At 41.3% G+C, this 123563-nt stretch overlaps 1 protein-coding gene across 1 annotated transcript; it reads right to left on the bottom strand.

The window, feature by feature from the left end:
* Positions 1 to 2434: 2434 nt before the first annotated feature.
* On the bottom strand, positions 2435 to 120059 carry NUP210 (nucleoporin 210). Its single transcript, XM_024208793.3, has 40 exons — positions 119575 to 120059; positions 106058 to 106194; positions 104307 to 104438; positions 97704 to 97800; positions 93764 to 93914; positions 88389 to 88521; positions 87297 to 87455; positions 86771 to 86839; positions 86311 to 86417; positions 84627 to 84767; positions 83025 to 83162; positions 75894 to 76049; positions 72018 to 72216; positions 67229 to 67374; positions 63206 to 63427; positions 61620 to 61793; positions 59947 to 60139; positions 59447 to 59553; positions 56720 to 56824; positions 56480 to 56581; positions 45682 to 45810; positions 44784 to 44911; positions 39106 to 39241; positions 37750 to 37812; positions 36822 to 37001; positions 34175 to 34255; positions 31916 to 32047; positions 31525 to 31683; positions 27654 to 27745; positions 24003 to 24177; positions 21392 to 21567; positions 19730 to 19947; positions 18934 to 19070; positions 17955 to 18078; positions 14712 to 14858; positions 11806 to 12056; positions 9436 to 9652; positions 8694 to 8789; positions 8503 to 8586; positions 2435 to 4600 (listed from the first exon to the last, which is right to left on the bottom strand). The coding sequence occupies exons 1-40, from the start codon at positions 119739 to 119741 to the stop codon at positions 4500 to 4502; spliced, it is 5661 nt and encodes a 1886-aa protein (XP_024064561.2). The 5' UTR covers positions 119742 to 120059; the 3' UTR covers positions 2435 to 4499.
* Between the last annotated feature and the right edge of the window lie 3504 nt (positions 120060 to 123563).

Here is a 123563-nt window from a genome sequence, read left to right as displayed (position 1 = left end):
TACTCCTGTTCTTTTTGCGGATACAGACTAACACGGCTGCTACTCTGAAACCTGTCTTAAAATCAGGTTGCCAGTACAAATATGTTCAATTATCAATTTAAACTATTTGCTTCCTGGACATTTCCTGCAGTAGTCACTGACCACTCACTGTTGCAAGCCAGCATTTCTGCCACTGAGCTCATTCAATTGGATATTCAGAGAAGTAAACACAAGGTTGCAAACAGACCAACTCATTTGTTCAGAAATTTGAATATTCACAGATTTGGGTTTTGATTTTTTCCCCTGCAGTATTCAACCAGTTCTACGTCAACCAATGAAGGATTTTATTCACTGTAAGAACCAACACTAGGAAATAATTTTGCTGATTAACCAAAAGCCATTGCAACAAAGACCGAATCATGATCCCCCTGAAGGCAATGACAAAATTCCTATAGAACTTAAATCATAGAATCATAGGACTGGAAGGGACCCCGAGAGGTCTTCTAGTCCAGTTCTCTGCACTCATGGTAGGACTAAGTATTAATGGACCAGGACTTGGCCTTATGTGCTCCGTTGACATTTGGTCATAGCATCACAGTACAAGAATCAATTAACTCATGCAGTGTTTATATGACCCCACTGGAAAGTACTCATCATAGCTGCAAATTTATCAGCTTACAATAAATGTGTGAGAAAGAAATCTCAGCATTAGGTGCAGAAAGCCTGAGCCTTATTCTACTCAAACTGTTCTTTTAAGGAAAGATTTGAGTTTACAGTGGCAGCAATTTGTTTAGACAAAGAGCACTTACATCCCCAAATAACCCTCCAGAGCACCAGTGGTTTGATGCGATCATACAGGGCTCTAACGCAAAAGCTTTGTTTCCTCTTGTGGCGCGTCACTTCATGAACCAAGCCATCTTGCTTTTAGACCCTCAGCACTAGCAGTTTAAGGTAAATCACCATTAGAGTAGCTGGATGCATGCCAAGAAACTAAATCTAGGGGCCCCAAGAGGTGTAATATACAACAAGCTGTTCCCAAAGCACTCCACCCAAGTCACTTAATATTTAGAGCAGTTCACTTAATTAAATATATGCAACACAGGACTAGTGGCCTAGACTAGGAAGGGACTAAGTACTGGAACAGAAGAGACATTTGTATGTTGAGGAGAATAAACATGTCTATAAGCATTTCTCAAGTACTTATCACCATAGCAACTCAGTATCTCTCAATCTCTTTAGCTCTAAGTGGAAAAAAACGCCATTTTTCTGAAAAACCAAAGTTAGAGCAGTGGAAACTAAGGCATCCTTTACCATCACTGAACACAAGGGAGTTGAGATGTTCAGCAGAGCTGACTGGAAAAAAAAAAGACCTACACATTTTAGATGAAAATTTGACAAAAATATTTAAATAGAAAATTATATTTTTGAGGAAAGTTTTAACCAACAACCCCTCAAAATCTGGAAAATGTTGACCAACTCTAATGTTGAGGAACCCAATGAAAAGGGCCCAGAATGTTCCCTACCATTTCAATCACAGAAGATTTATGGAACTCCTCACCTATGTCAGATGAGCACTCTCAGCCACTCCCAGTCAAGTTCATAAAAAAAGAACAGAATCAAAGGTGTCCAGAATCTGGACACCTCAGTTGGATATATCAGAAGAAATCAGCTGCAAGATATAAGTGTAGGTGACAGCCACTAACTTGCATTTAACATTGCTGTTCATGGGCTTAACTATAGAATGAAGCAAAATATGTGGTTATCTTCTTTACAGATCAGTTCAACTCTGCAAAGTGCCTTAGTAAAAATGGCATCCCCGGGTTCCAGCTTACCTGTATTTCAGTGGTTCCAGGTCCAATTTGCTCAGTTTACAAGTAAAAGGATTTTTTTTAAACCCCCTTCAATTGGTAAATTTACACACTTACTCTTGGTTTGGACAGTCAAGATAGATTATTTTTCTCATACCACCTGTAAAATCCTGTAGGGCAAATTACACTTTCAGTGGCACCTGCATAATCCTACTGTCTCCAAATTATGCCATAAATTACACCAGTTATAATAAAAGTAAAAGCAATTGTACCGGTGTAATTGTGGGGCATAGTTTGGAGACAATGGAATTACACAGGTATCACTAAGGGCATAACCTGGTGTGCAGGATCTTTCTTTGTGGTGGAGGTGATGGGTGAGAAGAAAAGAGCCTGTCTTGACTGTCAAATCCTATGGTGAGTTTTCAGGACTGACAATGAGAAAAACAACACCAATGTTTTACTTTCACTGTAAGCAAATTTGATATGCCCGTTAATCATTAGAGCCAATAAACATGACAAGTTTACAGTCACCTTGCAACATGACAATAAAGGTACAGCATGGGATATGAATAACAAGAGGCAAACAGTTTGTAATGTAATTTTAGCTATCAAGCAGCCAAGACATAAAAATGGCCAGCAACACTATGTTAAGGAATCTTATAAAGCTTTATTAAATAAAACAAGTATAAACGGTCATATTTACATTCAAACTGTCAATTTTAAGGAACACCAGCATGTAAGGCACATCTGTATTTCTCAAGCACTAGTAAATAAATTATACAAAACCCCACAAAGGAATACTATTGAACAATGTGGCATTTTCCAATAATACCATGTAAAAAAACCTATGTGCCACAGAATTTGCCTGTGTATACATTCATGTCTTTCGAATATTTGCCTGTATAATCTTGCATATTTCATGTGTTTCTCACAAGAAGAGCTGAATATTTTACTGGCTCACACTGTAATGACACAATATTATGTTCTTTATAACAGATCACTTGTGACTACCTTCACTGAACTTCTTGTTGTTTTTTTGACAATTCACAACTAAGGAAATTATTCACAGTTGCCCCTCTGACGGTATTACATATATGTAAACAAAGCTTGAGGCTGAAGGTGATAGCTGCAAAATATTGTCCACAGGATGAAAGAAAATGACCAATATTTCAATTTTAATCATTGAAGGATTTAACATACCACAAACTGAGGTAATTTTTCCCTCCTAGGAGCAATATTTTAAAGCTATGGCTTGAAAACCGCTCTCTTCTCATGTTTTAAAATAAATGTGTAAAAATCTCACTCGTATGTACTTTGTTGGCAGTCTTCTGAAAAGCTCAGCATGTCCGAGCATGTGCAGTGATCTACCTCCTGGTTTAGTAAAGTAGCTTCTGATTTTTCTGTCAATAATGCAGTCTGAGTCATATGGGCCTGTTCTAGCCAATCAAAACTTAAAAAGCAGAACAAAAAATAAAATAGTTTACTACCTATGCAATATGCTGCATACACTTATTTTATTATACGTAGCTGTTATACAGTCAGTACTCTTTTTACTATTAGGTAAGATATTAATTATACTATGCCCTGCTTGTACACATTATTAATAGCTAGTAGTAAAAGTCAACATTTTTAGGGTGCCCATATTGTACCAGAGACAAACAGGTTAAACTAACTGACATTCATACTTCATTTTTATCATATAACATGCCACTTAGTTCACAATTCAGTAACCGGGGCAGTGGTGATGCATGGAGGCTCAGTGTCTGCTGAGGTACCTATATTTCTAATCAATCAATGAAAATACACTGTTCGTCATGTGTGTATTAACAAATAGAAAGCCAAAAACAAATGAAAAATAACTGCCTTCACTCAAAAAGATTTGCATACTCCTTTGTAACAGTTCTAGAAATCTTCATTCATAAATTATGGTTACTCTAGAAAGGCACATGCTTTTTAGCATTCTCGGTCATTAGCGCAGGAAAGTACAGTAACCATAAATATACTGCAATTGTACCTATGGGGAGCCATATTTATAATTTTCTGTAAAAAATAAAGAAAACAGACTAATCTATTCACAGTTATTACAGCATTTCCTATTTTTAAACTGGCAAATAATGAAGATAAATCACATTGTAAGGTTAAAATATAAGAACACTTATCAGTGCAATACATTCCTGAGTCTCATGATGATAATACTGGAGCCCAAAGAAAACTTTAGTCCTTTGAAACACAGACTCCTTCACATTTTTGGCTCACATTTTACCTGTTTTACTATTTCCCTTCTTTGAAAACCATGTTAAAAGAAAGTTAATTTCCACAGGAAGCAAATAAAAAAACGTAATACTTGACCACTTTCTTCTAAGTGTACCTTCTAACTGCGTGAAGCTTGCAGGAAAGTTAGCTTAGCACAAAGATAGCTAATTGTCCAGTCATCTTTGTCAACTGAACCTAACATAAAAGACACAGGAATGGATTTTATAGGATTGAAAGCATCCCCTTACAAATTTAAAGAGCATTATGCATTAAAAAAAGGTGTTGCACAGTATATTACACTGCATTTTTAAGATGACTTGCATTACACTGAGCATTTGAAAGTTTTTAAGCCTAGCTGAGAATTTTCCAGAGTGAAATGATTTTGCTACTAGTAAAAGCATTGACTTTTCTTTTAACCCAAGTATATGTCCTTGTGCAGATGAGTCCTGTAGTCTTTCTTTAATGTGAAGCATAACCAGTACTCCATAGCCTAGAGGGAGGACTGTTTTTTCTATCTGAGTACGAAGGACTGAGAGAAGTTGCAGATGACACAGAAAAACCTACAGTCGTGGAGAAAGAGAGGAAACAATCATATTAATGGGAGGGGAGTAAAAAACCAACAGCTGCTCTTAGATTGGATTAACATTGGAAGGGAGTCTAAGGACTCACTGAAAATAAAGCTCTACTTTTATATTTTCAGGTACATTTTAATCAAATGAAGATGATGGAACTTCTGTGTTTCTTCTCACAAGCAACATGAATTAATGCATTGATAAAACCCCTGAGGCCCACATTTCAGTAAATAATAATGACAGTAACTAATAATCTGGGTTTGTTTTACCTCACTCCGAATACCCAAAAGTCATTCATATGAAGTGAGGCTCCAGTTCAGCAAAATACTCAAGCATGTGCCTAACTATAAGCAAGTAGTCCCAACTGAGTAAATTCGATTATTCATGTACTTATGTGCATTGCTAGCTCAGGGTCCTACACCGAGATAGGTATTCAGTGACTCCTTTGTAGGACAGTGTGAAATTGATTGATTTGTTGTTTTTTTGTGAAAGTTAATGTGATTTTTTTCAATAATTAATTTTATGTGGTTATTGATCACCTGATGTTTTGATTTTCCATGGCAGTTCAAGAAACTGAACATTTGTCATGGGCAGGTACGTGGAAACTCAAATTCACACAAAAAGTAACAGCAAGGAAGACAAAGAAATTGAAGTGTGTTGCAAAAAGTAAAAAAGAAGATGAGTACGTGGTGGGGTTTGCAGAACTAATCCTGCTTAGTGGGAGTTTGTGAATTCTCTTCTTGCCTCAACCAATGACTCACCTTAACATGTTACAAGCAAATTTAGGCCTCTATTGGAAGTAGGTAAATCTCTGTATCGCTATTTAATAGGGGAACTTAAGGTGCACAGTTGCATTCAAGTTCACACAGCAAGTCCGTGTCAGAACATGATTAGAATACAAGTCTCTTGACAGCTAGATCTATTTCTCCCCAAATAATTTCAAATTGTAGTAAAATTGAACAAAATCTTGTGAACTCTTTGCAAACCCCAAACCAGGCAAATGTCAAGAAAAGATTTTGGTACATAAATTTCACCCAGCTGTAGTTGTTTTAGCTACTTTCTGTTTTGTCCAAACAGAATAAACAGCATGTTGGCACCTAGGTTTTTGGATAAGTCTGAATGTACAGTAGTGGGAGCTCTGGCCCTAACAGCATCATCAGAATAGTTGGTCTATCAAGTCTGAATTCATTAATTCAGGGGTTTAAATAATTGCTTTTTCTGGCCAAGGGGAAAAAAGGAAGAAGGCAAAATGGGAGGTCCTGCAGGTGTGCTGGGAGTAAATTTCTTTGGAAGTTTGGTAATTTTATTCCCTGTATGTTACCTTCTGTTCTCTGACCTCTGGCGTAGTTTAGTGATGCTTGGGGCAATTCTTTTTTTCCTTAGATTTTCAGTGGTATGGGAAAGCAGGAGACTAGGAAAAGCAAGTGAAAGGCTCATCCAGTTTTCCTTGCACCTGGCTTTCTTAATCACTTCCTTCATCCCAGACCAGATAAGTTCCATTTTTTTCAGCAATTTTTTGTAGCTAGTGAGGCTTCCAGCCCTTCTGCACTCTGTTCCCAGGGATCTAACACTGGGACTTTCACTTTAATTGAAGGCAAAGAAGTTTCCTTCTCTGTTCTATGTAGACTATGCAGAGGATGGAAGTTTCCCTGTGCAGTAAGCTGGATACAGTAACTCCTCACTTAACGTTGTAGTTATGTTCCTGAAAAATGCGACTTTAAGTGAAATGATGTTAAGCGAATCCAATTTCCCCATAAGAATGAATGTAAATGGGGGGGTTAGGTTCCAGGGAATTTTTTTTTGCCATACAGTACAGTACTATAGTTGGGAGGTGCCCCCGCCTTACCCCACACAGGCACAGCCCACTGGCGCTGGAGACAATGAGGCAGGCAAGGAGGCTGAAGGTGCTGTAGGCTAGGAGAAGTACATTGCGCAGCAGCAGCAGCTTCCCCTACTCTGCAAGCACCAGGGGCAGGGGGCTCAACCCTCGGCCTGCCCACGCCACCCCTTCCCCCAAACCCCAACCCTTAATCTGCCTCTTCTTCCTCCCCCCAACCCGGTTACTCCGCACGCCGCATCCTTGCTCCTCCCCACTCCCTCCCCTGCCTCCTGCCTGTGGCAGTCAGCTGGCTTGCAGCGTTCAGGAGGCAGGAGGGAGGAGCGAGGACACAGCACGCAGGCTCCCCCTCCCTTCCCTGCCTCCTGAACACCGCAAGCCAGCTGATTGCCACGAGCAGGAGGGGGGAGGTGCGCCGCGTCCTCGCTCCTCCCCCCTCCCTCCTGCCCGCAGCAATCAGCTGGCTTGCGACGTTCAGGGGGCAGGAGGGAGGAGTGAGGACTCGGCGCACAGGCTTCCCCCTCCCCCCCCTGCTTCCTGCCTGTGGCAATCAGCTGGCTTGCGGCGTTCGGGAGGCAGGGGAGGGAGGGGGAGCCTGCGCGCCGAGTCCTCACTCCTCCCCCTCCCTCCTGAATGCCACAAGCCAGCCGATTGCTGTGGGCAGGAGGCGGGGGGAGGAGGAAGCTGCTGATCCACGGGGTCTGCTGGTGGGCGGGAGGCGCTGGGGGGGGGGCATAGGGAGCTGTTAGGGGCGCTGCTAGCTGTGGACAAAGCAGCCAAACGACGTTATAGCGAAGCACTGCACAACTTTAAATGGAGCATGTTCTGTAATTGAGCAGGGACGTAAGATCCAAACAACGTTAAGCGAGAGGACGTTAAGTGGGGAGTTACTGTACCTCACAAGATTCATTTAATACATGAAACATTGTAGAAGGTACTGTAGAGATAATCACTAAGACAACTGAAATCCAGGTAATTAATTTTGATTCCTTGCAGGACCTTACTCAGACTTTAATAAAGGATAATGTAATGCCAAGGAGGAAGAAAGAAAACGTAAGCACATTTTACTAATTATGACAACATAAGAATTTTGAGTATTTCCCAGTTATGCTGGGATTAATTTCCAAATTAAAAGTTAAATAGTCTCCCTGCTCATTGTTTTCCTTTTTAAAGACGGGAACAGGCCACTATTTCCCACAGTTTATTTTCTTTCCTGACACACTCGGCGGTGATGATGCTAACTTCTGGGAGTCTTGACCTTGCCTGAATCTTCCATGATCAGCAATGGGCTTTTCAACAATGGAGCCTGAAGCATTACTAAACTCTTTCACCCAGGGCACTCTTTTGGCTAACCTTCATTCCACCAAGGCTGCTTTACAAATAAACAAATAAACAAATGAATAAATAAAAGTGTGTCTGTTCTGCCACAGAGGGACTGAAATCTCCATTACAGCACAGGAAACTCCACTGAAATTCTCTTAGTGGAATTTCCCAAAGATCGTAACTAAGACAAGATGTTAAAAATTTCTCTCTCAATCAGGAGTGCAGCTACTGAGGATCAAAGAATTCTGAATTTTCCTTATATTTCTGATCAAACCTAAGTATGTACCCAGTGTAACACTGGGAGTTCTGATGTGCATGTTACATAAGGCAAAGTAACATCCATAGAAGGTACATACTGAGCTATGGGAGTTTTTGTCATTGGATTCCATAGGAGCAGGATCTGGACCTTAGTTTTCCCACTACTGCAGTTATTTCCCCCCCCCCAAATATTTCTTGCAAAAATACCATTTAATGATCCTGATTCTAGTCTCCATCACAAAAATGTAAAGCACAAGTATTTCCACTGAGGTCTAAGGAGTCACATCAGTGTAGGACAGGTGTGTGTGAAATCAGAATCAGGAACACTAAAAGTTGTATGGTGCTTAGATGCCAGCCTTGTAATTGATTTCAGGATACAGGGTTCTCTTAGTGCAACCTCCTTGCAAGAATTCAGATGCAATATCTAGGGTAACCAATTAATTTTATTTATAACTGGGTAACAGCTGCTTACTATTATAGCTGTGTTGAGGCGTTGTCCTTGGGGTAAATGCTGGATAAGTGTTCTGTTCTTTTGGGGAGAAAACTGCATGGTAGGCTGAAAGACATTATCAAAAACATTTCAGAGTGGAAATTATTCTTTTAAAGCACAGCTAAAATGTTTAAAAGTTAGGAAAATATTATTGCAGCTTTTTACTCCCTTACCTATGATCACAACAGCTGTCCCTGCCAGCAGTGCAAAAAACGTGAAGAACATTACTTGATAGGAATCAAGGAAGTGTTGGAATAAGCTGGCTCCGTCTGTGGAACCGATTGAAAAGGAGAGATATCATATGATGTTATAAATAGCATTTTATCTTTCTAATCCCCTCTAATGACAACTGGGCTCTTTTCCTAGCTTTTTTCTATTTCATTTTGAATATTTATTTGTGCATGTTACATTTTGTTAGTTTAAATAACATGATTGACTTAGATTACAATGGCAATTTCCACTATAATGTTCAAAATGTGCTTGTCGGTGATAACTCAAAATAGATTGAAATGTCACACACATTGTTCCCACCTCAACCCACTAATCAGTTTTGGAAATGCCAAGCCATGTTTGAAAGTATGTAAAAATTAAAGCAAGAAGTACTGTTGGATACTATAGAATTATGGAATTTATGCCAGCTGGGATGGGCAAGCAGCCATTAGAGAGCACATTCCAAAGACAGTAATTGGACTGACCCAGAAAGGGAAATGTGTCCAGCTTCAGCCAGAAGGAGCATTTGCATGCAAACCTTGCTGTCAGAATATTAGTGTTTATCTTACATATCAGACAACTTTTTAGCTGACTGTTACTCCGGCTCAAATCTAAGCCACACTAAGTTCTACACCACCACCTTGAACACTAATGAATGTTGGAGATTTATTCTGACCCATGAAATAAACAGATAGAAAAACTTACGTCTCATTGGCTCGCTTCTCTCAGCTACATAAATCACTGTCACCGGAACAGTGATCGACTGGTCAGTCACTGGGCTAGATATGGTAAGAATGGTTGATAAGGACCCCTGGCTTGGAACTCCTGGATCAGATACACTAACAGTGTAGATTACATAACTAGGCAGTCCATATGATTTCTCCTTCTCAAAGGCCTTCACCATTGGTGACCCACATTTCACCTGCAAGACAAACATACTGTCCGGACAAGCACTGTGCACACCCTCGTTTCCCGGTTCTATGCCAAAGAGATGCAAAAGAATTAAAACTCTCTTGGAAGGAAAATTTGCTTCAAAGAGGAGCATATGTTGTAACCATAGAGGTATACCACCAAACTTCCTCAGATTCATTCTCCCTCTCTGCTCGCACAACTATCTGTTGCCTATTTAGTTTCAGTATTGTTGCTGCCAGTTTTGCTACCCTCTCTTGCAAGCCTGGAGAAGAGCATGCATGTGAACTCCCCACACAGTAGCACATGAAAGCAATATCATCCTGCCAGGGCATGAAACAAACACGTGAGTGACCATCAACTAAATAGTAAAACTAACTGTACCGTTCGGAAACAAAGTGAAAACAGAGAAAAATGTTTTCACTCCGTGCTCCCTACCTGTTGCTTAACCTTCAGGGTTACTTCTAAGAATACTTTACAATACAATAAATGTAACAGTATACTTCCACATAGAAATGTGATTCTCAACATAAGAACGGCCATACTGGGTCAGACCAAAGGTCCATCTAGCCCAGTATCCTGTCTTCTGACAGTGGCCAATGCCAGGTGCCCCAGAGGGAATGAATAGAACAGGTAATCATCAAGTGATCCATTCTGTCGCTCATTCCCAGCTTCTGACAAACAGAGGCTAGGGACACCATTCCTGTCCATTCTGGCTTCTCAAGTTGGTGGAATCTCTAAGACACAAGAATGGTAACGTTTGCTACAGTACTTAAAAGATCCTCCTATCCTTCTACAAATTAATCTTTCTACTGTCGGGTAACGTCAATACAGCGAGTCAAATACTAAAATGCTTTAAAAAAAAAATCTTAGCAAGGTTGATGAACACAGGTTATTATTATTTTAACATCAGATCTCAAACTTCATGATGAGTTTCTGCATTTAGTCCCTGGGGTGAGAGAAAAAACAATCAAATACTAGATATCCCAAAATATATCAAATATGGTTTACTTAGCTGGAGAAAATACACACAACTGTATGTGCACAATTACAAAAACTAGTGTTTTAATCTTTCCCCTCTGTAGAGATTATAAACATCTGCAGTTCACACCACAGCAGGTACTGTCAGAAGACATTTTTGAATTTTAAAGGTCATGCATGTATCAGTACATAAAACCAGAGAATCATAGCAGTTAGAGATGGCAAAGCATTGAGTCAGTCCACAGAAAGTGCAGCACATGGTCTCTGGCTAGATGTTAAACTAGCAAACATGACACTTTATTTTTATCCAAAACCAAGTCTGTTTGGACCTCTCACAATATCCACACACGTGTAACAATGGGCAACAGTTACAGCTGGTTGTGACAGGGTGTAGGGGAACTAACTGTTCCCTAGTACATAGGGGGTTAAATTTCACCTACATTTTCTCCTCCCCTTGCATAGGTGCCTAGGGGAAGATTTAGGAGCAGGACTGCTGGAAAGAGAGAATGGCTCTGGGAAGCCTCCATGCTAGCACAGCTGCTGGGTGAACCTCAGGTTGGGAAATCTCCCTCCTGTGTTTTGCTCAGGTCCATTTGTTCCAATTTATGCCGAGAAAGGTTTTACCCTGCTGAAAAATCCTGCCAATTATAGCTGCTTGATTTCTCCTGAGCCACCTCATTAATTCACTCCCCACCTCCTGGGGCTATCATCGTACACATATCCTGACTGTGTGCTGTTGTTGTATTTTTGTAAAGTGCCATGTATATTTACACTATGGGCTACTCTGTGACTTGCATAGCACCTCCACACATGGGAAAGCAAGAGCCCCTCCTTACATACTTGCACAGGCTACCTGGGCCCTGGGCCTGGCCACACAGAGGGGCAAACATTCCCCAGACCAGGCAGGCACCAGGCACCATGACAAACTGGCCAGCACTGCTGAGCCAGTAGGTGTGTGTGTGTTGTAATTTGCTATAGGTATAAGCCAGCCATAAATGACTCCTCCCCTGGAGCAAGGGGAAAGCGTGGAGGCCATTATGCATCAGAGGGATGAGAGAGTCACATTGCCTCCTGGAAGTACTCCCAGGGTGATGAAGTTTACACACTGGCCCCTTGCTCACAAATGCACCCAACAGCTCAATACAGCCTTAAATATGTAATGAGAATTTGCCGTGACATACTCACCTCCAGTTTGTCAAGAATTTCAGTGGATCCAAATATTTTCACATCAGAACTCGTGTAATGGTTACTTAAGAGAATTTCAGTCTGATCAGCATAAAACCCTGGATTGAACGGCACTTCAGCGCTGATCTGCTCTCCAGAGAAATGGCTGCCCTGGACTGAAGCTGTAACTAGGAGAGCAGTTTTGCTTATGCTCAGATGCTTTAGCTGCTTGTCAGTAAGTCTGTGCATTGTGATGGAACAGGTATAGTGTCCTATAAAGATGAAAACAGTTCAACCCTTGTTAATTTACTTGTGTTTCTTTATGGTTTTTCTCTTCACACCCAAGAACGTTCCTGTGGAAGAAGGGAGACTTTAGAGGGGAACGGAACAAGGAGAAGGTGGTGCCTTGACAAATCACAATGGACAGGGTGTCCCAAGAGTGGAAAAAGGCATGAAAGTGCAGTGGACAAATGGGACCCTAGGATGGGGCCTACCAATAATTCCCAGGGATACTGAACTAGAAGACTTTCTTCATGTAAAATTGTTCATGTGCCCAGCTGGTTTGAACCAAATTTTGAGTGCATGATTTCTGAGAACACTGGATCAAATGCGTTATTCCAATCCAAATATAACAACATACACTCTGTTCTCTTCATCCATCTAGCCAACAACCATCATCATCAACTTTGTCTGGTATGATTTGTTCTTTAGAAATCCATCCTGCATATTGCCTTATTGCACACTGCTCCATTACTGCTCAGATATTCAGTGATTTCCTCCAACCTCTTAAAAGTCATCCCATTAGATTACTAAGGATTAATAAAATAAATAAATAAAGAATCCCAAAGTGAGCTGAGTGGATATTATCAGTACAAGCTGATTTTCTCATACACATCAGTTTCCTTGCCATTTTCTCCACCACTCGTTTTCTATATCACAAGACAGATGCTTTGCTCAAGAAGAATTTGAGGGGGAGGGAGTAACCACACTCTCGCACCTCAGAAGGTTTGGCTGACCATGTGTTTAAGCACAGATCTGAAGCAAGGATAAATACATGCCCCTTTTTTCTGTATAAGGAAACTGCGCACATTTTACCCCAGATGGCATACTTTCTGCAGCACTGTGCAACAAAGGTAACCTCCATTATCCAGAGCGGCAGGTCTACCGGACTATTATAAGAATGCTCTCTCCACATAATCTGTGCTTTTTAAAAATCATATTGTGACTCATGTACACTTCTCCCCTGCTCTCCCAGTGTTGCCAACTCTCATGATTTTATTGCAAGTCTCACAATGTTTTGGTCTTAAAGCCCCACCTCCTGATGTCATGGGATCAGAGGAGAATCTTAGCTTTCATTAAAATAAAAAAGTTTCTAGCCCTCACGGTTGTAAGGAAAAACCTGAAAACATGAATCCCTAAAATGTTCACAAACCAAATAAAGAAGAAGAACTTCAAATGCATTAGGTTAAAAAAACATACAATTTTTAAGTCATTCTTGTGATTTTTGAATCCTTGGGGTTGATGATATTGCAATACCTGCACAAGACAGAGACAGTGAACAGACTGAGATCGGCTTTAGCCCAACACACGTTATTGGGCTCAGTACAGGGTTATCTGGGTGAAATTTAATGGCCTGTGCTATACAGGTCAGACTAAGTGATTTAATGGTCCCATCTGAGCATAAACTCTATGGCTTGGTCTACACTAAACCCCCAAATCGAACTAAGGTACGCAACTTCAGCTACGTGAATAACGTAGCTGAAGTTCGAAGTACCTTAGTTCAAACTTACCTCGGTCCACACGCGGCAGGCAGGTTCCCCCGTCGACTCCGCGGTACTCCTCTCGTCTAGCTGGAGTACCGCAGTCGACGGCGAGCACTTCCTGGTTCGACTTATCGCGTCCAGACAAGACGTGATAAGTCGAACCCAGAACTTCGATTGCCAGCCGCCGAACTAGCGGCTGGGTGTAGACATACCCTATGAATCTGAGACTGAATCTAGATAGAAGACAAAGGCATTGGTGCCTGGCAGGGGAAGCAGCTAGAGGAATTGATGTGAATTGTAATTGTCTCACCTGTTGATGGATTAGGCCCTTCCATTGCTGAAGAGGTTCCCAATGTCAGGGTATTTCTTGACACCTGAGTGCTCACGCATTCTCAGGTAGCAGTGGTGGCTTGTACTTTTTGTTTTTGTTTTGTCATCTGCAGTTAGCTAAGAAACTGAAGCCTTTCCTAACAGAAGCAGGCCCTGACACTGTCATCTGTGCCTTTTCCACATCCGGACTGGGCCACTGCAATGCAAGCTGAGGCTACCTTTATACAATTCAGCTAGAGCAAAATATGGCACCCCAATAGCTTTGTGAAGTGGATCAGCATGAGCACATTATGTCTCCGTTCCACAGATGGCACTCGCTTCCCATCCATTTCAAGTTGCAATGGAAAGACTCGTATGTGTGAAGTTATTCATATGGGTTTGCAGAATCAGGACCTTAATTTGTACTTTCAACCTTTCCGGAAGTGATCTAGGTAGTGGTTTCTTAGCATTAAAGTCTGGAATAATGATGCAGCCCAAAATTCTACCAAGTGCATCATTAAATCACAAAGGGTTGTATCATATAAGATTTCTCAAAACAGCATTATGCAGATAGGAGGACACATGGAAATTAATGAACCCCCACTAGTTCAGGACTTGTTTGAAAACATTAAGATCTTGACTGCTGTATGGAGCAAACAGTATCAGAGATTATACAAATGTCAGACAACTACACATCAGTAACAAGTTACACTTGGGACCCACTCCCTAATGCCTTGTGCATTCAAGACTCCCACTGGCTTCAACAGGAGTTCTGGATGCACAAGGAATGTTAGAATAAATTGCAGTAACACTGTAGCTCTGCATTTGCAATCTCAGCTTCTTTCCCCATCTTACCTGAAACTGCATCAAATCCAGGTTCTGCTGTAAAAATATCATGCGCTGGGAAATCAAATGCATCCTTATTAAAACGAAGGTGGCAGCCGATATTGGACTCTGGTTGTAGTTCTTTAATGGCTTCAATCTGAACAGGTGAACAGTCCCCTAAGGGGGAAAGAAATAGGCGTGTAAGATAAAAAGTGAACTTTGCTAATACAAAAGGATGGCTCAACATCATCTCTGAGAGGAAATTTCAAGTCATTCTGCCATCCTCATTATAATCTCAGACATACTATAAAAATGTCTTACAATAAGTAATGCAGTTGTCTTGTCTCACATGTAGCCTGAAAGAGTATGTATAACTGAAAGTTTTATAATGGTAGTTTAGATAAGTAAAAAAGAAATTTTTTGTCAGTCAGTTAGTCATATTGAACCATAGATTTCAGCTCATTTATACTTTTTTTCTATAGCTTGTACCTCATAAGTTAGGCAGACTCTAAAAGCCCCACTAAAAGGTATTTTTCAGTAGTTGTCAAGAGGAAAAATTATGTAATTTATTATTGGATTTGAACAGGCCAATAGTTTTCACAAAAATATACTAAAAATATCATTTCAACAAGTGCTGAATGTTAAGACTGTTCAATATTAACAGAAAGGCACTGTGATTAAATCAAGTATGGCTTATTAATCAGAAGATAAAATATGATATTTAACTTCACCTGTAAAGTGGTTCTAAAAAACAAATATTTTGGTGCAATTGTCAATCACAGTAATGGTGAGCATAAGCATGCTTAATGCTAAATATATTATTTTAAAAAGTCAATTACATTATAACAGCGAACTAATCAAGCTGTTGGTTGACTATTAGCTCCTTTTCATCAGCAATAAATGTGTCTGCTTTTCTTAATCTCTTGGTTTCAAAAATCATGAAAGTATCCATAATTCACAAAAATATTGAATCAAAGTATTTCCAAAAGAGCTCTATACAAAAGTATTAACAGAGGTTCCATACTACTCCATGTCCATTGCATGAAAAACAAAAGCCCAATTTAAAAAACAAATTTCAAGCTTGGAACTTCTGAAAACAAATACTTGCTTTGCTTACGGATATATCACAGAAAAATGGTGGTTTGGGTCAGACTTGACCTTTATCAAGACAAAACAAACTTTACAAGCATTTCTGTTTTCTCTGTTTAAATACAGAACAACAAATTTTCAAATGACAAAATTCCCAATAAAGCTGAAAATTGGGTTTTTGCAATTGTGCCAATTGGTACTCAGTTAAAAATCTGTCCGGAGTATCCTAAAATATTCTCTCTGTCTGCATCTGAAGAGAAGCTGCAACCTTCAGTATTTAAGTAGAAGAAACCTGAGTGATTTTAAAATTTGTTTTATTTTCATAAGGGCAAAACTGCGAATTGGATGGCTCAGGGAACCGGTAATTAGATACAGAGCCTTTCTTCACTAGGTTTCCCATTCAAATCCAGTCTGTCAGCACTGACTGAAAGGCCTCTGACATGGCCGGTGTGAGATAAGTGATAGCATCATTCCATGTGCTAGTAGAAAAGTGTCTAGATCACAAAAAATGTTACAAAATGATGCTCTTGCTGGCAATCTCAGCAGAGATATCAAGAACTGAACAGGCCTGGAGACTAATCTGTTCTCTCACTCTGAAAGTGGTTCCTCCCACACAAAGTTGAGATAATGTGTACAAGGCTTGAATAGACTCTGCCTGTGCTGTATCTATCCTGCAGAAAGAGGGAGTTAGCCTGCAGGGCCCTGACACTGGTGCGGGTCATGAGCACTAAATACAAGCAGACTATATTTTAATGGCCTATGACAATTAATGTGAGAGTCAGGTTCAAGTACACTTTCCTTGTACATCTTTTTTCCTTCATTTGTTGCAAGCAAAGGGGAAAATTACACTAGTTTTATTTCTGAAACCTCACCCATTTATTTAATTTGGAAATTCAAAATTTTAAACAGCCCTCGAACAGCTGGTTGAAAAGTAGGTGGATTCTTATTTTTATTATTATTCTTTTTTGCTAAAACCATTGAAATTCTCCCCATTTTTATCCCCAAAATGTGAACATTTTCTAAATCAGCTCTACTGATCAACTTTCTCAACTTTTTTCCTTTTTGGAAACCCAAAGGTTAATTCTCTTGGGAAAGTTGATGAAAATTCACTGAGCTATTTTGAGTTCGTTAACTGAAAATATTTTAAAACCCATACTTAAACAATGGTTCAAACTCCTCCACCACCCTCAAAAAAATGAGATTCCAGAATGATTCCTGTACACGTATTACAAATCAGTCATTTGTATGAAAGTGTTTTAGAGATGCTTATATCAGTTCAAAAATATGTTCATCTCTTTTTCCAATGTAACATATCAGAACCTTGTTCTGAGTTCCTTGTGGTTGTGACAGTATTGTGGCTCAAAGCATTAAGAGTACATCTACACTGAGAAAAACCGCCACAGCAGTGAGTCTCAGAGCGGGACTTGCACTACAGAGCTAAAAATAGCCACGCAGACATTCCTGCTTGGGCTCTGAAACCCAGCCAGGGTTCTGAGACTCATTGCCACAGCTTTTGGGTTTTTTTAGTATAGTCATACCCTTAGGCCTTACGATGATTATGAAGAGCTCACAGCATAGGACAGCAGAACTCCCATATTAACAGCTGGACAGCTCCTTGGCCACAAAAGAATCACATTGTGACTTCCTGATAGTACGTGGCAAAACTGGCATCTTAATGGTATATCACTATATGATGATGCCTCACTGCAATTCAGTATCTTCACACTATGCAACCTCCTGGCTCAATTCACCACAGTGTTGTGAACATCTCACTCACATAGCGCAGTTGCTGAGAGCGACAGGGAGTCTCAGCTCTTGCCTCCCCATCTTTCATGGCTACTGGGAGGGAAAGGTTGGGCTTTTTCTCCCCTCCCTCCTGGTTCTAGCCCAGCTGCTCGAAAGCTCTCACTGGCTGTCCATTTCCCCATCATTGGGTGTGGTGACTCAGGAGCATGCCCATGGTCCTCTCACTCTGAGATTTTGGCGGGGAAAGGAAAAAGCCAGTAAGTCCCTACAAACTCACAACATGACCATGATGACTCCCACATAACTTGCGAGGCAGTGGTGAAGCACTAGTGCAGGGTCCTTTCTTGCTACACTCCTAGATGCTAGAGGAGAGACAATGCATCATGCATGTGCAGTTAAGTAATGACCAGGCAAGCAGGAGAAGATTCAGTGCAGTACCTTTCAAATTTTTGCTTCTGTCCCCAGTTGCAACTATAACTTTTGAAGCTGCAACTCCTTGTAAGTTTGTTTTCACTCCAGTTACATGCATTGCTATAGTCCTTTGAGGAATACTGATCAATACCTGAAAAAAGACACCGAAGAATCCTGCTACAGAAGACTGTTAAATGAACACAAATTAAGGCAGGAATGGATTTTAGTAAGTCAAAAACTGATACTCCTCTCTCTCACACACACACCAGACAAAAGATGCATTTTTTTTTAAAGAAATGCTGCATTTCTCTAATTTTAGAAGTTGCTTTTTTAGGCAACTTAAGTTAGAAAAACATTTTACTATTTCTATTAATCCCTCATAAATCAGTCATAAAAAAACAGGCACAAAAAACGCTGTATTTAATTTAATTAAAAATAATGTCTGGTGCTCTTATGTCTGCTGATATTGTGACTTCAGTGTAGACAGAACTATTTCACTGAAGATCAAATAAATGCAACTCCCTTTAAATTCAGTAATACTGACTGGCCGATGTACTGTACATATGTTACCATATGAAAAAAATTCTGGTTGGTATCTCATTCAAACAGTGAAACTTCATTCAGAAAAGCAGAGCCTTAATCAAAAGTTGTTCAGCATCTGAAACCAACTTAGCCAAGCAAAGACATGAAGTGTGCCATATAAAAATAGTACAGGCTCAAACTACAAACTATTAAGTTTAATTGCCTTCTTTAACACAAACTATAACCATGATGCTTTGGAAGTACGCCAAATATTTTTCCCATCAATTCATCTTCTGCTCAAGATGAACAGTACAGATATAGGAACAAATTTATACATTTCCAAGAAAAAAAATTAAATAAGTGACAGTAACAGAAGCTTAACATTTTGTTGCTAAAAAAAAAAAAATGACTGTAGGTAGAAATATGTTCCTAACAAAGAGCAAACAAACCTCATCAGCACTAGTGGAAGTTAAAAGTCTCTCACCTCCCTGTAAGTTTTAAGTAGTCCAGGAATCTCATAATAAACAGTGACAACTCCTGAATCCCTTGCCACAGCTACACCTGTCCTTGGGTCAACCTGAAGAACACTGCTCAGTGAAGAGCTCCAGACTCCTGACAAGCCTATGAGAAAAGACTATTTGTAAATTAACTGCTTAACAGGGTTGCAATATGCTAGCCATGTTTGTTTTCAAACTGGAGTATGTATCTATAGGTACCCACCATTATATACACCAATTCCCACCAGAGAGAGAGTGTGTGTGTGTGTGTGTCTGTGTGTGTGTGTGTCTGTGTGTCTCCATCCCTACTATTAGCTATGCTATCCGATGTGTGGGGGCTAGATTCTGAGGTCCTTGCCTCAGAGCCACATTCTGCTCTCAGTTACACCAGCAGAAGTTCCACTCTTGCAAAAATCCCATTAAGGCCAAAGAACTAATTAGAGGATTGAGTAAAGGCCTCAAGACTGTGTCTTTGTATTATTATCCCTGTTAATTTTTTTTAACTAAGCCTTTTCCAGAATGTTTTATATTTTAAGAACAATTGAATTGGAAACTGCAGATGTTTGATGCCCGAGAGCTCAACACAAGTGAAATTTTTGAAAGCTGCAGTTGATCAAACTTATTTGTGGTGTTCAAAAGAATAGCGAGTGTCATTTGATTCTGATCATCATCATAAATAATGTATTTGGTTTCCCTAGACTGTCACAATGCATAGCACTACAAAGTTTCCATGGTAATTCAGAGCCAGCATTGAAATGCATTTAAACAGCTAGTGTTTCTTACCTTCTTGATTTATCAGTGTAGTACTAAAACAGATGACATCACCTACTACCATGTCTCTGAGCTCAGGGAAAATGGCATGTTGCACAGGAAGAGGGACATAATCTGCAATTCCACTGTGCTCTGTATCCCAAACCATAAGCAAGGTCAAGCCTACATTTACAGTTCGAATTACAAATGTATTGTTCGTGGTTCCTTTCCCAATCTGCACAAAGTCATCTCTGTAAATAAAAGGAAAAAAATGCTTTGGTTTTCAGAAAATTCTGCTATTCCCTTTACTCTCCTCCTGTCTGGTATTTATTCAATTTAAAAAAAAAAAAAAATCTCACTTTGCCTGGCTCCTTTTTTGGGATGGTTATTAACTGAGATTAACAAAAAGGAGCAAAAATATACAAATGATGTATTTAGTTGTCATTTAAGAAAATCTGAATCCTAACCACTGCACTGTGTAACATGGGGCACGGGTCACCTGCAGGTTTAAACTAGTGTAAATGGTGAATTTTCTGTAACTTGCAGTCTTTAAACCACGACCTGAGGACTTCAGTAACTCAGGCGGAGGTTAGAGGTCTATTTCAAGAGTGGGTGAGGTTCTGTGGCCTGCAATGTGCAGGAGGTCAGACTAGATGGTCACGATGGTCCCTTCTGACCTTAAAGTCTATGAGTCTGAGAGTCCAGAAGAGGAAATCATGAGGTCCTTATGACCTAATATATCATTTTCTTGCATTTCAAGAAGCTCTTAAAGAGAGGCAAGCCTCTTCTTTCACTTTTTCAGAGGAAAGCAATAAAATGAAAACCCTATGAATGGGTCTAACACTAAATGCAGCTGGTCAGCCATAATTTCTTAACTCTACTAGGTCAGTGTCTTCAAACTGCTACTGAGATATGCACTCTTACCAACACTGCACACTCCTGACCATACTAATACAAAGATATATCTATATGAGTGGGGGAAAGACAAGATAGCTTAAAAAAACCCATATCTTTCTTTTCCTCATGACTCTCACCCAAGTATTTACACAAGGAATTCTGTGGAAGACAAACTTTGTGCAGTAATCGTTGGGGAATTTGATGAACATCCCACTGACCAAATATGATTTTTTATTGTATCCTGGTGGTGCCCAAAAGCCCCAGTCAGGATCGCATCCCCATTGTGCTAAAGACTGTACAAACACATCTGAAGACACAGTCCCCACTCCAAATTCCCTAAGTTTAAGACAAGCTGCAATGAGTGTGACAAACAGCAGGAGGGAGGAAGGAGAGGAAGGGTAAGGCCGACACTAATAAGATCAACTTGTTACATAAGCCAACAACGTGTACAACTTAATGATTCAGAATCATTGGAAGCATATAAACGCATACACCCCCTGTTCCCACTGGCCCTCTGCCTAGGCATGACTTCATTTTGTCAGGTCACTACTGGTGACTAACTGGTGCCCTTCTTTCTGCCATCTCTGAAGGCTGTACACATTTCAGGAGTCAATCAATGATCCCAAGCCTGCGATCCCAAGGCTGCCACCAGAAGTACAGCCGCACTCTTGCTGACATAGCTTTATCCCTCCTTTTTTTTTTTTTTTTTACTGGGGCAGTTACCGTGACTGGTATAATACAATGTCTTTTACATTTCTTAGGTGCCCCTATAATTAATACTCTGATGTAGACACTTACCTGTTGGTTGCAAGGTTGAGCACAGAATTGTGCGAATGGAAGGTATCTCCAGAGTTATCATGGAAATGGACTGTGAAGGTTAATGTCACACCCAATGGTAGAGCCAACAGAGCCTCTTTGTTTTGAGTGTGCAGAACAGGACTAATAGAGATTCTCAGGTAGGAAACAGGAGACACCTGTATGACATTATCAGAGGGGTAGCCGTGTTAGTCTGAATCTGTAAAAAGTAACAGAGGGTCCTGTGGTACCTATACTTCTGTTAGTCTTAAAGGTGCCACAGGACCCTCTGTTACTGTATGACTTTAATAAAAGACGATATTCTGTAAAGTGCTTTTTTCCCTTGACTGTGGGGTGCCTATTAAATAAAGCTATTTAAATAATTTTCAGACACAGATACGTGTAGAGTTCTTTATGAACCACACATATTTTTAGTCTGGACATTACAACAGCATTGAGATGGAGCTTTTAATTTCACACAGGGCATATTATGTTTCATAAAGTCTTTGCAAAGTATCTCCTGCTCGTATAGCACCGGGAGCTGAGAAGCAATAATGACATGTAACAAATGCACAAATTACAGAGATGATGTGTTTATCTTGTAAAACAAAACCAGAAAATTCAACAGATACACAACTCAACTAATAACCTGCAGGCTTCTCCCCAGCAAAGGTGGATATACAAAGATTATACATCCCCAAGTATCAGCCCCTGGGTGAGTGGTGCATGAGGTACATATGAACAAGGGATGAGATTCTAACATCTGCTCCAGTATCTCTACACCAGGCAAAAGGCCTGGAGTGGCATAAAGGGACTCTAAAAGCCCAAGATCTGGCAGGGGGAAGATTTCCCCCAGTGCAGGAACAGTGGAAGACAGCTGTAAGGCTGCCCTCCAATGGCCACCTCTCAAGACCTGCTATAGAGGGGTGTGGCTCTAGCACTGTGGAGATTATGGGCAGCCAGGGAGAGGCTGCTGCAATTCAGACCGCTCCCCTGGGCTGTCTCTATTATATTGGTGCTGCAGGAGTTGCCCAGGACTAAGCCACTTTAGCTACATAACTTCTACTGGGCTGCGAGTTCTGTATTGCATCTCTAAGGGCATGTCTTCTCTACCCGCCGATCCGGCGGGTAGCAATCGGTCTATCGGGGATCGACTTACCGCGTCTAGTGAAGACGCGGTAAAATCGATCCCTGATCGCTCTGCCGTCGACTCCGGAAATCCACCTCGGCAAGAGGAGGCAGCGGAGTCGGCGGCAGCGGTCGACTTTCCCGCGTCCTCACCGCCAGGTAAGCCGACCTAAAATACGCAACTTCAGCTACGGTATTCATGTAGCTGAAGTTGCGTATCTTAGGTCGGACCCCCGCTGTAGTGTAGACCCAGCATCAGAGGCACAGCACAGAATCTCAGCCAGGACGTTCGAAGGGAATGCCCATGTTGCAGAAGGGGCCAGGCCACTCTGAAATAAACTCTCCTATGGCTTGACTGATTGGGCCCACCTTGCATCTGTTAAGCCCAGATTGGTCAGCAAGCTGCATTCTGCCGCTTTAATGGCTCCCTGCCCAAGAAAATCAGAATGGGTTTGCAATCCCTGCTCCCATCCTTCAAGCTGTTTAAAGAAATAAGCGTTGGTGCAAAAATAAAGACAATTTTTGCAGCAACACTTACCTGCAGGGAATCGTTCTTACGATGATGAATTCACAAATGTTTTGTTGTGGAAATGTATTTCCATTATTAATTAATAAAAGGAAAACCTGCTTGACTTATCTAGGCTAGCTATCAAAAGTAAAGGGACAATGTGTGTTTTCTCTGATATAGCTTTTGGAAAATAAATAATGGAAGGATAAAGGAAGGGGAAAAAAAAAAGCTTCAACTGTATAAAGAACAGTACTTTAAATGCCCCCCTCAAGGGTACCTTTCTTCTGAGCCAAGAGGCTCAGATAACAGAGTTTTACATTTTATCTCAAAATGTACATGTCAAAACTTGAAAAGGAAAGGACAGCATTGGCCTCAAGGAAACTGCATCTTCGGTGAGTCTGAAAACTGTGGCTAAAATATCAGTATGTACAGCTGTCTGCTCCACTAGCTGATGTAATAAGCTAAAATATCAGTGCATATGGCCATCTGCCCAACTAACTGATGTAACAAGATAACAAAAATGCCATTTTCCATGACAGACTTTCAAGCCTGTTTTACTTAACAGTCTCAAAACAGGGTCTGCAAGAGACAACTGCTAAATCTAATATTGATGAAAGCAGCTATTTATTTTTTAAGAACATCTCAGCTTTCTGAATATTTCTAGCATTAATGTTCTGATGTTTGGGTTGACGAGAGCCAGACGGCATGTGAGCAAGTGCTGAGCTTACCTCCCCACAAAGCTCTGGTATAGTATATCACTCCTTACTTTCATTGCCTCCCGCTGTTCCAGTAATACAGCGTCTCCTGAGCAAAGACTGCCAAAATACTCACATTGGTATATACAGTGAGATAGAGGAAGGAAGGCCCAGTGATTAGAGACCCAGTTGGTGTCATAGGAGCGTATGTTTTTAACGGATGAAACAGCATTAGCCTTAATTGTGTTCTGACCCTAGTGAAGGATAAAGAGAAAAATACTACCTTAACGGCAACTACAATGGTCTGGTTGACTCCAAACAGCTCCTGGGAAATTATTTCAATTGTTGATGATCCTATCAAGGACCCGGAGTTCAGAAAGCCTCTCTCATCAATCTGTACAACGGGAACTTTATTGGGACCATCCAGGACACGGTAACTCAGGGAAGCTACTCTGTCCCTTGATAAAGCAAAAACAGAAAGCTTTAAAAAAAAATAAAAAAAATCTACATTTACAACCAGATTTATTTAAACCAAGCATAAACTAGTGCTATCTGATATGTGCATTTACCATGTTTTTGCTATAAAGCCACAAAGCGCTGTAATCTAATCTAAGATTCAAGTGTTCAGATCTTGATTCAAGCCTTCCTGGAAAAAGTCTTATTTATGCTTGGGCATATATTAAAATCCACTTGCTGTCCACTACCTTACAGTGTCATCATTCACTGATGTGAACTTGATTCAGAATATTAATATATAAGGGTACAGCATGTGGCTTTCACAGACATTTTCCGCCAACAGTATTCAGTAGCACATTAGTCTACCAGGGTCAACACCGGTATTAAAGATAAAGACAGGGACATAATTAAGTAGTTCTCATCAGTTTCCTGGAAACTGTTTGTACACAAGGTTAATTTTTGGAATAAAACACTCCATGGTATTAGCATATTAATAAGTAAAGTGAGCAAACGTATAAACTCTAATTAGCAGGCATTCTGACTCACTGGATATTTTAAAGAACCACTTACACATGTTCTACCGTACATATAAACAACCTTCTCTTCTCTCTCCCCGCCCCCATGCATTTTTCCATTCAGCTGAGAATACAGCATTTTCCTTCTGTGGAACCCAACATGGAAACTGTATCCGGAGGGCCCTTCCTGGCTGGTCAAATAGTGAAGGTGCCAGGCTTGATTATACCACGGGATAAACTGTTTCTGGTGGCATTGTGACAGATATGGCAACTTCCTGCACTCTCCCTGAAAGGCCTTAGTTTATGTGTTATTGTGGGCTGGGATTGTATGTAACCTCTTTGGGGGAGATGTGACAGATATTGCAACCCCACGGAGCATCTTTAGGGTCCATTGTTTTAAATGAATGGTTTATGTATGATTATTTCATTCTTCATGAAGAAGGACTATCACAGCTCCTCTAGGAACTGAGGCTGTGAGTGGTGATTAAGGGGAATCAGCCTAGTTGTTATATCTCCCTCCCCAGCCGCCCCGAGGTATCACTTCCCAGAGAGGCTTACATATACTAGTTCAAACTGGATTCTCCTGAGGCCAACAGATAAAAGGACTTTTGGATAAATAGCCTGAGTTTAAACTGACTCAAAGCCTTCTTTCTGATCCAGTCAACAGTCAGAATTTTCTGTCCAAGGGGGGGGGCCCTCGATACTTGCAGAAGAGTTGGAAAGACTTGATCTAGTACGGCCCCCTAAGACTGATGGATGACCTGTGATAAGCTTTTAGCATGTCTGTAGGTTCTTTTATTGTTTTTATATGTCTACTCTGTAGTGCTTTCGCCTCAAGAATAAATATGCTTGCTTAGAAAGAGCTGTGTGGTAATGTTTAACTGCGGTCAATTTCGCTGTTCATAGCCTTTGGCGAGAAAGCCAAGCACAGACGCTGGCCTGGTTAGGCAGTTTCGCTTGCTGGGAATATCCCTGTGTAAGGAAGGAACAGTGGAGTCTGGAAAACTCCCAGTCAGGAGGGAGAAAGTGGCGGGTCTCTACCCAAAAGAGATGAAGGCTGAGGAGTCGGGAGCCTAGAGAAGATTCCTTTGGGGGACCATGAGGGAAGAATACATGTGCAGTTACCCTGAACTGTGACAGGAATATCCCAGGATAGCGGAAATGGTCTGACCATTGTGGGAGATGTGCAATGAAAAGGAATACGCGAATTATTCTCCATTGGTTGGGCTCTCACCTTCTCAGAGTAACCACAAAAAGCCTTAAGAGGAGAGGGCAGGGAGCCATAAGGATTAATTTAATTTATTGACCATACCAAGTGTGCTAGGCCATTTACAGAACAAGACACACGGTCTTTGCCCCTGATAACTTATAGGCTAAATGGCAGATTCTGATACTCTTACTCACTTTACGTCATGAGGAGTCTCATCATCTCCAATAGTGCTGTGTGTTGAGTAAGGTACTATTCAGTATGAGCAAGGATATGAGGTTTAGAAACAATACGCTAGGTGTTAGAAATAACATCACAGCTGATAATATGAGAGTAATAGAGGGAAGTTGGGGGAGGGAAATCAAGGATTACAATTAAACTCATGGGATTGTCCATGTATGTTAGCGCTACTGGGGGTTTTTTGGGGTGGGGTGGAGGAGATCCTTTATTGCATGGTGTTTACAGCACCAGTACTGGATTTTGATTAATTAATGTATTTACTGTTAAGACACATGAATGAATTCAGTGCATCATGCCTCAGGCAGCCAAAGAATGATGCAGCCAATGGAGACATGGTCAAATTTTAAAGCTTTCCTCCCCTGGAGAAAGCAGTGGTGCAAACACCATTTGTCCTGACCCCCTGGGTAAATCCCCTGTGGAAAGTAGCTGCCCCTTTCTAGCATTGGGCTTGAAATTTTCAGCCGCTAAGAAACTATATCAAGCCTGAAATAAGTTTAAAGAACAATTCTTTGAAAAGTTACAATATAAAAATGGCACCTCCTTATTCAGCAGATCTGTTCCCTGACTTTGGTAGGAAAAATGTTTCTGCTTTTTTCAATCCCTATAGCTCTGTCTAGCCAGTGTTAGCAATTGGGAGTGAAAGCAGGTTTCTTTTCGGACTCACAAGCCATCATGAGAGCTATTAACTAAGTTCCAAATGAAGGGCAAAATCCTGTCCTGTCCTACCCAGTTACACCTCTGTAATCCTATTGAAGACAGAGTTACAGATGTGTAACCAAGACCAGAGTTACTAGTGATAATACATGAGCCAGACTTGCAGATCAAGCCTGGCTGGGACAAAAAAAAAATAGTCTTTTCTAAGTTGTAAACTGTACAAACTAGAGCTGGAAATCATTAAGAAATAATACATCTGGAATGACATGCCATTTTTTACACTGCTACTTCTCAAAATACAATCATTTTAAGTAACTGTGACATGTAAAAAATCTCAAGAGACAAAAATCAATATTTATTATTTTTAAGAACCAAAATGCAGATTTTACCATGGTGACGTGAAAGTTTAGTAAATAAAAACATTACCAACAATCAGTGGATTTAAGTTGTGATCTTTAGGTAAAACACTTTCTGGTCTCACAATCTAGTCCCAGCCTCTCAGTCAGAAGAACTTCAAGGAGCTGGTTTTCAGAAGTGCTGAATACCCACAACTCAAGTTAAAGTCAGCTACAGATTCCCAGCACCTCTTAAAACCAAGACCTAAAAGTTCTCAGACCTATATGACTGTGTAGGTATAGCTTTCTAACCAAGGAAAGACAAGTACAAGATTTGATAGAAAACAAATGTAGAGATAAAGGGCTACTAATCATCAGATAAATCCTTCAATATAAGAATGTACAGGGAGACTTTTTTTTTTTAAATGAAACAGACAAAAAAGGGTTATTTTAAACATCAAGAATTATACTTTACAGCTACAATAAATTGCTGACACATAGGCCCACTGTAAAAAATGACCACTTACCTGTTTGTTTGAAGTTTAATAAATGAGTTAGGTGACATTAAGATCTGCTCCGCATCTACTTGTGGAGTAACTAGAAGAAGTTTATCAAATACCTGGAAAATAAAAACTAGCCTTGTTTATTTCTACAAGCAGCTAGCTACTGAGGAACATTTACTTCTATTTATTCTTCCTCTTCCAAAACAAAATTAAGAAAAGGAACATAAAATAGGGACATAAGAACAACTGTTTTGAGCTTCGTAGTGATAATGCCTTAACTATATTTTAATATACAGGATTAACAAGTTGTGCACTAGTTTAGGAATGATGTGAATAAATGTGAGGCAGTCCAGATGAGAGCAACAGAAGTGATAAAAGGTTTAGAAAATGTGACTTATAAGGAAATGTTTAAAAAAAAAAAAAAAACAACCTGGGCATGTTTGGTCTTAATAAAAGAAGACCAGGGGGACCTGATAATAGTCCTCATGTGTGTTATGGTCTGTTACAAAGAGGATTGTGATCAATTGTTCTCCATGTCACCAAATGTAGGACAAGAAGTAACTGTCTTATTCTGCAGTAACGGCGATTTAGGTTAGATATTAGGAAAAACTTTTTAATTATAAGGATAGTTTATTTCTGGAATAGACTTCCAAGGAAGGTTGTGGAATTCCCATCACTGGAGGTTTTTAAGAACAGTTTGAACAGACAACTGTCAGGGATGGTCTAGCTTTACTTGGTCCTGCCTAACATGGGAGGCTGGACTAAATGATCTCTCAAGGTATCTTCCAGTCCTACATTTCTAGGACTTCTATGATTCTATGTATGGCATACTGAAAAGATGTACAGTTGAAGAAAAAAATATTATCAAGGCAAACAGAACAAATTGCAATGAAAATAAAAATCACCTTTTTAATCTGTTTAATACATAAGCTCTCTGTTTCCCTTTGAAGTGGGAGATTTTTATTTATGTAGATGATGAGAAATAGTATGGCTTCTCAATTTATTGTGGATGGATTAGATCTCTGCACAGAGCATTGTCTGCCTCTGTGTTTTCCCCAGCTTTGTGTTTTAGATTGAATATATTAGAAGGACTTCGCAATAAGGTGTTAAAAATCTTTTGAAAAATTAAAATTTAAAGCAGTTTTTAAATATTTCTATTCTATGAAGTAGTGGAAAAATCAAAGAAATACAAGATTAAATATCACATATGGAGGTTCTGACTTATGCTACATAGTATATTTTGTCCATTATTCCTGTAAAAAAATGCACTTCTATAAGCATATATGTTGTATTTCCCAATTGTTTCTCAGTACAAGGATATAATGTCATGCTAGAGAGTCTGTAGATGTGGAGCAATTCATTCATAAGTTTATTGTATACACATATGCACATGTATATTATACATAAGGCTATGTTTTAGTCATGGGTATTTTTAGTAAAAGTCATGGATAGTCATTGATAAACAAAAATTCACAGGCCTGTGACCTGTCCATGACTTTTACTAAAAATACCCGCTGTGACTAAAACTTGGGCAGGGGGGCAGGACTGCTTGGGGGGGGGGGGGAAGGGGGGGGGGGGTAGAGGTGACCTGAGACCCCTGCTGGTACTGGGGGAAGTCTCTGCTGCCTTTTTAATGATTTTTTCATGTGATTTAGTAGCTGGAACAAGGAGAAGGAGCCAGCACCAAGTCACCAGCCAGCTCTCTGGAGACCACCAGCAAATCCTATGGGGTCCACGATCACAGTGTGTGAAAACTGCTGGTATTATGCAAGGGACAGTGAGCCTCAAACCTTTATCATTAGACAAAAAGGTGAATGTATTTACAGAACAGAGTAGGATATGTATCCTAATCAGTAGTACTTGTAGCCACATGACCCTGAGCACCTCCGGAGAGCCCCCAGTTCTCATTAAAAGTGATGGAAGCTGAGAGTGCTCAGCATTTCTGAGGAAGTGGGAGGCACTTCACGGGGTTGGGTCTTCCTGCTTGATTAAGGTTAGCAGCATTTAGCCCTTACACAGGCAAGGGGAAAAAAAGAATCACTAAAGAGGGAAGTTGCCAACATGCTAGTTTTTGAATGATACTTTGTAGTGTTCATTATACCCAGTTTGTGGCGTTAAAGAATAAAAATTTAAACCACTGTACAGAATAGTCATTCATTCTAAAGAGAGGAGCAATTTTTTATTTTTCCATTCAACTGGTTTGCAATTTAAAGACCTTGAAATGCACCATTTCAATTTCAGGGTGCTGCTAACAATGAATATCAAGAATCCAGCTAAGAAAGTACAATTGACTCATGAAGCTTCCAACTCTATTATCAATACCATCACTTCAATAATAAGTCTGACACTGCACTAGAGTCAAGACCTCAAATGACCTTTAAAAAAAAAAAAAAGCTCAGTATTAAAATATTAATAGCTTTCTACAACCACCTCTGAGATTTTTAATTTGATTATGGTGACATATTAACCACTAAACCCATAGGCAAACAATGCTAGCCCACCATCCACAATATATGCCAAGATTTAAGAATGAGAAGCATAATAACTGGTAGATAAAGAAGATCGTGTTAAAGCTTGCACCACCTTGTGCTTTAATATGATGTAAAACATACTTCTGTAAATAAGGGCAGAATCCTGCAATCACTTATGCATGTGAATAACTTTAACCATGTGGCTTTAATGGGCCTACTTAAAAGGTAATGTTTCTCACATGCATGTTTGCAAAAACAGTGTTGAAATGTTTTCCTGCTATAAACTGAAAAGAAAAAAAAATATTCACAAATTGTTGCTGTTCGTAACTTATCTGTAACAATATACTGTGCACATTTGAAGTATTGTCACTTAGGAGCAATGGTGAAAATGCAAAGGCTGCAATTTTAAAGAAACGTTTAAAATATGATTTTTAATAATAGGCAACAGAGGTGTTTACATTTTAGAACTTGGGAAGATTCAGTCTCTCTCGTCAAAAGCCAGGCACAGCTGGCTTTTCAACATAACAGCTTGTGAGGAGGGGGGTAAATGCTGGCTGTCTCATTTCTTGAATAATGCTCATTTCTCTTCACAGTGAACCTAGACATCTGACTAAATGGTATACTTTTCTAACATTTCTTCACTGGATTCTCCCCACATTTATTCTCGACTCACAGCAACAGTGACCTTACTCACTGTTTCAAAAGATAACACTGAAATTTCCATCATGTTGTTTTTAATATGTATTGCTCAGATCATTCCCCCCTGTGGTAAAATCCAGGGGGTGGAGATGCTCTCCCCACATTGGGCCACTGAGAGCTGGATTTTGTCCCCCAAATGCTACCTTTGTGGACCCCAGGGTGGTGGAGGTGAAATTCTTTCTCTGAGTGGATCTAGTAGGCATGATATGGATCTAGGTTACTATCAAGAAAACCCTTCTAAATCCATGTTACTGAGATCAGACCACACTGGTAAAATGGCACTGAAGACCCGAAGAAACCATTATATGGCTTGCAGTGACTCTGCATCACCACTACACAAAATTAATCTATACTGTATCTTAATGGGGCCACTGATAATGTAGTTTGAAAGAGCCACTTCCATAGTATGTTAAAGGCTACTTTTCCTTAATAGCACAGCCAACTTCCAGTACTGCCCTATCTAAAAAGAAAATTCAACAAAATTACATTCAGACACTATCAGGGAAGGAATGCCCAACACTTAACCCCAAATTAATAGATGAGTAACTTCTCTCTTAGTAGTGGGAGATGCCACCTATGCACCAATATCTAGAGTGGGGGCTTAGACTGGAACTGCATCTTTACATCTGCATTCCTTGCTCTAAAGTATTTAATTTAGACCTGCAATATTGATTAATACTGTAGTTTCTTGTTTAAAATGAGACAAGCCGACCAGAACATTTTACCTGAATTTGGATTTCATCTGACAGCTCTCCTGCCAGGCTGTGAAACTGTTCAGCAGTAGGATCAAGGGCTTTCACAATGACCTTCAGCCCTGTTCTTCCCTTTGCTCTGCCATAAACATCCATAGCAAAATTATATTTTGCTGGAAGCTGAAGAGAAGCCTGAAATAGGAAATACTCATTATCTGTGTTCAAGGAAATACTTGGAGTTGACAAGAAAGAAATTCCATCTTTGTGCCTGATGCGGGCACCCTCCTTTTGAGCAAATGGAAGCAGCAGATCTCCTCAATTCCCATCCTGGGGAAATTTAAGCATCACAAAAAAAAGACACTGACACTGACACACACACACACACACACCCCTTATCCATTTCTGGGCCCACAGTAGATTTTACCTCATTGTGTCTTGTCTTGATGTCCAGGATATCTCTCTTGGTGACAGACCAGTGAAACGTTAACCCTGGCAATGCATTGCCAAACGAGAAAGGGGTCTGATTACTGGTGATGCCCATCACATAAACTGGCATCTGAAAGCAGACAAATGGAGCTTTGCTTGAAAAAGGTGCAACTTTAGGACAGAAATTAGTTATACAAGTAAGGAAGGAACACAGTAACTCAACACAAAATGCCCAAGCCAACTGAAGAGGTTTATTACTCAAGAAATAATACTTTTTAAAATATTGGGTTACCAAGTGCACCTTTAAAGTGATATCATGTATAGAACTCTCACAATGACATATCCTTTTGCATCAAAAAACTTTAAACCACTCCCTTTTGTAAGAGGCCCTACCACAACTAAGTGCTGATTCATTTCATCAGAAGCCTCAGCAGCTGGTCATATGGAGGAAGAAGAACAGGAGTACTTGTGGCACCTTAGAGACTAACAAATTTATTAGAGCATAAGCTTTTCGATGCATCTGAAGAAGTGGGCTGTAGCCCACGAAAGCTTATGCTCTAATAAATTTGTTAGTCTCTAAGGTGCCACAAGTACTCCTGTTCTTTTTGCGGATACAGACTAACACGGCTGCTACTCTGAAACCTGTCATATGGAGGAGTCACTCATCCTATGTGGCCCCCTTAACAACTGAAACATCGTACACATTCTTACATTCTCTACTGTTTTGACTAGGCAGTCTCTCCTCTGTGCTGGTTGGCTGTTTGTGCCAACCCGCTCCTTCCCCCCTGCCCAGTTTGTGACAACATGATATACATATAATAAATATCCAAAAGGTGGAAATACCAGGCAAGAAGAATAATTATTTAGCCTGGTACAAGTACGTAACTAGGCTTAATGGGATGAAATTAAGAAATGATTTAGACTAAATATCTGAAACAGGTTCCTAACAGTGACATAACTAAGACTGAAATAGTCTCTCAAAGCAATTGGTTGAGGTCCCATATTTTGAAATATTAGAGTCAGACTGGACATACTACATATTTTCCTGAAAGGAGGATAGACCAGACAACCCATCTCCAAATGAAAAGATTCCCTGGTGGTCATGCCAACATGGCAGATTGCTAATTTTTGGTTCTACATTGAGTTCTGGCTCTAGCAAGTCCAAAGCAAGAACAGAAATAGAATTCCTTTTCTTCTTGTTTGCACCCTATTTGCGTGATCCTCTCTTGAAAGAGGTCAGAGTCTCCTTGTGGTTGGAGAAACACTGTCTTAAAGGAGAAACAGCTATCATTAAAGATGAAGAAGCATGAGTGTAAGACGGGGTGGGCAAACTTTTTGGCCCGAGGGCCAAATCTGGGTATGGAAATTGTATGTTGGGCAATGAATGCTCATGAAATTGGGGGCTGGGGTGCAGGAGGGCTGGAGGTCCGGCTGAGTGTGCAGGCTCTGGGGTGGGGCTGAGGAGTTGGGGGTGCAGGAGGATGCTCCAGGCTGGGATCAAGGGGTTTGGAGGGCAGGAGAGGATCAGGGCTGGGGCAGGGGGTTGGGGCTGGGGCACGGGAGGGGGTCAGGGAGGCAGGATCTGGGCAGCACTTACCTCAAGCAGCTCCCAGAAACAGTGGCATGTCCCTCCTCCAGCTCCTACGCGGAGGTGCAGCCAGGAGGCTCTGCGCGCTGCCCTGTCCGCAGGCGGGGCCGGGCTTGGGGCAGGGGCAGCGCGTGGAGCCCCCAGCAAGCTCCCTACGCGTAGGAACCAGAGGCGGGACATGCCGCAGCTTCCGGGAGCCATGCAGAGTGGGGCAAGACCTCGACCCCACTCCCCGGCAGGAGCGCCAGAGTGGGGCAAGCCCTGGACCCCGCTTCCTGGCGGGAGCTCAAGGGCCGGATTAAAACATCTGGAGGGCCATATGTGGCCCCCGAGCCATAGTTTGCCCACCACTGGTGTAAGAGCATATGCTTTATTGTGGCACAAATAGTGTCTGATTAGGTTAAATAGTAAGATGCCCAGAATAACACCGAGAAGTGAATGAGGGTTTGCATCACCATTTAATTAATTTAAAAAAAAATCACGAGTTAATGTGTTCTTCCACAAGATCAAGCTTAGAACTTTGGTTGGTTGATGTGAAAATGCTTCCCAACTAAACTATTAACTTTTTCTTTGTAATGCTCATTAGCACATTTCCTTTGAAAATTAAATATCAAAATAAACAAACAAAAAGAGTGGGAGAGAAAAAACTCTAAGGGTAATTCAGCTAACCTGTGTACCGGTTTTCATTCGTGTAATGGGTGCACGGATTCTAACAGCCACAAGCCGTACGACTTCGACTTCCACTTTATCCTAAAAGGAAAAAAAGCTCTGTAAGAGGCAGACCATTTCATTTAATGACCTCGGTGAACTAGATTTTTAGTATCAGCTAGATGACAAGTTCCCAAATGACACATATCAAAGCAGGGACTTCAGACTTGCCCTTGATTAACGTAGGCTACGCTGAGGTTCACACAGCAGAGCCTCCTGTCGGCACAAAGCTCAGTGCAGGATCAGGGCCTTTGTAATGAACCGCTGCACTGGATCCACCCCAGTTACCTCAAAATTGCAAGGCAGGGGTTGGAGCAGCCTACGGTACAAACAAATGAGAGGCAGTGGGCACTGACAGGACAGCCAGGATCTTTGTCCGGGGAACTGATCTTGTTACCTGAAAGACTGGAACCACTGACTTCAAGCAGAGAAAAGCTTTAAAACACCTGGTTTTATGATGCAGTTGGTGACAAAGGGAAACAATGATTACGCTTCTCCCCATAACAAGTGGGTTTCACTGGCATGTGTCTCGTCAAAACCTCTTGCACCAAGTGTTAAAGTTTAAAAGAATACAGTGTTTTTTTAAAAAGATAGAGTGACAGAAATGTCTTTTTGCAATAAGAAATCAAAATGATTGATTTAGTAGATTTTTCTGTTTGTGTGATCCTGATTAAAATGGAAGTGTGAAAACAAACCAACTGCTCCCCCCTCCCTCCTGCCACACACTGTAATGATCTGCAATGACTTGTTTGTTTTCTTTTATTCTCCCCGTAAAAAAATCAACAAACAAATTTGCAGAAAAAAATTGAAGGGAAAAAAATCCTTGCAGTTTAACTGAAATCCTCTGACACAACAGATGAAACCACAGACTTGATATAAATCAATACACTATAAATCCAATGTCAAATCAAAGTCAACTCAGTACAGAATGCTTGTCCATAAAAGGGCACATCAAAATCCAGCTGAGTAAAGCCCTAACAACATGAGAGTATTTATGTTCTCAGACTGAAAAAAACCACTATGGCAGAAGGGGAAAAACAAAGTCACAGATACATATTAGTTGTTGCTTAATTTAAAAGGCACCCTGATGAGAATGGAGTGGTGTTTTAAATGGATGTGGTCCGGAGATTGCTGTTTAATTCCAGCTTAGATAAAATATGGAATGTGTTTACTTATCTACTGTACTGAAGTCTAATCTGTAGAGGATGTGTCTATTGCAGAAGACCAATATACACATTGGCATAATTCAGTATGATTGTCAATTTGACAGCAAGATAGATTGTAAACTACCAGGGGAAGAGCCCATGTCTTCCAACATATCTGTGACGTGCATAGCACCATAACAGCACTACTTAAAAAATAAATAGTCTTTGCTCAAGACTACAGAGTTGATGACTAGCAGATCTAAGAAGGAGAAGATGGGGTCTCCAGGAGGAAGAGAAGTGAGTGATTCCAGATGGGGAGAGTAACAGTGCAAGACAGAAAGGGAGCCAGACAATCACAAAATGGAAAAATAGGAGGAAGAAAACTAGGGGGAGAAGGGTGGAATGGAGAACAAGAGAGAGAATAGGAAAGAATAAGAATGAGAGGGAGATAGATGTGAAACTTGGTGATTTCTCTTCTCTGCATCTCCTGTCATTTCCAGAGTTTTATCTCTGAAGTGCAGTTGTGGGGACAGGACCAGACCTGATGGTCACAAGGTAGGAGATTTGGCTTCCTAGTTCAATCTGCTGCCTTGCAGAAGCCACAGGCAGACATTGCTGTCCCTGAGTTACAGACACAGCCAATACTTTAACAAAATTCTGATCTGTCTCCATTGCTTGTCTCACCTGGGAATCTCCCTGTGCCCCCCCATGAAGGCCAAAGGGCTCCACTGTGCAGTAGTTGCCCAAACCCTACCTCAGGCAAACACAAAAGACAAAGAGCTATGAGCCTCATGTGCAACACCTAGAGAACGTTGCACTTTTTTTGCTTTAGAAGCAGGCCTCTACCTGTCTGCCTGCACCTGCCTCCAGGCTTAGTGACTGCCCTCACTACTGGCACCAACAGGAGCAGTTCCTGGGTTTCATGGCCTGTACCTGGCAGCATGGCACAGACTACAGCAGAGGACTAACTCTGGCCTTGCTTCACTCCCCACAAACTTAGCAGCTGACTGAGATACTTCAGTATTTTGTTATCTAAGGAAGCCATGGACCTCAAGGGGGAAAAGAAAAAAAACCAAAACACCCTTCCAGGCAACCACGAGGTAACTTCTAGGGATCAGCAGTCTCAACCTTTGTTACTGTGGCAGGGCTGGCCTGGACGGATTCTTTCAGCAGTTTTACCAGTCAAGCCTATAGATGTCAAATGTAATGAGACTGTCCTGGGTTTTGTGCAGAACTGAACTTTCAGGTGGTGAGATGCACAATTTAAGGATCTATTGAAGATATTTCTCACGTTCCAAAGCGAATGCACTAAATCACAATCTGGAGAGTGAGAAATCTTTATCCCAGTGGAACTAGTGAAGTTATTGTGACAAGATTTTATTTTTGATTTTGGACACAGTCCATGTACTAAACCAAGATCAACATTAACTGGTTCTGTGACACATGAGATGATAAAGTGTTACCTGAGACACCACCACAATTTGCCCGGTCTCTGCATCCACAGCTTGAACCACTCCAGTTACTGTCCCATTTCCAATTGCCTCTCCTCTTACAAGGCCAGTGCTGTTCACTGATGCGATCCTCTCATCACTGATGGAGAAAATTATGTTGGACTGAGGTTGAGGGCCTCCTTCTGAAGTAATCTATAGTTACACAGAGACCAATGCTCATCAACAGATTGCATCCATCACAGCTCTGCTCTAGTTAATATTTGCACAGGGCCAGGGTGCACAATAGAGGGGGTGGCTACTCACAGCTTCCTTTCTTTGCACAGACTGCACGAGGACAAATGGGTGGGCATCTGTACTCCCCAACAGCACCTAGACCCCCATCTACCTCACACACCAGCACGTGGGGCAGGACCGGTGCATGGGGAGCTGGAAATGGGGACAAGAAGCTACATGCATAAAGGGTTGTTGCAGCACGCATGCTGCATCCCCATGCCAGGGAATTTAAGGAGCAATTCTGCCTCCCTGTATTCCTCGCAGGTGGTGTGACTCTGCTCTGTGCCTTGCTTTGCGTACTTAGCCCACAGCTGTCAGTTTTATATTGGTGACAGGTTTACTGAACACCACAACTCATCCTGGGAGGGCTGGCTTTTCATTCGAGTGAGATAAATATCAAAATATTGTTCTGGCTACATGCTAAAACAGAAAGGTGGTCAAGTGTGAAGATATTCAACTGGCCTCTGTGCTGGAGAGGAGTTCTGGTCTGAATGTAGCTATGATACCAAGCTAAATATCAACATCCACAAAATAATAATAATAATAATAATAATAAAAAAAATTAAGATAGTATCATGGAAGCAAAGCAGTTAGAACTTCTCTAAGAATGTATTACAACGACTTCTCAAACAGGAATTACAGTGGAACAAATGTAAAAATACCTCACCTGAATCACTGCTCCTATGATCAGGGTAACTTTTCTCGGCAATAGCCTAAATGGAGGAAAGACCTAGAAATGAAAGCACAAACATTTGTGTTGTCACCACTATCTGATTCCGATGAATTATGCCTCCGAACAGCATATACAGGTTTGTGTGGCAACTTCCTTAGCCTGAGCAAACTAAGCCTCTAGAAAGTGCTGTTAACCCAGGTCCTTAGCTATGTTTGCAGAGAAGTACTACTACACTTCTCGAATGCTGTAGGAGATTAGTGTTTGGACACATTTTGGAAATAAAAGTATTTTTTTCAGGTATTTTACAGGGGAAAAAATGAAGACTGTGCCTGATATAAATGGAAGGGGGCTGGGGGGGGGAGCTCCCTTTTTATGGACACCCAGCCAGCCAGCCAGTTCACTATAAATCCCTCTTGGTAGTTGTTCTCTACTTGCTTTACCTGTAAAGGGTTAAAAAGTCTCCCTACATAGGTAAAAGAAAGGGAGTGGGCGGCTGACCAAAAGAGCCAATGGGAAGGCTAGAACTTTTTAAAATTGGGAAAAAAACTTTCCCTTTTTGTCTGTGTTATTCTCCCGGAGAGCAGAGACAGGGCTGGAACTATGCTGTAAAAAGCTTTGGGCCAGGTATGAAAAATCACCAGATCATACCTAGAAACTACTCATTTGAAATCCCAGATATGTAAGTAGATCAGGAAATGTCTAGGAAGAAGCGATTAGGTTTATCTCTTTTATTTCTTTATGGCTTGTGGACTCCTCTGTGCTAACGCCAGGTGCTTTTGTTTTGCTTGTAACCGTTAAGCTGGACCTCAAGAGAGCTATCTTGAAGCTTAATCCTTGTAATTGTTTTTTTTTAAATCTAGCAAAAAGCCTAAGTACCAAATGTATTTTCTTTCTTTTTGTTTTTAATAAAATGTACCTTTTTTAAAGGCCAGGATTGAATTTTTGGCCCCTAAGAGGTTTGTGCATATGTTGTTTAATTAGCTGGTGGCAACAGCTGATTTCCTTTGTTTTCTTTCTCAGCTCTTCCCGGGGGAGGGGGGTGAAAGGGCTTGAGGGTTGAAGGAATTCCCAAGTGCGCCTTCCTGGGTTTCCAAAGGGGGTTTTTGCACTTGGGTGGTGGCAGCATCTACCTATCCAAAGTCAGAAAAAAGCTGTAACCTTGAGAGTTTAATACAAGCCTGGAGTGGCCAGTATTAATTTTTAGAATCCTTGCAGGCCCCCACCTTCTGCACTCGAAGTGCCAGAGTGGGGAATCAGCTTTGACAGTGCCAAATTACTGTTTTCATACCACTCCGGCCCCACCATAACAAGCATTTCAGATAACATACAATTAGAAATGAAGTTATTTACTTCAATCTGTTGGGGAGCAGAATTGATTTCTTGTCCATTTTTATCAGCGACTGTTGCTGTAAGGCTGGTTTGACCTATGACCGTGCCGTGAACTAGAAAAGCAGCAGTATGGTCATCAAGAGCTTCATCGAGAGGACTGGAGCAAAAGAAAATACATTAAATTAGGGAGGTCATTGAATGAATTACATTAATAAAAGGGTGACTTAGTGCACATGGGATTCATTTATCATCTCAAGGAGTTTTAGGTGACAAAGTCCTAAGCAGAATAATATGTAGGGATCTCAGTTCAGTATGGAGCAGCAGGAATATTGACTTCTTAACTGCCTGAAGCTGGCGTACCTTTACATCCAGGATGAAGCACTGATAGCACAGCACACGTAAGGATACATCCCTGATGCCTGAACCCTAACTAGTCAGAGTACAGAAGGCTTCTGTTTCCACTGATACTAGTTCTTAAACCTTCATCTATTTCCAAGTTAGAAAATATAAAGGGCTTCTAGATGATATGATGATACAGTTCTGTCATTTCTAGAAACTCAGTAACAAACACAATACAATGAGTTGGATACTCTCATACTGATCTCCAGACAGGCATTTATTCACTTCACATCATTTCCACATTCTCTGCTCTTGTGATGCTCAGAATGGAATGAAGTGCTACAGTGCATGACTAAGGGTATGTCTACACTACGAGGGTAATTCGATTTTACTTAAATCGAATATGTGGAATCGATATTGCAAAGTCGAACGTGTGTGTCCACACTAAGGACACACTAAGGACAGTAATTCGACTTTGTGAGTCCACACTAACGGGGCGAGCGTCGATATTGGAAGCGGTGCACTGTGGGCAGCTATCCCACAGTTCCCGCAGTCCCCGCTGCCCATCGGAATTCTGGGTCGAGCCGCCAATGCCTTCTGGGTAAAAAAAATTTGTCGTCATCCGTCCGTCACTAACGCCCTCCCTCCCTCCATGAAAGCGCCGGCGGGAAATCAGTTCGCGCACTTTTCTGGTCAGTGACAGCGCGGACGCCACAGCACTGCGATCATGGATCACGCTGCGACCATCGCTGCACTTGTGGCCGTTCTCAACACCTCGCAGCTTATCATACACCTTTCCCTGAGGCAGATGCAGAGAAATCGGGCGAGGAGGCTACGGCACCGCCGTGAGAGCCTGAAGTCGGAGAGTGGCACAGAGCTGTCAGAAACCACGAGCCCCAGCGCCCAGGACATCACGGTGGCAATGGGGCATGTGGATTTTGTTGAACGGCGATTCTGGGCCCGGGAAACAAGCACGGACTGGTGGGACCGTATAGTGCTTCAGGTCTGGGATGAATCCCAGTGGCTGCGAAACTTTCGCATGCGGAAGGGGACTTTCCTCGAACTTTGTGAGTTGCTGTCCCCTGCCCTGAAGCGCAAGGACACCCGCATGCGAGCAGCCCTCACTGTCCAGAAGCGAGTGGCCATAGCCCTCTGGAAGCTTGCAACGCCGGACAGCTACCGGTCAGTCGCGAACCACTTTGGTGTGGGCAAATCTACCGTGGGGGTTGTTGTCATGCAAGTAGCCAAGGCAATCGTGAAGGTACTGCTCCCAAAGGTTGTGACCCTGGGAAACGCGCAGGTCATCATAGATGGCTTTGCCGCGATGGGATTTCCAAACTGCGGAGGGGCTATCGATGGGACTCACATCCCTATCCTGGGACCGGACCACCAGGCCAGCCAGTACATCAATAGAAAGGGCTACTTTTCAATGGTGCTGCAAGCACTGGTGGACCATCGGGGACGGTTTACAAACATCTACGTCGGATGGCCGGGCAAGGTTCATGACGCTCGTGTGTTCAGGAACTCTGGTCTGTTTAGACGGCTGCAGGAAGGTATTTACTTCCCAGACCACAAAATAACTCTTGGGGATGTGGAGATGCCTACAGTCATCCTCGGGGACCCAGCCTACCCGCTAATGCCCTGGCTCATGAAGCCCTATACTGGCGCCCTGGACACAGAAAAAGAACTGTTCAACTACCGTCTCAGCAAGTGCAGAATGGTGGTGGAGTGTGCTTTTGGCCGTCTCAAAGGGAGATGGAGAAGCTTACTCACTCGCTGTGATCTCAGTGAAACCAATATCCCCATCGTTATTGCAGCTTGCTGTGTGCTCCACAATCTATGTGAGAGCAAGGGGGAGACCTTTATGGCGGGGTGGGAGCTAGAGGCAAATAGCCTGGCTGCTGATTACGTCCAGCCAGACAGCCGGGCCATTAGAAGATCCCAGCGGGACGCCCTGTGCATCCGGGAGGCTTTGAAAGCTAGGTTCCTGAGTGAGCAGGGCAACCAGTGACTTTTCAGTTTGTGGACAGAGAAGCTGAACCTGCCCCCGTTTCTTTACCCAGTTCATTTTGACTATCCTCTCCAGTTACATACCCCCTTCACCCCCTTCCCCTTCCCAAAAAATAAAATCATTTCGATTTTGTTAATGAACAGCGTTCTCTGTATTGCTGTTTTCGCGGGAATATTTTAAACCGGGGACGCAGACTGTGGCGGGGGGCGGGTTCAGTGTTCTGATGCAAATGATGCTTCTAAACTCCCGGAATGACAGGCTCCGCACTGGTGGACTGGTTATTTCAATGGAGAACATGAAAAACACCTCCCAGACTGACCAGGGTAACCAGTGACTGCACTGTGTATGTGTCCTGATGCTGGACCTGACACCGCCTCTGTACCCTGCTAAAGGTCACTGTCCTGCCCAATTACCAAGCCCCTTCCCCCCCTCCAGACAGACTCTCCCTCAAAAGAACCTGACTGAAACAGTAATGGACAGAAACAAACATTTTATTGCGAACCAGACATGAAACGTGGGGTGTGAAACTTGGACGGGGGCTTCTGTGAGGTGGGTGGGAAAGGACTTATGAAATTTTGGGGAATGTCAGCCTTCTAGTGCTAGAGCAGTCTGCAGGGGTTGACTGAAAGTTTTAACGGCCCTTGCCGCCCCTCCTTCTTTGGAGTTTGGGTGAGGGTGGTGTGGGACTTGGTGGCGGGTGAGGGCGGTTACAGATAGACTGCAGCGGGGCTCTGTCCTCCTGCCTCCGGTCTTGCAGAACATCCACAAGGCGCCGGAGCGTGTCCGTTTGCTCCCTCATTAGTCCAAGCAGCTTTTCAGTAGCCTGTTGGTCCTCCTGACGCCACCTCTCCTCCCGTTCCATGACTGCTCGGTGCATTTGTGACAAGTTCTCCCTCCACTGTGTCTGCTGGGCTGCCTGGGCTCGGGAGCAGTCCATTAGTTCTGAGAACATGTCTTCACGCGTCTTCTTCTTCCTCCGCCTAATCTGCGCTAGCCTCTGGGAGTGTGCTGAGAGGCTGGGTTGGGAGACAGTCGCAGATGTGTCTGTGTGAATTGTGAAAAGGGAGTGAATTCCTGAGACAGATAAATGAAATTGTATACAAAGAACCTAGTCTTTCTCTGTGAACAAGACCATGCACTGCACCTCTCACATGCGCACTCAGGACAAGGTCGAATTTTCGGCCGTCGCCTTCAGTGCCTGTGGACTTGCGGAGGTCTTGGACTGTTCAGAGAACTGTGGCTGGAGACCTGAACTTCTGGAGCGGGCAATAATGGTAAGCCGCAGACTTGTGGCTGCTTAAAACTCCAGCAGTAGCACTGGCCTCCTTTCACATTGAAAGCAATGCCAGTCTCTGCTGCCAGCAATCAGGACAGCATCAACTCTGCCCCTGTCCCACCCCCTCGCGGCTGTCCCAGGGAAAGATCCCTGTATGCTGCCCCTCTCCCTCCACCGCGTGGCTGTAAAGCAGTCCCAATACTAACATTCCCCTCCCTAATTCAAAGCAGGGCGTCATGAGCGACATCACCCTCCTGAGGATCCCGGACACCCAGAGAGAACGCATGCTGCGGGAAAGCATGCAGAAACCGGGGCCGTATGCCGCCATGCTATGTCGGGCCATGATCCCGGAGTACTTGATTGTGGCGTGGAGGGGGCATGTCTGCTACCACGGAGGGCCCACTAAGATCGCCCTACCCCGGAACCTGATCAACAGGCTTGAGCTCTACCTCCACGAGACCTACGAGGAGTTCTCCTACGAGGATTTCTCGTCGATCCCCGGCCACATTGACCGGATTTTCGCGTAGGTGCACTGGGACTATGGAGTGGAGCGTCTTGGGCCTGGGAATCATGGAGTAACGGACATTGTGAACATTTTTTAAAACACTTGGGACTAAATTGAGAAGAGCCTAAGACAGAGAAATCATGAAAACCCATTTGTTACCTTTGTAAATATTCCTGTTTTGTACCTGATTATTTTTTTACTAGTTTACAGAACTTTTATAAATGTACATTGTTAATAGTATAAATATTACCGTTCTGTTTTAAATAAATGTTTACATGTTTACAGCACTTACTGCTTGATCCTTCCCCTGATTCTGTGTCCGGGGTAAGGGATGGGGACGGTTGGTACGGGATCTCGGTAAGGGTGATGAAGAGCTCCTGGCTGTCGGGGAAATCAGCGGTGCCAGCGCTGTCGACTGCCTCGTCCTCCTCATCTCCTTCTTCATCTTCCCCGTTCGCTGTCATGTCCGACGAGGAACCGGCCGCGGACATGATCCCATCCTCGGAGTCCACGGTCAGGGGTGGGGTAGTGGTGGCGGCCGCTCCCAGGATGGAATGCAGTGCCTCGTAGAAACGGGATGTGTGGGGCTGGGATCCGGAGCGTCCGTTAGCCTCTTTGGTTTTTTGGTAGCCTTGTCTCAGCTCCTTGATTTTCACGCGGCACTGCGTTGCATCCCGGCTGTAGCCTCTCTCTGCCATGGCTTTGGAGATCTTCTCGTAGATCTTAGCATTCCTTCTTTTGGAGCGCAGCTCTGAAAGCACGGACTCATCGCCCCACACTGCGATGAGATCCAAGACTTCCCGATCAGTCCATGCTGGGGCCCTCTTTCTATTAGATTGCACGGCCATCTCTGCTGGAGAGCTCTGCATAGTTGCCACTGCTGCTGAGCTCCCCTCGATGTCCAAAGAGGAACTGAGATTCAAACTGCCCAGACAGGAAAATGAAAATGAATTCAAATTTTCCCGGGGGTGTGGCTGGTCAGAGCATCCGAGCTCGGACTGCTGTCCAGAGCGTCAACAGAGTGGTGCACTGTGGGATAGCTCCCGGAGCTATTACCGTCGATTTCCATCCACACCTAGCCTAATTCGATATGGCCATGTCGAATTTAGCGCTAATCCTCTCGTTGGGGAGGATTACAGAAATCGATTTAAAGAGAGCTTTATGTCGAACTAAATGGCTTCCTGGTGTGGACGGGTGCAGGGTTAATTCGATATAACGGCGCTAAAGTCGACATAAAAGCCTAGTGTAGACCAGGCCTAAGGCCCTGAATCTGAAAAGTGAATGGGAATTAAATGCTCACGCACTCAGCTGAACTTGGACCTTAAGCATAGCCAGGCCCCACAGAGACTTCTTTCGAGACAAATTAAAAAAAAAAACTACGTATACTTTTCTGCCGGCAATTGATTGGGAGTAATAACATGGAGGCTGCATGGAGGCCTTTTTAAAAACATCACCCTTCAAATTCATTCGAATAGTAAGAAAATACTTCTACAATATTACTTTTGCTTCTTCTCCCTATTAGGGAATTGCTTAGAAATTAATGAAAAAAATACCATGAATCGACTTACACCAGCGACACAATCTGTGATGCTGCCCTCAGTTTTAAATCCATGACGGTGAAATATTTAGCCAGAAAAGGTTTCCTCGAGTCATCCAATACTCTAACATAAGCTTTAACGGTTTTCCCAATCTCCACCTGCAATATATATTCACAATCATTGACTTTTTCCCTGAAAAGGTATTTTCAATCATCATTCTTATTTATTGGCATAAATGTCTTTTTATTGTAATGTGTAATAAACTTTTAATACTCTAATAAAAATTTAAGACTGGACCCTGAGGTTCTAGTGTTAAGCAGCCCTCACTGCCAGGCATCATTAGTGTCAAGCGAAATGAATGAATTCAGGTGTTTCAACTGGCATGGGCATAATTCAAACATCCAGAAATATCAACACTTAATTTTGTATAAGATGTACAGAAACTTGCAAGTAAAATGTTTTTTATCTGACATATGGAAAATGACCTTGAAAAAATATATTAGTACAAGAATCACTCTCCCAAACTCTCAGAAAAACAAGACAATGTGAATTAATATTTTTTCAGAAGTATTCATGTATTTTTATTCATAATCATTTGTATTATGGTAATGCCTAGACGCACCAATTGATCATGGATCAATTGAGCTACGGGCTAGGCAGATACATAATAAGAATTGGCTTCTGCCCTGACGTGCTTACAATCTAGATAGACAAGCTTGGGAGGGGAAACTATGGTACAGAGGAGTGAAGTGACCTGTTCAAGGTCACACAGTGGCAGAGAGGGGAACAGAACCCCAGTCACAGCCCAGTGCCGTAACTACCACACCATGCTACCTCTCATGTACCTCAGCCTTACATTAATAATCAGCACAAAAGCCGATGACATTCTGAGACCGTCAACAATCCTGGCTGTTGAAAAAATACAAACCTTGTCAACAACTCGGACATACAGTTCTTGTATATCAGATACATAGATTTCAGCTTTAGCTGGAGCAGGGAAAGTCAGACACAAGTCATGAATCATTAGCGTTAAGGTTCCTGGAAATAAAGGATACACCTAAAATGCCAAAAGAAAAAACTATTAGTTGATGCACATTTTTTATGTATTTTAATTTGGGTTTTCTTGAGGACAAAACTTATTTTCCTTACAGTACAGATCAAGTTGGACCCTGAATTCTTGGACACAAACAAGTTTCTTTATCTCAAAGGATCAGGCAAGCAGATATTTTACCCACTGAAGCAAAAGTAAAGCTGCAAAATTTATGTAAGCAATCTCATATCACTGAGGTACTGTAAATGGCTTCTGGCAACAATTTCAGTAATGAACCCTAATGTGAGGATAGCCTGGGGTCCTGTATTCTCATGCTATGAGAAGGACAAAAAAACCCCAAACAAACCACAAATCATCTGGAGCAATAAACACTTTTCTTGGGGTGGAGAGGGAAGGAAGACTAACTTTCAAACCAGTAGCACGGCACCTACAGTATTCAGAATCTTACCTTACATCATCATGGGAGCTACGTTGTAACTGAGGTTGGAAAAGCCATCATTTTGCCCATTGTAACTGCACTTGACTAAGTTTGCTTCACATTATGCAAAAGAATTCCATGTTTAAATAAAGACAATAATTACCAGGTAGCTTTTGAAGTTGAATTTAATTTACAAAAGTACTTTATTTGGCATCATTAGACTACTCCACGTGGTCCTGCCCTACTGATATTCGGTACAGCCACTCTGACATTTCAGACTGGTGAATGCCACCTTCCTAAGAAGACTGGAGTGCATTCTGCTAGTTCTGCAACCAGAAACAAAAGAAAATCCACAAGAAATATGGATTTTTCACTGAAGTAGAGCAGGCAGATTGAACTAAGTCTATATTTTTAACAGGTAAAATGTCTGATGTATTTTTAAAAAAAACAGTATTTTTAATCATACAGGTAGTTAAAACAAAAGGTTACTCATTTCATGCAGTAACTGTGGTTCAAGCAACCCTATGGGTGCTCCACTCAGCTGCGCATGCACCTCTGGAGGCCTTGAGCAGAGATTTTCTGTTAGCCGTGTTCATTTGGCCTGCGCATTTGCTCTATACAATCTCATGTTGCACTCCTAGGGTATATCGGGCTGTGTGGGTAAACTGCCCTATCTGAACATCCAACAAGAACATTTCAGAGCAGAGGGGAAGGATAGCAGGTAGTGGGGTTTTTAAATATTGGGTTTTTTAAATACATCAAACATTTTACCCTTTAAAAATATAGACTTAGTTCAACCTGTTGCTGGAAGTGAGGAATAGGTCCACCGATATAAGTCCCAATCTCTGAGATATCCCATGCAGGATCTGAGCATCCAACTCCCATTTGTAGTCTTGGGAGAAGTGCCTGCTGAGCATATCGGCTGTGACATTCTGGAATCCAGGAAGGTAAATGGCTAAGATCTGAATCTGATGGGCTACACACAAGTTCCATAACTTTTTAACTTTGGCACAGAGGGAGGGGGATCTTGCTCCTTCCTGTTTGTTGATATAGAACATGCAAGCCACATTGACCATCATCATTCTGACCGATTTGCCCTTAACGAGGTGAAGGAACTGAAGATAGGGCAGTCAAGAATGGCTGAGTTCCAACAAGTTGATATGGAGAGTGGTTTCCCAAGGTGACCATCTGCACTGAGCTGTCAGCATGTTGAGGTGCGCTCCCCACCCTAACAGTGATGCTTCCATTGTCACAGTTACTGTTGGAGCGGATGAAAGGGATGCCTGCACAGACATTGCATTGATTTTTCCACCAATCCAGGAAGTTCTTCACCTGGAGGGGAACCATAACTTGTAGGTTGAGGGCCAAAAACCAATCTCCTGCCTCTAGAGAAGGGATTATAGCTGCCAGAGTCACCATCTGGAACTTTTGAGACATTGCAAATTTGTTTAGTTGTCTTAGATGTAAGATCAGGCTCCACCCTTCTTTGGTACAAAAAAATATTTTGAGTAAAATACTTTCCCCCTGTGGAGGGGAGGGGGTCTTGTTGTGTGAAAGGGGTCACCAGTACAAAAGTTTGAGAATCACTGCTCTAAAAGTTGGGAGGTGGCCATATGGTTGCAGCTTACAAACTAGAGATAAGGGAGGAGTTGAGCCCTTGACCAATCTGTCAAAATTGCTGTTTTGATTACGATTGGGTGCTAGCTGAAGGAGGGTAGGAAGCTCTTTTACTCTGGATTTTCTGTCTTTTTCTAGCAGGTTGGGTATGTGACAGGTTTGATCACAGAGACCCCCTTGGGACTGTCACCTGATGTGCTGAAACTACCTCTGAGCTCGTTTTCCCTGTCAGCTTGGGACTCCAGAACCCTGCCTTGTTGAGCCAGACATGTTAGTCTGCTGCAACACAGACCCAGGGTCTGAACCATGTCCCCAAAGATGCAGGCTTTAACTGAAAACCACTCAGCAGGTACTCCTGTCTCCAGCACCCAGACCCCCAGCTCCCAATGGAATCCAAACCCCAAATAAATCCGTTTTACTCTGTATAAACGTATACAGGGTAAACTCATAAATTGTCCACCTTCTATAACAGTGACAGAGAGATATGCACAGCTGTTTGCTTCCCCAGGTATTAATCACTTACTCTATGTTCAATAATAAACAAAAATGTGATTTTATTAAGAATAAAAAGTAGGATTTAAGTGGTTCCAAGTAATAACAGACAGAACAAAGTAACTCACCAAATAAAATAAAGGAAAACCACGCATAATACATTAAGAAACTGAATACAGGTAAATCTCACCCTCAGAGATGTTCCAATAAGCTTCTTTCACAGACTAGACGCCTTCTTAGTCTGGGCCCAATCCTTTCCCCAGAACAGTTCTTGTTAGTTCCAGCTCAGGTGGTAACTAGGGGATTTCTCATGACTGCCGCCCCCTTTGTTCTTTTCCACCCCCTTTTATATCTTTGGCACAAGGCGGGAATCCTTTGTCTCTCTCTGGGTTCCCACCCTTCCTTCTAAATGGAAAAGCACCAGGTTTAAGATGGATTGCAGTATCATGTGACATGTTCACATGTCCTGTGAGACTTCATTACTCATTGGCTGGCACCTACGTATACAGGAAGGCTTACAAGTAAACAGAACCATTTACAATAGTTCCAGTTAATGGGAGCCATCAAGATCCTAAGCCACCATTAATGGCCCACACTTTGCATAATTGCAATAGGACCTCAGAGTAATACTCCATATTTCTAGTTTTAGATACAAGAATGATACATTCATACAAATAGGATGAGCATACTCAGTAGAGTATAAGCTTTGTAATGATACCTTACAAGAGACCTTTTGCATAAAGCATATTCCAGTTACATTACCTGGAGGCCCTTGCAGGGCCTCCAGGTAGCTCCCCCAAAGCTCCCATTGGCCGCGGTTCCCCGTTCCCGGCCAATGGGAGCTGTGGGGGCGGTGCCTGGAGGCAAGGGCCCAGGGGCTGCAGGGACGTCGGGCCGGCCACTGCGGAGAGCGGCGCGGGGCCCGTGGTGCCATGGGGGGCAATCCCGTGGGCTGCATCCAAAGCCCAGAGGGGCCGTAGTTTGCCCACCCCTGATCTAGTGGCAGCATCTGCGGCATCCAAGCATGCTTGGAGAGAGGTTCTGGCTAAAAGATGACCATCCTTAATGATGGCCTGTAAGTTCTCTATGCTCCTGTGGAAGATGTTCAATAATGGATGCAGACTTGTTTTCATTTGTATAGTCCTTGTTGGCCATGATTGACTGATTGATTGTGATCCGAAATTGGAGAGTTGTGGATGAGCAGACCTTCCATCCAAAAAGGTCTACCCTTTTCTGGTCCTTGTCATAAAAGGAGTAGACCTGGCATAGTGCTGTCTACAATGCTCGTTTACAGCATCCACCACCAGGGAATTAGGTGGGGAGTGGGAGAACAAAAATTCTGAGTCCCGGGGGGGGAACGTAATAGTTCTTATCTGCCCATTTACAAGTTGGTGGTATGATGGCAGGAGTTTGCCACACAGTCTTTGACGGATCCAGGAGCACTTCATTAAAGGGTAGCGCAACCCAGCTGGATGTCGCTGACTGCAAAATGGAGTCAGGAGCTCGTGATGTGAGTCTTTAACCTGAAGGGAGGCTGTCATTCTCTTCACAGGGTCCTGGAATTTATTAAAATTGTCAGCCCTTGATGGTGGTGGAGGCATGACTGTCTTGTGCAGAGATGAAGATGAAATAGGGGTTTGAGGTGTAGCCTCTGTTTGCCCTAGCCTCCTGTTCGTCAAAGGTCTCCTTATGTTGGGTGTTTGGTTAAGGAGACTGTGTGACTCTAGTTTCCTGGACCATTGGAGCTGGAGGTATGGCAAATTGTTACAGATATGCTGCCCAAGATCCCAGTATGGCCACTGGGGAGGACCATACAGGAGAGGGGCTAGTACCCAGGAGTGATCCCACCATGACAAATATGGGCGAGGGTCTTTGTCAAAGTATGAGTTCCTATAATAATGTGGAGGAGAACCCCACACTGATAAGGACGAGACTGAATGTCTCCTTCATCCTCCTCAACATCCTCCAATGGGGTGCCCCAGGAGAAAAGAAAGGAGAATCCTGCAGTACTGGGAAGCACTGGTAATTTGGAGTCCAGGGTCATGGTAAAGAGAGTCATTGGTACCCATAAGCAGGGGGGATTCCAGCTCATCTAACACCGACAAGTCCCCAGAGTAATGGAATTCCTGCAGTAGCAAGTGGCTCGGTACCAACTCAGCAGTTGACTTGGGCTGTACCACTGGTTTGGAGTGCACAGGCACTGGGGACAAAGGCACATGCTTTGATTTTGTCAGTACAGATGGAGCTGAATGGGAAGGCACCATTGGTAAGTCTGAAATAGACGGTCCTGATCTGGAGGCAGATGGTATCAAGGCCCTGCCAGCACCATGTTTCTCCAAAGTGCTCAAGGATCTCCCTGTTCTGCTGGTACTGGAGAAGTGTCTTTCACCTTCATGGTACCAAGTTGAGAGGTCAAGGCCTCCGATGCCATAGACCCAACAGAGATCAGGAGTTCTTGGGAGCTGGCTCCTTGTGGTGGGAGACAGAGCCGCTCTTCTTTGAAGCCTTCCCTGAGACCTCTGAGATCTTCGCCTTTTTAGGCAAGATCTTGGCCAAAGTTGAAGGGATACTGGCTCTGCCTGGAGGCCAACATATGGGGCAGGGAGGTGGTCTCATAACCTGACTCGGAAGCAGGTTGAAGGGAGTACTCCTTCATCAGCTGTTTGGTCTCCTGAATCTTCTGAACTCTAGATTTTAGAGCCAGGAAAAAGGTACACTTTTGGGAGATCTGACTCTCCCAAGCAACAGGTATACTTAGAGTAGCCGTCGCTGATCGGGATAGCCTCCCGAAAAGAGCTGCAGTGTTTGAAACCTCGTGAGCCAGGCATGCCCAGCCAGGCCAAATAAGCTCCCCAGAGGAAATGGGGAAGAAATAAAATGAGGAGAGGAAAAATGGAAACCTCTCATAACAACCTAATTCTATCCTAACAACAATGAACACTAACTAGAAACACTAAACTAACTAAACAACAGCTATAAAATAGGCTGAGATATGCATGAGGTGGACATACTAGAGCTCTGTCTCAGGCCAAGGTGGCAGAGAAGGAACTGAGAGCAGTTAGCCTGCACAACCCTATATACACCCTCAGAATGTGGCATAAGGCTGTATAGAGCACCTCTGCAGGCCGAACCAACATTGCTAATGGAAAATCTCCAATCAAGGGCTCGAGAGGCATTTGTGCACCTGAAGTGGAGCACCCACAGGGACACTACTCAAAGAACAGATCTTGTTTCATTTATTTCACAAGGCCTCCTCACTGCTCACCCCTAAAGTCTACCATTCCAAGATGAAATGAAATTCATACGAACACATCAGGCATAGTATTCCTATAGCCACATGGGAGATCTGACTGAAGAGATTTTAAGAACCGAGACCAACTGCATAAACTTCAAAAATAAATTCAGCTTCTTAGAATAACAAAATATTTTTCCCCTCTAGCTGACAGTCTCCCTGTGAAAGTATTGCAAACTCCCTCTTTCTACAGCTATAGAGATGTTTTATCAATACATACCACCAACAATGAAGAACAGTCATCTCTGACATCTTTAATATTCAATTAATTCTATTAGTTTTGTCGAATTTGTTGCCATTTACAAAGAATTCTGCGTGTTAAGTCATGGCATTAACATTCCTCCCCTCCCCCCAATAAAGAATATGATGCATATATATTATTGTTCATTGCAGATAACTCCTAATTCAAATGTATCATCGATGGATGAAATCAAGCATAGCTGCAGAGTAATACTTAATGCATCTTCTTCTGGGTGACTACCGGTATATCAAATCCCTGTAGAAAGTGGGCCTGATACTTAAACAGACCTTTTCCATCTTTAGTTACAATACTGTTATCCTTCTGAAGTTAGAAAATATTACAGCTTTCTCCCTTAGCATTATTAGAAGAATCTGAAGATTTTACAAACATCTTTGCTAACCTAAAACAAATATTATAATGTCACTGCTGTAATCAACTTATCTTTTATATATGTTATTTCTGAACAATTTTGTGTTTTCATAACACTTTAATGATAGGAGAGTTTACTATAGATATTTTTATCACCTTAGAATCCTTTGCTGTTACTGCTTCCTGAAGTCTAGTATAAAGATATAAACCTTTATCCTGTCACTAAGATTAACTGATTGTCTGTTTGACCATTCCTATAGGAGTGCTGCTTATGCAAGTAGGGATGTTAGATGTAACAACATTTTGGTTATGGTAACAACCCAGCTAGTTTCAGTTGTTTTCATTCAAACCTCTCAAGAATGGACAGTTTATCTGAGCTGCAAGGGCATTCGGAGCATTAGCATGCAAATGAGCACAAGTGGAGTTTATATTATGTGGCCTGCGTTCTTAACCAGGGTGCAGCAACTTTAGTTTTGCAAGGTCTCTGTGTATTTATGAGTACAGTTCTGCAAAATTACTCATTTGGGCTTAAAAGTATTTGAGAGCAAATTTCTATTATTGGCAAAGTTTACAAGCCTCATTCAGGCTTGAATTTGTAATCTATATACCGGCTCCCCACTCCTTCCTCAAAACAACAAACCCATACGATGTATCATAATTTGTCTATTTACTCCACCAATGGTGGTAATTTAAATTTGCACAACCCTAATATTGATTTGTAGCCTCTAGTCTCACTCATACTGAGGCGCGTGCTGACTTCCCTCATGAGTCTCTTTAACCTTATGTAATGTTTCCAAGGTCCACTGACTTTCAACAGTCCCTGCAGAAGGAAGTTTCTTACCCTACGCAGGGGTTCTCAAACTAGGGGTTGGGACCCCTCAGGGGGTCGTGAGGTTATTACATGGGGGGGTCGCGAGGTGTCAGCCTCCACCCCAAACCCCGCTTTGCCTCCAGCATTTATAATGGTGTTAAATATATAAAAAAGTGTTTTTAATTTATAGGGGGGGGGAGGGTCACACTCAGAGGCTTGCTGTGTGAAAGGGGTCACCAGTACAACAGTTTGAGAACCACTGCCCTACAGTAACTGGAGTTCTTTGAGATGTTGTAGTCACTGTTGATCCCACTCTGGGTAAGCACCTGCTTCACACGTGTAGAACTGGATTCTTTTGAAAACCACTGTCCATCAGGGCCACCCTGTGCCTCTTCATGTTCTCATTCGAGGTTATGAAGGGAGGGCAGAATGACCCTGCCCCAGTTCCCTCTTAATTCGCAGCCCACGTTGCTGAGAAGTGGGGATGGAAGGAGAGTGGTGGGAGTCATGGTCTGATAACATCTTGAAGAACCACCGTTACTGCAGAGTATGCGTCAGTGCAGCTCCCGCTGTAGGTGACTGGCAAGAAGTATCCCTTCTGGATAGTGGAATGAGGAGTACCAGCCGCATCAGTCAAATAATGATCGGAGCTCTGCCCTCCTGAGCTTGACACCAGAGCCAGCCACCACGTCAAGGTTCAGTCACACTGCCAAGGGCAGCAAGAGGAAACTGAGGGAGGGTTGCAGCTGCCCCGCTCTTTATGCCTTTATATGGGAACATGAAGAGACACAGAGTACAAGTATGGCTCCAGTGGCACCCCTATCAAAACAAAATCGAATTCCATGTGCACGCACATCTCCAGTGGGATCCACACTGACACATACTCAAAGAACCACCTTGGGGACATGCTAAGTGTTGAGGACTTGAAAACAGAGGAAGTCATTTAAAGATCTCTTTGAGAGAAAGAGAATAAAGAAAACTGACTGTAGAGCTGCTGGGAGCATTGTCGTCATCCCCGTGTAAGAGATTAAGGAAGAAAAGACAGTTAATTCTTCCTTGAAAAGTGCCAAACATGTCATCTGATGCAAAAATCCAGTCCAACTCGCCAGAGCAACAGCCAGGAATTGTGACGAGTTATCATCACCCAATTAATATATATATATTTATTTCATACAAATATTTAGGAGAATAGGAAGGGATCCGACCAATTTGCATTTCTAATTCTGAATGTGTTCTTTCCGAAGGCACATTAGCACTGATTTATGGATGTACACAATGAAAATCATAACAGGAAGCTGGACTGACCGAGCGTGGAAAAAGATGCAGATTGCTAGAGTTATAGCAATATGTGTTGAAATAAGAGTAGGATGTCTGCCATGTAGCTAGTTTTATTATTACAATAAAAGCAAGTTGTTGAAATGCATTTATGACTGCATTTCTCTACTGTTATCCAAGTCTACCTTCTGCTCCTTTTAAAATATACATTTATATCTCTAGTATGGTGCATTATACATAGTTATAATTTATTGTACTCCATCTTCAGATTAAAAAGCTGAATGGTTAATTCTTGACATAATAAAGTAAATGGAGAGTGGCACATTTTCCCTCAAGGTGTACCACCTGTATTCTGTACTGACTGCCTGCAGACCCCTGTAAGTACCCTGAAAGACGATGTTGCCATTCAGGAGATAGGCCCCAATCCTGCAAACACTTATACACATAAGAACATAAGAATGGCCCTACTGAGTCAGACCAAGGTCCATCTAGCCCAGTATCCTGTCTTCCGACAGTGACCAATGCCAGGTGACCCAGAGGGAATGAACAGGTAATCATCAAGTGATCCATCCCGTGTCGCTCATTCCCAGCTTCTGGCAAACAGAGGCTAGGGACACCATTCCTGCCCATCCTGGCTAACAGCCATTGATGGACCTATCCTCCATGAATTTATCTAGTTCTTTTTTGAACCCTGTTATGGTCTTGGCCTTCACAACATGCTCTGGCAAGGAGTTCCATAGGTTGACTGTGAGTTGTGTGAAGAAATACTTCCTTTTATTTGTTTTAAACCTGCTGCCTATTAATTTCATTTGGTGACCCCTAGTTCTTGTGTTATGAGAAGTAGTAAACAACACTTCCTTATCTACTTTCTCTACACCAGTCATGATTTTATAGACCGCAATCATATCTCCCTTTAGTCCTCTCTTTTCCAAGCTGAAAAGTTCCAGTTTTATCAATCTTTCCTCATACGGAAGTTCTGAACCTTTTCCAATCCCAATCTTTTTTGAGATGGGGTGACCACATCTGCACACAGTATTTAAGATGTGGGCATACCATGGATTTATATAGAGGCAACATGATATTTTCTGTCCTATTATCTGTCCATTTCTTAATTATTCCCAGCATTCTGTTCGCTTTCTTGACTGCCGCTGCACATGCTTAACTTTACTACCATGAGTAATTCCATTTAAATCAATGGCGTTACTCATGGTACTAAAATGAAGCACATGCATGAGTGTTCACTGAATCAGGACCTAATACTGGTTACAGTAACACTTGAATAATTTCTAGATCATGGGCAAAATGTAGCATGACACAGACTGTTTTATCATGGAAAGGAGAAGGACAAAACACTCATGAAGTTCAACTCTGGACCCCTCCATGAAGGTCTCATTTATCTGGGAAGCATTTAGGATGGGATTTACAAAACCACTCAAACTGACATTGACTTCCACGAGAGCAGAGTTAGGCCAGTACCAAGCACATCTGAAAATCTCAGCTTTAGACTTCAACGAACAGCACTACAGAAAGTCTCAGAACAGCTCTATAAAAAGGAAGAACAGATTTTAAACAGCAACTATAAATATTTAAATCTGACAAATTTACTTTGTTTGTTTGTTTGTTTGTTTGAAAGGACAAAAATGCTTGTACCGGATAAGTCATTTATATTGTAGGAGGAGACCTACTACGATAACAAAAATAAATTAGCACAAATAAAATACCTGGAAAATCTTCTACAATCAGAGACATTACAAGAAAACACTTCATCTAGAAAGAGCATTTACTGTCAAATGTTAGTGTCAAGTCTTTCCTTATGTCCTTGCCATGCAAAACTAAGTAAACTCCTCCGCTGTTTCCTAACCAAAAAGATGGACAATATAGATCTTGACCATAAAGAGTGCAAGAAACTACTCACTAGATCTTGCTGTCAAATGTGGTGTGATAATAGAAAATGGAAAGGCACCAACAGGAAAGAAAATCAAAGGATTTTTACAATCTCTTAGTAAGTGCTTCCCTTCTCTTTATAATTTGTTAACAGTACAATTTATTACGAATCATAACAAGCTGTTATCTCTCACCATACCAAAAAGTAACACTGAACAATGAGATTAGCATACTCAGATCATTAAAATAAATACACTGAAGTATTATTCTACTCACCAAAGCAATGCCTCGAGCTTCCTGATAAGCCACTTTTACAACATTTATAATACTGGTGTTGATGAAAAAATACCCAGAACCCTCTTTGATGAGGAGCTCTGCCTGCAAAAAGGAAAAGCACGTGGGATTACATCTTTTTAGTACATTGGCAAAATTGTAAAACACTTACTCTCTGAGCGTTTGTGACACTCCACCTCCCCCCAGATATAAATTAAAATAATTAGTAAGAAGATTCTTTACCTTGACATCAGGATGATTGTAGATTGTAACATCACTAGGACTCACTTTCACATCTTCTACAAGTATCAGCTCAATGGTGGCAGACACAGGGATAAGAGGTTCATACTGAAAGGAATAATGCAAATTATTGATCAATTGGGATAGCACGCAATTAAAAGCCAAAGGAGAGTCAGTTACTCCTCTACGTCGGGAAGGATGGATTACCTAGATACGTAAATGGACAACGGAAGTGGAGATTAGGTAACAGAACGTCTCCAACGATCAAGGTACAGATGGAGTTGCTTATCTGTTATGTATGCAGAGGTACACAACGCATGCTGCAGTGTTCTGCATTATGCCCCAAAATGCAAGACAAAGAGCATAGGCCTGTGCATTAAGAGCTTGGAAGGATTAATTTATGATGATTGACATACATGTGTAGGGTTTATTAGATCTCCAGAGACATTTTGGAGGCCTGATGTTACAAGTTTAGATAGAATTCAGTCTTTCTTGTCCTTCCACATTTCCTTTTCGGAATTACACATAAGTTATCCACAAAAATCAACAAATAAAATAAAATCAACCCACAATTACTTGCAAGTACATAACCGCTATACAAAATTGTACTACAGAATCTGGTTTAATCATTTGATCCCAATGACGTTAAGCAGGAAAAATGCAGAGCAGCCTTTTCAGGGGAAGTTAGTATTATATCCCCATGCAAGCCAATTAGTTAAATTATTTTGCTCAATATAGAGAGGGATGTCATCCACAATGAAACACTTGGGTGCTTTACTTAAAGAGAGGACAGTCAGTCAAGACATCTTAATTAGCATAGCTATTAACAAGATATTTGTTTTGGGGTTTTTTGTTTTTAAGAAAAAAACAAAACAAAACAAAAAGTGCCAGCTTTCTTTGCCATAATGTTCATGCTGCAACAGGAATGAGCAAACAAATCAGTATTTTCTGTCATTTAAATTACTGATGTATGTGTCTGGATACCAGAAACTGGCTGTGTAACCAATCTTTGCCATGGCAAAATACAGGTTTCTCCCAGATCTGGAATTCAAAATGAATGAAAGCCAAAAGCTGGTACCTTAGTGTGTGAAGTCATTTTGTGTGGGTGTTTTATGGAAAGGATAGCCCAAGAAATCAGTCCTGCATATTTTGGGGGGGAAATGTAGAATTTTCCAAACTCGAAGAAAAATTCTACAAAGTCACTATTTCTAGGTATCTGTCGATCTCTCAGACTGCCTACCTGATGTTTGGTGTTGAAATGATGAAATATAGGGCAACTGTTATTTGTTTGTCTTAAAATAAGGTAGAATTTGAAGGATCATATAGTAATACCAGGGTACTATTACATTCCACTTTCCTTACAGGAATTATAGAAGAGGGACTGAATAGGTCAGGGGAAAAAGAGACACAGACCCATTCACCCTCTATGTCAATTTAAATCTAGTTCTGTGTAATCATGAACAAAAAGAATCATTACCATCAGATGGTTTCCAAGAGTTGGTTTCAGTCTAATTCCTAGTTGGGCACATGCCCACATGATACAAAACAACTTCCCAACTGGAACGAATTGGGATCCTTGCTGGCAATCTCAGTGCAGAGCCAAGGACTGAATGGCAATTCTGATTATCCTCCCACTCTTACAGGATCTCACCTCCAGAGCAGAGCTGGGGCATACTGACAAAGCAGGGAGGAATTCACATGACTGCTGTCCAAATGTATGTTATAAGCTAAGATAACTTCAGTCTCCTGGGCAATAAATTCTGCACTTTGCTTGAATCCTACATGCACCTACGCCCCTAGCAGGGTTTTCAAAGAACCACTTAGAAAATATTTTTAGCAAAGCCCTAACGCTGTTTATTCTATTTTACACAAGTAATTAGACCTCCAAGACAAACAATATGTGATGCAGGGTTATTTTGGCTTGTTTGGATTTGGTTTTTGTAAATTAGTAACTTGCTCTGTACAAGTCCTAGCCGATCCCACAAGGAAATGCTCACAACCCTCCCTTCTCCAGTTTAAAAATATGTATTTTTCAAAAATTAGGTCACTAATTTGAGTCAGACTTCACCGCTTATTGAGACTGCTTTTTGCTGCCACCCTTCTGTGTGTTTATAAAATGTCTACTTAGTTAAGCATTTTAAGGCAGATACTATGGCTCTTTATATATCTATATACATCCCCTAGCTAGCACATGGCTGGTACTATACAAATAATAACCTCACTGCTCTAAAAGACACAAGTCAAGTCGAACTACAGAGATACAGTCTGACAATCATCAATGTGTCAGAGTTGTAAAGGCTGAAACTTTCTGTTCTATTTTGCAACTAAATCCTAAATACAGTCGTTTCCCCAATGACAGTTGTATCAAGCAAATGGTTGCTTTAGTGAAGGACAACCTGACAAAGCTTCACTAATCCATAAAAAACCCTGAATCAAAGAAAATGAAGCAAAATAAAGTATGAAAATTCTTTATAATCCTCTTATCCAGATCATGAAAAAAGAACCAGTTATATTTAAGGTAGGTAAATAACTAAGAATAAAGAAAAATAAAACAACTGGGGACACTATACAAATAGATTGATGTGGTTCTGTCTTGGGAAAATGTTAATAAAGGGTTATCTTATCATTTTTAAACTCATTAAGCATAATGCAGCAAGGAAATGAATATATAGGGCAATCCTCATTAGGGCACTATGGGAAAAGCAGAGAGTAAATTATACTTCAAAGTACCGGTATATTCACTTTAGCTGCACTGAGATGAGACTGCTGGTATCCTGTCGCAGTAGCGGAGACAGCAGTTGTTCCAGACTCACGATGAACTAGAACAGTTTGCAAGCCTGAAACAAAAACAAAGTGACAGTTTTACAACAGGAAGAGCTGTTTACTAAATTTCAGCTTAAAGCACTCCCAATGAAGTCATATTAATCAGGCTGCGGGGCAGAAGGAGAGGGGAGGTTATGGCCATTTAAAATTAATGCTCAACATCTTTTCCACTTTTATTTTATACATTTTTAAACAGCCACGGATTTTTTTTTTTTTTTACATGCAGATTTCTCTTGGAAAAATTTCACACCATTAGAAAACAAGCTTTAAAAAATTAAAGGTGATTGAATGTTTTGCGGGTCAGATTATGGAACTCCATTTTCTTGGCTCTAGCATAAACATCACTAATTGTAATTAACCCAGTCTTCCTCCAAACAACATAGTGCTTAATCTTAACTGATCTGTACCATGCATTTTCTTCTGACCACTTCCATCCTCTTTTAGAGACAGCTCCATCGGCATACTGGGCTCAATGTTGGCTAAGGAAACTTTTGTTGATTCCCAGTTAATACCAAGAGAACTGAAATTATCAAATTTACGCCCCTGCTGGTCAAAAGCAGCCAAGTCCAATACTGGATTGCGATAGTTTGAAACAGGAACCTGAAAAGGAAAAAAAAAAATTTTTTGGACTGGAAACTGAAGAGATGCTAGGATCCCTTTGATCCCTGAAAAACAATTACATGCAGCAGAATGGCAACTTTCGAACAAAGACATCACCTTGTTGATTTCAATGAGATTTTTAAGGTAAAGTTTTGTCATTAGAACATTTCATAAGAAAAGTAATGGTAAACCAATATTAGATTGTACTTCAACTTTTTTTGTGTGCCAATGAGTCTACTTATAAAACACTTGACAGGTCTCTGGATTCTGAAAAATGAAAGAGGTCTGGAGATATTAACTTGCTATTACACACAAGATGCATTTCAGGGTTATAAATCTTTCAAAGGGCTACTAATGATATCATAAACTTCAAGTCTGATGCCTGAGGATCAACAGTGACAACAGTTCAACCCAAAACTGTTTTATAACATGTTAAAATATCTACCTCAAGACATTAAAAAAGACAACAAAGAAAATATATATAGTTACACATAAAGGCAAAACTTCTAATTTTGTGAAACTAAAATGTTTTGTACTTATGAATGCTGATGCTAGGATGCCATGAATGTCACATGCTAGCAGGGGAGCACAAAGTTTTACTCATTTGGATGATGGAGTCATATGTCCTTAACATAGGCATAACCACCAAATAAACATTGCCTGTGTATTCTGGGACAGATTTTCAAGCATGCATGCACTTTTACATACGCCCAAATTCAATGCACAACACTCTCTCCCATGCTAATTCATGCACGCATGTAGGTATTTGTACACAAACAGTTGCGCCTATACAAGTTAGGCACATGTGCGTATTCGCAAGCATTTTAAAATCTGGCTCTATCGATACAATAAATGTGGACTATCCAGATTAGAATCAAAGGATATGAGGAACAACTGTTGTACCCAGAAAGAGTTGTCAAAGACATATTTTTGTTTAAAATCAGATAAACAGCATAGCTGACCTGCATTTTGTTTATACTAAGTTTTCAAACAAAAATACAAAACAAGGATGTTATCAAATATACACCAAGAACTGGGAGGTCAGAAGAAGGGAACAGAACAGAATCAAATATTGCAAGAAACCCATGTAAAGCAGAGAGTACATACAAGGGAGGAGTTCCTCTGTCCTTATCCCAGATGACCCATGAAATCCTAGGAGGTCACTCCAGAGGCCCTCTGACAGGGGCACTTGGAGGCCAGAGGACATGACCCACATGGTTTTGCACACACATCCTATTAACTGGTTTGGTTCCTATACACACACTCAAACAATCCCCTTAATGCCCCTACATTCTGATTATTCTTGTTCCTAGCACGGGTGGAGTTGGAGTTGGAGTGCTGGTCAGTCAGAACATAGGTGCTCATTACTGCCGCTCTTGCAGCCTGTGAGCACGGCTGTTTCGGGATACTGCCACATGGAGGCACAATTTGCCTTTTAGAGGTGAAATGAGTGGATTGCTCCTGTGTCATTATCACTTACCACTTGCTTGTTTTGTTGCAGCAAAGGGCAGGAGAGGTCAAGCTGAGGATTTGCATAAATAGGAGTCAAAGTGAGTCGGGAAGGGGCTGCGCAGATAAATTTCACAACGGCAGGTTCGATGGCTGGAAAAGGGTTGGTAACTGTGGGCTTATTTCCAACGGTTAAGGCAATCACCTGTATGACATTTGGGAAAGTCAACAAGAAAGCAAAGAACAACGGAGTGCAAGTATATTTTACAGGTATAACTATCCTGCTTGAGGCATCTCAGTTATTTTCTGGTGTCAAGATAGAATAAATAAGATATGATATGAAGGGCTCATGAGTTCATGCCCCAATCATTTTCTATACCACAGACAGACAAGTGAAAAGGATACATTTTAAATGCTGTTCCAGACCATTATCAAAGCACAAATTCTCAGTCCCTTTTCATAGTTATTACTATCTCACCAAACTGACAAGGCGGCGGCTTTCAGAGCTTATAAAGACAGTCATCTGGGGTCACTCTCTCATAGGAGGGAAAGGAAGCCAACAGGGAACTGAGCTGGACGTCCTGTAGCCACTTCAGCAGCTTTAAAAACGGCATTTTTTTTTTCATTTTTTCCCTACAGCTCTCTCACATGATAATATCAGACTGAATTAAGTGCAGGCACCTTGGGTTTTCCCCTTGTTGGCTGCCTATGAATAATCCCTATCAGCTATTGGTGAGAATTATTGCAATACCATTCAAATGTGACCATTTCTGTATCATAAAGGTTCCGAATTATATTTTCTTACAGGAGTCCCCGATGGAGAGGTAACAGCAAGAAACTGTTTCTTTTGGACTAACCCTGCTAGATTCAATTGGATTTTGTGCAGTATGCATTTTGGGATGCCAGCTACATTCGGTAGTTAATAGCCCTTGGAAGAGGATTAGGTAACTGGTCAAAATGTAGACCACAGCAAGGCAATATACAAACTGAATAGTGTCTGCAGGCAGGGGAATTCACTTCTACTACGTATTGCAGAAACAAGCGCTAATGGATCTTGGCTGTGTGTGTACCCAATCTTTGAGCATTAGAGCTGGACACCTTCCCATAAGTGACTGGATAAGTGGCATACCAAACTGGTACACCACAGAGAGAACTTGGGGCCCCCTTATTGATATTTATTCAAGTCAATGGAGCTACACCAAGGATTAGTTTGATCCAGTATTGCAAGTTAGACTAAAGAGTTCAGTCTCTTCTTAAAATAACCTTTTGCAATTATCTTATTCATGGTAAATAAATCCTTATAGCTGCCGTTGAATGTATCTGTTTTAATACCTTCCACGATATACAGTTACTATGAACTGGCTTCATACTACAATAAAGCCATTGTAATCCTCTTTATAACAATTTCAAAAATGCTTCACTCTTGACTGATACCAGACTGAACAGAGTTCATAAGCGATAGGCAGTCATGTACTTATTCAAGTTCCATACTGGCTTATTACAAAAGCTGTTAATCATTTGGAGGCTATACTTTATCATAAATCAATCTGGCTTCTCTTCTCAATTACTCTGCCCAGGATTTGACAGAGAACAACATAAATAGCTTCTTGCACTTACTTGTTCTCCCAGGGTTTTGCAAGATACTCTAACCCAGTGCTGGAAATGATTCCGAGATGTCGGAGGCCCAAATAAAGATAAACCAATACTTTCTGTATCTTCAGCAGTGATGTTCCTAAAGAATTGTGAAGGTTCCTGTACCCATGGTCTTGGTCCACCTTCAAACAACATGTCTTTGGAAGAACCCAAAGTTACCAAGGCAACAGAAGAAGGATCTATAGTCTGGAAATGAACAAAAGTTATACTCATTCATATACACCATAACATACATAAATATATACATATATACATACATATACACACACACACACACATATATATATATATTAATATGATACTGAAATCTATCAGGTGACCATACTTTATGTGAAATTTTTCTCATTCTCAGTGGAAGAGCCGTTTGATTATCATTTCTGTTTAGCTGATGAGCTGTTCTACAAAAACTTTTATAAATATGGTTAATTCAGAACACAGCAGTACTAAAATGATTAGCAACAATTAAAAGTAAACTTTGCTCATTAGGGCTATGCCCACAGTGCCTTAGGAACTCTGTTTTTCCTTCTATTGATGATAATTCTCCAATCTCCCCCTCTTATGTTAACTGAGCTACTCCGGGGGGAAAGAGATTCTGAGTAAAATCCTGGTCCCACTGAAGTAAATGGCAATCTTCTCATTTATTTAAATAGGGCCAGATTGCACCCTCTATCTTTTGAAACCCTTCAGGTTGCTTAATCTCCCAGGTACAGCTGTTCTTCAGAACCTGCATTTTACACCCTGACTTTATTTACCCCACTAAATGAAACGAAGGTCTCACTTCAAACCACTACAGGAATATTAGAACAAATTCTGCACTGATTTAAATCCTAGCCCATCTCATTGATGTTGCCTGCAATGGAAATCAACAGGGAAATTGGTTTGACATTTTTAATATACAAAAAATCATCTGTTTCAAGTGTTCCACAACCTGATGTTAGTAAGACAGACCAAGACTGATCTGGACATAGGATGGCTCAATTCTTTCTGTGAAAATTCATGCATGCTGGTTGGAGGAACATGGTTATAAATACTGGGCACAGACTAATTTTCACTCAACCTTCATAGGTTATTCTCGTTGCACAGACATCCACATGTTGCCAAAACTGTAATGTTTATTCATTCATATGCTTTTGCCCTGTCCTGGACTCCTAACTATTTGTCTTCTTTTGCCAGGGATTCTTACACTTTTTCGCTCTGTGGACCACTTCATAAGAGACGTTTTAATGGAAGACAACTCCTCCCAATGTCTCACCCCTGCATTTTTATACATAAAAATGTTTCATTCTTCAGATGGCCACAACAAGGAAGAGTACTATGGATCACTGTTTGAAAACCACAGTTCTAAGGTCTTTCTAAAGTTCCTGTCACTGTGCTATCTAAGCACTGGCCAACAATGAAAAGATAACAGAGTAATCCCTAGAGTAGTCTATCCTCCCCCCTTCCATACACCCATGTCCCTTTTATTCGTTGCCCCCAGAAGGGATGCACTGATGTCGTATCTGTAATACTTCTAATGAATAGATAATATCTTAACTCAATGGGAGAGAAGATCTTTTATTCTGTTCTGGATAGCTCAACATCCTCCTGTCTGAAAGATGTGCAAGGATCTCCTCTTTTTGAGAGTTAGGTTTTTTTATGTAGTACTCAGCCCAGCCAAGGAACCCAGCCCATAGGAAAGAATAGGAACATACAGCACCCAACCTTCAATTCCTATGACACATCATTTAATGTCAATGGAGTATCAACATTTTTCAGAAAAATAGAAATGCCATGACCTCACCACCTCCTCTGCACCAAGCAGGGGACAAGGTGCATTGAAGAGCGCAAACTAATTAATGAACCCTATGATGCATCTCAAGGGCACTGCATTAGAATCCTCACTTTCCAAATGGGAAACCAAATGATCAGAAAGCCTTGATGAATCAGCAGCAGAACCATGGTCCAGTGCTCTGAACACAAGACCATACTTCCTCATTCAATGAGAATGTTAACAGCACAGCACAGCACAGAAATATTTATATTTATCAAGCCATATAAAATGTTTTTATGTAGTACTCAGAGCTGAGTTTAGAATACTTTATACTTTATAAAAGTAAAATTGCAATAAATATAGCCAGTAATTAAGATGATGGAATGATTATTGGCAGAGGCGAAGCAGAGTTCAGGGGATGGGAGTGGGACACAGCAGCAAATGGACTCTTATTTTATTTGTTTATTTTATTTTAACTATGTTAGTCAAGTATATTAGGTTAAGACAGACTAGTGTGTATTTCCAAATTGATCCCCACTTTCAGATTGTTGGACAGAACATGCCCTTGTCAAAAAATCTCTACAATGAGCCTTGGGGATGAAATACAAAATTAGTGTTTTAGTTCCATACGAGTGAAACAGGATTTCTTTTACTCTGATCAATGCCGCAGAAACAACTCTTGGACAGAATGTAATCTTTTAAAGTGAAATCATTGTTAGACATATGCAAATTTATTTATTCCAGATTCTGAAACACTGCTATCCTAACATGCAGCAGTGGTAGACTCTGTGGATTCAGTCACTGGCATCTAATCATGAAGCTGACACACTGTCCTATGCTTCTTAATCATTCCTTGGACTTGTGAATACTGTCCTTTAAGAGGTTCTTATTTCACTTTGTAACCTGTCCAGTGGTGAAACACATTTTAATTGTTTGCAAGGAAAAAAATACTCAGTTCCACAGACTACACAGGCCACCAGACTCTGCCTTTTTTGCCAAATAATAATTTTGTGTGCTGTGACTACAGGGGTAATAGGCTACGCTTGCTTCTACCTGCTGCTGTGGCCATGCAATTGTGACTGCTCTCATTACTAGCTTATTAGGCCAATCGTTAATCATTTTAAACAGACAGTTAGATACAAGGAAGGCTTTGAACCTCCCACCACTTCAAAGTTTACTGATGAGTAACTAATTAATTCAACAGTTATAATATTTTTCTCCAAAATGTATCTGAGTTCAGAAAGATTCAATTTCTTGAACTGATTGACAAGTCCAGATCTCTTTATAAACCTTGTACTATGTGTTATCATTTAGCAGCATATTTTCTCCATTTAATTCACCTAATAGCAACTTCATCTCCCAGGATTTTATATTACTCTTATTGAGATCTGCAATATACTGCCTTTGCTTCATTACTGTGGTTTTTATATTTCCTTTTTGAAGTGAAGATGACTGTGGGCAAATTTAGTACAATATTCATGAAAGTTAGAGACTAGCAAAACTAGCTAAAAACAGGAATAGTCTGAACAGCATGTGCACCCAAGTTCTCTTACTCTCACATGAAATGTCCCTAGCTTCTGTTTGCCAGAAGCTGGGAATGGGTGACAGAGGATGGATCACTTGATGATTACCTGTTCCATTCATTCCATCTGGGGCACCTGGCATTGGCCACTGTCAGAAGACAGGATACTGGGCTAGAGGGACCTTTGGTCTGACCCAGTATGGCTGTTCTTATGTGTTCTTATATGCATCACTCTTCCAGCAAATCCACACTCATGCTGACAGTATCCCCTGTTATTTTAGTCCTAGGTCTTTTCTTCAGACCTGTCTATCTGTGATTGTTTTCGGATAGCACCAAACTCACTTTCATTTCTGAACTAAGGGAGAAACAGAAATACAGTGCACTAACCCACTACAGAATTCTGCCAAGTCCTTTGTTTGGCTTGGGGCACTGATTTGGTCAAGAAACATTTCAAAGACATCAGGTAAGTCGTGGTACAGAAATCAAACTGCTTGCAGTAAGTATTGGCCCTGATTCTGAAAAGTATTTAAGCCACTGGTACTTAAGCACATGCTTAAGAAACATGATTACCTGAATTGAGACATCCCCAGTCAATGGACTCTCATTTTCATATACTAGCACATAATATCAAATCTCAGTTAAGATTTAAATGAATTTTCAAGAGTAGACTGTTTTAAGAGCATCAATTAAAGAGAATATCTTACTACAGGCTTACTTTTAGTGGTAGGTAGGCAGCAATGGTGATGCTAGCACTAAGGTGGACATGACCATGAGTGTAACTAACAACAAGTGTTGTGTATCCTTGAGCCTCAGCTTTCACTCTGACTCCACTGCAAAAATCAGAACTTGGCATAAGTCTCCCTGTCAAAAAAAACCCAAACAAATAAAGAGTAAACATTTGGGGAGAATAAGCGAGACATTTTAATACAGATTTTAATATAGCTTTCTTGACAGTATTACGTTTGTGCTAGAAATATGCAGGGAATATGTACAGATAATTTCAGTGACTGCACGGAGGAAATGCAATACCCATAGCTCTATTGAATAATGTATTGTCATTAGCCTCAAAACTGTCACCTTATGAAACATACAAACTTATTAAACTTCTTTTCCTTCCAAATTTTTCTAAAAGGACATCAGTCTTCTCTTTGGGATACAGAGTAATATAATTTGCTCTTTCTTTTAGCAGAGTATTTTTTCCTTGCTGTTCTAAATTGAAACTGGCTTGTAATTAAGCCAAAATAAAATGCACAGTTAAAGCAATCTTTACTGCACAGAGCATGATGTATTACCTACATTCAAGTTAATGATTAAGTTCTAAGTTTTATCTAGGGGAAATTAAGTTCTTAGTTTCATGGCACGTGCCTGTTTGCTAACCCAGGTGTTTTGTGGGGTTTTCTTTTCTTCTCTCTCTTTTTTTGGGTTTGACTGGATTTTTTTTTAACAGAACAATGGCAAATAAGGTACATATCCAAACTAGGTAGAATGACATTTAAAAGAGCTGCCTCTTCAGCAAGCAGACGCCGTAAGTCTAATAATAACTGCTTTGGCTGGCTCAATAATACAACACAAGGATTCATAGATTCATAGATTCTAGGACTGGAAGGGACCTCGAGAGGTCATCGAGTCCAGTCCCCTGCCCGCATGGCAGGACCAAATACTGTCTAGACCATCCCTGATAGACATTTATCTAACCTACTCTTAAATATCTCCAGAGATGGAGATTCCACAACCTCCCTAGGCAATTTATTCCAGTGTTTAACCACCTTGACAGTTAGGAACTTTTTCCTAATGTCCAACCTAGACCTCCCTTGCTGCAGTTTAAGCCCATTGCTTCTTGTTCTATCCTTAGAGGCTAAGGTGAACAAGTTTTCTCCCTCCTCCTTATGACACCCTTTTAGATACCTGAAAACTGCTATCATGTCCCCTCTCAGTCTTCTCTTTTCCAAACTAAACAAACCCAATTCTTTCAGCCTTCCTTCATAGGTCATGTTCTCAAGACCTTTAATCATTCTTGTTGCTCTTCTCTGGACCCTTTCCAATTTCTCCACACCTTTCTTGAAATGCGGTGCCCAGAACTGGACACAATACTCCAGCTGAGGCCTAACCAGAGCAGAGTAGAGCGGAAGAATGACTTCTCGTGTCTTGCTCACAACACACCTGTTAATACATCCCAGAATCATGTTTGCTTTTTTTGCAACAGCATCACACTGTTGACTCATATTTAGCTTGTGGTCCACTATAACCCCTAGATCCCTTTCTGCCGTACTCCTTCCTAGACAGTCTCTTCCCATTCTGTATGTGTGAAACTGATTTTTTTTCCCCTAAGTGGAGGACTTTGCATTTGTCTTTGTTAAACTTCATCCTGTTTACCTCAGACCATTTCTCCAATTTGTCCAGATCATTTTGAATTATGACCCTGTCCTCCAAAGCAGTTGCAATCCCTCCCAGTTTGGTATCATCTGCAAACTTAATAAGCGTACTGTCTATGCCAATATCTAAGTCGTTAATGAAGATATTGAACAGAGCCGGTCCCAAAACAGACCCCTGCGGAACCCCACTCGTTATGCCTTTCCAGCAGGATTGGGAACCATTAATAACAACTCTCTGAGTACGGTTATCCAGCCAGTTATGCACCCACCTTATAGTAGCCCCATCTAAATTGTATTTGCCTAGTTTATCGATAAGAATATCATGCGAGACCGTATCAAATGCCTTACTAAAGTCTAGGTATACCACATCCACAGCTTCTCCCTTATCCACAAGACTCGTTATCCTATCAAAGAAAGCTATCAGATTGGTTTGACATGATTTGTTCTTTACAAATCCATGCTGGCTGTTCCCTATCACCTTACCACCTTCCAAGTGTTTGCAGATGATTTCCTTAATTACTTGCTCCATTATCTTCCCTGGCACAGAAGTTAAACTAACTGGTCTGTAGTTTCCTGGGTTGTTTTTATTTCCCTTTTTATAGATAGGCAGAGATGGCGTTCACCTTTCAAGGAGGGGAAAGACCCTATTTGGACACAGACTGGCTAACCTAGTGAGGAGGGCTTTAAACTAGGTTCGACGGGGACAGGTGAGCAAAGCCCGCAGGTAAGTGGGGAACATGGAGACCTGGGAGATGGGTCGGAAACGAGAGGGAGTGTGGGCTATATTGGCAGAGAGAAAGGAGGGTCAGGACAAAACTGGGAGGAAAGATCAAACCAGTATCTTAGATGCCTATATACAAATGCGAGAAGTATGGGTAATAAGCAGGAAGAACTGGAAGTGCTAATAAATAAATACAACTATGACATTGTTGGCATCACTGAAACTTGGTGGGATAATACACGATTGGAATGTTGGTGTGGATGGATACAGCTTGCTCAGGAAGGATAGACAGGGGAAAAAGGGAGGAGGTGTTGCCTTATATATTAAAAATGTACACACTTGGACTGAGGTAGAGATGGACATAGGAGATGGAAGTGTTGAGAGTCTCTGGGTTAGGCTAAAAGGGGTAAAAAACAAGGGTGATATCATGCTAGGAGTCTACTACAGGACACCTAACCAGGTGGAAGAGGCTTTTTTTAAACAACTAACAAAATCATCCAAAGCCCAAGATTTGGTGGTGATGGGGGACTTCAACTATTCGGATATATGTCAGGAAAATAACACAGCGGGGCACAGACTATCCAACAAATTCTTGGACTGCATTGCAGACAACTTTTTATTTCAGAAGGTTGAAAAAGCTACTGGGGGGAAGCTGTTCTAGACTTGATTTTAACAAATAGGGAGGAACTCGTTGAGAATTTGAAAGTAGAAGGCAGCTTGGGTGAAAGTGATCATGAAATCATAGAGTTTGCAATTCTAAGGAAGGGTAGAAGGGAGAACAGCAAAATAGAGACAATGGATTTCAGGAAGGCGGATTTTGGTAAGCTCAGAGATCTGATAGGTAAGGTCCCATGGGAATCAAGACTGAGGGGAAAAACAACTGAGGAGAGTTGGCAGTTTTTCAAAGGGACACTATTAAGGGCCCAAAAGCAAGCTATTCCGCTGGTTAGGAAAGATAGAAAATGTGGCAAAAGACCACCTTGGCTTAACCACGAGATCTTGCATGATCTAAAAAATAAAAAGGAGTCATATCAAAAATGGAAACTAGGACAGATTACAAAGGATGAATACAGGCAAACAACACAGGAATGCAGGGGCAAGATTAGAAAGGCAAAGGCACAAAATGAGCTCAAACTAGCTACGGGAATAAAGGGAAACAAGAAGACCTTTTATCAATACATTAGAAGCAAGAGGAAGACCAAAGACAGGGTAGGCCCACTGCTTAGTGAAGAGGGAGAAACAGTAACAGGAAACTTGGAAATGGCAGAGATGCTTAATGACTTCTTTGTTTCGGTCTTCATCGAGAAGTCTGAAGGAATGCCTAACATAGTGAATGCTAATGGGAAGGGGGTAGGTTTAGCAGATAAAATAAAAAAAGAACAAGTTAAAAATCACTTAGAAAAGTTAGATGCCTGCAAGTCACCAGGGCCTGATGAAATGCATCCTAGAATACTCAAGGAGCTAATAGAGGAGGTATCTGAGCCTCTAGCTATTATCTTTGGAAAATCATGGGAGACGGGAGAGATTCCAGAAGACTGGAAAAGGGCAAATATAGAAGAACTAACTAACAAGAAGCAGGCTAACAAAGGATTGTGGGTGCAAGGTAATCTGGTCCAGCAGACACCAGATGACAACAGAGTTGCTCAGCCTGTTAGTGCAGAAGGATTCGTTAATGGCAAATTTAGAAGAGATTGCACATTCCATATTCTGGTCAGACAAGTGCTATAATGGTGGAAACAGCTGGGGAAGCACCTGAGGAAATGCACTGCTTAATATAGTAAGTTTCAGAAGGACAATCCTTTGGCCCTGCTCCAATGACTGCAGTGAATGGAATTTAAGAAATTGCTATCCTCGGCCCCCATTTCTCCCAGAAAACAAGCAAACAATCAAATGGGTGAATGGCTTAATAGAATTGAAGAGAGAACTTTATGCAAAGTTGGGCACGGTATCATAAGTGAAAGAGTTTGGTATCTTCACGTCAGCCAGTGTGACTCCCCAAAACCTGACATAATTGGTCATCTCTGGTGAGGAAACCATCAGGTCTGTTACAGCAAGGACTTTGAAAAAACAGTGGAAAGGTCTGGGGTAGAGCAGCGTGTATGTGAGTCTGAACATTCCTCAGTGTACTCGGCTTATTTGTTGCAAGAGATTTTGGTATCCTTAAATACTAAAAGACAAAGAAATAAAAATGCTACTCCATAAAAAAAAATAGGCATCTTCAATATACAGAAATGTTGGACTACTATGGTCTCTGTATTTGCAGTTGGACATCTCTCTAGTAAACTGCCATGAATCCATTAAAATAGGCCATTAGAAGTAGGTGAATGATTTATATTTGTAACATCTCTATTTGTCTTGTAACCTGAACTGAATACATGGGGGGGGGGGGTTGTTTTGTTTTTTAAAATCACCTTGGAGTGGTTTGAAGACGCCGCGGTTTTCTACCTCCACGACTAAGTCGAAATGTGAACAATCGCTCAGTGTGACCATCTCACTGGTTTCAATATTCACTAGGCCATTAATCCTCAAGGGAAGCTCCAGTATCTGACCCACACGTGCTTCAACTTGACACGGCGTGAACTCCATGCCACTAGGTTCAGTTACATATACCTGAGAGAGACAAGAAAAAACAATAACGTAAGACATAGCTACATAAGAAACTAGAAAAAAAGTTTAAGACTCAGTAATTACGTTTTCCCCCAAAAAAACCCTCTCGAGGACACCTCACCACAGTCAGTTTCCCTCTGAGAGAAGAGGGCTAGAAACAACCACCCAGAGTCCCAACAGTGCTGTTCCCCATAACTGCCAGGGAGAGGTGCGAAAGAGTGACTAGAAGCGTTCCGTAAAATTTTAATACTCTGCCAGACAAGAGATATTTTCACAAGTGCATTGAAACCTTCACCTATTTTTATGCACTCTATAATCTGCTGCCTATTTTATTCTGGGATTATTTTAAAACGTTGGACCTTTCCCCCCCATAAGACACTACCACAGATTCCGACAGAGGAAGTTTCTGAGCTGAAGTTCCATGGGTATAAGGGCTTGAGCCAATCCCATTGAAGTCAATGGGAGTCTTTCAACCAGTTTCAATGGGCTTTGGATCAAGAAAGGAGATGGAAGCACTGTATGAGGGAAATGCTGGTGGGAGTTTATATTAATTTTTTCTATAACTATGTTAATAGACTCTGATTAAGGGAGTCTTTTTTCAATAGTGTATTTATAAGAGATTGTTAAGGGTGCTCAGTGCTTGGTATAGTTTGGGGTTTTTTGGTACAATAGAGGAAATCTCAGTAAGTAAAATGACAATCTGGAGCTTGATCCTGCAACTTTTATTTATGCAGGTAATCCTTACGTGAGAGGCGACAAAGAGTCCTGTGGCACCTTATAGACTAACAGACGTATTGGAGCATAAGCTTTCGTGGGTGAATACCCACTTCGTCAGATGCATGATGTGAGAAGCAACTCTGACATCAAAAGGGTTACATGTGTAAGTAAGAGAGGCAGCATCAGATCCTAGGAGTCTAGATGGTCTGAAATGACTAATAGAATGTTTAAAGACATTATCTGAAGTGTTGATGAGCAGGCCCTTGAATGGTATTTGTTTGTTACTCCGATTTGTTACCTTCTTGCTAATGTTAAAGAAACCATCACAGACGGATTGTAACACTTCATAACCATTGCTGTGATCAAAGCTTTTCATTTGCAGCATCTTTAACTTTTTAAACCATCTGCCAAAAGCTTCAGGGTAAATTGTTAGACCATATGGTATGGTGTTAAAACTGCAATCCTCATGGAACATAAACGACTATTCTTATAACTTGCTTATCAAGGTCAGCAGATAAAGCTCCTACCCCAAACACTTCAATTTATTCCAAACAGAACACATAACGTTTAACACGTTAGCAGAGATATTTAGTACCTTCACACGATGCTCAATTTGCTCAATGTATTGCTCTAAAAGCTTGCATGGTAAGAAGCATTTTTCTGAGTTATTACCGTCTATAAACTTTGAATTGTATTTGGAAATAGAGCTTTAATTAAAAACATCATTTCTGAACCTCCTGCAGGCAACTGTCATATTGCTAAAAAGTGACATCTTTGGGACACAGATAATATGGGCGCAGTGTCACAGAAAGATTGTAAAGTAGTTTCCATCTTGCTTTAACACTGGTTTAACAGCCAGATCATCACAGTTTACACATTTAAACACTATGTTTAATGTCCATTTAAACTACATTTTGTAGAATTGATGTAGTTAACTTAAAATACATTAAAAGCAAGCTGGTGCACCCTGCAAAGATGTTGCAGATGCAGTTTGACCCAGCAAGTTTTGTTTCGAAAGATTTTTCCCAACACAGTCATATTAAACAAAAAAGTCTGGCTGCTTAAATAGCTCTCTTTTTATTACGGGACAGTACTGGAGAGTTTGACAAGCACATACTCTCTCACACTCTTGCCAGAAGGAGCTCTGAAGCAAACAAGGGTACAATGTGGAACCTGAAGGATTTTAGCTATGCTGGATAAGGGAGGTCATAAAAGCGATTAGGCATTTTGGGTCACCAGTGTCTGCAATTTTAATCCAATCAGTTTGCTCCACATCAGCTGCTAAATTATATCCATGCACCTGTTATGCAAGTGCATTCTTCCAAGTCTACAAATGCTCTTCCGAACTCAACTGCCACCTTTTCTTGGAGATGGCTAGCATTTTTTTTACAAGGCTCTCAGTTGGATGTAAGGGTGAAAAGTTGCTTGCCAGACTGGGTCTCTCATCGCTTGGCATAAATAAGCATATTCCAGGTGAGGAGTTCTCTATTTATGACCATATTGTACACAAATATACCTGCTCCAGGTCTCAAAATAATCACACACAAATTTGCAGCTCTCAACCACCATCTCTTACTTCTACTGCTGGAGTTCAGGAGCAAGCTTTTACCCTTCAATTCAGGTTCTCTCTACAATGCTTAGCTTTTTAAAGCTGTACTTCTACTCTGCCTTTTTCAAAAGCCTGCATTCAAGGCCATGCTCATGCTTCAGAGGCTGCATTTCACTGAGGGTGATACAGACAAGGGTATGCCCATTTTGGCCCCAATCTAGCTTAAAAAGTTAAGCACATGCTTACATGCCATGCTATATTGGGGCTGCCTGTATTCCCAAGAGCACCATGAATGCTACACAACAGTTGAATACAGTGAAAAATAACACCGTTTTTGAAGTAGGCAGAATGCAGTTACCCAAGTTAGAATCTGACCAGAACAACTGGGGCTACTTCCTTCTCTTTTGTAAAATAAATTAATAAAATAAAATAATATGGTTTATCCATTAAGTTTATTTTCTTCCATTTTTTGTTCAGGATTACTTAAAGGCATTGGCCAGTTCTCCATTAAGGAACAGGGCATCATGTAAGTTCCCCCAACTGAAAACTTCCAAAGCTGCAAAAATGCTAGGAAAAAGTATTTAAATTCATGGAGCGCCATCATAAGCCTCAAGTAGGGACTTTTCTGCTCCCCCACTTCTTGTCACAGAGATTTTCTTGTAGGTAGATTGCGATGCTTGTTCCTAGATTTTTCCCCACTAGGTCACTACCACAAGCAATGATTATTCTATAAAAGCAGTAAGAGCGGGTGTGGGTTTGCAGAGAGGTGGCCAATGCTTCCAAATGCCTCCTGACTGAGGTATATTTTTTTGTCCCCTGTATCCTTCTAAAGCAATAACCCACTGAAGGAATCACGGTGTCTTTTCTAAACAAGTTTTAGCTTGTTTGGGGATCTGGAGCTCAGCTAGGTTTGTCACGTGGGATTTTGTAAAATTCTGGCTTTCTATCCTTGCTGAGAAATGCCGATCCACCTGGATGGTGTCTGCTATCATTTAGCATAAGGGAAAAACAAACGGTTTCTGGCAGAGGCTCTGCAGGGCAACAAACAGTGTTTTTACTTAGGGTTATCAGGCTGATTGCTTGGCCTGCAGCGAGTGAGTATTTGTTACTTTTTTAACAAAGAATTCAACTGGGAAAAGCCTTTCCTGGGAGAGGAGGTAAAGGGACAGGCTAAATTTCATCGCTGGGACTGACATTAAAATAGTAATTAAAGAGATAGTCTGAGAGGAGCCCCCAGTAGCGTGAGCTCTGACTCAGCTTGCCTGCCGCAGGGCATGGACGCAGAATTCTGTGGGACATGTGACCAGGGGTTGTGGTTTAAGAGACACTCTGCTCCTTGACTGACAGCTCTCCCTGCCTTCTCTACAGCTGCTAAAGTCAAATTTCAGAAGAGTCCAGAGAAAATACTGTTTACCTTCATTTCTCCATAGTGCAGTGGGTTCTGAACATCATTTGCCTGTATAACACTGACACCAATATCACTTCCAGTTGTCATGACTCCTTTGACTGTTACTGTAGCAACAGCCTGGTTAGAATAGGACCAACTGAAATTTCCACTTCCACCGTGAGCCTAAAACATGAAGGAAAAAATATTTAATTTGTATTAATATGGTGCCCTGTTCTCTTGGTTACCATCTACCCAAACTTCGGACATAGTACATAAAATGCTAGACACACTGCATAGAGTTAAGAATGCTAGCACTGAAATACCATGAAACTGAGGCCCCAACACTTTAAATCAGCAAGGCCAGGAATTAGCAGATTCCTGCCCTTCATTCATTTTAATTTCAGATTTATTCACACATATACATTTTGCTCATCACTGCTGCTAACCTAAACCTCTCTCTCTACTACTGCTGCAAAATTCTAATGCTCAAAGATTCCTGTGATTAATAGCACTTGCAGTCAGCATATCATTTCACAAGTCAGCCAGCACAACAGAGGCCCAGCGTGTGTGATTGCTGTATTTTTCAAAACTCTGATTAATTTTCTGTTGCTGAAAGCCAAAGACAGTCAAGTGGACGTTTTTAGGTCTCAGTGCAGCTAACCTACTGTACTATGGCAACTGGCTTCTACCAATGGGAATTGTTGAGAAGTCTAAAATGCAAAAGAAGAGGGCAGAGAAAAGGAAACAAAAATTGCATTTTTGCTGCCATCGCATCTTTATTTTTAGCCTGAACGGTATGTTAGCAGATGTTTCTGTATCTGTACATCCAGCATACATATTGCTCCAGGAATTTATCCATCAGGAGTGAGTGATAGGTAGCAATGCAGATTGCCCACACTTACCTTGGGCAATACAGAGGCCTGTACACTGTGTAGGTTACATCCTCAGCCAGGCTCTCTAAGGATTCAATCATTGCCAAACCTAGATATTCAAGTCAAAGGGGACCATTCCCAAGACTCAGACCTTTCCAGTTCATGAAGGATTTTAAGATAAATTGCCAGGACTTTAACTTTATTTTAGTTTAGTGGAGCGAGGGGGAACAACTAATTATTCAGTCTTATGGTCTGTGTCACAAGAGAGATGAATGACCTTGCCCATTAAGTAGTATGGTAACTCTGTAGCTTATTGAAATCGAAGCAGAATACTATCTGCTGAAGTTTCACATTCACACTGAGTCAAGAACCATCAGGTTTGCCCCATCAAAAGTAACACTGTCATTCTCAATCTGTAACATTCTTATATAAAGAAAACCAACCATTGCTATAGAATTCATAGTTTTTAAACAGCATTATGGTAAGTTACAAAAATAATTCTGTGGCAACATCTTGCTGCACAGCAAAAAGTACTGAGAATAATTTGCATTTTTTAAAAAACCATCTTTTTCTCTATCACCCAGGTACCCCTCTCCACATGCTACGGTCGACCTGTGAGACAATGTTCCATAATGAGAATAATGTCCTACGGCAAGAAGCTTCAAATTATGTGGAGGTTAATTTCTGTAGCATAATAAACATTTTCTATAAACAGTTTCATGATTCAACTGATGTAAACAAAGTACAATGAAAAACAAGATTCATGTGGGCAGTAATCATAGGTCTAAAAGGAGGAACAGCTGAGACACATGCCAGTAGACTCTTCCCAAAGAATCAAAGAGGAACCAATTTAATATGGTAGTTCCTTTTCTCTCATGGGCTTCTGGATGGCCTATTAACAGAAAATCATCAGAAAAAAAAAAAAAAAAAGAAAAACTACGGCCAAATAGGCAACAGTTGGAGTGGGACTAGGGGAAATAGGCTCAGTCGAGAAGGGTGAAAGCTCAGATTCCTTAGGATAATGCAGAATTATTCATTGAAAATGCTTTGGAGACATCAGGTATATCTGGATAAACAGAGCTTCACTTAAAATAGTCAGAAGACTAACTGTAAAAATGTTACCTTCTCATGTGTACACAGAGTCACATCTTCTTACCAGGCAGCCAAAAAAAAAAAGTGTTGCTACATTTTACTCTAGTTACTACTGGACAGCTCAGGGAGAATAAACTGGATTCTATCCTGACTTGCACATTATCCATGAACTTGTTAACTGGGCCCACCCCGCACAATCTGTATTACTGATGATGCACAAGCCAGAAAGAACACAGCTTGACTTTCAGATTCCTAGCTTTGTAGGGCTGACACTTGGCTTTTCTAAAGTAAGTAAAATAAAAAGATGTTTAAACTCTCTTTTTACATGTATTCAGAGCCAGTTTAGAAATCATGAAATCAGTGACATAAAATAAACATGGAATCTCCAGGATGCTATTTGGGCAGAAACACTTTTCAGAGATTAAACAAACTTTGGGACTAGTCCAAAGCCCGCCAAAATCTCTGGGCGTTTATTCCTTGACTTAAAAGGGCTTGATCTGAAACCCACTGAGCAAGAGGTGGAGACTAATCTGAAAACAAGAATGGCAGTAATAATCTGTCTACTGTAATTAATAACCAATTGTAACTGAGCACTAACTGCTGTTGTGATAATTAAGCCTACAAATTTGCCCTAATTGTGAGGGAAGCCATGAGACGTGAAAGTTCATGAAATGTCACAATAGCCTATTACAACAAGCAATGATGGGAAAAGCAAGATAGAAAGACTGAATTAGTAAAAAGAAAAAAGACTTCCTGTTATAATACAAGGACTGTGTTAAGATTATGACTGGTAAACATGAGGAGCAGAGGACCAGAAATCAATTAATCAAAATACCTGCGTCTGAAATTAGGTCTAACTGATGGACAAAATAATGAGGGGGTGGATTATTCCACCCATCACTTCCTTTTGGGGTTCTTAAAGAAAGAGACTTTGGGAGAAAAATTGGTTCCTGGAGTGAGCTTCACTATCCTGGCTGCGACCCTCACCATCTCCTGAGACCCAGGATCTTCTTCATGCTAATCCTGAGAGATGACCACCTGGGATGTCAGACTTTGTCTCCTCCCCCTAAAATGTTTGTTTCCTTCCCTACCTTATTTCTTCTCTTTCCTATCTCTCGCCTTTTTCCTTCTGTCTAATAAGAGTCTGGCTTAGCCGGCAAGACTGCATATTTTGCAACACTGCTGTACATCTGTGACCAGAAAGAAGCAGCTCAAAGCAATGTCCTAAACAGTCCAATGCTGGTAACAAGTTTGCCAGGTCTTGGAGTGGCTGATAGGACCATGTGCTATGTCTGTGTTTTTCCAGCAGTAAGATCAGAAGTGAGAGTTAACATCAGAGACAGAAGCTGCATTTTCTCTCTTTGCTGTTCTTTTCTCTCCCTTTTTATGTATTTTCTTATTTTGACTTCTTAGGAAACAGCATTTTAACAGCAGCAGCAATAACAACAGCCCATCTCAACTAACGTCTTTTTCCCCAAAAGGACAGTTATTACCATCCTTAATACCATCTAAAACTGTGAAATGTGTTTTTTCCTTTCTAAATACTTTCAGGAGAAGAACCTCTCTTGCATTCCAGGTGAGGTCTTGGGCATTGAGTCCAAGTGGACCTTGTTCAGGACCTCAATCATTGAGGCAGCCACGAAAAGCTGTGGCCTGAAGGCGGTTGGTGCCTGTCATGGTGGCAACCCTAGGACTGCTGGTGGACTCCAGTGGTGAGGGAAGCTGACAAGTCAAAGGAGGCGACCTGCCGAGCAATGCTCACGAACCGGACTCCTGTTATGGCTGAGAGGTACTGGCTGGCTAAGAGTGCTGCAGCTGGGGCGGTTGTTGAAGCAAAAGCCCAGGCTTGGGAGGAGTTTGGAGAGACTTTGGATAATCACTACCAGATGGCCTCAAAGGTGTTCCGGCAAACCATTCATCGCCTTAGAAGGGGTCAGCGGGACATTGCCCAGACTGTACTCAGTAAGGGTGGTGAAACACTGACTTCGACTAAGGAGACTGTCGAGAGGTGGAAGGAGCACTTTAAGGAACTCCGCAACTCGATGGACATGCCCCCCTTCCAGGAGGCAGCGCCGGACACCTCCGGTGAGATCGGATCTATTTCTGATGCTGAGGTTGATACAGCGGTAAAGTGCCTTCGTAGTGGTAAGGTAGCAGGGGTGGACAAGATTCGCCTGGAGATGCTGAAATCACTGGACAATGTTGGGGTGTCATGGTTAACGCGCCTGTTCAATGTTGCGTGGAAGGCGGGTGCAGTACCTCCAGACTGGCAAACCAGAGTGGTGGTCCCAATCTTTAAGAAAGGAGACCAGAGGGTGTGTTACAACTATAGGGGATCACACTCCTCAGCCTCCCTGGCAAAGCCTATGCCAGGGTGCTGGAGAGGAGGTTACGCCCACTAGCTGAACCTCAGATTCAGGAGGAACAATATGGATTCCATCCCATCCGTGGAACAATGGACCAGCTCTTTGCTCTCTCGCAGATACTTGCGGAGTCGTGGGAATTTGCTAATCCAGTTTATCTTTGTTTTGTAGACCTGGAGAAAGCATATGACCATGTTCCACGAGATGTCTTGTGGGAAGTGCTGCGGGAGTATGAGGTGTCAATGCCGCTTGTGTGTGTTATCTGGTCCCTCTATTCTCGGAGTGACAGCTGCGCTCGTATTCTGGGCATCAAGTTGAGTTCGTGCAAGGTGGGCATTGGACTCCACCAAGAATGCGTCTTGTCTCCACTGCTGTTCGTGATTTTCATGGACAGGATATCAAGGCGCAGCCAAGCTATGGAGTGTATCTGGTAGAGGGGCTCAGAGGTGGCATCTCTGCTGTTTGCAACTGATGTTGTCCTTCTTGCTTCATCAGACTGTGATCTCAGACGCTCATTCAAACATTTCGCTGCTGAGTGTGAAGCGATTGGGATGAGAATCGGCACCTCCAAATCAGAGGTCATGATCTTCTCCCAGAAGAAAGTGAACTGCTCTCTCCAGGTGAGGGGGGAGCAGCTTCCCCTAGTGGATAAGTTCAAGTATCTAGGGGTCTTGTTCATGAGTGATGGCAAACGGGAGCATGAGATCAACCAGCGGATTGGTGCGGCAGCAATGCGGGCGCTGTACTGATCCATGATGGTGAAGTGGGAGCCGAGTTCTCACCCAAGCTCTCTGTTTACAGGTCAATCTACGTCCCCAACCTCACCTATGGTCATGAACTTTGGGTAATGGCCGAAAGGACGAGATCGCGGATACAAGCGGCGGAAATGAGGTTTCTCCGCTCGGTAGCTAGGCTTACTCTTTGAGATAGGGTGAGGAGCTCGGCTATACAGGAGGGCCTCGGAATAGAGCCGCTACTCCTCTGGATCAAGCGGAGCCAGTTGAGATGGTTCGAGCACCTAATAAGGATGCCCTCTCAGGGGCTTCCATTGGAACTCTACCGGGCACGTCCCACTGGGCAGAGGCCCTGAGGTTGACCCAGGACACGCTGGAGGGATTATATCTCCTGGCTGGCCTGGGAATGCTGGAGAATCCCCCAGGAGGAGCTGGAACCTGTTGTGGAGGAAAAGGAGGTCTGGTCCTCCCTACTCTCCATGCTGCCACCGTGACTCTCACCAGGAATAGCAGCATAAAGGAAAAAGAAGAAGACGACTACTTTCTCCAGCTAAAGGGAAAGGGAACATGGGGTATGCTTAAAATGAAAGCCTTATTCAATATTTTACATTTCAAATGCTTTACATTTCAAAACCTTCCCCCCTCTTCCTTTTCTGTATTTTCAATAAATTGTTAACAATGATTTATCATGGCATGTTTGCCATGGTACCAAGCAGGCTGAGGTCTCTGTACACCAAACCCCAAACCTTGTTTACTGTTGGACAGTTAGGATCATTGTAATCCCTGTGACTCTGTGGGCCGCTTTATTCCATCTAAATTAATACAGTGCTGCTGTAAATGTAGATTAGGTAAAACTTTTCAGTAGACCCACTTTATAATTTAAGGAAATCAAAGCAGAACATCTAAAGATTTATTTTTTTATGAAAATCAATGTAACCAGTTGGACATTTCATATAGCGCTAACCACCACCATGGCACACAAAAAAAAGATTAAAAGAAGAAACAAAGGAACATTTTGAAAGAGCACGTGCCAAATGTTCAACTCTCCATCGGGGACAACCAACTTGGGTTACAGCAATGTAATAGAAATGTGTAACAGTGCTGGGCATTTTTACATGGTTATGTATAGGGTAACCGAGTATGAGCTGAATTCTGGTCTCTCACAGGTGAAAATCCAGTTGAAGCCAATGAAGTCAATGGTGTCATTCCACATTTACACCACTGTGGAAGAGCAGAATTTGGCCCTATACAAAGTGCAAAAATAAACCATTCAAATCTCTTGTTTTACCATATGTAGGCTGCTTCGTATCTTTTCCTGGACAGTTTGATCAGAGAAAAGACTCGTATCTCAGCGCACACATATGCCAAGTGGATAGACAGGAACTGCACATGTAATATTTTTGAGGCGAAATGTGTTGGGGAATCTTCATTTAGCGACCACCTCAAGGGTTCAAATTTTGATTTTGTAAGCAGTATACAAAAAGGTTCCAGTGGAGCACATTCAAAATATGGTTTGGTTTAATAGTGTGCCTTGGCAAGCATGGTAGAATGAGAAGGACAGGAGGAGCACAAGAAAGAGGAGAATTAAAAAAAACCCTGTTGTTGAATCTACCGTAAAGAAAGCTGTGGCCTTTGCCGTCCAATAACCATGTTATTGGTACAGCCAGGGAGATAGGCAGGAAATGAAGGATGCCAACATCAATGCACTAGGGACTTGCTCACTCATCTTAAGATGGCTTCTTGGCAGTCACTATGCCAACTAATTCAGGGAATCTATTTGCAATAAATTAAGTGCCTCTCTCATTGCCTGAAATCTGTCACACTCAATTATCGTTAAGTTTGGCTTTTTTGTAATTATGCATTACTTTAAAAGGTACCGACAACAGAGACAAAAATAACAAAGGTGCAACTCTTTTTAAAGCAGTTACCAGTCAGTGCACTTGAACTCCAGTGAAATGCCACCAAACACACTTTTAACGTGAATACGCCTGCAGCAACCAGAGTTAATATGTAGCAGCAGTTTCCCCAAACAACTACTGGCCTCATTGAATCTTCCAGAGTGACACTTCCTGCATTTAGATGGCTTCCTTAGCATACCTTTATTGTGTACTGATAGGCTCCTGCCTTTGGCTGCCATGGAAATGTCAAAATGCTCGGTGAAAGGATAATGGGAACATAAATTTCAACTTCTTGCTGGTTTCGTACTGGTACAGGCAATGTATGAACACCTCCATCCTATAATAAGTAACAGCATGTACAATTATAAATGACATTCATAGCACTTGTTAAAAGAAAATTCTGTATTTATTTATAAATAGGTTACTGAGGAAACACACACACACAGAAAAAAGGATATATTTAGCACAATTTTTTTTTTTTCTTTTACTATTAGCTCTGCACTTCCTGTGAGCAAATTAGCAACTCATTGGAACAATGCCCACTCTATATTAGATATACCACTGTCATTACTCTGGAGCCATAGATGAACATGGCAATTTACTGGCAAATTAAGTAACAAGGAGTTATCCCTTCTCCACTCCTTGTGCTTCATAACCCTTCTTCACACCCTGCTCAGCCCCTTCCTACTACAGTCGGTTCATTGGGAAAGGGACAGATTGTGGGTGGAGAATAATGCATCTATGCCCAAGGAAGGGATTCTTAATACCATACTCTGAAACTGGCTGTTACGTTGCCATCAAGAGCCTTCCATGACTATGATTCCCAATGAAGATGTAATTCCCCCTGCTGTTACTCCTGCTGGGGTTCTGAAAGCACTGCAAGTCTCGCAGACCTTGGGGAGGCCTTTTCAGAAAAGCTGACAGAGAGAGGCCGACTGCCTGAAGCAGAGGGTGGAATTGGTTCATCACTTTCAAGGAGCAGCTAGGAAGAGATTTGAGAACAAATGTGTCTCAGTATTTGAACCCCATCAAGTTTCAGACATAAAACCAAATCGCTGAATGGGGAGGAACCCTCCCAAACTGAAGTGCCCTGGTGGCTGCATACTTGGCAGCCACCACGACTGGCCAGGTAGCAGAAAAGTTTAATCAATATTCATTTTTAAGAGGCTTGTAGGCTGGTATGTTTGGCAGGTCTTCTTTCTAGCATTTAATGATCACTTACCAAATGACAGAAAGTGTCCCAAAATTTAATGTAATGCAAAGCAGGGCCAGGACATGGCACAGTGAGTCAGAATTTCCCTACACACAGTAGTAAGCCTTGACATTTACTCAGAGTATGTGACTGGGCCCTTAGTCAGCACCCTGCTACAAGACATGCCCACGTATTCCGGATAGCTACCAGAGAAGAAATTCAGAGCAGTGCATTTCAATCACTCTAAACAAGCGGTAAATGGCACACAACTAGGAATCAATCTTGCAACCTTACTCAGGCAAAACATCTATTATTCATTCTTTCTATTTTTGTAGCATTCAGGAGTCCCACCTACAGACCAGGACCCCATTGTGTTAGGCACTGTACAAACACAGAACAAGAACACTTTGTTGAGCATTTTGCTTAAGTAAGAAATTCAGGCTCTGCCCCCTCGTCCATTTATATATGTTCTTATTTTTGAGTGGCTTAGTCATTTAATTCCTATTTTTGCTTTCAGAGGAGTATACCAATAAAAAGATTCTGATGTGTATGTACTTGATAATTTTTCTAAGCATATGAGCAAACAAGAACATTTTTAGTAAGACATACCTGATCTACTACAGATGTTAAAGCAGCATCGATAATAGTTTGACCCTTCTTTATTGCTTTCACATAGTGATATGATCCATTCAGAGAGGATTTCAAAATCTCAAAATATTCTTCAGACAATTCTGTATTAATTCTGATATTCTGAAATTAAAATATATTGCTTATGTGTTGCCAGGGATTAACAACATTGAGGAATACATTTCAGGACAGCAAAAAATATTATTTTGTTAAAAAAAAAAAATAATCAGAAAATCCAACCAGAAAAAAAAGTCACACTACACATATATGGTCAACTTACAAACAAATAAATCCCCAAATATCCAACCTTGCTCTCAGACAAATAAATAAGATTAAGCTACAATTTCCAAGTTTAGGTGCTTGAGATTAGAAAGCTAAATAAGATTTTCAGATGTGCTGAGCAGACAGCTTCCAAAACAGATCATTCATGTAGGTGAATGAATATGGATTCAGATGCCTAACCTGAGGTACTGAAGTTTGAAAATGTTGACATATAAATAATGTAAACAAATGTTATGAAGTTACATTGTGTAACTATATATAGTTTAACAAGCTTATCTGAAATTCAGGGGTATAAGAGGGTTTTTTCCCCCCTTTAAGACAGACATCATCCAGTGCATCAAGATCATCTTATTGGTTTCCTGTGGGACAGAGTACTAGCATCCAAAAACACTTCTATCATCATAATTTAAGAGAATTTATTTCCATCAGAAACAACCTCTAATGTTGCAGGAAAGGACATCACTACTTCTACCACTAAACTAATCAATTCAGATTTTACAACCTCCAATTTACAATTTCTCTATTCTGTCATCCTTAATACGCAAGGAAATATATGAACTATTTCCCTAACAACAAATTTCTTCGTAATTTGGGTTAAAACTTACACCGGTGTAGCTATGTGGTATGGGGTGTGAAAACACCACACCCCTGAACAACATAGCTATGGCAACAAACCCCCCCTGTGTATACACAGCTATGCCGACAGAAGAGTGCTTGTGTTGCTGTAGCTGATGTACTTAGACAGTCTTAGAATGTCAGGGTTGGAAGGGACCTCAGGAGGTCATCTAGTCCAACCCTCTGCTCAAAGCAGGACCAATCCCCAGATAGATTTTTACCCCAGCTCCCTAAATGGCCCCCTCAAGGATTGAACTCACAACCCTGGGTTTAGCAGGCTAATGCTCAAACCACTGAGCTATCCCTCCCCCCTATGGTGGTGTTCTCCCTACCCTGGAAGAAAAACTCCTCCTGTCGATATATGTTGCGTCTACACTGGCGGCTACATCTGTGTAATCACGTAAACTTACTCCATAAAACTAGAGAAGAAACACCTTTGACAAGAGGTTCAAAAAAGATTTAATACCTTGAAAATGTCTGCTAACTACACTTGGTGCTCATCCTTACTGGCTGCACTGGTTTGGAAGTTTCATTCTATCATAAACTTGCAGAGATGCAGCACGCCCGCCAACATTCTCTCAGTTTTTCTGTCACATGTACTAAGATGTGTCCCGACAGAGCTACCCAGCATGCTTTGTAACAACAAAAAATTTCCAAGTCTGTGTAAGTAAAGGGTTGCTTAGCTAATTGCACAAAATTTTTTACAGATTTACTAGATACACAACGTCCAGTAACACAGAATAGAAACATATACCAACACTGCACTTACATCAGATAAATACACCTTATTGCTTGATTTGTCATATGCTTCTATTGTAATTTCATAAAGTCTGCCTGTTTCTAGGACCCATCTGTCACCAGGATGAATTGTAAATCCTGTAAAACAGAAAACATTCAACAGCATAGACCAGAAGGCCATTTATGTGATGAACTATTATGTATCATATATTCACAAACATTTTGGTTCATAAAATTTAAAGATGTGCTTTAATTGCTAAAGACTAATGGTGGGGAAACAGAGGAAATCAATAGTTAAAGCCAAAATTGCTTAATATGAAACATTTTCTTATTAAAAAAACATTTCTACTATACTATAATTTATATATGTGAGCAGGTACAGGGACTTAGATACCATATGCACCGATACTCCACAGAGGCATTGATACAGTATATAGTTTGAGAATTTGTTAAAGAAATAAACACTCGGAAGAACAACAGCAAATACTAACCTAAATATCCAGGATCCACAACATAGATAGTGCTGTTTGGTAATCTGGAAGCACCTTGCATGCGAATACCTGCAATCTCAGTCAAGGAACTAAAAGTCTTTGAAAGAAGAACATTAAAACTAACTTCTGTCTCGGACTGCTTTCATGGCTATTTAAAACTGACTCCATGTTCCTGAAAAGAAGGACACAAAAATGCTAGCTCCCTTAAGAGTGAGCATTTCCAGAATATACTGGTTTACAACACACACACACACTCTCCCTCCTCCTCCCTCCCACTAAGGTAACAGACAAGATAATTTAATGGATCTTTTCCAGGCCTAAAGCCCTAATTTCTAGGAGCACGTCAAGGTATCTGGAGATAGTGGTGTGACTGAACTCACAGCAGTGCTGCTTTCTACACCTGTCAGCTAGTGCTGATTTTCAGACCACTGGGCAAAGCATGGATAGTTTTATCCTGGTGTGTGTGGCAGAGAGTGGAAAATCTGCCTCCTGACATCAGGCATTGAGCACCCCACAGAAAGGATATTTTTGTGCCCCAGCACTAGGTTAATTTGTCCCTGCTGCAATGCAGTTACCGTTGATGTTGCCTGATCCAACTTGGCAACAGGCCGAGCTGGATCTCCCTCAGGACCAAGGATGTTGTTCTGAAGCTGCAGTTCATAGTGATCTGAAGGCATCATTAATTCTGTACATGAAGCAAGAAGACACATGAAACAACACAAGCTAATGTGTCACTGTTTGGACCCTGTTAATTATTACTGATTAATTTTTTTATTTGATGCCTAGCACACATTAAATTGGCTCTTTAAATAGTTTTGTAGAAAATGCATTTTCTACACCCAGGCATGAAGCATAATCTAAGCTAGATGAATAAAATAATATTTTGTTCCCATTGCTGAAGGCTCCAACTAAAATTGCCTTCCTGCTTAAAGGAGAATGACATCAGACCAATTTCTGGTCTTGGCAAAAGGAACTTTTTACATGAGCAAGTGAAATCCATGCTGCTGCATCCCATACTGCCAGCTAGAGAGCTGAAGTAGGTCTAAGTGGATACATCATTTCATATCTGGTTTCTTAAAATAACTCCCATCAACAATATTGCAAGTTTCTTGTACTTGTACCTGTATCTTATAAACAAATCTCCTCATTCTCTGAAATTGGTATCCAGCTAGTTCAACCTTTCTCCAATTTTCATATTAATTTGCCAAGAAAATGGAGTAACATCTAAATCAGGCATTTCACAAAGTGAATGAGGCCTTTCTGTGGAAAACAAATGTACTAAAAATTCAAATGTTTCCCCAATATGAAAGACAGATGAACACGATTGAATAATACAGACCTGGATCCCAAACTTGCAAACTGTTATGCATGTGCTCAAATTTATGCACATGACTAATCCTTAATAGGACTACTCCTACATAGAAGATAAGCATATGCATAAGTGTTTGCATGATGAGAGAAAGGATCTCTCATCATAATTTTGATTATGAAAGTTTAACAATCTAAGATGAATTTAAGACCATTTCCTTATCAGTGTACACAATATTTTAATTTTCTACTCATAGGTGAAAAATTCACACTGAATGTGGAACATTAAGAAAAATGGAGGAAGACAAACCTGTAATCTTGCCTTGTCTTATTTTCTGAACTTTATATTGAAGTGATGTTCCTACCAGCAGGTAGATATCATAAGCTGGATTTAGAAGAATGTTTTCCAAAATAAGCAACCTGACTTCTGCAGGATGTACATTCTATTGGTTAAAAGAAAAAACAAAAGCCACATTTTAAAGTAACAAATATACCCATTTAAAAAAAGCTTCATAATCCACAAATAAAAAATATGTATAAAGTTATTTCTGTCCTGAAGAGCAGTTTAACACCACCACTTTTCTAATGGCAATAGAACTCAGAGCACATAGTGGTACACAGAAGCACAGCTTCACTTGCACCATCAGCAATGGATACTAAAGGAGATAAGCAAAATGAGACATTTGAAGATATCTGAGCAGGGTCAAACCAATCAACAGTTAACTTAATGATTAATGTGTAAAATGTCAAGTGATGAATACAAAGATGAGGTCTCAGATATACAGAGATGAGGATTATTTGACCATGAAAGAAGACAAGCAAAAATAAATAAATTAATAAATAAATAAAACTGGCCAGGGTGTTAGAGACAAGGTAATCAAAATATTTTGGTGACCATCATTCCTCTCTAATCATTACAACAGTACTTGTTGTACACCTCTTATTTAAGATCAACCAGTGTTTTCATAAAGCCTTCCACAATTGCTTTCAAAATTTCATAACTTGAAAAATCTTAATGTTGGCACACTTCTGGGGCTTTTGGCTTGTTTGAAGTGTACCATTTAATAAATATTGATGGCTAAGAATATCACATGACTAGACAGAAAAATACTGGATTTCAGTGAAAGAATGTACACATCTTCTGCAGCGCTGGAAAAAAGGTAAGTGTATCATAAACATTTGTATCTGTTTGTGCTCTGCAGGGAGCATTTTTATAAGGGTCCAAACAGATTAAATGTAGCAGCACTCCAAAAGTCTGTACAGTATCATGCATCATACCAAACTGTTACAGATTTTTTTTTTTTTTTAATACGACTTCCCAGAATAGGACAAGCGTAGTATGTATTTGCTACAAGTGTTTTTCTTTTTATACTACAGTGCAGCAAACATTTAAATTCTTTAATTGCATGACAAGTTTTGAAATGCTTCAGAGGAGACATTTGGATGTATCAGATGCAAAGGACTTTTATGAAGAACTGGCATTTATATATTTACCAGATAGACTTAAGAATGTTTTTTCCATTTTTTAAGTACACCGCTACCCCGATATAACGCTGTCCTCGGGAGCCAAAAAATCTTACCGCGTTATAGGTGAAACCGTGTTATATCGGACTTGCTTTGATCCCCGGAGCGCTGCTTTACCGCGTTATATCCGAATTCGTGTTATATCGGGTCACGTTATATGGGGTAGAGGTGTACTGGAAATATTTTTTAACCTCATCACATGTTTAAAATCCCCCCCACGTATATTCCAATCTATGGCCTAGATTAAAAATGTTACACATAGAACTGCAGACTTTAACAAATTACATTTCTTGAGGGTGGAGAGGTGAAGAGAAAAGTGAGGCTTTGGGGAGGAAAATTGCTGTTAAATACTCAAGGAAGCTTGAAGGAGGCCAGTTTTAGTTTATTGGCAAAGTAACATGTATTGCCATGTGAGAGGCTACAGGGTGAGTTACTGTGCAGCAAGCCAGGGTGTGACTCTACAGCACATCATCTTGCGATGCAGTAACATCCCATGTGGACACTGCTACAGTGCACTGAAAGTCCTGGAGTGTGGCTTGGCTTAAACGTGCTACATTTGAAAGCATAGTATGCTAACTTTCAGTGCGCCGCAGCGGTGTCCACATGGAACTTGATTCACAGAGAGCTGGTGTGCTATAGATTCACCCTGGCTTGCCATGAATTAACTTGCTCTGTAATTTGCCAACTATCCCTTGCACAAACTGGTGCCAACAGTGCTGCAGAGTGCATTGGCATAGCCAGTACTACCAGCAGTAAAGTTTCCAGGTTAATAACACTGTCTCTGACCTCCAGCTCAATCCAACTGGCCATGGCATGGTTTTAAGCACTTTGAGAACTGACTCTGAGTAGAAAAGTCTACTAAATAGTGGTTACACCAGGAAGTGATTAAATTTTTCAATTAGCAAATAATAATTTAAAATGTATAGCATTTTCCAATCAAGAACCTTAAAGTTCTTTACTGACATCAATAAACTTCACAACACAACAATGGAATACTAATGCCATTTCACAGATAGGGAAACTGAGGCATAGAGTGTATAAGTAATTAGTCCACACTGCTGCAGCCAGGAAAATATACATAGTGAAGAGTTCATGAATCATGTGTGCTTTCAGCCACTAAATCATGCTTTCCCTTACAATCAGATGTTCTCTCTTTATGGTCTTTTGCATATCCAGGTAGAACAACTTAGGAGGCTCGGTGCATTGAAAGTCTGTTCATATTTTGGTTTATTCTTAATAGGAAAAAAATAAGAAGGTGCAGGGTAATAGGAAATTCTTGGGGTTTTTTTTATTAACAGGGAATTTAATTTACTTATGTATAGATGGATCGCTCTTATATCCTTTCCTTTTTATGCAAGCCATTTATATCTGGGGGGAGGGATAGCTCAGTGGTTTGAGCATTGGCCTGCTAAACCCAGGGTTGTGAGTTCAATCCTTGAGGGGGCCAGTTAGGGATCTGGGGCAAAAATCTGTCTGGGGATTGGTCCTGCTGAGCAGGGGATTGGGCTAGATGACCTCCTGAGGTCCCTTCCAACCCTGGTATTCTATGATTTGCTGTTATAGCCCAAAGACATGCCAAAAAGTGTTTATAAAAAATGAAAGTGGCCATACAGCAGTGACCACACTGAAGCTGCAAAATGTAATGCTCTGTCCTTCTTCCAACTTTCAGGTTTACTGTCCTGGATAGTGGGACAAACACCAAGAACCTGGGTGATATCCTGGGCCCAAAAAAGTCAATAGTTTTGCCACTAACTTCAGTGGAGTCAGGATTTCAGTGCAAGAATTCAGCCATAAATTATGTTCTGCATCCTGGCACAGCCCACAAATTCTGTGGCCCTTTAGAATTTGTTGACTGCCTGTCACACTCTGCAATAGCTGCAGATGCAAAAAGCTTGTCCCTGCAGCAGCTCAAACAAGGAAGCAATTCCAAATTATACATTGTTCAGCAATGCTGCAGAAGGATAAGGTGGAGAATTTAATCTTGTGGAGAATGTGTCCCACCCTACGATTTTTGGAGGCAAACACACAATGGATAATCTGAGATCTGGAAATGCATTTTTTTTCAGGGTGGTCCAACATACCTTTGTTTGACATGTCTTCTAAAACTGCTATCATATGTGTGTGTAACTCCTTTGTTTATTGCATATTCCTAATTTTATATACTACACAAAACCAAATTCTGTTCTATTCCATTTGCTTGAGGGATGTTCCACTGAAAATATGTGTGGTCTGGCAGCAGTGAAAGATTTAAGGACAATAGTAATAAAGCAAGTCATATAAAGTTCTGAGCAGGATACTACTATTTCAATCAAAATTCACAGAATGATGCCAGAACCAATGCAGAAGAAAATAAATATGAAGACAAAAAACAAAACCAACTATAACTGGCTAAGAACCACAGCAAAAATAAACATTACTAATACCAGGCCATACTCTGATCTCATCAGCAATAGTGTGAATCTGGAGTAATTGCAAGGAGTAGAGCAGAATTACTTTTCAATTGCACCACTGAAACCAAAATATGGCCCTTAAGATACACTATTATTTTTGTACTTCTAAATAATATTTTCAGAGGATGTAGATTATTTAACCAATACCTGAAAAATGTAAACCAATATATTTTGTTTAATCGAGAAACTGGAAATATATCAAGTAATTGCATACAGATACTGGATGGATTTTTTAAAAATACTGTAAGTGAACATTTATTTCTTAAAATATTGCAAAGTTTAAAATACTAATGAAATGCAAAACATTCCTGTAAGAAATAACCCATTAAAAAAAGAGATAAATGTCTGTTAAATAGATTGTACTAACAGAAAGGACAATTTCATTACTAGGGTTAAAATGAAAACACAGTTACTGTAGATTACAAAGAAACAAATAGCATAAATCAATAGGAGACCTGGGAAAAAGGCCAATGCTATAGTTAAACACACTTGTTTATTAGCATTTGAACTCACTGCTTTCTGAGACTGGAATCTAATGAGGCAGAATTGATTACAAAATGAGGATTGATACGATGCAGGGAACTAAGGGGGTGGTCTCAATTCAATAAATGCGCAACACAGAAAAATCCATCAGATAAATCTTTAATATTTGTTGACAGGGAGCCAGAGGGCCAAAACCTCATCCCACAATGAATGCTGATAATCACCGAGCAGTGGGAATGCTTCTATTTGATAGCAGTAGTAGATCAAGGCTCCAATTCAGCAAGGTACCTAACTGTGTGTCCCCCACTTGAGTCAGGCTGACAACTTGCATGCTTAAAGATACACATGTGTTTAGGTGTCTTGCTGAATCAGGGCCCTGTTGAGCTACACAATGCTGCACAGCATTAAGTGAAGGCCAGAATCTGGCAGATGTTGTCCAAGGATATTAATAATCAAACATTAATAATAGCAGCACTTATTTAAAAATGTATGATGTCAAAGCACTGTGCAAATATCCAAGTGTCATTATGCTCTGATCCAAAGACAATAAACTTGAAATCCCAAGATGTCATTTTTTTTCAGAATCACTTTTCAACTTCCAGTAGAAGTTTGCACAGTTTACAAGTGAACAGCTGTTTTTATAACTGGGAACCTTACATAATCTGGGATTTCAAAAGTAAACTGTCTTATTTCTGGCTTGCACAACACCACAATAAGTTCATGTTATTATTAAGTATTTGTATTACAACAGTGATTAGAGAAATGAGAGCCCCACTGCACTAGGTGCCATATAAACATAGAGTGAAAGGCGGTCTCTGCCCTGAAGAGCTAGTGATCGAAGAGAAGGAAAAGAAATTGTGAATTTGGAGTGCATTCCTTTGTAAAACAAACTAAATAACATAGGAACGAGATATCTACACCATCATGTCACAGAGTCAGGTTTAGAAACTAGCTTTGGGACCCACATCATCTGAGGAGCCCATTAAACAGGATAACTGCACTATTCATCCCGAGTGCTAGGCAAAAATCAATGAAGTAGTATTGGCAATCACCTCAGAAAAAGCCACATAATCTACCCATTGGTAAAGGGGGGGCAATGCTACAGTAGCTGATAAAGAGAGAGAGGTTGGAGTGGGGTATGTAGTAATATGGGAGGGAAAATTAATGCAGTTCCAGGGAAGTTCTGCCATGAAAATAAAAAAATAAATGAACCGTGTGAATTTCTTACCTTATAAACAGATTCCTGTATTCTTGCTTTTAATTTGGAACTCCCTGTTTTCATTCCAGACACCAGAACGGTGTCTCCTTGTTTGGCAACTTTTTCCATCTCTGATATATAGGAAGGCGGTATGTAGGTAGATTCTAAGAATTTGAGTATACTGAAAAGTGAACAGAACAACTTTATGAGACAAGAGTCATGAATAATGTATGCTAACCCGGCTCAGAACTACAGTATTGTCTACTTCTAGCACAAATGCCCACAGCACATGTAAGATGCTTATCTTAAGCCAGGAAGGAGAGGCTCAATTTTCACTTATATTCCTGAACACATGAATGTTAAATTAAGCTTTCATGGGTGCTGTATGGGCTTATGTAGGACTGGAAAACATAGATGGCTATAATACCTATTTGCAGGTCCCTTTTCTAACCTGTACTGCGACTGTTAGGCATAATTGTACTCAGTACCAAGATAATTCAGAGTTCGCATTGTATTCTGCAATGGACATATAGTGCACAATACATCTGTGTGCTCTGACACTGTGGTACTCTGGCTTCTGTGGCTAATTTGTGTAGTGACTGGGATAAAAGTGCATCTGAAGCTTATGTATAGAAGGCAGGACCTTCTTAGAGACATAAAGGAAACATGGATGAGGTATCTCCAATGATGTTTCCAGTCTGCATATAGAGGACTCTCTAGATCAGTGAGGTATGGTAAATGGGAAAGGCATTGCGGTTCTGTTTGTGATTAAGAGAACATAATGGTGTTTTGCTCAAGTGAACTAGAAGGGTGTTTGATGTGAAGTGGATAGGAAGTGCTGATTAAATGTGTACAGGCAGTATGTAAGTTATGTATTTTGTGGTCTCTGATGGAAATTTAGATGAGGTATAGTAATTAGGAGAAAAGGAATTTCTGGTGGTCAGGATCTGGGTAGGTGTTGATAACAGGGTCAAATTTTGAAGGTTGCTTGCAAAAAAACACCAAAAACAAAACTTAGGATGAAATTTTCCAAGGAGCTGAATGATGTTAGGCACCAGACCTCCACTAGATTTCAATGGGAGTTCAGCAACTTAAAGCCTTCAGGTTTCTTTAAAAAACAGCCTTAAACTCTGAATTTCTTGCTTCAAAACTTTTTTTTTTGTGGGGGGGGGGGGAGAGAACACAACCACTTTTAAACATATAATATTTTTAATAAAGTGTGACAGATTTTCCTTCCCTTGGAGTTTTTAAATCAAGATGGGATGTCTTTCTAAGAGCTGGATTGGATTTTCAAAAGCACCTAAATGATTCAGGGCTTGTCTACACACAACAGCTGTACCATTTAAAAAAACAAACAAAACAAAACACACACATTAGTGCAGAAAGAGTTCTATCCATATAAGCTGCTAAAAAGGCATGTTCTGCCATTACAGGCAAAACCCAGGGGAAATACTGTCAGAAAAAAAATAATGTAGGTTTCATCAGAGAAATTACATTGGTTTACTATTAAAAAAAAACCCACACCGGATATAACAGAGTACTACAGACACAACAACACAGATAGTTCACATTAATGAGCAGGACTCTTAAAGCACAATATACTTTCCTATCTCCTCTGCCTCACGCTTTGATTCACTTCCTTACTAACTAAATTTTGCTGGATATTATTTTCTTAAGTAAATGGAAATCCTGGCACTTGAGTATGAATCTATTGTGTCTTAGCGTCCTGATTATATATTACAAGAACGGCGGTTTAATGTTCTACTTGGCTAGTATGTGGGAACTGCTTGATAGGAAAGAAAATTGATTTAGTGTTTTATATGCTTCTGGTATGACCAGAAACTCAAAAGTATGTCAGGCAGGCATTTCTGGAGCTGACATTCATATCAAGCAAAGCAAACACTCATTGTAGCATTTACTATGATGGATACTAGTAGAGTTCTATTAGACAAAATAATCCTGCTTTGCTGAAGGCCTATTACCAGTCAGTCGGTATCAATATAAAGGCTAAACCAGGACGTTGGGAACCTAAAATGAAAAATATCCCAGATACGACAACGCTGGGTAGCCTTCAAAGTTGATGAGTTTAATAAGAGTAGAAATTGAAATCCCTGTAGTGTGACTCCTCTCAGTCAAAGGAAATCAACAGAATACTAAAGTAGGTATAGGTACTGCATAAGCTTTCACTGTAAGTGAGGGGAAGACTGTTGGTGGGTAAGCACAGGAAGCTAGGAGTATTCCTATCCCTGCCACAAGCTCTCAGTATGATGTTGTGCAAGAACTTAACCTAGCTGTGTCTTAGTTTCCCATCTGTTAAACATAGATAATAGTATTTCCCTACCTTCCAAAGGTGTTACAAGGCTAAATTCATTAAGAAGTTGCAAAACACTAAGACCTTTGGATGGAAGTTTCTATTAGAGTTCAGAGTTTGGGCTAGACCAGAGGAGGGCAAACTACGGCCCGCGGGACCCTCCTGCCCGGCCCCTGAGCCCCTGCCCCGAGAGGCTTGCCCCCTCCCCCGCAGCCTCAGCTCGCCCCATCGCCGGCACAATGCTCTGGGCGGCGGGGCTGCGAGTTCCTGGGGCAGTGCAGCTGCAGAGCCGCGGCCTAACCCGGTGCTCTGTGCTGCACGGTGGCGTGGCTGGCTCCAGCCGGGCGGCGTGGCTGCCTGTCCTGCTACTCTGGGCAGCGCCACTGTAGTGCCGCCAGCCACCGGTGCTCCAGGCAGCGTGGTAAGGGAGCAGGGGCGGTTGGACAAAAGGCAAGGGAGTTCGGGATGGTGGTCGGGGGCGTGGATGAGGGTCGGGGCAGTCAGAGGGCGGGGAACAGGGGGGTTGAATGGGGGCAGGGGTCCCAGGGGGGCAGTCAGGAAGGAGAGAGGGGGTTGGATGGGATGGCGGGGGACAGTCAGGGGCAGGGGTTCTGGAGGCGGTCAGGGACAGGGAGAAGGGGTGATTGGATGGGGCAAGGGTCTCAGTGAGGCAGTCAGGAAGGAGGGGGGGTTGGATGGGGCGGCGCGGGGTCTGGGGGCCGTCAGGGAACAGGGAGTGGGTGGATGGGGAAGGAGTCCTGGTGGGGGGCCGTCGGGGCAAGACGGGGGTGGGTGGGGGGGAGAGTCGGATAGGGGGCGGGGGCCGGGCCATTTCTGGCTGTTTGGGGAGGCACAGCCTCCCTTAACCAGCCCTCCATACACTTTTGGAAACCGGATGCAGCCCTCAGGCCAAAAAATTTGCCCGCCCCTGGGCTAACCCCTACTCACGAGTCAATGGGACCATAGGTGTGGTGTGCAGGGGTCCTACAGATTATAAGTGCCAAGCAAGACACAGTGGTTTGGATTTTCAAAATGGTGTGAGGCTAAATCTGCTACATCTTCCATTAGAATGCTAAATGCCCTGCTCTGAAAGCTTCAAAAACCTCATTAAAATCTTTTAAAAAATGAAATATTTGTTTCTCAGTACAGTTCCTTGTAAATGGTGTCGAGAGTCACCAACACCGCAACCAAACTTTGGCCACCTTGTTGGCAGTCTCGGCAGAGTGGCCAAGTACTGAATGGGCCATAGCCCCACCTTCCAAATGAGAGGCTAACCTCTGACCTCTGCAGCCACCCCCATATCCTTACGTACCAATCGCAGCACTAATACCTTATCGTTTTCCCCAGTTGTTTGGGGAGGGGTCAGCTCTGGCATAGTTGCTAATTTTTTATTGGTGGTTTAGAACTATATGCACAGCTTCTGATCATCATCAATTGTATTTTTATTATTGCAAATTTTAAATGGGTGTGAAAGTGCCCAGAATTGTGGATTGGCAGTTGTAGTAGTTAGAAATCTAAAACAATGAATCTGTATACTATACTTTGGATATTATTATTTCAGTTTATAGACCCAGATTCAGCAAGGTATTTTTATTCATGCCTAACTTTAAGAACATGACTAAACCTGGGGCCTTTGAGAATAATGTAAATTGTGCTTACCGCAATGCATTGTGCGAATCTGAGAAGCCATCAGCCTCAGTATCTTTTACTATCGTCCAGTCAAAGGCTAACCCCGCCAATGTGCTAAAAGTGTTTCCTATAAATCAAATGAATAATTAGGTAACAAAATTCAAAATGACAATGAAGTCTTCCTGCTGCTTGGAAACAAACAAACAAGAAATATCAATGAACAGAAGCAGGAGCATCTTAAATTTGCAAAAATCATTCAAACAAGATAGTTCTTTATTAAAGTTAAAAAGGAGAGGTGTTTTTTTAAGCCAGATAACTGGAAGGTTTGGAGAATCAAAATAGAATAGAGAATTGTTTACAATTTATGGTTTGATATGCTGCTTTGGATCTTCTTCTTAAATACTTAGCCGAATGGTCGGCCATAACCATCGTTCACCATTGGATCTGTTCCTGTGCAGCCGCAAGGGCTTGATGGGCTAAGAGTCCAACACTGGAACAGACTTGATGCGCCCCCATAGTAAGAGGTCAGCCTCTGGGCCGCCTCCACTCCTCAGTTGGTGGAGTTTTACCCTGGATGTTACAAGCCAGCTGTAGAATGGAGCTCGCCGGAACGTCTTGTGGCATTCTTGCGACATATCCAAAAAGCGTAAGACGCCATCTGCAGACAATGGCCCCAGTAGCCTGTAGTGACCATAAACATCTGTGGTACAAATGCAATTGTTCTACTTTATGCCCAACATATGAAATTGGGAATGCTTTGGATCCCAGTACGTATATACAGGTATTATCATACACCCTCACTGCTCAACTACAAATTTATATTTTCTGGTCACACTAAGTGTACCAGCATGTCTGCTCTGGAGAAAAGGGAATTAACTGGCTGAATTTTTAATAAGATACTGCTGGAATCACAACCTTCCCCCTTCAAAACAAGAACCATCTAAACCTTGATTAGATTCCATAACTACTTTTTGGATACCAATAGGACACATGCATCCTTCAATACAGGTTATTACAAAAGTCAGATGTGACAATGGGCCCATTCCTGGTAAGCAGCAAAACTCCCACTTTATTTGGGCCAAGTGGATATGAGGCATCTTTGTTTGAATGTTGAAAGCATCACAATATAATTTATCTCAAACTCATTTTCACATGCAGGATGGATTCCAATCCCGAAGTATATGTGTGCCACTTAAAATTAGAAGCATTTTTGCATCGTAGGTGCTAACAGACTCCATAACGAAGTGTTGCTGACTCCCTAATGGTACATTAGGGCAGATATACAAGTCCTTGAACAACTCAGTGGTTTGGCAGAAAAGGAGAGGGTTAAGTCCTTCACCTCAGCTATTTGCAGAAGGCCAGATCCAACTACGCCTCAAGTCAATGGCAAATCTCTTTTACGGCATGTGTATGTCACAGTCATATCTCCTAATTACCATATATTCCACATTCTAGTGGAAACAAACCACATACATGAGACACTTCAGACATATCAGTAAGGAACTATCAACCTATATGTAATTTTATACACCTTTCAGATAACTCATAGAGCCAAGCGCATAATCCAGCACTTTCAGACATGTGGATCTGAGATACTCTCTGGGGAATTTGGGATCCACACTTTAATGAAATGCACTTTCCATATATATTCAATATGACTTTTTTAAACCTGAAATGGATTTACCTGTAATATAGACAATTCAAGTTATTCATTTTTTGGGGGAGCTAGATCTTATGTCTTGTCTACACTACAAGGGAAATTTGAGTAACGTGAACAGCGTAACTCAAATCGACATAGCTTAGATCTACTTACCACGGGGTCCACACTATGTGATGTCGACAGGAGACGCTCTCCCATCGACTCCCCCTTCTCTTCTCGATCCGATGGAGTACAGAACTCGACGTGAGAGCGATCTGCGGTCAATTTAGCGGGTCTTCACTAGACCTGCTAAATCGACTACCGATGCATCGATCGCCGCTTGTTGACCCCCCCCCCCGGTAAGTATAGGCAAGCCCTGAGTCATTCCAACATGTGAAATAACAGATATTAAAGGATTATAAATGGAATAAACATACTGAAGCCAGATAATTGTAACATGCTGAATCTGAAAGTCTTTTAGAAAGATCTCTCAACCTTTGGAGAGATGCTGCACCCACTGAAACCAATTACAAAGCTCCCATTGGCATCCATGGGTGCAGGGCTGAAGCCTTATATTGTGCTAGTATTTTTTATTATTAATAATAATTTATTTTAATTTATATTCTTTGTTTTCCTCTCATTCTTTCATTGGCAATTATAATGACCACTGCAACTTCACTGCCAAGTTCCTACAGCTAAAGGCTTATGGCATCATCTAAACCACAGAAATGCTGTAACAGTGGTAATACAATTCAAAGCATATTTTCCCTGCCAAATATATACAGACGCCCCCCAGGTTACGCAAATCTGCACTTATGGAAAAAGTTCCGTAAGCTAGAGATAGGAGGTGGGGGGGGGGGTTGCGCGAAACGGTCAGGTATACATTTCCAACTTACGCAAAATTCGAGTTACGCAAGGGGTTCCAGAATGGAACACTTGCGTAAGTTGGGGAGCGTCTGTACTATACAGATACAAATAGCTTTGTATCCTGCATGAACAAGATTGTGACTATAAAAAGCATCTTTCTCTTCTTCCATTCTAAAACTTCTTTCTTTAACTCAGTCTATTACGGGGGAATATGTTTCAAACTGCTTGAGGATATTTTATTTAAGATGCACAGAGCTAAATTAGCTGTTCTCATAACAGATGTTTTAGCTTTGCAAAGCTAAGACATGTTTTCCCTCATTCTTGCTCAAACTAAAGATGCAAGCAGGGCAAGGAGAGAAAAGCACTTTGTACCAGTGCAGAGATGTGTCTGAACAGTGCCACAGCAACACTCAGCAGAAGCACAATGAAATCCCTGCTGAGACAACGGGGACAGAGCCTCTGCAGCACAGGAGTTATCCAAGTCCTATCCTAGTCTCGCTGGAGTCAATAGAAAAACTCCATTTGGACTTTAGTTAGTAGCAGGATTTAGCCCGAAGTATAATTTAAAAAGAGTGGCATAATATATTAAATTTCATCCTGCCTGTTAGAAACTGAAAGCACTTTAGTCCCACTATGACTTGATTAGCCTCCATTAATCCTTGTACAAAGTTTACGCCAAGAACACACTGATCAATCAAGTAAAGATTAAGTTTGGACAGGAGTTTAAGAAGTCATTTTAGATATATCGGGATTATTTCCCCACCCTGCTCTTGCTAACAGTTCTATGACAGCAGTTCTAAAGCAACAGCATCACCAATTCTTTGGTACACTGAGCTATGATAAGACTGGAGTTTCCCTGTTCCCAGATTATGCCATAAAATAACATATAACCTCAATATAAAAATTAATTATTTTTTTCAATGGACTATACATATATTATCTTGTCAGATGGTACTGAGATCCTTCAAAAATAGGGAACTGTGACAGGAAGTTTCTCAATACACCTCAGTTTGGTGATAAACAACAAGTTGTTGGGGTTTTTTTGTTTTTTAATAAAATCCAGTTTCAAATCTTCTACTCTCTTCAAAATACTTTTGTCCTGAATTTTTGTATTTAGTTCATCATGGAGAATACAGGCGATCTCTAACACACAGCAATTCAGGGACTTCATCTAAAGATATACTGATGAAGCCCACTATGTAAGTAGTAGGTCATTACAAGAAGCAATTTTCCAATTGTATTGCAACATAGTGATTAACATAGACCAAAAAGTTATGATAGACACAGCACAGTTACCAGCCATGTGGACCCAAATGCAGAATCAGAACCAAGGGTTACTAAAATAGGTGTAACATATACTTTACAGTGATTCCTGCTAGTGGTGCTCTAAGTCAAGAACCACTCATCATTTCTAGGACAAATCACTATTTTAAGCGGCTGAAATTCACATATATAACTAAGGAACTGCAATGGTTCCAGCAGCTTTTTGGAATCCTATATATGAAATTACTTTGGGCCCTGATCCCACAGGCCCTACACAGATAAAAATCCCATTGAATTGCAGGTTTGGCTTGGTCCTACAAATACTTACAAATGTAAATAACTATTCTTGAACTCCAGACTAATCATGTGAACTAAGCTATTTCCCATTTATTAGTTTGTCTAAACAATGTAAAAATGTTATGGTACTTTTAAAATGTTGAGATGGAATTTAATCTTAAGAGTTCTGCTCTTTCACCAACAATTGGAACTTCAAGCATTTAACAAGAAGCTTTCACTGTATTTAACTCTCCATAATTCACAACAAGCATAACAAAATAACTTTACTGTCCTAAAATATTTGGTAGAAAGTTTTGTCCAGAACCTGTGAATCAGAATTTTGATTCATTTTACACTGTACAAAAATGAATCAAGTCTAGAAGCTATGAAGACGTACATGCACAGTAATTTTGTGATTAGTTTTTTTAAATGTTTACATAACTGCTTTAACATTAACATTCTCCATGTTTACAGAGTGCCTTGATATAAAGCTATTTTGAGATAATGGGTGACTGAGTTTACACCAAGACAGATTTGGCTCACAGTATCAAAGATTGGTTGAATATCGTCTCCCTTCTTCATACACTCATGAGGCCAACTTCCCTATTGTCCTAAATTTTTTCAGCAATGCTGCAAAACTATTTGGGGGAAGTGCTAAGTGCTTATTTACATAGCACACAATAATTGGTGTCATCAGAAAAAATACATGTTAGAGCATATTTAATGTGCATGTTTAAAATGTCTTCTGCTTTTTTTAGTGGCACTAACAAAAGTAATTTGCACACAATACATTAGGATGTTAAGTGTGTGACAAAACTCCAAAAAAGTATGTATAAGGGGAGGCACCACTGTGAACTATATATCTAGGTACTGCTATTTACAGCATCCTCTGTCACAGGACCAGAGCTTCACAGTAAAGCATGACTGGATCTTTCACACAAGATGCAATAATGAGGCACAGTATATGGTCAGTCTGAAACAAAGATAACATTTTTAAAAATTCCCTAACATTCCATTATGTGTGTAAGTGAAATAATATACAAGTTACTACAAAATCTACCAAATATCATCATGTATATGTGCAGAAGTCCAAAGTAAAAGCCAGCTACAGGCCCTTTGCAATGTTCAACTATTCACCAATTACAAGCTTATTTTTTCCCCTTTATTTTTGCTCCTCTTGTATGCAAAAGAATGAATAATTTACTGTCTAAAAGTCATTTATTCAGTTTTCTTAAATAACAAGAGAGCACCTCTGAAATGTAAAGACTGTCTTCAATAATTCTGCTCATGTTCCAAAACTTGGTCACCTGTTAGTATAGGAACAATGTTTGCAAAAGGAGATGAATGTGTAGAAAGTATTGTAAGAGAAGACCATAGCAGTTTAAAAGTCTCCAGCAAAATTCTTTAAGTTGAGTTCCTAAAGTTAATCACTTACAAAAAAGCGATTTTCAGAGCTGCTGAGCAATCACTGTTTCCATTACTTTAAGCTTGAAAGTTTAAGCTTAGGCTCCTAGTGAACATCTTATTCTAGCAATTTAGATTATACTGTTCTTTGTGGGTTTTAAACCACAGCTTCTGTTCAAACTTTAACTTGGATGGCTCCCAAAGCAAATTTGTCAGCTGAGTATGTTTGAGAGTCTACAGAAACACCACGCCAAGGTTCTGGAATTACAAATACAGTAAGGAAGTTTAACAGTTCTATCTATTGATATTTTGCAGTATAGAGCCTGGCTTTTATGATTTATAAGTAGACATATGTGGTTTAAGCCTCTAGTATCCAAACTATAAACATCAAGCTTCTACTGCTGTTTAAATCGTCTGGCCGCCTTAATTCACTTTTTAAAACCTTTTGTTTTGTGTGTAGAATTTAGCTGCTGAAGCAAGGTCTGAAGTTCCTAAAGGCACTCAGATTACTACATATGCTATGGCAAGCAGAGGTTTCCTCTTCCTCTTAGATACGATGGACCCAATCTATCTTCCACTGAAGTCACTGAAAAGACTCCTGACTCCAGTGGGTCAGACACTATGATGATGGAAACAACTGTAAAAAAATCTAGATTATATTAGTTTGAGGGATATGAAGCCCAGCAGTTGGTGCCTGGAACAGGACAGAAGTGTGAACAAAAGACATATTAAACTTGTTTGACCTTAAATAAAATGTCTTTTTACAGGTTTGCCTTAAAAATGCATCCTCCTTGCCTCAGCTTAGCAAAACCCTGTAGTTCACAGACATGTATCACTACTGCTTCAATCTTCCTTGCAGCCCTGACCAGACCAGCCAAATATTGATGTGACATTTTAGCTGTGCAAATGTTATTACCTCCTGCTTTTTGTTTCTTTCGCCCCCTTTCCCTGAAGTTAGAGCTTTTACATGTAAATATGTGTATTTGGGATTCTGATATTTGACAATGCCATTAATACTAAAGTTGATTCCTGAGGAACCCAGAAAAAATTAAACAGGAATTGTCAGATATGAAACAGTGTCCAATTGGCCCATTTGGATGTTTGGGATTTCTTGGCGCGCGCACGCACACACACACACACACGACTTCACTAAAACTTTCACATCTTAATAGTAAGCCTCTGACCTTCAGAATCCAAAGCCTGAATTTTCAGCTTCAGCGGTGAATCTTCAAGATAAAGTTCTCTTGTCGTGGACACAATTTGGATGCCATGAATTATGTCAACTATAGCATCACAACGAAGCACTTGACCAGTCACTTAAAGAAACAATAGAAAACATTAAGTCAGTAGCACTGAGCATGATCATCACCAAAATTATTAAGCAAATAAGATGAAGTACATCTTGATCAGCTGGCAGATCTAAACTAGGGGCAGAACAAAGCTTTACCATTCAGGGGATGGAATCTAGGTCCTGAATGCTATTGAAAAACAAACTAGGTCCTGAAGACAAGAGTAGCTCCTCCCTTTTAAGCTCAAAATAAAAGTGTTTGTATAGGACAGCAGCAGGCCAAAAAGTTTGCCCGCCGCTGTCCTAGAGGGCCACATTGGGTTTCATAAATTGTATGGAGGGCTGATTAGGGGAGGGGGTCGTGAGCTGGCCCCCACCTCCTATCTGCCCCCGCAGGACTCCTGTCCCATCCAACGCCCCGTTCCCTGACAGCGCCTCTGGGACACCTGCCCCATCCACACCCCCCCGCTCCCTGTCTCCTGACTGCTCCCGGACTCCTGCAGCCCCATCCAACCCCCCCTCCTTCCTGACTGCCCCACCCCAGGACCCCTGCCCCCATTCAACCCCCCGTTCTCCTCCCCGACCAGCCCGCCCCCTATCCACACCCCCGCCCCCTGACCAGCACCCCGAATTCCACTGCCCTCTATCCAACCGCCCCTGCTCCCTGCCCCCTTACCGTGCTGCCTGGAGCACCGGTGGCCGGCGGCGCTACAGCTGCACCACCCGGCTGGAGCCGGGCCACACCGCCCCCACACAGCACAGAGACCGGGTCAGGACGGGCTCTGCAGCTGCGCTGCCCCAGGAGCTCACAGCCCTGCCGCCCAGAGCATTGCGCCCGCGGCGGAGCGAGCAAGCTGAGGCTGCGGGGGAGGAGGGACAGCAAGTGAGGGGCCGGAGCCTAGCCTCCCGGGCCAGGAGTTCGGGCAGGACGGTCCCGCGGGCTGGATGTGGCCCGCGGGCTGTAGTTTGCCCACCCCGGTATAGGATTTACAATGCCCACCATATTGTAAGTGAAGAAATTTGCTTTATTTCCCCTCCAGAAAATTTTTGTATAGTGTTGCTGGTTCAGAATAGCAGCTCCCTGGACACAATTCAGTGACAGAAGTGGGTAAAAGCCCCCTACACGTGTCATTCATAAAACACCCTACATTCCTTTGGGATGAAAAGTGCAATATAACATAATGAATTTATTATACTATGATTATCTTACAAATAAATGTCTATTAACTCATCTACTTTGCATATCTTTCTTTCTAAAAGCATACATTACACTGCATTGATGTAAGGCATGGAAGTAAACTCCAATTTTCCAAATCCCAAATATCTGAAACTGAATTATGTAAAATTCAAATTGAAACACTCACTTTTAGGAATCCCCAGATTTGTGAGAGTTTCAGATACACCTACCACCCACCCCTGAAGGTTTCAGATGCCTTACCCACATTGACTTGAGACCTCTGCAGAACAGGGTTCATGTGGTCTTTTCTATCTGTAAGCTTATAAATAAAGTGCACATATGAATGGATGTTTGTTACATATACAGTGTGTATCCCTTAAAGATGTCATAGGGCTCATAAACCTGCAGTATTGTACAATTTTTTTAACCCACACAATAAAATGTGACTTTAAAAAAAGTTGAAAACTTACATATATCTTCAGCAAAAATGATACTTGTCAGACGTGTTGGCTGTGATGAACGTGCCTGGACAACAGCCTTTTGTGAACATTGGCGTTCATCTTGATCTGCAGGTTCTATGCTGGCAACTTCTGGCCTTGTGGAAGACCTACAAGAATATCACTGAAAGTTACTGCAATGTTAGCCAGCTATCATGGAAATTGCACAGACTCGTATTTAAAAGCAACAGCAACCTTTTTATCTAAACCACCACCACTATTACCATATGTAAAATCTCTGTCTTCATATTACAAGCTATGGGACTGACTTTTGCACGTGCTGAGTGCCCACATCTACCAGAGATTTCAACCAGAGTTGAGGTTGGTCAGCAATTCTGGGAAAAAATAGGCCCTAAGCCTATTGCTTCTATCGATTAACACATATACCCCTTACTGCAGCACAAGAACGCCAGTTTATGCTAGTCATTTTGCTAAAAATAAAAAATAATCCTATGTATTTACTAAGCCAAAAAATTCTTCATCTTGTGCTTTAATAACTTAGAAGCAGAGACAGTAAGATAAAATGCGAACATGAAGTGCAACCTAAGATTAAGTCTATCAATTACAGTGATGTGATGAAGTGGGTTTTAGCCCACGAAAGCTTATGCCCAAATAAATTTGTTAGTCTCTAAGGTGCCACAAGTACTCCTCGTTCTTTTTGCTGATACAGACTAACACGGCTACCACTCTGAAACCAGTCATAAGATACATGCTATTCATCACTTGCAATCATAATTGGCATCTTCCATGGCAAAGGTATGGATGATGACGACAGGTTTTTTCCAATTACAAAATGTTACAATTATCCATAGATTTGCTATGGCAGAGCCCATTAATAGTAAAAGTGATGAGTAACATTTTTCTAACTAAGAAATTCAAATGTGATATAATGTCTAGTTAATGTATGCAATACAGTTTAGATTTAGAAGCTTATGTAATATTATTTGGTGCTATTTAAATCTACACAGCAGTTTGAACCATTATAAATTAAATTATTTGACCAATTCCATTTTTACTCAAAACTGTGTTTCTTTAAAAAGCAAGACCCCAATCCTGTAGAGAGTTCTGCATGAGCATGCCCCTGGGTCCACATGGAATTCAGTGCAGGACTGGGGCCCAAATTTTTAATTTCTTAAATGTTGCAAGGGCCTGAATGGAAGCTGGGTGGGGGGTGGAGTCACAACTTAGAACCATTCTGGATTTCTCTAAGGCTACTTCATGGTGATGATGAAAGCACAGTTGATTGGCTATTGGGTTTTCTTAAAAAATAAAAAATAATAATCAAATCTATGGGTGAGATCCACAGCTGGTAGAAACAGCAAAGCTACACTGAATTATACCAGCTGAAGAACTGACCTTATTTTTGGAATTATTTCTAAATAATGGCAATTTTTAGAAAAGTTTCACAAAGCAATGATCTATGGGAAATCACCTGAAACAGAAATATTTTGATTTTCATCAACTCTCTCCAAAGCTGAGGCTTACATACATTTGATATTAACCAAATCAAGAAAATAGCCCCTTTCTTTGTGATTAATACCCATTATAAACACATTACCACCATACTGCATTTTGCAGTACTTGCAATTTTCTTTCGGTTAGCTACCCAGCCAAGGAGAACAAAGAACCACCTTTGTTATATTAATTAGAATAAATGATTATTCATCCCATTGCAACATTAAACAACAAAAATCACCATCTTAATATTGAACCCAGCCTTACAATGTACTGAACACCATTAACTCCAAGCTGGGTCAATGGGAAGTTCAAGAGACTCTGCAATTCTCACAGTTGGGCTCCTCAAACGAAATATGTAACAACAGATCAGTTTCAAGACCAATAAGGTTTATAAATACATTTTCAACACTACACAACATGTGTAACTGTAGAAATGGACATGTAACCATTGTGCACAGTTTGTATTGAGTTGCACCTCAGAAGCTTAGGTGTGGACCAGATTTCCACCATACCAGGCACTGAACAAACACATGACAAAAAGGCTTTAAGCAGCTCACAATCTAAAGGTATGAGTAAAGTACTGGATCTGTGAAGTACACAAGTACTTGGTTTGCAGTTATATGAATTGCACATGAAAATACAGATTTGTGGGGATTTACAGGGTTTTGCATATCTGTTGGCCAAACCCTGCTGTCCTTAGGCAAAATGACCACCACTGAAGTCAATGTATTAATGAATATGACTCCAACAGATGTTTTGCCCAAATAAGGACTAGGTTTAAAGAATGGGGTGCAACTGTCACTGATATTTCTGAAACAAGTACCAGGATTTGGCCTACTCAAAAAACAAACCACACACACACACCAAACCACAACAAATGAACAGCTATCAGCTGTTATTTATGGGCAGTTTAAGAACTGATAAATTGTCTAAGTTTGAAAATAAAAATAAAACAATTAAGCTTATGTACTTAAAACTGTGAAAGTCAAATCCTAATAGAGAAAATGTTTTTATTATACATTAGTATTCACTAATAAGAATCCCATCTATACTTGCCCATAAATAGGGTGCAATAATTATAGGTTGGATGAATAAGACATTAACTGAATAAATGTTGTTACAGTAGTGTCTTGTACTCTTATGCTCTTCCCTCCACAGAGCTAATTTTAGTCTTGTGATATAGACAGTAAATAATTCACTATTACAGAAAGCAACACATACCTCCACAATTTATTCTACAGCCTAACTACTGCCATGTTTTTAATTCCTGGGACAGCATGCAAGTAATTAGATACTAGAAGAGCTACTAATGTTTCAACATTAGATTCTACCAACATGTACCTGGTAGGACTTCTTGAATTACATACTAAAACCGCTAATAGCGTCTAGCAGTAAAAACAATGCTTGGGTGGTGCTGGTGGGAAGAAGCAGAATAGCAAAGAGGGAGGGCAAAAGAAAAGAAATATGTAATTTATGTCCCAACATTTGTTTTACTCCGACAGTTTAGGCCAAATTCTACTTTCGGGTGACACAGCACTCCCATTGACTTCAGTACTTTCTACCCCATTATGTTAAACTTTTTAAGTTTTAGGCTTTAAAACCCAATCTTGTCCCCATTGCTGACAGTAGCAAAACTCGTATCAATGTCAATGGGACAGGATTGGGTCCTAAATTTGTCCCTATACAAATACTGCAAAATTACAGGAATAATATACAACTCTCTGCCATGGTAGAGGTGCAAAATAAGTGGGTATGATGGGTGAATATAGCTAACCATATTTAATGCTGTTAATAATCCATTTTAAAGTGTTGGCAAACATACTTCTTTCCCCATAATTTTAGCATTAATTTGGTGAATACGCTTGCGTCAATTTATAGATAAGTTCAGACTGCACAGTTTAAGTACCACAGAATACCTAATTAGCAAAAAAATAAGTCTCTCTGAAGATAAATAATTATCAGCTCATCTAATGTTTCAGGACTTGACTTAGAAACATTTATAGACATTTAGCCAGATGGAAACAGTACCATTAACTGGCATGTAAAGCCTTTCAACAGTTTGATGAGACTTGACTGAACAATATGTTTGGTGCTATATTCACAGTGATTCTCAGGACGCAATTTACTGTTTATATACCAAACTGACTACACAGCAGCCAAAATAACACTGAAGCAATTTTATCTGTATCAGCAAATTATGGTTCCAAATAGATTCCCAGGGCATCGTAAGATGTTCAAGATGAACCACAGCCTTGTCCTCCTCACGATGGAACAGAATTTCTCTATTTGCATGAGTATTTAAATGTACAGGGGAGGGCGATTCCCTCCCCTTTTTACTCTACTCTATCCTCTCTTAGGCCAGTTCTCATTGGACTGAGAAAAAGAGTATCAAACAGATTTCCATCCCGTCCTACGTTTTACAGGCAAATGCAATAGATTGACACAGTGAGAGTAGCCAAGTGTGAAGCTTTTGCTCAGAGTGGGGTTTTCAGAAGGGCTGTGGGTTGGCCCACCTATGGACAGCAATGGGAACGGAGTTAAGCCACCGGTGACTGCTTTTGAACATCAAACCTAGAATGCTAACTGAAATCAAATCTATCACATTGTTAAATCCAAAAGATCTTTATCATTCATTTTTTTCTTAGGCAAAACCTACCATGGGGTTTTAATCTCAGTAAGTCCCACATGATTTGGCCTTCACTGAGTATTACAGTACATTGCTCTAACTAAAATAGGATTTAATTTGGTGGATTGTTCTGCCTCTATCTTTATTAGGTAGAATATAACCAAACAAGATGTACATTCCCCAAAGCATAATGGGTTTTGTTCCAGAATTTTAGCTGTTGAATTAAAATCATCCTCCTAGACATTTGGGATTGTGATTAGCAAAATTAACATCATGCACCTGCTAAATGCAGGCAATTATTTGATATATTGCTTCCTTATAAGTTCACTGAACTGATATTTTGGACCCTTCCTCCTCTAGTCTTGACCTAAAACTGAAATGAATGATTATGGTTTTGAGGTTTGTGTATGTAGCTATTACATAAATGTATAAATAAAGTGTATGGGACGGTTGTCATTAGAACAGAATCCCAGTTTGTCATTAAATCTATATTCAATGGAGGCAGAGCACAGGCATGTTAGGTTTGTTAAACACATGAATAGCCAGGTTCTTGCACAGCCAGACACCCAGAGATTCTTCACAAACCTTTTTCCCCGTGCTGTTATTAGCCTAACTTTGTCTGGATACTATTGAACCTTTCCTGGTGTTCAGAAAAGCTCTACAATAGCCATCACATTGCTGTTCTGAAAAAGTGGCATTTCTCTGCTGCAGCTGCTGTTCTCATAGATTTCCCAGGCAACTTTACAAATTCTAAAATAGAATAGCCTATTCCCAAGCGGTTATGGATAGCAACCTATTCATGGTAAAGGAAATTTGTTAATTCTCCACAAAGAAACAGTTTTTGATCTAACCAAACTGGAAATACTGGCTGGAATTTAAAAAAAGGGGAAAGATAACAAAAGTAACTGCCATGGACAGGTGGCCAAAAAGTATTTTATTATAACTGCTGAAAAGTTCATGCAACAAGCTAAAGCAAGTACAGACAGAAAGGCTACAGGCACGTTAGCCATTTGCTCTAGTTAATATATATATTTTTCTAAATCACTAGATAATCCAAATATTTGAATGTAATCAAAACAGATTAAGGTTTGACTGTATAAATCATCAAAAGGAGAGTCAAGGTATGGCTGCATGCCTGGAGAGAACCCGTGCCACTGTAACTTGGGAGCACCCAAGTCTAAGAACATTGCATGGCTGTTCAGCTTAGTGCGATACCAGCCATTGTGGTGATTCCCTTTCCCCATTCTCCCCTAAAAAATTCACTGATTCAGAAGAAGGCTCCTTCACATTCAAACGTTCACTTCTAGTAAACAGATTTGCCAAGAGGTGAATCCAATCCAGAGGAGAATTTATAGCTTTCACCCTGCAAAGGTCTTGCAAGGAAGGTGGGCATAGTGATTGAAGGGGCAGTGGGGGAGGAACAAGGAAGGAAAGATAAAAGTAACCAGAGTGTCCTGATCAACAAAGCAAGGAGAAGGACAATCAGTGGCCCTTGCAAGGTTCCCCAATGGAGAACAAAGGTAGGGCTGTTCCAGGCACAACCTTCTGGGATGGAAGAGAGAAAGAGGATGAGGGGTGAGATTGGCAGACCTCTAAAATACAAAACCAAATAGTAATCCTTGGCTGTTCTGACTGGACTGTTTTTGTGTTTAATGCTTTTTTTGAATATATTATTTTAAACCTCTGTATATGTGCTGTGGGGTCTCAGTACAAACAGTGAGATAAATGTATAACACCAAAACCTGGAACACCCTGCAATAAGGAACAAGAAAACAAACTTTGCAGGTAATTACTGCAACATCGGCACTGAACCAGGATTTTATTGCTCTAGACACATTAGTAAATGTATGTTCCCTACAGCAATCCTATAATAAAGACTCACTGGACATCTTACTGCCATAGACCACCATCCATTCTTCTCACAGGGTACAACCAGGCCCATGTAAGGTGGTGAATGAGTTACATCCTCACTACACCTTTAAAAGGGTATACACACCTTATATGGGGAAGCAATAAACCAGGGGTCGGCAACCTTTGGCACACGGCCCATCAGGGTAATCCGCAGGCCGGCCGCGAGACGTTTTGTTTACATTGACGTCCGCAGGCACAGCCCCCCGCAGCTCCCATTGGCCGGGAATGGAGAACCGCAGCCACTGGGAGCTGCAGGGGGCCATGCCTGTGGATGGTCAACGGATTACCCTGATGGGCACTGGATCAGACCTGTTGTCTGTCTTAAGTCTTAAGACAGCAATACTTCATTACCAGTCAACTTTGTAGAGGTCCTTGTTGTGATGCATGCCATTTCTACAAAACAGATGTGGAACTGAGTGTGTTCCAAGAATGTAAGCATATTTATATGACACATGTGGACTTAAATATAAATTCCACACAATAATTTACAATGTAAGGAGGTTTTGCAATTGTGTGGTGCAGAGTTCAGCCAGCGAGCACTGCTATTTTAAAATCACTGCTTCTGAATGCTTCCCTTCCCCCTGGTATGATTAGGAAGTAACCATAAATTTGGAACATTTTTTAAATTAAGTTTTGTCTTCATTTCTCTGTAGGTACTGTGTTTTGCAAAAAGTTACCAATATTGTATATGATGTTTATACCTAGACCATCACAAATCTAGATCAAAACTTAATTTACAAAAATTATTCTTTGCTGCTACAGCAAAAGTTACACCTCAAGAAAGCACTGGAGTCCTGAAAAGTCAGAAGTATATTTAAAGCTACGCTTGTAGTTTTGTCATCTCTCACAATTTTCTTATGGGACTCCTAATATTTTGTGCTTTTCTTGAAACCCCCAGCTCTAGGAGTCATTTAATTACGTGAGAATCTGAGCTTTCGTCTTAAAAAAATGCATATCAATGGTAAGTTTCTAGCATTTCTAGTTTCAAAGAAAAGCTTGAAAAGATTAACCCAAATGCTTAAAAAACAGATGGCAAATAAAAAGAACCCACAATTTTAAAAAGCCAAATCGTGAATATTTGGGGTTTGAATTTCATAGACTTTAAGGTCAGAAGGGACCATTATGATCGTCTAGTCCGACCTCCTGCACAACACAGGGCACAGAATCTCAACCCCTATCCTATGTCTGAGCCACTGAAGTCCTCAAATCATGGTTTAAAGACTTCAAGGTGCAGAGAATCCTCCAGCAAGTGACCCGTGCCCCACGCTACAGAGGAAGGCAAAAAAACCCCAGGGCCTCTGCCAATCTGCCCCAGGGGGAAATTCCTTCCCAACCCCAAATATGGCCATCAGCTAAACCCTGAGCATGTGGGCGAGACTCACCAGCAAGACACCCAGGAAAGAATTCTCTCTAGTAACTCAGATCCCACCCCATGCTTGGGAATACTGTACTAGGAGCATTGATAAGGTGTTCTTCAAAAAAGAGAGCCATTGATTGTGATAAGACATCATCAAAAGACCAATTTACTTAGGGTTGATATGAAAGACTACATTTAACTTTGAACAATTAACCAATAAATCTATTTAGATCTGCAATTTAGGATTCTTGCACTGAATGGTCAACATTTATACCCTCAAGGAAGCGTGTTTCAAATAACTGATTTTAATCTAACGTTCTATCTTGAATTTTTCACACAGAAAGCATCATGTTCAGCCATATAGCAGAGTTACACAACTGTTTAGTAGGTGGATTTTGCATGTAACAGTGATGTCTTCTAAGAGAGCTGCTACAAGCTATCAAACCATGTATCAGAGGTCAAAGTTTGGCATGTATCTCATTTGACAGAGGTATCCTTTCAGGCTAAGATTAAAGATAATTTTGTACATATTGACCCTGTTCTGAAATTCTGTATAATTACGTGCAAAGGAGAATTTACTTAGTACAGTAAATGTGTATATTAACATCTAGACAACTCGTTTTGCAATTATGGTTAATCACTTCTACATATCAAAATACCTCACGTTAAAGAATAGAACAGTAGGATAAATTATTAAACTACATTAATGTAGTCAAACTAGAAAACGTAGAATTAGGTATACTCAGTTATCCAACCAAGATCTTCAAAGATGTAAACAAAAGTAAAAGTTATAAATTCTATATTTCAACCAGAGTAACTCTTCAGCAGAGTAATCCCCCAGCTAGAAAGTGACATATAGGGGCAGAGGCCAACTGATCAGAAGTGTCAGAACTTCCACCATCCTCAGTTACTCAATATGCAATCTCATGTTAAATATCCCTTAAATTATTACTTATAACAAATATTTCTTTGAAATTCCTGACATATGTAAGACAAACTTTCATTTTGCAAACTAAGGCCCAAATCCTATCAACAACGATATGTGTGTTTAACTTTGACTCAGTGGAACTGTGCATGTAAATAAAATTATGCATGTGCAGATCCAGGATCAAAGAGAGAACCATGAAAGAAGTAGCCTATTTCAGGGGTTCTCAAACATTTTCATAGCATGGACTAAAATATGTTTGAGAGATTTTCTCATGCACCATCTCCCCTTCCATTCACATTACATTGCTGGGGAAACCATAGCAATTGTTTACATAGACAGGTAACATAACCAACGATATAAAATATTTTGATAGTCTTTTAATCAAATTTAGCAGCCAGAAGCAAGGACAGTTATCAACATGGTACGACCACACTCCCAAACAGATAATTAGCATGGACCTCAGTTTGAGAGCCACTGGGTTACAGTTCATCCTAAAAAGAATTCATTCCCTCCTCGGCCCCTTTTTTAAAAATCAGTCTATAAACAGGTCTTCATTCGTAGTACACTGTAAAACTTCTGCAGTTTATTAGTGTATCATTGGACCCTTTCCAATTTCTATCATCAAACAACATGTAAAATTACACAAGAAAAAAAACCATGCAGATGTTTACAACAGATTGAATGTTTACCAACAGATAAAAGGAGCAGACTCCTCAGAAACTAAGAAAAAAATCTCCCAAAATCTGCAGCAGAATTCTTGACCGTGTCATAGGCCAACGACAAGACGTTGGAGATGAGCACGCAGAGAGGAGAATGGAGAAGTTGGGAAAAGAATGAATAAGAAAAGAAACAGGTAGATGCTTTAATCTAATGGTATTTATTCTACCACAGAAGTACCAGAACTTGAGACTTAAATCAGTTCCCCCACTCTCTGGACAGGAAGTGCTACAGAAGTAGAGCTTGCAATCATTATGAGCAGAGGAGGGAAGCAGAATGCATTATGTCCTCTCTCCCGTGTTCCGTTTCCTAGAACAATAATGAGCTCCGGAGGAATCCCCATCCAGAACTCATCTGTCAGAAGGAAAGTCCTCCTGACGCAGGAGATCTGAAGGTGTGGAAAGAGAAATCCCAGGGAACTTTACAAGAACAAGAAAAAAGTAACTAGACAAGACTGCTCACACCCCCTCACCATCACAGAAGAGACCCATTTCCCATAATCTAGTTGATAATTTAGAATGCATTCCTAGCCTATGCAAGTTTCTTCTCTTCTAGAAAGAGGAGAAATTCAAATGCCACCCGTATCTGCATTTTGTATCTTCGCAGAGTAGAAATAAAGAAAACGATGCAATGCTCTAAATATTTATACTATGTTACCTCTGACATCTGGTAGCACTGTTCCACATTGCACAATCTCAATCCTCTCTTCAGACACATGTGCCTGTATCTTGTAATACTGATCCTTTGTTTTTTCTTGCATATGCAATTCCAACCATCATATTTATGGAAAGATTTGGGCGGAAGCAAAGGGGTTGTTAAACATAAGAATTGCCAGACTGGATCAGAACCCAGGTCCATCCAGTCCAGTTTTCTGTCTCTCACAATGGGCAGAACCAGATGCTTCAGAGGAGAACCTGGTAATAAGCAGATGTGCAACAATCTGCCCTCATATTAGGTCTCCTCCTAGTGCATTCTAGTTAAAGACTGGCTTTTTGGCAGGTGGTTGTGAGACAGGAAAGAAGGATTAATCAATGCAATTTACTAAACATTTTCAGTTTTGCTAAATCATCTTCATCACTTATATTCAGCCCCTCACAGAGAGCTGCTACTTCCTCCAAAAGGTTTTATGGATATACATAGACTGTCACCCACATCCTGCCTGTTGCTCTGCAAGAGAGAAGTTAAGATAGATTTATATCACGAAAGCTGAAAATGAGGGCACACCTTAGTAAGTCTAAATTGATGCCAGATCTTGGGCCTTTCTCCTTCAAATAATAATAAAACCTAGATCTTATACAGTGCTTTTCATTAGTAGATCTCAAAGTGCCATACAAAATGAGATCAGCATCATTAACCCCCTTTTCCAGCTGGGGAAACTGAGGCACAGAGCAGTGACATGACTTGCCCAAGGTCATCCAGAATGTCAGTGGCAGAGCTGGGAACAGAACCCAGGTTTTACCGAGTCCAGTCCAGTGTCCTATACACTAGGCCATACTGCCTCAGGGTACAATTTCACTGTGATCAATATCTGATTCACACATCTCTTAATTAATGTTAACTACCACTGCAAGCTTTTAATCATGCAGAATAGAGAAACTGACATTCTGAATAGATGGCTGGTGCAGAGAAAGTTGATCATTATTTTTTCCTATAAACTAATCAATATGAGAGAGAGAGAATGTTCGCTACTATTTTTCACATATTTACTAGGAACAATGAAGATATATTGCCTATGCAAACCCAGTACCACTGTGATGTATCTGTGACAGGGATGTAAATAACGTTTTAAATGTTAACCATTTAAACAATTAAAATTATATCGTTTAACTGGTTAAATGATTAAAGGGAGAGGGGCTGAGGCTGCTCCGGTGGGGCGGGCCAGCCCAGGGCTGCTCCGGCTGGCGTGGCTGGGGGTTAATGGTTAGGGTGGGTTAACGGTAAAATTAATGCTTACCGGTTAACCGTTTAATATTTTACATCCCTAATTTGTGACTTTTTTTTCTTTTTATGAGCCAAACTGACTGGTAAAATGATTCTGCACAGACTCCAGCCACCTTTAAAAATATATGGTAAGAAAGTATCTGTAGAATATATTTGCAATCACTAAACAGCTCCATAGCAAACAGCAAACTGTTGTTTTCATTTTAAAACGGTTGTACCTAATAACTTGCTTCCTCTTTCTTTTCTACACATGCAGTTTAGGATTAAAATAAACTTTTGATGCAACTCTGATTACTGTTCTTCCTGGCTAGGGGAGGAGTGGGACTCAAACTTGCAAGTAGCCATATTAAAGGTTTATGACCAGTCTCTCAAATATTTAATATCAAGGCAAATATACAAGTACATAAAAGTCAGAGTGACAGCTTAAGTTCATTGATACAAAGGAAAAATATATTCCACTGGGATGAGTTTTAATGGTTTTCAACCACAAATTTAACAACAAAAATATGCTACAAACGTGTAAGTGGCTCAAGTGCAGATGTAGTCATGAACAGACTTGGAATATCAACATTTCTTTAGCTGGACACCTCACATTCACTGCTACTGCAAATCAGAGATGCATTACTTAAACATTGTTTAGCATGAAGATATTAGCATCATTACGAAACACTATGGCTCTGAATCTGCAAGCACTTGCATGTATGCGTTCCTTTACTCAGCAAGCAGTCCCACTGAGTTCAACATGTCCAACCTATCAGCTAACTTCTGTGTTGCTTCGTGTGAACAAGCAGGCTTCCCAATGTAGAAATGTCTATTACACATTTGACTGGCTTGGAGTCAGCAAGAAGGACGCCCATGCAGTGTTTGATTGTATCCTTACTCTGACATCTTGACCAGAGGCCAGTACAATTATTCACACTGGGGAATCTTTTACCTTTTAGAACAACCTGACCCAGTGTTCCTCTTTGATCCAGTCTCTCCTGAGGCTACACGCTTAGCATATTGTCTAAATCAGCCATGACAGTGAGGTATTGCCTAATTTTTACATTTTTTGACGGCGGGATTGAGAAAGGGGTTAGCTGTTACATCTCATGGTTTGTTTCTGGCATAATCCCCAATGAAGAAACACCAGGGGTGAATCTGACTCAGTATTTGGACAGACATCTAAGCTTTAGCCTCTTACTACCATGCCCACATATGAGTTGGTGATAGGTACAAAGCCACCTCACATGCAGGGTGTGAGTACGTATTCCTCTATACCTAAAAATTCCTCATCCAGCCAGATATGCTAATACTTTCCTGGCTTTTTTTCTTGCCCAGAATTCAGCATCTAGATCCACAAAGCTATTTAAACTCCTAACTTCCTCTGTGGATCTGGTGCTGGGCAGGTGTGGAATTTTTCATGCAGATAGTAGAAAATTATGAGATTTGTTTTTCAAACTACATAGGATCAGGCCTTATGAATTTTCCCTCTCACATTTCTTTACACTGCAAAAGCAGGTGAGTGCCCAGTGTTCACAGGATGGGAGAATAGGTGGTGTTGCCAAAATACCTAGTGTATGTGCTATCCTTGAATGTGCTAGCCAATTCATATATTGGATTCCCACTATTAAGTGGGAAAGTGCCAAGTTAAAATATGAATATAACTAATGCATACTTTAAAAAAAAAATAGGTATCACTCACAGCCAAAAGCTACTGAACACGTTCATATCACCAGAAAAAAATCACTACAGGTTGCTTTGCCAGCATACCTGATGTAGCTTTTACATATGAAAATGTCAACGGTGCCATCAAAGGGTGCATACAAGCAACCCCCTTTCTTAGTTCTTCCTCCCCCCCATCCTGCATTTCACCCACTTATTTTTATTGCACCCCGTACCCCTCACACCCATTTACTACACTGTAAGCACGGCGAGGCCTTGCCTACAATACACCAGGATTTCTCAGCCCTTCTCCCACCTGTACCAGGACACCTGGGCAGCGCGGCCTGGGCCCTGTGCAAACACGCATGGCAGAGCTGGTATCTGCGGCTCTCCGGGCCCAGCCTTAGAGCAGTGCAAGGAGCTGAGTTTTCACACCACGCTCAGCCCCAGCCCAGCCTCCCCCAGGACCCGCCCGCTCCTCTCAGCCCCAGCAGCATGCAAGGCCCAGGTCTCACCCGCCCTGGGCGTGTTGCAGTGCAAGGTGCAGCGGCGCGACGCTCTCGGGCCCAGGCTCCCAGCAGCTGCCTTACAGGCTCGGCTGCTCTCAGGGGCCGCGGGAAGCCGCCGGCAGCCGCGTTAATGGCTGCAGAGCCCGGCCGCCCCCTGGGGAGAGCCCGGCAGAGCGCGGACACCTCCCCCGGGGGTGCCCGGCTAGAGCCAGGCGGGCGGCTGCAGACAAAGGGACGAGGCCGCAGGCTGCCAGGCCCCTCGTGCGGCTGCAGCCCGGGCTCCCCGCCCCACGTGCTGCTCCGGGCCGGCTCTTGCCGGGACCGCCCGCGCCACACCTGCGCCACGGCCAGCCCCAGAGCAGAGGAGCGCCCGGGCGGGCTGCCCCCGCGCTCACTCACCAGCGGTAGCAGCCCTCGCTGGCTTCCAGGGTGAAGTTGATCCTGGTGCTCCGGGTGAAGGGCAGCAGCACTTTGGGGATGTTCAGCTTGGAGGCCACGGAGAAGGGCGGCGGCAACAGGAGCAGCAGCAGCAGCGCCCAGGGCGAAGGGGCAGCGAGCGGGGCCATTCTCCCTGCCCGCGCCCGGGGCACTGGGGACGGCTGCAGGTAGGGAGGGGGCTCAGTCTCTCCCTGCGTCCCGGGGGCGGTGGGGTCAAGCGGGATACGGGACCCCCAACCGGGGAAAGGTCTCCGGGCCTCCGGCTACAAAGTGGCCCAGCCCTGGGCAAAACGCTTGTTGGCAGGCGGCGTGTGGGCCAGCTGCACCGGGATCAAGAGGCGCCGGAGTGGCCGCGGCGCCTGCAGGAGGCTCCGAACGGCTCGCCAGAATCACAATCACCCGCCGTGTGCTGCTATTCGAGGGACGTCAGCGGCCGGGGAAGGGGAAACCGGGCCTGAGGCTGTGGGGAGGGGCCGTGTGCCTCAGGGGAGGGCGCTCAGCCGCAGGCGGGGAGAGCAGCAGCAAGTGCTGCTGCAAAGAGAATGTCACATGGCAGCCCCTGGCGACCAGCGAGTCCCTGTGACCCCCGGTAGCAGCAGGCAGTTTTTGTTTCACTTTCAGGTGCTCCTGGAGCATAGGCGCTTGGGCCTCTCCAACCTTGAAGGCTGGATGTGGCATCCCAGTGAGGGATGGAAGGAAATCTAGGGGCGGCCTAAATTAGGAGTCGGACAGGTGTCCCAGGGTTTTTGCATAATAATTGTGGTGTGTAGGCGCCGTGCCACTTTAGTGGGGGAACCTCAGGCACAGAGCATCTGGTTTTTTTACCAAGGCAATGAGCACCTGCAGCTCTGGTTGACTTCACTTGGAGTTCTAAGTGCCCAGAAGTCCTCAAAATCAGTCCCAAAGTGACTTGCTCAGGGTCACCCACAAGTGTGTCTTTGAAACGGATGGGAGCAGAGCCCAGGTTTCCTGATGTAGTTTGGGCCATGCTGCCTCCCCTCCTAATAATAATTTCATCTGTAGATCTCAAAGCATTTTACAAACTTTGATTAAGCCTCCAAACCCACCCTTGTGTTCTCTGTGACAGAATAATCCCATAAAGCTATTTACTGTGAACACAATGCACACAGTCATTCACATCCCATTTTGTCACACCACGTGGGGATTTTTTTTCACATTTGTCCATATCTGTCATAATGTTAGTCTACACATCTATGTCGATTCACATTTCTATTTAGTAGAATTAGTCCTTTGGCACTCATTATGGCCTTTAGGAAACTCCTTGCACTGAGTCAGTGGGAAAAGAGGAATTATCACTACCCAAATATGGGCCATTAGAGATATCTATTAATTTAGAGAAACAATTTTTCTGAAAAAGACATTCCAGAAGGGAAGAATCATGAGAGGTAGGAACGTGATATTATCCCAACTTTACAGGTGGGGAAATTGAAGCAGAGAGGAATTTAAATCATTTACTAATGTCCTAGTGAGTCAGCAGCAGAACATTAAGGAATCCAGAAGTCCTGATTCCCTACCTTGTTCTGACTGCCCAAACATTAAATAATATAGGATTATTTTTCCATGTTTCTATAATTTAACAAACAAAGTTATATGCAGTGACAGTTAAGTTTGCGTCAGGACACACCACATCCACGCAAAACCTTAAAAGCATGTAAATAAAGCAGTGATTCTCAAGCTTTTTTACTGGTGACCCCTTTCACATAGCAAGCCTCTGATTGTGACCCCCCATCAATGAACATGCTTTTTTATATATTTAACACCATTATAAATGCTGGAGACAAAGCGGGGTTTGGGGTGGAGGCTGACAGTTCGCGACCTCCCCCATGTAAGAACCTTGCAACCCCCTGAGGAGTCCCGACCCCCCCGTTTGAGAACCCTTGAAATAAAGGAAAAGATGTGCATTCCTCTCAAACTTCATGTTGCATACACCACTAACGCTACTATGCCAGTGCTCCATGAGGCTTTTGCTTCTATTGCCAACAGATACACAAAAGCAAATATGTACCCCAGCTTCATCCAACGTTTTACGCTAGTGCAAAATCTTAATGGTAACCTCGGCAGTGTTAAGGCAAAATAACTTGCTAGTTGTGTGTCTCTCTCTGAATCAGCACATGAGGAACAACAATGTAGCAGGTAATGACTGCCCATTCTGGAAGATGATGTTTGCAAGATCTGTTTCCCATAATATATTTAAGATAATGTTTAGGTCAAACTGTTGGCTCAGAAAACTTGCTGACATATTTGAAGCTCAGTGTGAAGCCCAGGCTGTGCTAGTAAGGATATTCCCGTTCAATAATATGTGTGGAGAGTACATTTTTTCCAGAACTACTGAATGGTATCCTTTTAGCTTAAAAGATGTCCATAGCTGTATCAAAGGTAGCTGCAATTCCTACTACAGGCTGGCAAAGGTTTAATCTCATTATTGGCCACATTCATCCCTGGTGTAACTCCACGGATCTCAGTGTAATTACACCAGGGGAGAATTTGTCATAAAAAGGGGGCTTGCCAATCTGGAGAAGAGGATTCTGCCAGAGCAAGGTTTGTTGAGACCAAAATAGAGTGGAATTCATCATGCCAGCAGCCTGCTTCCAAAGATTATGGGTGCTCTGCGTGAAGCTAGTTGATAATGACATTCATTGCATATTCAGACAACATTTGCTCAAATCCTTTCACCTCCAATAAAGCCCCAGCATCCAGATTTGAAATATAACTGCTAAATATCTGAATATGAAGCAGTGCAATTCAGTGAATAAATTATATTTTCCAACAGAAGGCTTTGCTTCATTCCAGAGGAGAGCTCCAGGAGGAATTCTGCCTCTGGAATTCAGCCTCCTGGCACTTCAAAGCGTGTGGGATGGTGCAGCATACTCCTCTTGTGTACAGGCTACCTCTGCTGACTAGTCCTAAGGGGGAATGAGCAATGGCACCACCTTCTTCTCATCAACTTTGGGGGCTCACACCCTAGCAGGTGGGTGGAGGTAGCTATCCCTGTGCTTGAGCTCCAGTTATACCCATTATTTTGCACGAGTATAAAGGGGATATCATTGTGACCTCTTCCTTCACCTCTCTGCACATGAGAATCATCTGGGTACATTGTGGCCAAGGATAGGAACTGGAGCCCGGATTCACAAAATAATTTAGGATTCTAATTTCCATTGATTGCCATGGGATTTAGGAGCCTGGCAACCTACTTAAATCTAGTCTTGTTTTTCCCTGTTCCAGTAAAAGTCCACAAAAATAGTACTATATCCTTTTGGAGGTGGGGGAAGGTATTCTGGTATCTTCAAGTATACTATGGTTTATTGAGTAATTTAATTAGGTATGTGGGGGTCACGGAAGAATGGGACTATGTTTTCAGTATTGGTGTTTATTTATGTAGAGTATATTTGTATCCACATGTATGTTTAAAATAATGTTAAATCAAGTGTTTTATTTCAAATTGGAAGTTAAAATGAGAGGTGTGGTTCCAGCATGGAATGTATGGGGAAGCTGTTCATTGTGACTCTCAACTGGTAGTCTAGCTGGGCTGCTAAATCAGTCAATAAACAATACTTAGAAGGTGCCAAAAGATTTAAAAGTACTATGTAAGTGCAAAGTAGTATTATTAAAAAGTTAGTTCATCCATTGATTACAGAATATCCCCATTAGGAAAGTGAAATATTCTTCTACATTCTTGGATCCATAACCTCCAGTCCATTCAGAACCATTCAGCTAGGATAATTTCTCACTGTCCTCCATATTTCCACCTTCACTGGTTGCTGATACATTTAAATATCAGATTTTGAATGTTATGTTTAATATTTTAAGCATTTCTAATCTGTCTTATTAAAGGCCCTTAATACTGGTGTATACCCCAACCAGATTGTTGTGTTCCTTTGATCATTTATTATTGCCCCCTCCCTCTTCTTCTATTTGCATTCTCTTAATAT

This window comes from Terrapene carolina, unplaced genomic scaffold (assembly GCF_002925995.2).
Source record: "Terrapene carolina triunguis isolate 2854851 unplaced genomic scaffold, T_m_triunguis-2.0 Scaffold439, whole genome shotgun sequence".
Lineage (NCBI taxonomy): Eukaryota > Metazoa > Chordata > Testudines > Emydidae > Terrapene > Terrapene triunguis.
This window is presented reverse-complemented; position numbering and strand designations above follow the sequence as displayed.

Bases quoted from the DNA above. Each gene is read 5' to 3' on its own strand.
- NUP210 (XM_024208793.3), bottom strand. From the start codon at position 119,741: ATGGCCCCGCTCGCTGCCCCTTCGCCCTGGGCGCTGCTGCTGCTGCTC. The intron at 72,217-75,893 runs GTAAACAGTATT...TGTCTCTCTCAG, and splicing joins TGCACTATGGAGAAATGAAG to GTATATGTAACTGAACCTAG. The intron at 21,568-24,002 runs GTAGTATTTTTC...AATGTCATACAG, and splicing joins CCATTGTAGTTGCCGTTAAG to GTGTCTCCTGTTTCCTACCT.